The 121,896-nt window shown below is 39.3% G+C and overlaps 5 protein-coding genes across 8 annotated transcripts; 2 read left to right on the forward strand and 3 right to left on the reverse strand.

Annotated features, from left to right (window-relative positions):
* Window positions 1-21,294: 21,294 nt before the first annotated feature.
* Window positions 21,295-26,787, reverse strand: TEX36 (testis expressed 36). The gene is made up of 4 exons (XM_054207020.1): window positions 26,721-26,787; window positions 25,781-25,915; window positions 23,072-23,152; window positions 21,295-21,753 (listed from the first exon to the last, which is right to left on the reverse strand). Exons 1-4 carry the CDS (start codon window positions 26,769-26,771, stop codon window positions 21,505-21,507), a joined length of 516 nt encoding a protein of 171 aa, XP_054062995.1. The 5' UTR covers window positions 26,772-26,787; the 3' UTR covers window positions 21,295-21,504.
* Window positions 26,788-29,875: 3,088 nt separating this feature from the next.
* EDRF1 (erythroid differentiation regulatory factor 1) lies at window positions 29,876-56,503 on the forward strand. 2 transcript variants are annotated; one of them, XM_054207580.1, is made up of 25 exons: window positions 29,876-29,995; window positions 30,761-30,969; window positions 32,388-32,454; window positions 33,319-33,444; window positions 33,936-34,060; window positions 34,526-34,685; window positions 35,944-36,045; window positions 36,338-36,459; window positions 37,478-37,589; window positions 38,326-38,473; window positions 38,548-38,656; window positions 39,031-39,142; window positions 40,300-40,560; window positions 42,063-42,134; window positions 42,250-42,400; window positions 44,637-44,825; window positions 45,852-46,052; window positions 46,444-46,666; window positions 47,894-48,113; window positions 48,563-48,721; window positions 49,012-49,161; window positions 49,836-49,989; window positions 50,259-50,374; window positions 52,522-52,685; window positions 55,665-56,503. In XM_054207580.1, exons 1-25 carry the CDS (start codon window positions 29,930-29,932, stop codon window positions 55,834-55,836), a joined length of 3,690 nt encoding a protein of 1,229 aa, XP_054063555.1. In that variant the 5' UTR covers window positions 29,876-29,929; the 3' UTR covers window positions 55,837-56,503. The 2 variants fall into 2 exon arrangements, with proteins under 2 accessions (XP_054063555.1, XP_054063556.1); XM_054207581.1 differs by lacking the exon at window positions 35,944-36,045.
* A 3,488-nt stretch (window positions 56,504-59,991) lies between these two features.
* Window positions 59,992-80,112, reverse strand: UROS (uroporphyrinogen III synthase). Of its 3 annotated transcripts, none has more exons than XM_054207585.1 (11): window positions 79,907-80,108; window positions 79,608-79,703; window positions 74,336-74,425; window positions 73,470-73,553; window positions 72,063-72,159; window positions 70,188-70,262; window positions 68,851-68,925; window positions 64,178-64,261; window positions 63,646-63,731; window positions 61,637-61,735; window positions 59,992-60,794 (listed from the first exon to the last, which is right to left on the reverse strand). In XM_054207585.1, the coding sequence occupies exons 3-11, from the start codon at window positions 74,396-74,398 to the stop codon at window positions 60,648-60,650; spliced, it is 810 nt and encodes a 269-aa protein (XP_054063560.1). In that variant the 5' UTR covers window positions 74,399-74,425; window positions 79,608-79,703; window positions 79,907-80,108; the 3' UTR covers window positions 59,992-60,647. The 3 variants fall into 3 exon arrangements, 2 of the variants coding, with proteins under 2 accessions (XP_054063560.1, XP_054063561.1); XR_008467243.1 differs by lacking the exon at window positions 59,992-60,794 and adding an exon at window positions 63,340-63,569 and having other exon boundaries at window positions 79,907-80,112; XM_054207586.1 differs by lacking the exons at window positions 59,992-60,794; window positions 61,637-61,735; window positions 63,646-63,731; window positions 64,178-64,261 and adding an exon at window positions 64,269-68,558 and having other exon boundaries at window positions 79,907-80,112.
* A 21-nt stretch (window positions 80,113-80,133) lies between these two features.
* On the forward strand, window positions 80,134-91,729 carry BCCIP (BRCA2 and CDKN1A interacting protein). Its single transcript, XM_054207584.1, has 7 exons — window positions 80,134-80,290; window positions 83,526-83,600; window positions 84,269-84,349; window positions 85,500-85,592; window positions 86,866-87,053; window positions 87,680-87,857; window positions 91,313-91,729. The coding sequence occupies exons 1-7, from the start codon at window positions 80,174-80,176 to the stop codon at window positions 91,481-91,483; spliced, it is 903 nt and encodes a 300-aa protein (XP_054063559.1). The 5' UTR covers window positions 80,134-80,173; the 3' UTR covers window positions 91,484-91,729.
* Window positions 91,730-91,952: 223 nt separating this feature from the next.
* DHX32 (DEAH-box helicase 32 (putative)) lies at window positions 91,953-117,864 on the reverse strand. The gene is made up of 11 exons (XM_054207583.1): window positions 117,595-117,864; window positions 114,708-114,901; window positions 112,828-113,200; window positions 110,037-110,282; window positions 107,697-107,796; window positions 107,416-107,574; window positions 97,560-97,751; window positions 95,756-95,905; window positions 94,447-94,637; window positions 93,406-93,587; window positions 91,953-92,145 (listed from the first exon to the last, which is right to left on the reverse strand). Exons 1-11 carry the CDS (start codon window positions 117,862-117,864, stop codon window positions 91,953-91,955), a joined length of 2,250 nt encoding a protein of 749 aa, XP_054063558.1.
* Window positions 117,865-121,896: the final 4,032 nt, after the last annotated feature.

Here is a 121,896-nt window from a genome sequence, read left to right on the forward strand (position 1 = left end):
TCAGACAAAAGATTGTAAATAAACCGTAGAGGGCTTAAAGGGTATCATTTTTTTGTACACCACACTATAAAGATTTTCTGATACCATAACTAAGTGAAAGCGAGCATGCACTGTCCCTTCTTTTTTCTGATACACTACTACAGATTTATTAATAGCTTGTTTATATTGACTTAGTTCCTTTTTTTGGCCAGTAAAGGAAGTCATTCTTTGAAGGCACCAAGAGTGACGTCTCCTGATCTGATGGAGCTGGTATATTGCTAAGTAACATTTTGTATTGCTTTATTTATTAATTGGCATAGCTATAATTACGGTGCTCAAAACCCATTGTGCTATGTTAAGTAGAGGCAGATTATTTTTTTTTCCTGGAGTATTTTCAGCTAGAAAGGCCTCCTTGGGAAATTTGTGATGAACAGCCATGCCCTGAGACAGTGTGTGTGCACACACAAACTGCCCTCTTTGTACCTCCTGAGGGATGAGTTGAGTGTCGAGTTATGCAAAAGTTTACAGCAGCACCATCTACCGGGGAAGCCTTACATTTGGTACTACCCTTCTGTACACGCATATTCTTTCTGCATGTTAAAAAAAATCAAAGAAAGGAAAAGTTGTGACTACAGTTTCAAGTGGCAGACATTGTCCACTGTTGTTAAGTGATGCTCATAGGGGCTCTCATGAATCAGCGCTACATAAAGATCTCCTCGCTCCTCAGGCTGCAGCACGTCATTGGACTCTCTCTTGGTCCTTTATGTTACTAGAAAGGAAAGGAAAGGCCACAAAGTCTCCCCTCCCCACACGCAGGGTGTGAGACGATCCTTGCTTTAAATACAGGCTGATGTGGTGGAGGTAGAGATGGTACCTGTATGTTCATGGGAGGAAAGGAGAAAGTGGGGCTGTACCAGATGATGTGGGATCGTCCAGCCCAGCTCTTGGCATCACTACCCTGCAGGTTTGGTTCTTTAAGAGTTCTTGTGCTGTGGCTTCCCTTTTGTTAAACAAACACGGTACCCACTTTCATCCAAAGTAATGCTTGTAAAACACTATGAGATCAAAGATTTCAACAAGCAAAAAAACAACGAAAACAAAAAAAAGACTCTTTGGAGAAACCCTGGGAACCAGTGACAGACTCGGGTTCTGCTCTGCTCCCCTAAACACACTTTTGACCTCAGAACAGTCACTGAAATTCTGTGCCTAAAAATTTGCCTTACATAAAGAAGAATGTAGATCTCCATACGTTCATCATTATAGCTTATTAACAGACTCTTGTTCCAAAGGATCAGTCTAAGAATTAAGACGGACTAAGGAATGTGCAGTGGAGACGTATTAAAAATTCTTATGATGTGTACCTATAAATGTATCGCTATCACCCAATTCAAGGGATCTAGTTCTGCTGAAAATGAACTTGCGTTCCTCTAGGACAAACTGTCCTCCACTTCATCTAAAGCTCTACCATTAAATTCAAAGGCAGGAAGGCTGCTCTTTAATGACATTCATCTATTTATATCTCCGTTCTTAAATACCTGTAGAAATCTCTTTTCTGTGTGAATAGGAGCAGACTACAGAATATTTGTAAATGCAGGCAAGCCATACAACACATGATTTTTTTTCTACGCTTTCTAGAAGTGCCGTCCTCTCAGGTGGAATTATCGGGATTAATTTAAGGACCATTAAAGGACAAAGCCCTTCTTAAAAATGGAACCAGACCAATTTATCTCTTGGTTGCCAAGAAATGCATTTAGGAAAAATCAGCTACTTTGCATTTAGAACATGAGATAATTTAGTAATGTCAACATCCAGCAAAATGGACTGAAGTGCTAAAGTGACTACTGCCATGGTGTAATTAAGACTCGAGTCTTAAAGGTTATAAAGCAGATATACCTGTATTCCACTGGGGTTGACTCCACTACACTGTCTCATTATTTTTTAAGAACAATGGCAAACCATGTCAGACATCTTGCTGCTGATTTAATAACATTAAGCTTCTAGGAGACAACCTCTATCTTTCAGTTAAATCTGAAATAGCAAACAGGGCATTTAAAGAAAGGAAAGGAAAAATTGCAGCTATTCACCTTTCCTCACACAAAACCCTGAAAGCACATAATACAATCTACAAAACATCAAAGACTCAATTTTGAAGAAGTTTAAATATGTGTACACCCACACAGGAAAACGTCATGAAAATTGCATGGTTCTTTTACTAAATTTACCAGGTTTTATTTTAATTATTTCGAAGGCTTTATGTTTACTTATTCGTTGGGGAAGTTTTTTCCCATAGCTGTAATAATATATGTTAGCTCTTCTATTTCCACTAAAACTTTTCTAATACAGGTTAATCAGAACCAAGTAAAGCAATTCAGGTAATACTGTGCATAGAATCGATACAAGACGTTATAATAGTTCAGTTTTACTTTTATGCATTTCTGAAAACAGCCTTATATTTAACTATTGAAAGTTATTCTCCTGAAAGTTTATCCATTAATGTTCTTACAGGGACTTCTGGGTCTTTTTCCTGGGGGTCTGGAATTAATTTCAAAACTATCTGTGTTATATCCATGTGGTTAGATACAATGATTCTTTTAAATATGTTTTAATGCAACTTTAGCATCTAATTTCATTTCTTTTACGATATCCAAACACCAATGTGTATTGGTTCCCCCAAAGTTTCACCAGCCTCCCTAAACTTCAGTAAGTAGCTAATTTGTTTTATCTGTAAATTTTAGCATCTTTCCGTTCATACCATACCCTGAATGTTAAGAGATTGAATGAGACACGGTAAGAATCCTTGGGAAACATCTCTGCTAATTTTTTGTCACACTAGAAGCTGACTGTTGTTTTGATGGTGGGGTTTTTTCCTGATTAAAAAGTAGTTATAACACGGAAGAAAAATTAGCTTTCTCCCTGACAATATAGTTTATAGACATCTGAAAGTCCAAATTTATTATCTTAACTAGTTAACAATGATAGAAAAATTCTACTAGACCAGAAAAGCATGATTTTCAAATAAGCTACATTTTCCACAAATGTCTTACAGTACAGTTATGATTAGATATGGTTGGAAACAGGAATTTTCCCCCAAGAATTTCTTTGATTTTGTTTTTAAGACAGAAATACGAACTTTTCATCCAAAACCCAAACATTCAGTTTTCAATGGAGAGAACCTTGATGGTGCTATTGGGAAGGCTGGCCAGAGCTGAAATTTTCCAATGGAAAACAAGCAGCGTCTGCACACATACAGACAAGATTTTGTCAAAAAAGAAAAGGTGGCAATTCTTCATTAGTGGAAAATTTTACATCATGCCTACTCATCATTTCAAGTGATTTCTCTATACCAACGATAGGCTGACTTAATCACTTGGGTGTTTGCTGAAATGTACACACAATTTGTACTGTGTGCCCATGATACGGCATTGTACCCAGCAGGCAGGAAAGATCGGATATTTTATTGAACAGTTCAAACGTTTAGATGTTGAAGTCCACCTAGTTTAGCTTATCTGTTGTTTTTCGATTTTTTGGTTTATTTCAGCTCTGTCATTGTTTGACACACCAATATTCAGCACTACCTTTGTCCCTTACGCTCTGCCCGTCTTGCTTTTGATACATTTGAAACAATTTCTGGCTTATCTTTCTATCTTCTGTTATTTGCTCTTCAATTTCCTTCTTAGTCGTGCTTGACTTTTTCCTGTAATAGTTTGGTTTTTCTATTGGATCCATTTGGGCAGGATTTCCATTTTCTCTATTTGGCTTGAATAACCTCTTAAACTTTACCAGCAGAGGAAAAATCTGCTATTCTGATTGAGCAATTAAGATTCTTTAGGCATGTTAATGAAAGGACCCTGACAAGTGACTGAGCTATATATAATCATGGCCTCTTAGAAAGTGTCACCAGAAAACCAGTAAAATAAATTCACTAATACTAGGTCTTTTAAACCCCATTAGAGAGCAAAGTCTATGAGATAGCCCGAACATCTCATCAGGTCGTCCAGGTTCTTTTCTGGTTTTATCTTCATGATGAGCTTCTCATTGCCATATGTGAACTTTCCAGATGAGATTCACTCATCTGATTATTTCCCTGGGGGATGGGAAGAGCACAGCCCTAATTAGCAATCTACTTTGATATGAAATAAATATTAATTGCCTTTTTTAATCTGAAGGTGTCTACAACCCTTGCCTCCTACTATTAAAAAGAAACACATTCTTTTTCCTTTTTTTTTTTTTTTTTTTTTTTTAAATCGGAGATGTTTGGTTTGCTTTTACTATTAAATAGGCCTTAAAATTGCCCAGACAATATCTCATAGTTAAAGGTTTGTATCGCGCTATTATTGAGAAAACACTGGGATTTTTTAGTTCCTTTCAAGGCAGTTTCAATGTGGCTGTGCAATACAATGTCTCAACGTATACGACTGGGCGTTGTATTGTCTATTTATGTCTTCCTTACCCATTATGTTTGCTGTATTTCCATTAAAGACAGAGCTTATCTAGCAACGATAGATGCTCTGGTGAGAAACAGATGCAAAGCGAGGAAGTGTTCAGGCTCAAGGCATCACTCAACCTACTCTTCTGATCAACAAAAATTCACCATACGGTTCACGGTCTACTTTAAGTACATGGTCCTGTTTATTTGTCTGGTGAGTATGTTTCGGGGGAGGGAAAATACCTAATCAAGACTGTATCCAAAGCATGAAGTGCATAAAAAAATCTCCATAAGACGAGACATGAAAACTATGACAGATGTTAGTTATTGCACTTAAAGGGCAACTCAAAAACGTTCAGATACAGTGGTAATGAGTTTGATATCCAATTCACTAATAAACAGAAAATCAAACTGTATCCTCTATCTAGTTCAATTAATATTTTAAACTAACACTCTGTGGTGAATGTGTGCTACTCATTATTGAAAAGGAAAATAAAACCTAGCATTTCTCTAACAGATTAAGCTCTTTTTCCCTTCTTCTTTCTGGTCTGAAACAACCCTAACGCGGAATAATATTTATCCCATATTTTTCAATTTTCTGATTTCTATAAAAATATGTATGATTATATTTCTAAAATAACAACCAAATATAAATACTCACTTGGTTTCCTTAAAAGTAGACAAACAAGAGTAGATATTAGATACAGTATCTATTTTTTATAGTATTTTTTAATATTTATAAAAATGTTTAAAGAAATATGGACTTGCCCCTGTAGAATACCTATGTGGTATTAATCTAACAAGTGGCTGCCACTACTGCTCAACATTTAAGGGATCAGGCACCACTTATCAGGAAGCCAGAGAGATGGCTTTCTAAGAAAGCAATTAGAAGATATCAGCGCAGGGGAATGATTAATACTGAGGACGGAAAAGGGGGCATGGGATTTTGCCTTGGCATGAGGAGCTGGGGTGGAAGAAGAAAAACATACCACAGAGAGAAAATGAAAGTTCTCATTTCCAGTCTGGTGCTGTTTTTCCTCAAGTGGACCTTTTTTTTTTTTTTCCCCTGTGTTATGTTTTCCTTTTAAAAACAGTAAAGAAGCTTCCTTACACAACATCCACAGAAATCATCTTCCTGTAAGAAACCTCAGGAATACAATGTTAGCTTTTCAACTTTTCTTTTTCAGTAGGAGAGTAACGGCAACCTGACAGAAATATAAGGCAGGCATGAAAGCCAAGGGAGGATTTTTTTCTTATTATCACACCATTGCATCTGAAATAATTCCAGGATTCAAGCCAAGATCTTTGACACAAGTATTTGTAATGTTGAGCTGAAATACCAATCCAAAATGCAGTCAAGCTCTGTTTGCTAAGTCAGAAATCCTCCTGCAGGGTTTCTAGATTTATCTGTCTTCAGAAGATGAAAGAAAAAAAGAAATCCAGAAGTTTTTCTGAACTGATACAGCTTCAGGATTGAGTGTGATCTGTAGACAGAACATTTTGCAAGGCTTTTTATCCCTGACATGGCAGCCATTTCACTTGAATGTTCCATTTCTGTAGCCATGGGGGATTTTTAAGTTTGCTAAAACAACTGAACACATTCTTCAAAACAATACAGTGGGTCTTTCTTGTGAAAGCAAAGCTAATCAAACACAGCATCCTGTGCTATTGATGTCAGCCAGTAAGCCACTCATGGCACTACTAGATTCTCTGCTTTTAGGCCAACAGGCGTATTATGGACTGTTTTCTCCATCTGTTCTCAAAGCAAATGCCAAGATGGTCAAGGTGTCAGAACATCCCACTGAAAATCGGATCAAAGAAGTGACCTGAGCTGCCGTGCCAGGACTGGAGTCTTTGCAGAAACAAAATCCATAGAAATAAAATACAACAACAAGTCTAGAAATCATCTATAAGATAATTCAATAGGAAAAATCCTGGATGGGCTTTGAGGCTTTCAAGCAGAGTTTACAGCCCAAAGGAATCAATGAAAATTAAAATAAACGGTGAAAAGAACTGGTCTTTTTACAATGCAAAGTTAAAAGCAGAAATTGTGCGCTTATCAGTGCTGATAAGTAATCCTGAGTTCTTAAAATATATCTTTAGAGCTGCTGTTGGTCTACTGCAGAGGCATCCCGTTGCCCCAGTGAAGACAGAAGCTGAATATTGTATTGAAAATAGCACCAGACGACCACCAGTGACAAGCCCCTCTACATGCCTAAACAGCCCCAAAAGCCCTAATCCAAATAACCAAAAGGTGCAGTTAAAGAAATAGGTAATGTGCTCAGAGAGCGCTGGTTATTTCTTTGAAAAGTCTGTTAGCCTCCCACATAGCTACAGTCACCTTTTTCTAACCTGACATTAAAGATTTTCTCATTACAGAAAGAAGAAAGCTGGAACGAAAGGTATAAACAGGATGGGTAAATGAGGTGACTCACACCTTGGGAGGATGCAAGAAGAGAAAAGGAGGGGAATGTAAAGGAGGTGGTGACTGATGTGGACACAGTTCAAGAAAGAAAGGAAACTGTCGGCACCCTTTGATGTCAGGAAAAAATCACTTCCCACAAAACCAAGCATGGGGTTTGGATAAAAGGTCTCTTGAGAGCAGCATAATTTTTTAGAGGCTGCAGGAGATTATACTTAAATAAGAACAAGTACCTGGAAAATGGAAATCAGGAAAGAATGATGAGACGGATGCCTATGTGGATGTGCATGCGTATCCTTGCTCTCTATTTATGCTTATGTTATAGAGGCTCCTCCTCAGCTTCGGGATGTGCTACCCTCTTCACCTCTCCTGGAGAGGACTGCAGATGGAGCACAGAGGGTCCTGTGCCCAGAGCACAGCTCAACATTGCATGCTCACGCTTCCATCTGATGCATCACCTCTAAGAAATTAGGAACGAGCATGTCTCCTGGCTAAGTTTTGCCTTCCTGGGAAGTCCAACAAGCTCAGCTGGAGCTATCAGAACAGGTCCCATCTTGCTTTGAATTCAGGTTTCTAGTGCAGCAGCCGCCAAAAACATCACACTGGCATAAGCAAAAGAGGCAGCAGATCCATGGCTCAGCCAGCCTTACTGACCGCGATTTCATTGCCATGGAAAGAGGCACCTGAACAGGAGAGGTGGTAGCTACACAAGGGGAGGTGACCTTCCTTTCAGCAAAAGCAGACACCACCACATCACTCCCACTCCACCAAAGATGGCAAGAACAGCAAATCCAAAGTCATAGGGCTGTCTATGTGTCCCTCCCTCCTCCCTTGTGCTCCCCTTACTGTGGCAGGAGGGAACAGTCTCTGGGATTTCACCAGACATAGCAAAATTCAATTTTACCAGTGCTGCTGAAAGACCTGAATGAGTTCTGGACTACAGTGCCCTGAAAAAAGTCTAAACTGGTTGCAAAGTCTAGATCTTCCAGGCAAGCATTCAAGTTTTCAGTGAGTTTTCTTCTACAGCGACAACCAGAAAACGCCTGTGGATTCAAAGCTTCCATTTAAATGTAACATACTGCATTCCCCTGACTGACCAGAATAGGCTATTATGATTTCGGTATTAAAGCCTTGTGTTTTCCACCTATTGAGTGCATAAACAACAGTTTAACCTTTATCCCAAGGCATGTACACCCTTCTACTCCGAGAAAAATGAGTTCATGTTTAGCAGTCAAATCAGTATCAACCTGACCTTTAAACACATCAGTGTTTCTTGGAAAAATATTATGGCTGAGATGCCTACTGTGGTAAACAATATTAGCTGCTCCAACCCATTGTTGAGCCATGCTGTGCAGAGCCTTATCAAAATAAGGGGGTGGAAATCAGCGGGGACCACAGATCTTCTGACAAACTCCACAGGATATGAAGAACAATGTAAATGTAACAGTACTGGCAGATATATTTCTATATTACTGTTCCAGAGATAACAGCTAAGGTGAATCATTTCCCACCACCTACAGCACTGAATTATTTCAAATTCTGAAGGGACCATATTTATTTCATTGGTAGGTAGCAATTTACTTAGCTGAAGATCATTATATTTATGTGTCTGTGAAATCCTCACAATAATTATATATTTGAGCTGTCTCAGAAGTGCTATATATATTCTCATTAGTCATGTACTTCCAAGGATATTATCATTTTTTTTTCCTTCAACAACCTTTGCAATCTGAGTGTGAAGTACTGCACTGCATATGAACCTCAATTCTTATAGTTTTCTTAAACTCCAGTTTAATCAAACAGCAGGGTGGCCTATATTCAAATGCAAATGCTAAGCGTGCTATGAAATATCTTCATTTCCTTAAATGACTGCACTGTAGAGCTTATTTAAAACAGACCACACTGTGCAACAAAACAGAGGAGGACATGAAAAAAAGTCCTCTGTTCAATATTACTTTTGCAAAACTTTTCCAAAAAAGGTCATGAAAATGTTTTGAGCAGGGTAAGGCAAGAAAGGCGAGGGGATTCCTTGGTTCCAATCCTATCTTTGCCAAGTAGTTAATTATACCTCTCCAGGGTGGAGAGAGGTCCATTTATTCTGTTCAGTGCACTTCAGTAGTCTCATGCAAAAAATATTTTCAAAATGCAAAACATTGTATGAGTCTAAATGTAAGTGGTAGTCCATGGAGATAGAAATTGATAAACCCAACCAGTATCATTCCTTTGAGTTGCAGTACACGTTGATGTTACAACTTCCAGCCCCCAGACCTGGATGAGAAGATCATGCTTTCCTTTACTCCCCAGCTTGCTACCCCCAGCAACGTTCCTACAGGTAATTGTTTTTATTCTCTTTTTAAATGCAACAATAAGGGGAGGTGCCAGGCTGACAGTTCTGGAGACTGAAGGTCCTTGCTTGTGATTAATGTTAATACTCCACCCTTTTTTCAGAAAGCTTGAGCCAAAGAAACCCAAGAGCTTAAAAAATATTAATCAGTCACATCAGTACTCTCATTCTGTCTAGCTTATTTACTTGAATACCTTCCACAAGCAATAAGGAAATGGCCTCAGTTGTATTTTCCTCTACCATCCTTGCCAAAACCAGACAGACTTTGTAGTTTGTTTCTCCTGGTTTGGATGATGGATTATTTTTTTTTCGTTTTTGAAAATAACTGAGTAAAAAAAGATGTAATATAGAACTTGGGTGCAAGGTACATCAGCTCATAAGAATTACTTATTAGCCTTAGACCTACCAAAATGACAAATTACAGTTAAAATAAACAACAAGCATACATAGAAGACAACACTTTGTCTCATGCATGCAATGTAGTAAATGACAGCGGACAAAGCAGACACAGCTACAGTGAGCTTGTTGCAGTCCAGCAGCGATGCGCTGCAATTACCAAAATCAGGAAGGAAAGGTTAGAGATTAATGTCTACCTCAGACTGTATAAGCAAAGGTTCAAGCAAAGATGAGCAGTTCTCACTCCTCTTTCTGGCTCGGGAAATTGAGTAGTGAGGGAGATGCTGAGGAGTATCTTGCCACACTCTCACGTAGCACTGCTAGTGCATACAGTTACCCCTGCAGAGCACACTGCTGCCAGAGACCACCCTCTGAAAAGCAGCATGGTTAAGGTACAGACAGGTAGGCAAACAATTAAAGAACAAAGAAAGAATTAAAGAACAACACTAAGAGACGTTCTGGCTTGAAATGTCATTTCCTCTTGATCATCAACCTATTGCTGCAGTAACCTTTATTCTTCCCTTTGCCAAATACACAGTGCAGGCATTTGCCATGAAAATGAAAACCCTATCCTATTTTTAAAAGAAAAGTTTCAGATCAGATCACTGAAGAATCAATTAAAAAAGCTTAACTACAAAGTTTCCTGTAAACCATCCTTGCAGAAAAAGAAAGTCAAGTAGTAACTGACTTTGAGGAGCTCACTGCACCTCTCACCTTATGTATCTACTGTGGCCAGCCCAAACCATGACATCTATCTATATGTATGAATATATACATATATATGATCCTGTTGATAAAGAGTGCAGCTAGACATAGGGTCTACCATTTCTCTTCAGGTGAGCACCTATTCCCACCAAAGGTTTTTTTTTTTTTTTTTCTAAACACTCCATGGTTGTGAAAACAACCATTGAGCAAACATAAATAAGCATGACTTGGCAAATAGACATACCAATTGTGAAACCCATCCCCAGCAAATTAATAAGCCTAAAAGACTCTCACAGTTCGAAACTTTGCTTCCTTATCTATGATCGCTGCCACATTTATTTTATTATGATATAAAATAAACATCACACCTTTAAACTTTTTACATTGCTAATAAATCAGCTCAGAGGGGATGACTCTCACGAGAGGATCGTGCCTGTGGTTAGCAGAGTCCCACAGATACACAAGAGATGCAATTATGCTAGAATAGCCAATTCCACAGCTCTGACACGGCTTATTATTTGACTAGCAAACAAGGAACTTTTTCAACTTAATTGCAGGCTGGCTTTTCCACCACTGATCTTTTTCATCCTTCTTTTCCTTTAACTTTGGCCTTCACAGAATTCTGTTTTATTTTAATCCTTTGGTTGTTGATGCACCTGTTTCTTGGTCTGTGTTTTGTACTTCTTATGGATATGCACAGCTCCAGAATGAGGTAAGCAGTAGTTTCTGATAAGATTTATCCCATCATGGCTCATTTGTTATAATTTTGTGATTCAGATTAAAGGAATTTGCAGAATTAATTTGAGCCATACCCTGACAGGGATTCTTAACTGTAGTGGTGCAAACCCCATGAAACCTATGAAATTGAGTCTCTTGTTGAAATGTGTATTTATGGATGCATCTTCAGATGGTTATGTTCCTTGTATCATAATGTACATATGTTTGATAAGGAATTTAAAACTACAGAGGGCAGCACCAAATACATATCAGTAATGATTTGCATGATCTGTTAGCATGTGAGAAGAGCTGAGCTCCCACCCATGTCAGAAGCAGAGCTCATGTCCCCGCCAAACAATGCGCTTGCTCTGTGTACCTGCAGGTACTGATCGCTATTTTGGCCACATGTCAAAAACACAAACCTGTGACTGAACATCACTTCTGTCCTTTTGTAATCATAGAATGGTTTGGGTTGGAAGGGACTTTAAAGATCATACAGTTCCAGCCCCTCCGCCACGGGCAGGGACACCTCCCACAAACCAGGTTGCTCCAAGCCCCGTCCAGCCTGGCCTTGAACACCTCCAGGGATGGGGCAGCCACAACTTCTCCAGGCAACCTGGGCCAGTGTCTCACCATCCTCACAGTAAAGAATTTCTTCCTAATATCTAATGTAAATTTCCCCTCTTTCAGTTTAAAACTGTTCCCCTTCATCCTATCACTACACTCCCTCACAAGGAGTCCCTCCCCATCTCTCCTACAGGCGCCCTCTAGGTACTGAAAGGCTGCTAATACAACACTTCAATCGCCCTACACATAAGGAACAACTGATTTTCACTAATTAACAAACGGCCCTAACACAGGGCCTGGGGACTGGCTGCCCGTGCTCTGGTACCAGCAGGGAAATGCTCAGCAGAGCAACTGCTTTTGCTAAGTGCAGGATTGGGCCTTCAAAGGTCAAGTAATTACCAGCCTTTCAGAAGCACAAACTGCCTTTAAAGTCAACAAAGTGAACAAAAACTATTAGGAGATTCATCCAACATTTATCTTTTAACTTGTTATCTCTGATACATGAGCTCATTCTTATCCTGTTTGCATTGCAATGCATAAAATATTAAAATCAAAAGGCTCAGGGACTTCTGAGAGGGAAAAAGAGAGTAAAACTATTTTAGATTCAGAAACATTTCATCAACATGTAGTGTATTTGCATACTGGAATCAGAGACTCCTGATTATGCATCTTTATTGATTTTGGCTTTGTTTTGATTAATGATAAAACTATGGTAAGTCTTGTGAGGTAGCAAGGCTTGAGGGAACTTAACACAATACAAATGGTTTGTATTTTAAGAAATTCTATTTATGTAAATAAGAGGACATTCACATGCATTCTGCTCAACCATGGTTGTAACAAAGCTCTAAAAACATTCTCTTTTATACTCTGGATAATTTGGGGAGGCATGTTTAATACAAAAATGCTGCATAACAATTACTTTTTTCTTCATTATGAATGACTTCTATTATATCACCTTGGACAAAAGAACAAGCTTAAATTCCCACTGCATCTAATTTATTATTACTGCTGAAGATATTGTTTTGTGTCAGAGTGCATACAATATTTCTAGAAACGTATTGCAAAAATCCTACTGGGGGGAGTTAAAGGGGAGTGGGGAGAAGCAGGGAAGAAATAGCAAAACATAGCTGGCTATAAAAGTTCTTGTACCTTCGTAAAAGAGCAATGTTGGCATGTTAGCATACAGTCATGCCACTCAGGAAGATGGGAGAGAGGGTTTCATTATACAGAGAAAGCTGTACTTTGTAAAGATACTCATTATTAGAGTTGAAAGAAAATGTGAAGACAGACTTCCTATGTGTAGTGCACTAAGGACACCAACAGTTGTGACAGATTTTATTCGCGTCTTAGATACCAGCATTTAGACCATGCACTGGGCAGCAGGCTGAGATTATTCTGAATTTATCCAACACGTCACCTGCACATCAAGATAAATAAAATTATCAGATGGCCTGTGTACTGACACATGAATTATTCTTACAGATCTCAGCAGGATCTTTGCCTGTATGACAGTTGCCATATTGGCAACTACTTGATATCTACTTTGGCAACAAGATCAGAATCTAGATAGTTTAAATATAAGAGCAACCAGAGAATAAGGGAGAGAGAATGGAGGTGAGGGGGATCTTCCTCCCTAAGGTATAGTCCCAAAACTATGTTTGGGACAACTTGGTAGTCTGAAATTGTGTCATAGAAGAAAAATATGGAACAAGAGTGTATACTTCTGCAAGGAAGGGCTGACCCATCTGCTAAGAGACCCTGTAACAACCTACTTTTAGAGCACAGTAGGGTTTGCCTTCTGTGGGCTGTTGGGCTTGGGAAAACAGAATACCACTCTTCTACATCATCCTCCCATGACCTACGAATATTTGCTTCCACAGCAGTTTAGAGCTGCTTCACGCTGCAGGAAATCTGGTTGAATCCCTTCTGCAGGTGCTACTGTGTATTTGGAGAGAGCCTTGGCCAGCCTCAGATGGAAGAAGCGGGGTCAGTTGAACAGCAAGAAGAGGTCAGGCTGCCACAGTCATTCCTGTATCTGAAGGACTGGATTTGTCTTAGAAATTGTGCCTTTTAATGTCTTTACTGCTTAACAAGCCCTCTTCTACTTCAGGGACTTCGTTATATGAGATAGATGAAACATTCATCTTACTCTTTCAGCTCAAGATGCTGGAAATTTTTCTCCACTTTCGTAAGAAACAGTATTGCCCATTGACAGCCTTCATTCTACAGTCATTATGGGAAAGCAGGACTCCCAGGTTGCAGGACTTAACAACTCAGCAGGGATCTCCCTTTTGTGCTGCTTCAAGGTCGGGAACAACAGAGCCAAACAGACAGACTGGGGAGAACACAACTATTTTCTGAGGCAGTGTTTCTGAATCTAACAGCCTGTCGGCGGGGACCTCGGCACAAGCTCAGTGCGCAGGAACCCATCGCTGTAGCAGGGTCCCTCCCAATTACTCTGCAAGGAGGGATCATCTCAGCCATGGAAGTACACACACACTTCTTCCTCTAGCAAAACAAGTTTCATTCATTTTTCCACTCACTTGAAAAGGCAAATATGGATTGAATGGCATTTCAAATTTCATAAGGAACTATTCAACCCAGAGGCTAAAGCTCTTCTATATTCAAGCCTGAATTTAACTTGAAGCATAAAGAAAAATGTAGCATAAATTAGCACATATTGAAAACTCGATGCTAGAAAAATTAAAAGTTGAATTAAACATAAGTAGTAAACTAAAGAACTTATTTCATTAATTTGCTGGATATTATCAGTGATTAAATAAGTAACTGTAGTCAGATTATAGGCTCTCAAAGGCAAAATAAAATAACTGTGGATTGAAAAACCTTCGAACTTTGTAAGCATCAAAAAGGAACAACTGAGAAAAGATATTTAAATCCACAAAAACCATGACACTTACACATGTCCATTTGTGTCCCAATCAAGTTGTTGCATTTCTCTGACAGGACCAAGAGCTCACTGATACCAGTATATATCCAATAATTCAATTCACTACATTAGATCTTACACTAATGTAACACTTATCAAAATAAAGCTGTTCAACACATCTGCCCTCCTATGGTACCTAACTGTATTGCATGTTATACAATATTTTTAAGTGTAAATGTTAATTCTGTTTCAAATGATAGTAATGATAGTTACATTCAAATGATAGTTTACATTCAAACGCCACGCATGCACAGAAAACCTTCACAGCTTCACAGTAATGCTTAAAAGTTGAAAATGTAGAGTTTAACACCACTAACAAAAATAGGATTAGGCATTTTTGATGGAAAATATTCTGCTTCTGTATCAACAGTCTTAACCCCACCAGTCTTTTTTTTTTTTTTTTTTTTTTTTGCATCTTTAAACCTGGTACTTAACTCCATCCATGAAATATTACACAATATGTTGATCATGCTGTTTTTTAATTTCAACTCAACTGAAGAAGCATTGTTAAAAAGAATCACTATATCCCAGGGGAATCAGGAAATTAAACTTTATTTATTGGGTTTTGACTTTCCCATAAGTAGATACAGCCATATACCATCTGATTACCATCTGAGGGGAGGCACAGCTTGAAAAAGAGCACTGCCAATGTGCCACTGGGCCATTGATTAATTAAGCAATAAGATGAGAAGGTCTGTCGCTTAGGGTCATTAATGCATGCCTAAAATGCCATTTGAGGCATGAATGTCTGGTTAGTATTATAGAGCCTGATCCCACAAGAATTTACAGCTGAGCACAGTACTTGATACTTCTGTTGGTCTGTTTGCATAGTAGGCACTGCCATTTGTAGGTATTAGAATATGCTGGACAATCTAAACACACGAACGGATGTTCATTTTAAATTTAAAAAAAACCCACTTCTGTTACAGAAATAGCACGCTGAGAGTTACAAAATTTGTCTCTCATTCCATAGAATATTAAAAGCGATGATAAAAACATATACACAGCCATTAGTTTCTTAAATTAATACACTGGCAGGCAACTAGGTCTCTAATGAAGCTCTAAATACGCAATAGCAAATCTACACACAGGGAAAATAGTGCTGGTTACAGCAAAAGCCTGGGAGTCGGGACTCCTCATCTTATAGTCATGGTTTTGCTGCTGACTGAGCAATCACCCTCAGTACAGCATGCCACAATTAAGCCATCTGCAAAATGAGTACTACTACTTAAATACTTCATGGGACTACTGTAAGGATTAGTTCATTGCTATAATTGCTTTATGATCATCATATCACTATTTCTAGACATCCCGCAGCAAGGAAAATTAAAAAAAAAAAAAAAAAAGGTATTCCTGAGAGCCTTCTGATTTTCTGAACTGGTTCAGGTACTCCAGAGAAAAGACCACTCTTACCCCTTCTGCCGCTGCTACGTTTTGCATGTAATAGTTAAACATTGGGCTCGAAAGAAAGCACAGGGTTTTCTCTAGTTCAGTGGTCTGGGCACTCATCTGTGAGCAGGCAGACCCAAGTTCCAGCCTTTGCTTCAATTAATGTTTACTTCAAATTTAAAAGCCATACAAGGACCCCAACGCAGGCAATGCCCTCTCTCTGGTGGGTGTCCTAACCCCTGGGCTAGAGCATCATGCTCACTCGTGGATACACGTGAACTTTCTCTTGCTGAGTTAATGAACATCTCAATATTCCATGCACGAGACAGCTTCAGGAAAAGGAAAGTAAAGAAAACTTGCATCATTGTATAATAAACTATAACCCTCTCCCTGAAACAATGCAAGAACAGAGGAAAGAACAGAACCTATTTCAAATGGGTGTTGTAATAATTAAGCTCTTACACAAAGACATGATGCTCTTCATGTACCCTCCGAAGAACTTGATGTATCTGAGCATTCTCCCAATTTAAAGCACAGTGGTAACAGAATAATTAATTACTGTATCTTTTCCCTGATACAGGTTTGAGCTTGGTGCTGTCAAGACTACAACACTTGTAGACCTGTCCAGAAGTGGTATTTTAAGACTTGGGTGTCTCTAGCATCTGCCATCAGATTAACAGGTGTTCAAACACATACAGTCTCTGTAAATTCTACACAGTTTCCACTTTTGCTACATACACAATTAGCTGCATACCCACAGAAAGAAGGCAAAAATGCAAACTCACCCAGCTACTTTTAAAAATAATAATAATAATAATTTTTTTAACCTCTGTTTTACAGACTGTCCAAACAGATGATTTCAACCCATTGGCTTCAGAAGAGATTAAAGTTTTGAGAATCACTTCCCATGAGCAGGCTGAGAGATGTTACTATTCCCTCAGTATTGTAGGCTGAACCTGTAATACTGTTACCAACTTTGGGCTGCAGATCCAGGAAAAAGCAAGATGGACAGAGGCACAGGACTTGTGGGGAGAGGCTGAGGAAAATGGGTTTGTTTGGTCTGGTGAAGATGAGGCTAAGACCAGTCTGTGACTACTTGAGGAACAACTGTGAGGAACAAAGGTGATGCAGCTAAACTTTCTGATAGGGCTCGATGATGCACTAAGAGGCAGTGGTCACAGGGCAGATTGGGAGCTCTGGGATGGATATTAGGAAAACATTGCTCTCTAGCACTGCACCGCAGTGCTGGAACAGGTCACCCGGAGAGGTTGTGCAAGCTTCCTCTGTGGAGGGTATCTAGACTCCTTTCCAACCATGAAGATTCTGTGATTCTGTGACTCAGATCAACAAAGCCACGGCTGAGCTGATCCTGTGCTGACAAGGGTCTGGCCTGAGCAGGAAGCTGGACTAGACACATCCCAGAGGTGCCCTCTGAGCAGCACTCCTTCAATTCCATTGGGCAGAAACTTACCTATTTCAAACTACTTTTCTCTCTGTACACCACATTTAAGAAACGATAAATTGATACATTTCACTTTCAGGTGAATAACAAACTGCGATCAGACAAGAAAGCAAGTTGATAACCTGCTTTTCATAAATGCTACACAGCTGCCTGCTTGAATCACAGATTGGGTGCTTTAATGGTTCACTCACACCCACTATTGCCATACAACCAAATTAAGGTCAGTTAGGATTAATTCCCTGTTGAATAGGCTTCCCTTTAATTATATATTCTGGATATAGTGTTTTAACAGCTTGTTATTTTATTACTTTGTTGGGGAGACATGCATAAAACAAGAAATTTGGGATGCGGTAGCTCTATATGTTCCTTTCCCACTCCAGAGTGGAACGGGTCTCTGTACTTGCCATCTACTGCTTATTAGATAATGCAGCAGCAGCAGGGGGGAGGTTAAGAAATAATGAAAAAAAAAAAAAGTTTGCAAACTCTGCTTTAAAGATAGAGATGTCTAATCCAAAGTTTCTACTTAACATCAGAAATTTTGTTTCTTGTCATCTAGCACCGCACACTATCAACATAAGTACTTCTATTAGATATAGGCCTATACTTTTGTTTCAACATTAGCACCACCACAGTTATACCAATATTTTGCTCAGCTAGCGAAAAGTTAAACCAGTATAAGAACGTTTATAGAAGCTTAATATTATCCACACTTCAACTGTATCACTGTAAATAAATCAGCACCAGTTTTGGGTTCAGAAAGATCTCCAACAGTATTGCTCTACTGCATGTGCAGCCCAGGTAAGGAAAAGGGCTCATCTTCAGTGCAACATTTATATCAAGTTACTTCACTCAGACTAACCTTGAGAGTACATGCTAAGAAATAACATTTCAGCTACACGGAATGATTTGATTATGAACACAGAGTGATTAGATTAGCAGCAGATGACTTGGAAGTCAAGCTGCTGCATCCCCATTGAATTACTAGCTCCATGAGCAGCAGCACTCCCCCTTCCACCCAATCCTCCCCAACCCAGGCAGTTCAGGCTCTAAGCATCTCTTAAAGCTTCTTTAGACACCAAGTAAACAAAAGGCAAGATTTAAATCTTGCCTCCTATAGTACCAAACCCAATCTGCTATCATACAACATCAATAGCTTGTCTAACAGGTTCAAAACAGCTATTAAAGGCATTTCATAGGTCACAACATTTCATAAATGAAATAGCTATAAAAGGAAAGCTGACATCTAGCTTACCAGGAGGCCACACGGTCTGAGAGACAGCAGCTTTGAGTGACACCCTTTTCTCAGATCTAGTTATCAGCAATCAGGGCAGAAGAAAAAAACAAACAAACACACCTTAAAAAAGTGGACATAACCATGCAGACACAAGCATAAGACTGTATTCCAATGCAGCTGAACTGATGCAACCTGAGAAGCAAGCGGTCTTCAACGAGGGCATGGGAAGTTAAGTGACAAAGTTGCTACTCTTCAGCTCAGCCATAGTAATTACCCACCTTAGCCTCTTGCAGGGTTCAGCTGATGAGTAGCACTCATTAAACGAAAGGGCCCCTTGGTTTAATTTTTTTAAGCAATTTTGCTTGAGTTCTGTGAATTTAGCTAACATACTGAAAACACTTTTACATTAACACAAAAGAGACTTCCTAAGAAAGCTGTATAGACAGTCCCTAAATTGATGTAGGCTCAGGAGAAAAACAAGCAATGATAGCTGCTTGTTCAAAAGGATTATAGTGCAAAGCCTGTTGTTTCTGTGAAGAGGTTTTGGCTGTGTTCAAATTGGTGATAATACTGTTCAAGGAAATTTTGCAACAAACTTGCTTGTTGTGGTTTGGTTTTTTCAATAAAACAAGGTGCAAAAAAGTCCATCTTTAACAGCACCATTCCTACTTCTCCAGAGCAGTATTTGGCCAAGTTAACCTACCTACACCCGAGTTAACCTACCTACACCCATCTGATCCTAATTAACTACCAGCTGGCAGCGCTTTCCTGCACTGTCTAGGAAACCTTTATGGGAGTTACCAGCCCTCCTCCATCCCCCAAGAAAGAAAAAAACCTATATTGCAAAAATATTTTAACTCAATAGAGTGTTCTTCTCAGACACATTATTATCACAAGATTAAACACAACTGATGGTTTCTATCCAAAGTACACAAGGCTGTGACTTTCTGGAATTTATCTCAGGCATTTATCATTCATTTTGAAATTCAGTGTATTTTATCTCATGTTATTTACCCAAGAAACACATCCAGAGCACGAGATATGTGGGAATCACCTGTTTTGTTTAACCCAGCACAGTATATTTCAGTTTGTATTGAGGTTTCATGAGCTCTCCAGTTTCTCCTCTGGAATCTTTATCACAATATCTTTGAGAACATCTATTAATCCAGTTACTTTTAAAAAAAAATCCATGTTGGATTAAAAATTGGAGGGTGGGGGAAGAGTGGAGAAAAAGAAATCTGGAATCTTTCTATTGGTGTTTTAAAGCATAACAAACTACAGCAATTTATTTCACCATATCCAGTTGTAATGCTAAACCACAGATAAACATTACTAATGTAGCAAGAATGTGTTTCTTCCTTCTGATGGAGGTCCAAGATTGCCCTCTTGAGTATGCCAAACAGCATGGGGTACTTCATTTACCATGTGATTGGCACACACTTTAGTTTTGAATCAGTTTGGAGATGAAATTGTTGGCTAAAGCTCTGGAAATTCTGACTCTCGAGTTGTCAGGCAGGCTGTCTTTACTTTGAGAAAAAATAATTCTTTTTAATAACACTATGTTACTTGGCTTTTTATCTGTTTTTACATTGTTCATTAATGTTTTGCATTTCTACATATTGTGCAGCGCCCCAAGAACTTTAGTAGGGGGAACTTCATAAAAAAAAAAAGTTTATTATTTCAGCGTGTGCTAATAAAATTGCTACACGTTTGGGGAAATATTCTAATACCATCTATTTTGATGGCACACAAAAAGGCCACCCCCTGCATGCTAATACAAAAAGATCTATCTGTTCCCTGAAAGGCAGAAATAATTTCTTAACATAGCTCATTTTCAAGGCATCTCTTACAATGAAGGGAATTCTAAGGGTTGAGGGTTGATTTTTCAATTTATCTTGTAAACAAAGGAAATTATCCCATAAACTTGCTTCCATTTTTTTAGTCAACATTATTTTGCATAGCAACAAGCTCATTTGTAGTATATTTTAAGACACACAGTTTGGTTTATTATTTTCTTGATATTAATGGAAATGATCCAGAAGAGGAAAGCACATTATTTGGAGGTCTGACTCTAATGCCTTCTGTATCCTAAAGCCAGTAAGTATTCTGGGACCAGAGGGCTTGGAGCATTGGTTCTGTATTCACTTCCTTAGGGACACGGAACTATAAAATCATGAGTTATTTTCAGATCCAGTCCACCTCAAACTCAAACCTTCATGCAGCCTTCCACTTTCATCTTGACCTTTTTTCCCCTTACTGCCATGAATGACGCATACATACATACACTCGCAGTTTGTGAGGGCACACACAAGCATGCAAACATTGTTTACAACATCCTTTCTTTCTTATACAACTGCTGTGTTATAACCAAACATTACAGTTATTTTGCATAGCAGTCTAATGCACAGCTTCTTTTTTATCTAGTTTCTCTAATGCCTTCATGCCCATGAAAACTTTCAGAAAAGTTTCTCTCTTACCTGACCACGCGGTTTTGGCTCCCTGTTGTGGTGAACTCTCAAGGATCCAGTTCCATTATATTCTTCTGTCAACACAGTTGCTGTCAGCTGCTTGAGGTACAGCCACACCACTGATTCTGAAGTTGAAGGAGCTTTTGTATCAAGATGCGGGTCAACCAGTATCAAATAAAACAAGTACAATCATTATCTCTGTTCTCCTGTTTCTAAAAATATGTATAAGCATGCTTTTCCTTATAATGCTCATCTTCATTAAAATCTTTATAGTAATGTATGTCTTTAGAGTAACATATGATTGTTGATTTCAATGAACTCTCAACTGTACTACTACATTCGCTTTACAGAAATATTTATTTCATCATCCATTTGAGCAACAAGTAGTTCAGATCTTGAGAAGAGGCTCTGATGATGATACGTCAGTGCTTCAAAGGTGTTTTTATAATTAACATGACTTGTTTGGCTGCAATTGTTTTTCATTCTCAGGAACAGCTTTGTCAGTGCAAGATTTTTCTGAGTGGTGTTTTGGATACCGCCTATGAAATGGGCTCTCAACATTTTGATTTTTCCTAAATGATGTCTGATAAGTGGTTAAGCCATCCTCATTGCTAGGAACTGGCTCATGAGCCCATAGGAAGAAGTTGTGTGAGTTCTGTTGCCGTCTCTCTGGTTCCACCTTCCTCCGACCCATACCCTAGAAAAAAAATTGAAAGAAAAATTCATGTAAACATATGACTTACAATCACAGTTTCACAGATGAATCTTGTAAGAGTCACTACCCCACTGGGAAGTTAACGAAGCTGTTATCACAGTGATTTCAAGAACTCACGGCTGATCTTTAGCAAGTTAAAAATAATATTGTCAGACTTGCCTGTATGAACATTTCTGGTTGCATATATAATGGCAAATCTGTTGACCTTTCACCTCTTAGTACTAATAAACCACTTATACTTTACATTTCTGTACCATACTATATACTGAAAGCTATTTAGCTATACTCAGCTAAATTAATCTTCAGAGCAACCCAAAGAAACAGGTTAATAAGTTTATGTTTGGACTGCAATAAAGAAACTGAGACAGACAATGAAATCTGAGTCTTCAAAACTATCCCTTGTGTCTCCAAACACAGAGAGACAGAGCCTGATTTTCACACTCCATAGCTTGCAGGAAATGTGTTTGGAATTATGGTTGATCAGTATCTCTAAAACTATGAGAAACTGCACAAAGTACACAGAAATGGAGGTTACTCAGTGAATAATGAATACCAAAAAATCTAGGTCTAAGAGAGCACAAAGCCAGACCAGCTTTCAACATCACAGTTTACTTCCTCCTCTACTCATTATCTTGTGAACTGCACTAGTAGTTTTGCTGACTAGGAAGATGTCAACAATCTAAGAAAAGTGGAAAAACATGAAACTGTTGCACATACAGAAAAGCCTAAAACGATTTAAATTCTATTCAGAGTTGTGGCTTCTGCAACATACATTTAAACAGGTATATTATAAAGAGATGTGGATTGGAAATTAATACATTCTGGAGATAAACTGTGGGTGTCCTATGGATTGTGGTTACACTTACGATAAAGATGAATCTGAACCAAATATGTCGGACTGTGAATTATGAGTGGCTAAGACCCCTACAAAAGTTCATCACAAGGCCAATCACTTTTAGCAGACTAATAGGACATATAACTGGGTACAAAACTATGTTAATAGATAAAAACCAGGACCACCAGAAAATGCCTGTCAGAGACCGAACTATGGTTTTTTTGTTCCCCTTGTATTCTGCCACCCTCAATGACCATGTGTGCTGCTGTATACCTGTGCCAGTCCCAGTGAAGTCCCATCCCTATACTAATAAGAAGTGTGGTTTTCTTTGCTGTTTACTTTTTTCTCTTCTCCTAATTTTTAGCATTTGTAATTTTGTCAAGGGAGAGAAAAGATACTGTATTTAATCTCTGGCAGACTGAGAGATATGAACTTGTTTAATTTTTCTCAGTGCTGGGTACTTACAGAATCAAAATACTCTCCTACACTCCGTAGACAGTGTCTGTTGTCATGAGAAGAAAATGGGAAATTGTTGTTTCCTGCTCTCTGAAAAAAAGAAATTATAGCAAAAAAAATACGAATTTTCACATACCTTGTTTGGAGTCTACTAGTCTTAGTTCTTATAGTCTGACAGATGCTGAAATTATAGCTGCCTATGTCCTAACACAGTCATGTTCATATGTTACATCTTCAACTGCACATAATTCTATAGGGGCAATGTGGACCCTCTGTATTTTATTTTATTTTATTTTTTACAAAATCATCAGGAGGATTTGCATTCCCTTGACTTACTGAATAGATACGTGATTAATATAAAAGTGTGAATTTTGAAATAAGAAATGCTGTATTCTGTCTGCAAGCAGCAAAATACTAGATATATGTCAGGATTGCCTTGTTTGATTCACTAGTAAGCCTAAAGCTAATTAAAATGAACTACAAAAGAGACCTCAAAACTGAATTAATCTATGATTTATGTACTGAATGTCATGTACACTGCTTGTTGCAGGGGAAGTGGAGGAGGTATTAATTGCATAACTAATTTATAATCTCATTCTTTAACATAATGTTCATCCAGTCTCCAAAATGAAACTAGAGTTTTAGGAGAAGAAAGGACAACTGCAAAAGAACTATTTAAAAAGTAATTTAACATATTTAATTTTTTTAAAGTTTGTTTATTATATATCATTGCAATATTAGGAAAACAGCTAAAAATTGAAACACTGAAAACTCTTCTGTAATATTAGATTGCCTCTGTTCTTCCTCAAGCATTATTTTCCTGCTTCCTGATAGGAACTTTTTTTTTCCCTGTAAATGTTCTAGCAATTTTTAATTTTAACTACGTGGAACACATTTTTCATCTTCCAACTATGACATTCACCACCAAACAGAAAAGCAAGTTTTAACGTAACACAATTTTAAAAACGTGTTTCAAGAGTGAGTGGACTTTATGAGATAAAATCTGAATCAGTTCTAAAGATAAATATAAGCTGGGGACAGATCCAGCCAGAAGAATCACCAAATACAAAATTTGCCTGCATGGAGTCAGCTGCATGATCATATCTTAGGATATTTGGTATAAAGACAGAATCTCTACCTTTTTTAGGCACGTGCCACATGTTCATTTCTCATACAGATTCAACCAGATTGTAGTTCAATAGATAAGTAAATTCAACGGATACATTCTCATAAATGCATTTAAAAACAAGCACCTTCTAAGTCAGTAAAAAGACTTACCAAAATATCCCACTGCAATTACACACCAATCTTAACATTTTAGAAATAGTGTTTATTACTAGTTTCTACGTGCTGTGGGGAAACTGAAAACCAAGATGGTACATATTGAATATGATCTCTTGGAAGGATTCCCCATATTAACTAATCTTTAAAAAAAAAAAAAACTATTACAGAATAATTATAGGACTATCATGTAGTAAGAAATAAGAAGTAATGTAAGCTTAGGCAGTACTATATTTCTGAGAAAATTAATTAACCTCACAGCCAGTGAGTTCCCTCATGCAAAGAGATTAGAGACATCCAGCTTCACATGCAGTGAGCTTCCAACACTCTACGAGCACTTTTTAAAAAAGTTACATAAACAAACTTCCTCAGACTGCTTCTGTGACATCATATTTTAGCCTATAACACATCTTCGTACTCTAACCCCTGACCTCATTTTAATTCTTGACTTATGACAGATAGGAATTCCACTAATTCTTTTTAACAGTGAAGGGCCAGTGAGTACAAGCCATAAAACATCAGGTGAACAGTCGTGCTGGTGTTGATAAAAGGTCCTTCTAATCTGGTTCCCCTTTTCAGGCAGTGGCTAAGGCCAGATGCTCCACAGAAAGGTATACACAGTATCAACATAATGTATACTCATGTTACAGTATAATCTTCTCCTTTTCTTTTCACTAGCCCCAAGCTTCCCTTTTAAATATTCCTTCCTAGCCCATTTCTACTCTTCATTATAGCAAAATCTGTGAAATGAACTCAATATAATTGCTATGCTTATAGAAAATTAAAATAGAAAATGTTCTGTGCACAAAGTGGGTGGGTAAAGCAAAGCTCAGAATGATGATAAAATAAGGATATAAAAACGTGCTTATGAAATTGTACCATTTTAAATACTTGTGATTTTAAAATACTGTATTTTGTTTGTTTCCAAAATTGTCCCAAATCTCCTCATTTTTAAGCAAGCCTTAAAAGTGTTCCAAATGGGAAACTTCTAAATTTTTAATGATCAAAAAAATAAGCCTTTGCCTGAATATACAGAATTTCTGACATTCAAATCAAAACAGATCATCAAACTTCAATTAAATGTTCTTATGGTGCTTTACACACAGGTTTTGGACTGAGATTGATCATAATATATTCTGGCACATAAATGTGTCTCAAACAGCTATAGTAGCTAATAAAAGGGAAAAGTAACTGATGCTGGAAATCAGCAATAACTACAGCAGGACTTTGAGTATCCAAAAATATAACTGAGTAACAGCAAAACATGTTTCTTCCCTAGCACAGCTAGCAATCATTTTACTCCCTGAGGCACAAAGTCTGCCAGTCCGCTATGACTGCTTTGTTAACTACCGTAAGTGCTATTTTACTTATAACTTAGCAAGTGATATCTTGCAAAAAGGCGCTCTGTAAATTGACTGTATTGCCACAGTAACTCACGTTCTCCCGAGCTCTGTATGCTTGCGGCAATCTGTCCTCAATAGACTGAGCTGCTCCTGAGTTCCGAAGCACTTGTTTTAGTGCTGAGCTTGTAATTGACTCAGGTTGACACTGGCGTACTCCAACGTGAGCAAACTAGAAAATAATAAAAATTGGGGGGGTTAAGCAGGGTGACTCATTTTTAAAAAAAGCCAACAACAAAAAACCCAATTAAATCTGACCAGAAATGTGGGCAAAATTCTGTTTTCACATTTATTTTTTATTGTTTGGATTGCAGCAGCACCTAGTGGCCTCTGGAAAAATCCAGAGCCTCCCACACACATAACACAATGCCTACTATAAAGACCTTATGATGCAAATCAGTAAAACAGACAATAATATTATTTCTCCTGGAACTTTACAAAAATTGCTTATACAGTGACAATCCATCTAGCAAAACAACTTATACTATAACGTCTTTTTTTCCCCCCCCATGTCGCTCCTGCTGTTGTACGACCATAGGCTTCAAAACACAACATTTTTGCAGAACAGCTCAGCCAAACGCTAGGCCCATGGGCCAGGAGACCAAAGAACAGCCTGTGCCAGGCATGTGTTGCAGCGCCCTGGGATGCCCAGACATCCCAGCCCAGGGCCTCCGATGGGGCCGCGGCACTTCTGAGAGTGAGAGCTAAGGCAAACATCCCCTGACATTTTCCAGAAGATAAAGAAAACCAGCTAGGGCTAAATATAAAATAAGAGACTTCCAGCACTATTGGAAAACTGGAAAAAAAAATCCTGCCAGTGTTTGCTTCGCCGCACTTCCTCTGAATACCTAGGGCTGTTTTTTTTCTCATAAACATCAGGAAGGGGAAACCTCTTTTCTGGCTAAAGGACAAAGTCACCCTCAGCACGGCTTTTTTTTTTCGAGCGTTTAAGGCTAAAAGAGGACACGGGGGCTCACCCAGGCGCCGGCGTGCTGCTGGCCAGGTTGGTCGCACTTGCCCTTGGGCATGGCTCCGCGCCGCCGGCCCGGCCGCTCTGAGCTCGCCCCCCCCAGGCACCGCGGTTGCCACGGCGGCCGCTTGTCCCGCTCACAGAGAGGGGCGGGACCCTCGCTCTGTGCCTTCAGACCCTGCCCGGCTGCGTCACTAAGTGATGCTGGCGTGCCAGTTAAGATCCAGCCGAGCAAAGGCAAGGCTGCTCTTACCCATCGACTGCAGAAGGGGAAAAAAACCCCCAGCTGCTCGAAGTGTTGAATGCTGTCTTAAAATGGGAGAGAAATGTAGTTCCGTTTAACAATTAATTAATTCTGCACAATTACTTCAATGAAACTTTACAATCTGAATGGTAATATCTGAAGAAAGGAGGGTCATTTTTTGAGGAAAAAAAAAAACAAAACAAGGACATTAGGTATATTAAGATGTAACTTCATGCTCTTTTTAGAATTGCTTTCCCCATACACGCATTGTAAATCGCAGACACAAAATATTTGTTAAAAAAAAAACCCTGACAGCACCTTAAGGATATTTTTGCCTCCGAGTTTGAGCACTGACTTGTAAATATCCAAACTATTTAACTGTCAGCACACTCTGTTAGCAAGCACTGCCCAGGCAGGGGCTCAGGAACACATCAGGGACTGTGTCCCTCAAGGCATTTGGGGGTGAGAGCCCTATCCGCATGGATGCCATCTGCACCGTGCCACTTGCCTGCTGGCCAGAAAAGTCCCTAGTCCCCATTGTATTACAGACATAGTCCCTAAGATGGATGTAGCAGGCTTTTTTTAATGTATAACATTTTGTAACATGGTTTTGTGGATGGGGAAGTGAAGAACCAACTGAAAGGTAAGGCTTATTTCACAGAAATAAAAACTGAGGCCCAAAGCCCTTGCTTATTGTGATATGAGCCTGTGGGTGAGCTGTAGACAAGGCAGAACCTCTCACGAAACCAAACACAAACCAAAAATTTGCCTCCCAGGCCTTGACAGATCATAAAGAACATGACACTCGTACACTAAGTGGCCTGTTTTCCAGGACACTCATATTCAAGGCTAACTTATGTGGGAATCAGACGCATCAGGCTGCCAAATTGAACATGAAAAAATACGGTGCTTATATTCATTCTGTGATTCTGTGATTAGTTAAGTATGAATGATTCAGTCATAGCTACTTACGAAGTGCAATTACAAAGTTCCTGCGGGAAAACCTAGTTTCCCATCTTACTATCAGACATAGGTAATGATATTTGGGAATACTAGCTGCCATCATGGAGTTTTTCAAGGCTTTCTTCTAAATGACCTACTTTGTCTCTTTGAGTATCTACTGAGCTTTTGATAATACAGAGAAGAGTGATTATTTAGAACTTATTATTAATGATGCCAGGCTGCAAGTTACTTTTCAGTAAAAAAAGTAGGTAAATTACTTCTATGATGATTTACAGACGGTAATGTAAACCTTCCTTATGAAAAATAAGCTGTTCCAGATAATGCAGTTTTGGCTAAGGGAAAAAAAATACCAACAACTGTAAACAAGCTATAAGAGCAACTTGTTTTGAAACACTGTCATGATTGTATTGCCATCTCAGCCTTGACTGTAATGAACTGTCCCAATGTCTAAACGTGTCAGGATCAGATCAGAAGGCTGCGGAGATAACTCATGCTATTTTTAAAACTAAGCCAGTGATAGAAACTACTACAGAAGGATAAAGAGCGTGACCAGCAGAGGAAGCTACAATTTGTTGTCATTCATTTTCAGGTTCAGTAACATAGGGCCTATCATTGCGAACTCACACAGCACTTTGCCCTTTAAAAGTATTACTCCACTAAAATCCCCTTTTTTTTTCCTGCAGGGCTGCAACAGTTTTGTATTTACTGCTGTTTTCCAGCAAGGTATGGGTAAGGCTGAAAAAGTTTAAGGATGAAACTTAAAAAAGGTCCCTTCCTAACACCATAAAGATTCCAAAGGAACATAAGGAACAAATAATTAAATTTTCAAAACTGCTTTAAAACATTACCTTAAATAATTATTTTTCTTAAATAAATTCTATGTGACGTTCCATTGTTGTATTTATAATATTGTTACTGCTAAAAGGCATATACTTTGTGTTCATAAAAATATGCAAAATTAGAGTGGTTTAGACTTATGCAACTGCTTTTTCTGTCTCTGACATGTCATAATTTTCAAACTTTCAGGCCATTTTCAAACAACTTTGATAGAAATAATTTCGAAATTACTAGGATCACCTAAGCTCCATGAGGATCAGTGACAGGACAGAAAAGTACCCCAGTAAAGAGAGGCAGTTGCTGGCCCAGTTGCTATATATGCATTGTCTGGGAGGATGACAACAGCCAGTCAGCATTTGTACTTCCTGACCAGTCATAAACTGCAGTCTCTTGTAGCACAGAGAATAAAGAATATAATCTAAGAGGAAAATAATAAACATGAAAAATTCTTTGGGCACTAGTCAAGGCACCATTTGCTTGCTTAGGCCATCGCAGCTAAGCCTTTGTCAAATTCAGTGTATGAGACCAACGCACTACAATTCTTGATCACGCCCCCCCCCCCCGCCATGGTGCCCCATTGCCAGGTGTTCACTGCTTTCATGAAGGTTACAGTTATTCAGTGTGTCTGCAAACCCCATCAATAAGCCCTACTGGCTCACTCCCTTACCTAAGCTACCTAACACGGCAATGTGACAGTCCTTTCTCAAGACAAGGCTGAGACAACTCAGGTAAGCCGGGGTTCGGGAGCACGGGCCGTGAGCAGGCCCCAGAGGCTCGGCAGCTCCCCACCACACAGAAACGCGCCACGAAGGCCGCAGCGCCTCATTCTCCCGGTACAGCACAGAGCAGCACGATGGTACAGCCCCACCGTAACCACCCGCCTCAGGTCAGCACCCTTGAGGCGCGGGAAGCCGCCTAGAAAACCCAAACTAAGCCCGGAGGCGGGCGAGAGACCCCGCACCCCACAGAAAGCCACCATTGCCCGCCGCCGCCCGCCTCCTCACGCCCCGCGCGCCAGCCCCACCCTCCGCGCGCCCCTATTGGCCCGCGCCCTCGTGGGCTTCTCGGGAAGTCTCGCGAGAGGCAGATGTTCCCGGCCTGCGGCTCCCCCCCCCCATCCCCGGCCGGTAGCGCGCGCTGACAGCGGTCCCCCGCTTGCGGGAGGGCCGAAAATGGAGGAGCTGTGCGGTGTCGGGGCTGCTGCCCCGCTGAGGGGAGACGCCGAGGAGCCTAAGCAGGTAACGGCAGGGAGGGGGGCACCCCGCTCCGCCCGCCGTGTTGGCGGCTGGTGTAGCAGGGCCGGCCGGGCTGAGGCGCGGGGCTGTAAACACAGCCCACAGGAATGTTTTAAGTTGCCTCACAGGCGTACGTCCTCTTTCCAGTTTGGCGAGTGAGGGAACGCTGTTGTGTGGAGCGGAGTACAGTAGGGAACGTGCTAATTATGATTAAGCTTTAATTGTAAGCAGTATTTCTGTTGTTATGCCTAAGTGCAGTGTGGTGCATTCTATTTACATAAATAGTGTCCTGTGGATCTGTTTTTCCCTTGACATATATCAGTTTAAGGCTCTTAACGCAAGTGTGACAGCTGCGTGTTTTGCTATATTTGAAAGGAAGTATGCAGTCATAAGGCTTACTCATTAAAGCAGAAACGTGTTTAGCTTTAATGGTGGTGTTTGTTAGTGAACACTTACTTTCACGAGGTTTTGCAGCATTAGTGGGAATTATATTTTGATTTTGGCCTTTCTGAGTAATTTCACATTCCGTGGGGAGCTGACCTTAATAGCACTTTAGTCTTATAACTCAGGAAGTGGAGCATATTCTTGATGCAAGTGTCAGAATCAGGGTAACTGAAATACTTTTGAACACGTATAGGAGAAAACTGAGCAAATGCAGGACAGGGCTTTGGTTGCTTACCATTAAAATTAGCTTATCATAGAGCAAGTCTGATCATTTTAATTGCTATTTTTTTATAAACGAAAGACTAATTTTTCTTTGAAAACCAGGGGTCAGTATTGTTTCTTGGTGGGAATGAAGTGAAAAGCAGTGCCGTGGTGAAATACTCATCCGCCCCACCACAAGCAGCGTTTGCCCGTCTTCAGGAGAAGACAGACTTGAAACTTCCACCTGCTAACTGGTTACGTGAAAGCGCCAAGCTGGGACCAGCAGGTACAACCATTCTTGGAAACAACAAAAAAAGTAAACCATTTTCAAGGTAAATAACAGCAGACTCTATTTATTTTTTTTTCCAGGATTTTAAGAATAAATCTAACAGTGAACTTGGACCCTGTGTAACCCAAAATATAAAGTACAGACTTTACCATAGCAACTGGCTATTGCTTTTTCTTAACCATTCTCCCTCTACTTTTTCATCCTTAGTTCTTGCCTGTATGCTATAATCTTGTCTCCTTTGTGATTAATCATGCTGATAATGCTGTTGATTATTATTAATTTTTTTAAGTGCATGTTGACACTTTGCCTGAGACAGGCAAAGTGACTTCATGTTCTGCTCTGGTTGTCTGTTGTCAGTTGGTCAAAACCAAACTAGATAGGTTCAGCCAGACATTCTGCTTTTGATAACAGGTGAAAATGGAACAAATGTTGTTCCCCTTGAAAGTTACTGGGCCAATTTATAGCTCTTCTGGATCTATAGAAAGTGGAACTGGCTAACTAATGGCAAAGGAAATTTCATAATTGTGTCAAGAGTGAATAAAGAAGGTGGAATAAGGGGCAGAACCAGTACGGATGTTTGTTAAATAGTTGGATGAGTTGATTTCAGAGTTTTTATAAATAGGAAGCTTAAATCCTGTGCTGAGTGAGTGAATTCACACTAAGTCAACTAGTTAGTGAAATTTAACGGTTTGTGAAGGGTCTGTTTAAATCCCCATAATCTGTTTTAGCAGGTGTACGTTTTTGAGCGGGTTAACGTGGTTCTCAGGGCTTTATGAATTTTTCCTGTTCATGTATTATGTTTACTTGTGTCTAGAGTCAATATTAAAAAGCTAGTAGTGAAAGTATAAAATTTTGGACACGCATCATGTATTTGGTTGGGTTATAGTAATATCTGGTTTAATTTGAAAGAATGACCTGTACATTGAAGTATTCTAATTTAATACCTTGTAATTTAAAGAGGCGCTAATGAAGGTGGCTTATTAAGATACAAGGATGTGCTTGTTAAAACACGTAGGCCAGTTTTAGAAAACTTACATAAGAGATAAAATGAAGTGACAGCTGCTAAAATGAAAGACTTTAACATGCTTAATGACTTAAATACTTTGAAAAACTGTTCCCATTTTTAGTGTTAAAAATAAATAAAATGAATGTCTCTAGTTTCCCATAGCTGTCTTAAAGAACGCTAAATAGTTATGATTTTCTTGATTTCAACAAAACTTAAAATACATTTTAGAACGTCTTGAAATTGGATCTGAGCACTTCCAATAATATCTTCGGAAAACTTGTAGAATGTCAAAATGATTCTGTTTATTAACTTTAGATTGTTACACCTGATAATGTTTAGCTAGATTCTTCTTTTGATGAAGTAAAAGCTTTCAAAGATTTAATAAACTTTGGAGAAAGAGATCTCTATTTCCCGTCACACTGCATTTATCTTAATGTGTAATGTTTTCCAAACAGCTTTGGGATGGCATATGACTTCATTGACTCGGTTGGAAATGATGTCGATGTTGTGTCTGATTCAGAGGTATGTGTAACTTTAAGTTCCATCATCCAAACTCTTATGTTGTATAAGCCTTATTTTAAGATGCTGTCATGGCGTCTGGCATCTTTTCCCTTTGAAGGAAAGCAAAGATCACCTAGTGAAACACAAACAGATCACCTAACTCTTGCTGTCATTTAAGGGAGTTTTGATCACCGAGTAAGACGTGTACAGATAAAATCGTATTTCCTGTGGATTTCTACAAACAATCATCAGCTAAAATATGCAGTTTAGTGAATGCAGCACATCAGTCTTGCAATGTAGTTGTCTTGTGTCTTTGAAATTGGTTATTTGGATATAACTTTTTTTTCTGTTCTTATCTAGAAGAGATAACTCCCTGTCCAGCTTCTTTCCTCTGATTTTTGCTGGCTTTTTTGGTGCTGGTAATATCTGCAGAATTAAGATGAGGCTATTCAGTAGAGGAAGCATACACGTTTGACAGAGTTTTATTCAGACTTAGATTTCTATCCAAATTCCTCTGGATATCTGACACAGCGTTGGTATTCCTGTGGTGAAGATAAAGCTTTTAAAATCCAGACCATCCACTTGCATTTTTTGTCACTTTTGATGATACCTGCGATGATCCAAAGAGAGAGTATAAACCATGTATGTGGTTTATACTGACTGCTTGGTCTCTTTATCGTTGTCATTCATGTTCTCTGACCTCAACAAATACAGCTTCTTGTGGAATGGCCGCCTTCAAAATCACTGGTGCTATAAGGTTTTATTTGCCTGCCCATGCCGCTCCAATATTAGTAGTGTGTTCTTTGCTTTCAATTTCCTAAGAATTGCCTTACAGTGCAGTATAATTAGATTGAATATTATCTCTGTTCTCTTTTCTCCTGCAAGAATATTAAAAAACTTCTGAAGATACCTTATAGCAAGTCGCATGTGAGCATGGCAGTACATCGCATTGGACGGACGCTTCTGTTGGATGAACTAGATATACAAGAACTCTTCATGAGATCATCTCAGGTTAACCATTTGTTTCTTTGTTAAGTATGTTATAATGTCAAAATGCATTATTTCAAGAATACTGTAGCCAGTAAGAAAGCATATATGTATCAAAATTCTTGAGACTCATATGCAATTACAAAAGGTGCTCTATTCTGCAGCAGTCGGTTTACTCGTGAACCACATCTGGTGTCCTATATTTATGGTATTGTAGGATTAAATTACAGTCCCACTATTTATTGCTATATTACTGTTTTTATTATTAATAAGTATTTTTTACTGTGTAGCCTCTTACTATGTATCTGACTTTCTAATGAACTCAAATTTTCAGTAAGAATATAACTTTTCTAGAAGATACACTTTCATTAAAGGACCAATTCAAGACCTTAGCTGTGAACTTATTTTCTGGGGTTCTTTTGTTGTTGTGTATGAGTATTCATAAGTGAATAAGGCCCTTGATTTACTTTGTAGATGCTTCTTGATATTAATTTCATATCTATGATATTGCCTAGACAGGGGACTGGACATGGCTGAAAGAGTTTTATCAAAGGCTGATCGATCAGAAGTGGCAACGAAAAAAGAAGAGTAAAGAACACTGGTACCAGAAGGCTATACTTTCTAAATTTTTGTATTACAGGTAACCTTACGTCCGCATGAATCTTGAATTCTGAACCAATTACTTTTGCCTGGTTTGTTGTCTTGAAGTAAATGATAAAATTCCATTATGGTCTGTCTTATGTACTGATTTTATCCTTATACAGAGGAAATTGAGGGATGAGATCAGGAAATAACATGTAAATGTTTTAACAGAAACTGAAGTATTTTAAAGTAAAATTAAAGTATTAAAGGATAAAATAAACAGCATGGCTTAATTAACTGCATATCTCAGTATTTCTGGGTTTGAGGGAAGAACAATTTAAAATATACAAGGTAGATTGTGACACCTGCTGTAATTTTGTAGGAGTTTGAGCAACTTGTCAATATAGCAGTCTTTCAGCATATTAGCAAAGTCTTTCTCTGAGAACAATGCATCAAATACAACAATTCTAAAATAGATCTCTTTGCATATTGTCGACTGAACTTTTTAATGTTGCTTTGTCAGCATTAATGGTGATGGAGCTGCTCAGCCTGTCCCTTCCACTTCAAAACAGCACCAGGAGGGTCCTGTTTCAGGTGAGAGTGATGAAGCCGGAAGGGCCTCCTGGCCAGCTCCGTTTGAAATGCCTTCTTCATTATCTGAAGATCCGGGTGCCTCTAACCAGGTTAGTGTATATGTGTTTTAAATGACACCTTACTTTTTCTAGAGACATATGTATTGAAAGGTTTTCAGAGGTGCTGCTGCAGTACTCTTTGCTGAAAGAAATGAACTAAGGCACGGGAAGATCTTGGCAATATGTGCAATTTAGCTTATGCCAGTGTTTCAGAGCTCTAAATTTCAGAAATTTTTTTCTGTCACTGTAATACTAAACACATACTTATCTATGCGTTTCTGAGAAACAAAACATTTGGCTAGGAGTAGTCATCAATGACTTTACTTAAAAGTAGGAAAATCTGATATTCAGAAGGTGTGTACGGAAGCCTAAGGTTTTGGCCTTTCTCTTTAAATCTGCCATTAAAATGAATCTGCACGGCCCTGAATTTATTAGGTGAAGAGGAAAATGAAGATCTATGAAAACATTTGCAAAACAGTGAAGCAACATTTACAAATACTTGGTATGAGATTACGCAAGTGGAAGGGAGAGATGTGTATAGTAATTATGCAACAAGTTGTGATTAGCATTAGGCCCTAATCCAGGGTTTCAGTCTGTGGCTAAGCTTATTTATGAAAACTGTTAATTACTGTGGGTTTTTTGAGTAATATAATACAGGAATTGATTAAATTTTTGAGAGGTCGAAAGATATGTTCTATTCAGTCTATGTTAATATAATAATGATGCTCTAGTTATGCTTAGACAGTATTACCAACTGTCTTGCCAAATGACTTGGTCATCTAATTTATGAAGGCTCGAACCTACATTAGCCATAGAATTGTAACTGCGTGTCTTGTGGTGTAGTAATATTCTAAGTGGAGAAATATTTAAGTACATGAAAGCTTTTAGAAAAAGGACTGTTTCTCTCTTCCACCTTCCTGAGGAACTATTGCCTATTATGGCAGAATCTTTATCATAAAGAAGCTGTGGTGCATTTGGATGGTGTCACTTTAATTTATAAGACATTAGGATAGAGGCTTTACATTCTGGAGACTGATAATCTGGTGCTGACCATGGGGTAATAAAGGATTTCTGTAAAAACTTTCTCATTTTTTTCAAAGCCTATGACAATATTAAGCACAAAACTTCGGTACTAGCTAAGAACCATTCTAGTCACTGACCAGAGGCTTTTTGTAATTTAATACGTATTTATTTAAAGAAGTTAGAGGTAAAGGTTTTTCCCTTATATGCTTTTGTTGTTAAAATTTATTTTAATGGCCTAACTTTACCTTAGCAGCAGAATCACTCCTTATCCTTGTGCTTTCCACAGGGAAGTGTGCCTCTTGAACCCTCATATATAGTGGGGCATGTGGCCTCAGCCCCCAAAGAACAAAACCTGACTACTTTGTTCAATGACGGGGAAAACAGTCAGGTATGCTATATGTGAAATTTGAGCTCAAACACTGAACCCCCAATTTAATACAACATTTTAAAATTGGGTCTAAATTGGAACGAAGAGAAAAACTAAAGCCCCCTGTAGAAGTAGCTTTTGTGGCATCTGTGATTTCAGTCTTTTAAGTTAATGTGAATGCATAGCATAGTTCATTACGTGCTGTCTTTTATTTGCTGCTTTTGCTTCTTGCTTTCTCATAGTTCTGCAGAATGTCATGGAGAACATGTTTTATAACAGTGATTTATAGATCAATTTTTTTCTCTTAATGAAGGGACTTAAAAATGACTTCGTTCGTAATATCTTGTGGACCTTTGAAGATATCCACATGTTAGTAGGATCGAATATGCCTATATTTGGAGGTGGGAGATACCCTGCTGTGAGCTTGCGTCTCAGGTGGGTTTTTAAGTTGAAGATAAACGTATGCCAGCCTTGACTGACTTGTTGCTTTGCTTCCTGTTTAGCTGCCTGCCTTTTGTTTGGTTGATTCGTAAGTTTTACGTGCAGTTTAAAGAATAAAATTCATGCTTTAGACTTTAAGTGGTGATGGCATGGTAAAGCGCTGGAAAACAGAAACAGTCCCATAGCTGTGCCACTGCACTGCGACTTGAGATGCTCTGCTGCTTTTTCTGGCTCTGCAACTAAATCTTTATTTGGAAGTACTGTCGCTTTGCAACCTTCCTTCGCTTCAGTGTGAACGTTGAGTGTGAAAACACTTCCGTACATTTAGTCCTTAATTTCATTCTATTGCTATTTTTAGAAGAGGGCTGTAATATCTCTCTTACCAGGATTTTGGATTTCAATAACTGCCAGTTGGGCACTTCATAAGTACTTAAAATTTGTGACTATAGTAGGACTAAGTTCTGACTGTCTTACTGTTCACTAATACTTTATGTGGATCACTGGATTACTGTTTGTTTGGTTTTTTTTTTCCCTGTTCTTTCCTATGTATAGTCAAAGAGTGAGCAAAAACTAAAGCTTGCTTGATGTATTTGTCATCTTTTTAAGACATCTAGGAATTAACAGTACCTTGTTTTGCAAGGAATTTTGGAAGGTCTGGGAGAAGGCTTGCAGTATAATTAGTTGTAGCTAATACTGCTGTTCCTTTAGAACTTTTTAAGTACTTGTTACCTTGGTAATAGTGTGACATCTGAAGCCTGTTAAAGTTTCAGTATTAGTGTGGGCAAGAATTCAAAACTGCTAAGGGAATGTGAGTGTATTCCATTGAAGAGATCAGTACATCTGTTTTGTTGGATATAATTCCATGTTTGCCTCTTTTAAAATAGAACAATTCACAAATAATTGTTTAGTATCATCTCAGGTGACTTAAATCTAAATCCCATTAGTAAACATCCTTAATATATTCTGAAGAGTAGATAAATACTTAAATAACACTAGAAATGGTTGTTTTCAGGGATAACAACAAGCCAATAAATGTGCTAACAGGAATTGACTATTGGTTGGACAACTTGATATGCAACGTACCAGAGCTTGTGATGTGCTTTCATGTTAATGGGATTGTTCAGGTAAGACAGTCTCTTTGCATTTATGCCTAGTTCATCCATTCTTCAGTTTCTGAAATTGCTTCAGTTGTAACAGATCTCTTTCTAATCTTACTGTTCTGACAAAAAGATTACAAAAATCCTTTATTGCAGAATGAGAAGCGTCTACACAGCTTGCAACAATCATCCAAAAATGCTGTATTCTTTTTCTTTTTTTCCTCCCTTCCGTGCATGCAAGGTTCCTTCTTCCCCCAATGTATGAATGAAGGCAAACATAAAAAAATCTAGCAGCAGAAATACACCAGTTTCTTACATCTTAAAATCTGTAGTGTTTGCTTGCCAAGAGAGATGCATACTTTTTAAACCTTTGTTTGTATTTGCTATTTTACAATAGACCACGCGTACCAGCTGAGTCTCTGTTGTAGCTGGTAGCATATAGTTACCAGGCTGACTAGTTTTTATTGAAGTAATAGTTAGGTGTTGCACGTTTGTGGGTTTTTTTTCACCTCTTATTCCCCTTTTACTTTACCATGTTTGTCATACAAATGAGTCCTCTTTAACACTTTTATTGAGTAATGTAATCAAGATGTGCTTGCTTTTATAGTAAATCAGAGAAATTAACTCAATTTATCGTGACAGCGTATCATAATAGTAGCCTTTGTTTCTTTTAGCAGCTGATAAGAGACAGTGATGTATAGATTTTGGAGGGGTAGGTGGCAGAAAACCTTCCTGATCTTGAGCTTTAACGTATTCCTTGCAGAAATATGAAATGATCAAGACAGAAGATATTCCCAATTTGGAAAACTCTAATTTTTCTACCAAAGTGATAAAAGATATTGCTCAAAATATCTTATCTTTTCTGAAATCAAATTGCACCAAAGAAGGACATACGTATTGGCTATTTAAGGGTAAGTAGATTTAAATCAATTTAAAAAGATTTATGTTGATGTCTTGTTGACTAATGAAAGCTCTTAACTTTCAGCAAGCGGGAGTGATATAGTAAAGCTCTATGACCTGACCACCCTTTGTGAAGAGACAGAAGACAAATACCAAAACCCTTTTACAATGCCAGTGGCAATTCTTCTATACAAGTGAGTTTTTACAATTTTTGTTGTAATATTTAATTCTTTGTGCAGTTGTGTTTATTAAGAAAAAATGTATCCTGCAGCATACTCATACATTTCGGAGTACTGCAGCAGCACCTCGGAAAACCTTTCAATACAGACCAAAAATTATGAAATGAAAGTCGTCTTTTACACATAGGCTTGGTAAGCCTCAGTCCCACTAAATCAAAACAGACTTTCTCCTTTTCACCATTTCTCATGTAAACTTCACTCTTACTGAGTAAGTCTTGTAGACCCATCATGAAGTTTGGGAGATCTACACTTGCAGTAGTATTGTATAAAGCTTTTCCTTTTAGCACGAAGAAATTATCCAGGGATTTACTAGTTTAACTTCCTTTTAGAGTTGCTTGCAATATGATGCTGAAGAAAAACCAGAACAAGAAACACTATGGCACTATCAGAACGTTGCTCCTTAATTGTCTTAAGTTACTGGACAATGGCAGACATCCTCAAGTAAGAATGACGTGTTTTCTCATAGCTTTGTGTAAATCATTGTAAAGCATCTGGTTTTATTTTTTGTGGTACTTCCTCCTCCCTCTGCAAGGGAGAGAAGCAAGCTACAGTTACCTACAGGTACATGCTGTTTGTGCTCTGGTGTCCTCTTTGCCCTCTTGAGTTTCAATTTGAATATCTTATTTGTTGGGTTGTCAGTTTTGATGGTGTGTTTTTTCTGGTGGGTTTTTTTGAGAAGTTGATTTCTTCATGCTCTAAACTTTTAGTACTGTGAATGTTGCTGCTGCTACAGGATAGCTTTTAAATGCTTGTATGTAATATCTCCTAATTCATCAATGTATTTTGAAACTATGGTAATGTGTAATATTAAAGTATGTAGATGAATAAACTGAAGAAGTGGGAGGGAATAATGCAGAACCCTGAATGCTTAGTCCTGTGAAAACATAACTTTCATTACTTCCTCATTCTTCTCCGTGCAACACCAGTCCAGAGAAGAGGAAGGGTAAATACCTCCTTACCATTAACTAAGAAGATAGATGCTGGTTGTTTTTTTTTTTTTTTTTTTTCTTAAAGACAGATTTTACCTTTCATGCCTGAATTAGAACAAAGGCAGAGAAGGTAAAAGCTGCTCTGAAACGCAGCATAGCTGGAGTTTGAGAGAATCAAAAGATGTGATTGAACAAGAAATTTGTTAGGATTGCACTCAAAAGAAGTAAACAGGATGATCAAGACCTGCCCTTATTTACTTATCTTTCTTTTAAGAAAAAAACAAACAAAATCATCTCGGGCCATGGTTGCCCGTATTCCCAATTCTTACCTTTATGCTCTTGCTTGCAAAGCAAGAGATGAAGATCTTGTCAGCTGGGGGTTAAAACCAAGTGTGGGTAAGCTTGATGGCAGGGGCTGCATGCACGTGCACGGATAGTTGATAAGATGCTGTCTCCAGCCATTTGCTTCTTAAATGATAATAAAATTCAGTGCTCAAAATATGGTCATGCAGTGTGTATGTGTACAGGCTGTATTTGCAGCTTATCAAATACCTATTTGCGTGTACTGTTTATTCCTTATTTTAAGACAAATTATATTGATGTTGCCTCTGAAAAGAAAAATTTAACTTGAAAACAAATCACTAATTCTTTTTTCTCTTACTTAAAAAGATTATTGCTTCAGCAAACTACATGCTATCAGAACTTTTTCAGTTGGATGAACCTAAAAAAGAAGACACTACAGACTTCCCTATAAATGGAAATTCTGATGAAAGTTATAGTGAGGAAGAGGAAGAAATGCCAGACAGTGATGAAAATGGTTCTTACAGTAATAGTTCTGATCCACCAGACGACAATAAAGCAGTGGCTATAATCAAATCTGTTGGAGAGTTATCAGTACCAGAAAAATACAAGTCTGTTCATCGAATACGTGTAAGTGAAATTGCAGATTTAAGGGTTTTCTTGAAAGATTTCAGTTCATGTAGCAAAGTTTGTTATTGAAATTCAGTTCCTTGTTAGTTTTCTTTTCAGATTAACTGAAGCATGAGCAGTGGGGAAAGAAACTTTTCATGAGCTGCTCATAAAATTTGAGATCTTTGAATTTTACAGTATCGCAGGTTTAATGTAGATTTCCCCCACCATCTTGCACATGTCCTTTATGGCATGATTCTGCATAGCTGGCTGCAGGAAAACTATTCCTGTTGCAGGAGCAGAGAAAATACTGCCAGCTGTGGCCATGTGTAAGAGCTGTAGGTGACTACAAGTTTGTGTGGATACCTAGGTTATCTTAGTATTTTTCTTCTGGAGCAAGAGTAACATTTTGGGTTTGTTTTTTTTTTTTTTTCTGGGAGCATCAGATACTTTGTATCCACAGAGATAGTCTTCGATTTCCCTCTTGAATTGTCTTTCCAAGGTAACTGCTCAGAATACAGCAGTTTGATTTCCTTGAAATTTTGGTTATAGTTAACTTTAAAAAAGAGGTGAAGCTTTACTTTGTACATGCGTACATGTTGTGTCTAAGGGGACACTGAGTGCACAACCACAGTATTCCTGAAACTTCATTAACATAAACGTGCTTCATGAAAGAATCAGAAGTGTAATATTGCTACCTTCATTGCGCTTTCTGTGCGTTGTTATTGAAACAAAATAGAGGGATATAAGAAACTGGGAAGATCAGTGAAGAAACTGTTCATAGCATTTTACTTTTTCTTCTGATGTTTTACTTGTCTTACCCATATAGGGTTGTGATTATGAAATGACTCTTGTTGGTCAAAAGCTAAACCTTTTTTCTAATGTCTGTGCTGACTAGCAAAGAGCAAGATTTCCTTAAAAAAAAAAAAAAAGAAAAGAAAAAAAAAAAAGAAAAATCAGTAACTCTTACTGCTATCTTAATTTCTAACACTTCAAGGTTGATCAGCTGAAAATACAACAACTTGTACAGGTGCAAAAGCACTCAATTTTCCCTTTCTTCTCCCTCTTCTACTCTATCCCAGAAGAAAACAAAATTACAACCCTCTAGAAAAAAAACCCCAAGGCAGTTGTTCAAAGGTGGCGAAAGTGCAACTTTGATGTTTAGGCCTAAGAAATAGTTTCTGTATACCATTGAATCTGCTTATGTTCCTGGGTCTGCATTGCAGACCATCTGTGGATGTTTTTGTAATTACTGTTATGGAATAGAGTCATCTCATGTCTCCTCTTCATATTGTCTTTGGAGTTACCAGGAGAGACCAAGTGCAGATGACTGGGTATATGAATTGCTCACTGAGGCAAAGGAAAGAAATACTGTGATGCTTTATAGTGTAGAGTTCAGATGTTCTGTGAACAGATCATCTTAATGCTGTCTTTCATTTGCATCTTCTAGCCGGTAATTTTGACATTTCATATGTTGAATATTTATTCTCTTCTTATTCCTTCCCTGCTGCCCCTCACTGAAGCCTAGCTGTGCATTTCCTGTCTGCCATGGCACTGAGGAGCGCTGCAGGCTGGTGCTCAACTACGTCCTGGAGGTAAGTTTATCATCAACTTTCTTATGATGTTTCACCTAGTACCCAGTTCTTCGTGTCTTCTGTATTTGATAAATATTGCTTTCAAGGCAAATTAAATTACTACTTCTTCTTGCAGGGCTTGAAGTCTGTTGACAGCAGTGTTAAAAAAGAGGGTGACCTTCCTGCAGCTGACCCCAGCACACCAATCCCATTGAAATATGAAGATGAATCCACCAGTGGTGGTCCTGAGTGTCTGGAAAAACAGATGGCGTTATTTTTAGACAAAAGTAAGTTGTATTGTTGTGCAAATAAGACCTTTCCAGTGCCAACACAAACTGCTGCTACTTTATTTTGATTATCAAAACAGTGTACTTATGAGTCACTAATTACATTATTGCCTGAGCCAAAGTAGTATACTGAAAATCAGAGAACAGTCTGTTCCCTTTTAAATATGAAAAGAATAACTCATTTGGGATAGTTTGCATATTAAAGCATTTCATTAGTAAACACGTAATTTTACTGGACCCTATTTAGATGCGGCTTTCAGTTAACTTACATAAGGACTTAGTATTTTGGGGTTTGGTATGTGGAGCACTGTAAGCTGTGTGGGTTGTTTTTAAAACAGCCTTTGTTCTTTTTTTTTTGACTCGGAAGTTTTGTGGAAGAACTTCTTACTTCTGCAGGTTTTTCTCCTACGTCATGCTTGCTGCTGAACTGCATATAAAATGTTAACAAGGGTTTTGATTTCTTTCTTGTACCTCTACAATTGTGGAAGGAAGCAGCAAATAAAAAACGCTTTGTTTGCTTAAATACTCAAACCTGAGAAGTTTCAGACTATAGTCTGGAACTATTTTGTTTTTCTGTGGAGTGCTGTAAAAGGGTATAGGAAAGTAGTAGAGTTCTCTGCAGGGTGGGAAGCCCTGTAAGCATAACCCAGAAAGAAATCTGTCTTGCATATTTTTACAATTCTTTATTATTTCCTTTTTCCTCCGTTCCCCCTTTGAAAATCTATAAATAACAAGAAAGTTCATTTTTGAGTTATTCATTTAAGCGTTCTTATGTTTCTCTTCCAACTTCATGATTGTCTCTTGAATGTCAGTGACCTGGAGATGCATGCATACTGTCTTAATTTTTAGCAGATATGTGACTACGGAATTTAACACTTCTATGAGACAGTTACATTGTGTTGAGCTTGCATAAATTCTGCACAGTACTATTAATATGGACTGTGAGACTTAATTTTTACCGAGATCTACTGAGAAATTTTACCTACCTCAGCTCAGCAGGAACAGTGTGTGCTGATTTCAGCTCTCCTTCAGCCAGGCTCTGTCTTCTGCCTTCACAATTTGGAACTGATGACACGTTGCAGCTGCTTGCCAGCTGGCAAGGAGAATGTCCACGTGTTAACTTTTTCTATTTAGAAACAAGTGTTTCCTGGGGGATGTGGGAGATAACTATTGCACAGGTAAAAAATATTTTAGTTGATTGCTGGAGTTCTTCCCTGAAGTAGCAGTACTAATACTTATTTAGGTCATAAGGGTTGAATTCAACCTAGAGAAAAATAGTTCAAACATAAGGGAGAAACTTTTGCTTCTCCAGTATGTGGGTTTGTTTGTCTTCTGTGATGCAAATTATGTAATTTCTCTGCTACATGTGTAAGTTTACATACATATAGAAAGGGTAAGTACTCTTAATTCTTGAAAAGAACTACTTCTGAATAGTATGTTGATACAGTATACGTGCATTCTGTGTCTTTAACTGTATGAGGTGTTACTGTATTACATTCATCTTTGTCCTAATGTAAACATGTAGTTCTTCTAGAACTTACTAAAGATCATGGGCTTGCAAGTCAGGCCTTGTAGGTCCACCTGTAAGTAAGAGGCTCATTTCTGTGTGCAGATATTGTCAGGACAAAATGTTGTCCTTTGGTATGCCTAAAGTCAGTGGCCTGTTCTTTCTGGTTCCATAATCACTGCAGCATCAAAGAAGGAACCTTCATAATCTTATGCTGAGGATGTCTTGAAACTAGTGTGATAAAGACATTGGTTTTCCTGTGGTTATCCAGCTCCTTGTGTTTTGGAGGCTGAACCCACAAATGGAGGATTTCTCACTTTGAGACTGTTCATACAGAAACATAGCATATATTGTCAGGATTTGGTGGAGAACATGACAAGTTATGCCTGTGGTTTTCCCCACTCTTTTCTACTGCTACCTAACAGAATATTCTTGGCCACTGCATCCGTCTTTCAAAAAGCTGATAAAGAATGAGAGGTTAGCTGCATTGTCACGGTGCTCACTGTATTCAAGCATGCCACTGCCAGGTGGAATACGTGGAAAAATTCCAAGTATTGGGTCCGTTTTGCAGATGAAAAATGTGGTGGCAGACAAGTTGGCATAACTCTACTTGTGCAGAGCTGTAATAAGGCAATTTACATTCCGTCTGTATACTGATGAAGCTGTGTCCAACCTCTGCCATATGTTATAGAGATGAGATTTACTGATGGAGTTCTGTTCATGTTACAGTGGGCTCATTTCAGAAGGGTAAGCATTCCAGTCAGTCAGGAATGATTCCTGGATCGTGGCAATATAAAATGAAACTCCAGCTCATTCTGAAATCATCAAAGGCTTATTATGTCCTATCTGATGCTGCTATGATTCTACAGAAATATGGGAGAGCATTACGATACATCAAGCTGGCTTTACAGTGCCATGGTAAGTTGCTAGAATGTATTTATCATCTGTGCCATTGCCTGTGCATACCTTTCATGATATCACCTACTTCCCTCGTGCATGATTTATCCTGGTGGCATGCAGTGACAAGTCTGACAACCATGTGTTTAGTTAAACTAAGTGTCTAGCTAATTATTGAGGAGGGAAGCCTGTAATAAGAGGAACTCCAGTCTCTGGTAGAAAGATGCTGCCATTTTGACAGATTGGGAAATTTAGGATGCAGATTTGGAGCTTCAGAGCACTTGAAGTTGGGAGAGTTGGTCCCGGTGCCAGGTCCAAGATAGCACTCTGTGCTCTGAATGCTATCGCTTCAAGCAGATGTTTTTTCCCTGGAAATGCCCATTTCATTTAAATATGTGCCTGACTCAGAAATACCAAACTTGTTCATCATCTGAATTGGATACTCCTCTAAAATGAAATACATCTTCAAGTACTACTGAGGAAAATGAAGAAAGTAAAATCGCGCTGTTTAGAATACTGCTACAATAATGAGAGTAACTAACTGGAAAATGCCATAGCTTAGTACTGCTATTTTGCTTCCATGTTTCTAGGGCTTGGGGTAGAGGGAGGCAGGAGCAGTTGATCTTAACACAAAGCATCAATATGCTTAAACAACAACTCAAAGCATTCTTCAGCTTATAGTCTTTTAAAGGCTTGAGAATCAAGTTTAAACTGTACATTTTGGAAATTAATTTTTCAGGCTATATCTCACTTGAGTTAATCTGTAGAAAGTCAGTTTTCCTTTAGTCAAATCTGAGATTAGCATTTTTAACTACCAGATTCACTGCTTGTCTTGAACAATTTAGTTGCTCTTTTGAAGCTGTCAGCTGTGTAGAGCAACTATGACTTCAAAATAGGTTAGTTCTTAAAAGAATATGTGTTTGAATACAGAGAATAAGTGTGACAGGTAACATAAAAACCAATTACATTGTCAGTCATTGTCAAACCTTTTGACGTTTAATTCTTTTCTTCCCCCTCTCTCGTACATGGGATTTTTTTTTCTAATAGATACCTACTGTTGTCTCAGTGCCAGCATGCTTCCCGAAGTATTAGTATTTCTTTGTCAGTGTTTAACCCTTTGTGGAGATATCCAATTAATGCTCGCTCAAAATGCAAACAACAGAGCAGCGTATCTTGAAGAATATAATTACCAGACAAAAGAAGATCAAGAAATATTACACAGTCTTCATAGAGAATCCAGGTGCCAAGGTATGATACTGATACAAGATAACTGCTGTAATTCGGTTATGTGACAAACATAAGTAACTTTTGTTGTGCTTCCTCAAAACACTGCACCAGTATCATTTCTGGAGGAGGGTTTATTACACTTCAGTTCTGTTTTCTTTGGAGAAAGCTTACTGTGCCTGTCATATGTAAGGAGGTTGTCAAGATACTACGTGACATGCCTGAAGCTGTAAAATAACTCAAGACAGTGATTGTTTAAGTAATGGGGTTGTTGCTTATCTGTAGAAATTGTGGGATCATTCTGACATGGGTGTTATGCTTATCTAGAGGAGAATGCCCAAAATGATGACCATCGCAGACTTAAGTTTGTTTGGAAATACTCTTTGACATGCAAGCTTTGCATTTTGTTTTCCAGTGTTTGCCTGGGCTACTGACTTGTCTACAGACTTGGAATGCCAACTTTCCGTCAGCTGTAAATGTTATGAAGCAGCTTATGAAATTTTACTTTTCAGTAATTTAAAAAACAAAAATCCAGAGCAGCGTATACAGGTACTAAAGAGGATGGGAAATATCAGGAATGAGATTGGAGTGTTTTACATGAACCAGGCTGCTGCAGTACAGACTGAGAGAGTGGGCAAGTATTCTTTTCTTCTACTTCTTGCTATTTCATGGAGTTACAACAATGATCGTGTTCAGTAGCAGTGTGAGAAATCTTGAATGTTTCTGATTATAAAGAAGGCATTTAAAGAACTTTGTAGTAAATAGTTTTCTCTAACTGATGTGGTGTAACTTTAATGTCCACTGTAAGTATTTGTCCACAATAGGTTACTGTGGCTTGTACATCATACTTTATGGTACCTAAACTGAATAATGAAATCTATAGCTTTGGAGGAATTCTTCTGAAGCGTGTAGACTGACCTCAAAAAACATGATGGAAACTTTAAACCAACTCTGTTGTAGAAGGGAGGGAATGTTGCATTCTGGATGTGTTCGGTTTAGCCCAACGTGAACAAGCCTAAGCTTAATTTAAATATAAATAAATAAAATAAGAATAAATAAATAAAATAAATAGGCTGAAGAATAGTCTGAGTGAACTCAGCCTATGATTTTTTTGGGGAAGTAAATCCTTGGACTCTTTGCTTTTGGGTGGTTTTCTTCCTGTTTGTTTTGTTTGGTATTGTTTGGGGTTTTTTACCTTTGAGGAAGTGGAGGTTGCCTAAGCTTCCCTGTAGGGTAAGATGTTTGGGGTTTTTTTGTTTTTTGAAAGCAAAGCCAATAGTGTCTTGTCTACAAGAAAGAGTGACATAAACTAGAACAAACTAGATGCTGGTGGTTCATTGTAAACAGCTTCAGTTTCCCAAATACCAGCTGTTCTCTGTGACCTTTGTCCAATTAATGTTTGAAGGATTTTGGGTTGTATTTTTAATTTTGTAATTTTTCATAATCTCCATGTTTTTGCAGAACTACTATTCAGCTGAAGTGAAAGCTCAAATAATGAATTTCATTTGTCTGTAAAAGTCACTTTTTCTTATTTAATACCATATATAAGTAACTGCAATACTCTGAAGATTACTCTGAGGGGAAGAAAAAAAAAATCTGTGTTTTATTCTGTTAATTTCCGCTGGTTTTTGTGTGTCATGTTACTACAATTCTTTTGAAAGTATAATATGTGTAATAGTGCACTTAAGTATTAAGATTTTCATTCATTTGAGGTTTTCTTAAGAGTATTTCCCATTAATTGAGTCTTAACCACCCTTAAATTCTAAAAAGTTACTTACAAGAAAAAGAACATAATGGAAATGTTTGTTCAGTACCTTTCAAGACTTTGAATGAGATGGTAAGCCTTGTGTCTTATCCCTAGTGAGTAAAAATGTATCAACGACAGAGCAGCAACTCTGGAAGAAAAGCTTCTCTTGCTTTGAAGAAGGAATTCAGAATTTTGAGTCCATTGACGATGCAACCAATGCTGCTCTTCTGCTCTGCAACACGGGAAGACTCATGCGAATTTGTGCTCAAGCACACTGTGCAGCTGAAGGTGACTTCAAAAGAGAGTTTTCCCCAGAAGAGGCCCTTTATTATAATAAGGTAACATCATACTATTTTTAGAATGGCCCATACCTTAATACGCCTTTTACCGTAGAATATTTATAAATAGCTCTGTAAATATCTGTGAGTCTTGATGAAATAACTTGAGAAACCTGTCCTTTTTTTTTTTTTTTATCCTGATCCTTGCTGTATAGGCTTCAGTATTATTGTTGAGGTTTGATTCCATTGCTCTGATATAAGTGCTGCAACATTCAGATCTTGATGTTTAACAGGCTGCAATACCACATAAAAGGGAGATAAAAATGTGTGGTCACCAGCAAAGTTATGACCAAAATGGGTGTAAGGAAAATACTGAAGAAGGCTCAGACAAATTACTTTGGAATGCCTCCTGGAGAATGAGTAAAGGGAATTAATTTCTAGTTGCTATAAACTTAAGCAGGACCATGTATGTGTACTTTTTTATTTTTTTTTTTTTTTATAATCCATAGGCTATTGACTACTATCTGAAGGCATTAAGGTCACTAGGTAAGAGAGATGTGCATCCAGCTGTTTGGGATTCTGTGAACTGGGAGCTGTCTACTACGTATTTCACTATGGCGACTCTACAGCAGGATTACGCTCCATTATCTAGAAAGGCTCAGGAACAGGTAAAAAAGAGCATTTGTGACAACACCTGAAAAAATAAGCTATTGTCTTTCTGAAGAACTAAACAGTGAGCAAAACTGATGTTAGAGTAACTTGTAAACCTTCATGTGATTGAAGAATTTGGGAAGTAGTTCATATAAAAAGTCAAGTGACTGAACATTTTACAGTTTAAGGCTTTGCTTAATGAAAAGATAGTTCTGTAGTGCCACAAATAGAGATTTAACCCTTATATTTGCACATAGTGGTGTTCTAGTTTTAAAATAATCACGCTACATCTTGTTTTATCTTGTAGATAGAGAAGGAAGTTAGTGAAGCCATGATGAAGTCCTTGAAATATTGTGATGTTGATACAGTGTCTGCACGTCAGCCTCTCTGCCAATATCGGGCTGCAACCATCCACCACAGGCTTGCTTCGATGTATCACAGTTGCCTGAGAAACCAGGTATCTGTACAGACTGGTTTGGTTTTCTGTATAGGTTCCATACTTAAGATGTTCAATATGTGTGGAGATTGATAATCATCCTTCTACCCGTCGTTGGGATATATTTATTTAAATGATTTGACCAAAGAAATATGAGGTGGTTTATTTGCAAATCATTGTGAAATATAATGCTGCTTTTAAGAGCAGTCTGTCCTTTATAGAATGTATTGAGTTCTATGGCTCTGTCTATTCTGAGTAGTTCCGTGCTCTCAGCACAGAAGCCATTGATGATAACTGTTTTCTTTGGTTTGGTTTTGCATCCAAGCCACCCTTCTGATGCTTAAGCCAGACGGCCTTCTGCTAGAACACAAGCATATGATTTATTAAAGCCTTAGGGTAGACTTGCATGTCGCTTTCTGATTATTTTTTTTCTAACTTATTTTTCTTTATGCTTAACTTAGTTCTAGTTGGTGTGAATTTGTTAGCATTAGTTATGAAATTATAATAGCTTTAGAGACAGCTGGCTGGTGATGTATTCTAGACACATGCAGACATTTTTAGATGAACCATTATGAAGTGAGCAGGGGAATGATTGTTGGTACCTTGTGTACCAACATAGGCAGGTTTTTTCTAATGGTTACTTCACGAGCATACCAACTGTCTGGGATTTATGATGTACCTTACTTTGGGTGCAGGTTGGTGATGAACATTTGAGGAAGCAACACCGTGTACTTGCTGATCTTCATTACAGTAAAGCAGTACGACTCTTCCAACTCTTGAAGGATGCGCCCTGTGAGTTCCTTCGTGTGCAGCTGGAAAGAGTGGCATTTGCAGAATTCCAGATGGCAAGTAAGTCTAGCTCTGTATTACTACAACAGCTTTTCCAAACTACCATGACCCATTTAACTTCATTTTTAGGTAACTTTGTATATAAGAGCAGGAGTAATCTGTTCCTCAGACCAGAATTTTCTCCAAGAGAGAAGAGTCATTTTTATCTTAGTAGTTTTAGCTGACTAGAACAGTATGCACTTCTCTTGAACTCTTGAAGTCTTTGGATGGAAGAAAAAGTGCAATCTGTAATGTAACCCATTTGTGTCCTGCTTTTTACTTTTTTTTAGGTCAGAACAGCAGTGCTGGGAAATTAAAGACTTTGTCTGGGGCCCTGGATATAATGGTGAAAACCAAGGGTGCATTCCAGCTCATCAGAAAGGAGCTTGTGGCAGAAAGTGAACAGGTAAACAACAGTCAAGTGGTGCAATTACCTGCTCCCTTGTATCTATTGCATTCACATAAAACTGGTCATTTGGCAATTAAGATACCAATTAGTTAGTTTTCAGTAGAGCTAATTGCTTAAATAGTGTGGACAGGGTTTGAACCTATTGCAGTTCTCTTCTATCCTCTTAAGTGGAAGTTGATAAAAAAAATTACTCTAGAACACGATCCAGAAATGGATTAAAACATGTTTGTATATGGATGGATACAGACTGACTGACTGAGTGAACGGGGCTCTGTGCAACTCTGTATTATCTACAAGAAGGGTCAGAAGGAGGATCTGGGAAACTGCAGGCCTGTCAGCCTGACCTCAGTACCGGGAAAGATCATGGAGAGGATCATCTTGAGTGAGCTCTCACAGCAAGTGCAGGGCAGCCAAGGGATCAGGGCCAGCCAGCAGGGGTTTAGGAAAGGGAGGTCCTGCTTAACCAACCTGATCTCTTTCTGTGACCACGTGACCTACCTTCTGGATGTGGGGAAGGCTGTCAACGTTGTCTGTCTGGACTTTGGTAAGGCCTTTTACACCGTTCCCCATAGCATTCTCCTGGAGAAGCTGGCGAATCATGGCATAGACAAGTGTACTCTTCACTGGGTTAAAAACTGGCTGGATGGCCGTGCCCAGAGAGTTGTGATTAATGGGGCGAAATCCTCTTGGCGGCCGGTCACCAGTGGTGTCCCTCAGGGCTCAGTTTTGGGGCTGGTTTTGTTTAATATCTTTATTAATGATCTGGATGAGGGGATTGAGTGCACTCTCAGTAAGTTTGCAGATGACACCAAACTAGGTGGGAGTATTGATCTGCTTGAGGGTAGGAAGGCTCTACAGAGGGACCTGGACAGGCTGGATCGATGGACCAAGGCCAACTGTATGAGGTTTAATAAGGCCAAGTGCTGGGTCCTGCATTTTGGTCACAACAGCCCCAAGCAACGCTACAGGCTTGGGGCAGAGTGGCTGGAAAGCTGCCCAGCAGAAAAGGACCTGGGGGTGCTGGTGGACGGACAGCTTAACATGAGCCAGCAGTGTGCCCAGGTGGCCAAGAAGGCCAACAGCATTCTGGCTTGTATCAGGAATAGCGTGGCCAGCAGGAGTAGGGAAGTGATGATGCCTCTGTACTCGGCACTGGTGAGGCCTCACCTCGAGTGCTGTGTTCAGTTCTGGGACCCTCTGTACAAGAGGGACATTGAGGTGCTGGAGCGTGTCCAGAGGAGAGCGACCAGGCTGGTGAGGGGTCTGGAGACCAGGGCATATGAGGAGAGGCTGAGGGAGCTGGGCATGTTTAGCTTGGAGAAGAGGAGGCTGAGGGGAGACCTCATTGCCCTCTACAACTCCCTGAAAGGAGGGTGCAGAGAGGTGGGGGTTGGCCTCTTCTCCCAGGTGAATAACGACAGGACCAGAGGAGAAGGTCTGAAGTTGTGGCAGGGGAGGTTTAGATTAGATATCAGGAAGAATGACTTTACTGAAAGAGTGGTCAGGCACTGGAACAGCCTGCCCAGGGAGGGGGTTGAGTCACCAGCCCTAGAGGTGTTTAAGAAACGTCTAGATGTGGCACTTCAGGGCATGCTCTAGTGGCAGAGATTGTAGGTGGTTTGGTTGGACTTGATGATCTCAAAGGTCCTTTCCAACCATGAAGATTCTATGATTATCCCTTAAAAGCCTTCTTAAAGGACTTAAGAATTTATGTACAATATAAATGGCAAATCTCTATATGGAGTATATTTAATATTGAAATACTAAAATGTGTAAGGTTATCTGTAGCTAGGGTTAATCGGTTCTTGATGCCTAAATAAATAATTACTTGTGATGTATGCTGATGTGTGTTCCTTCCTTGCTGGTAGTTTGAGGAACAGATTGAATAGTGAAATCCATATTTTCCTGATATTTTTATAACTAAATACTCCAGTATATACATACATCATATGCAGTTGGTATAACTTTTGTGTGGATACGAGCTAACTACTGACGCCTCATAAACAGGGTGTCATAACAATTGTGACGTTGGTCCCACACCTGTAATGAGTAATCGAACTTACAAATGTGGTTGTCTGACTTAACTGAAGTACGTTTAAACGGTGGAGTCGAGTGAAATGTTTTTTGGTTTTCTCTTCCTGTAGATAAGCAAGGATAAAAGTAGTGCTGAGAATACGTCACCTCATGATTCCTCTACTGGCCTTAACAAAGAAGAAGTATTGAAACTGCTTAGTATTTTTGAGTCCAGAATGTCATTCCTTCTCCTCCAATCCATTAAATTGTTAACTTCGACCAAAAAGAAAATTGGGTAAGTTGAACCTTGATGTGTGTGTGTGTAGATGTGATTCTCGTCCATAAATACGTACAAACCACGTACTCCTAAGCACACAAGAAAGTGTGATATTTATTCTTTTATGGAGGTGACTTTTCTGTGTGGAGGAGGAGCCGAGAAACGCCTTGATCATCTATATCTTGAAAGTTTTTTGTGTTTTTGTGTGTAACTGAGGGAATGACCAATAAACATCTTTACTGAGTATGTGTAGGCAGCTTTTTTCTCTCCTCTTTCCTGATCGCAGGCCAGGACTGAGCGATGACAAAAACGTCAGACTGAGTTGTTATATTCAAATAGGAAAATAAATAGTTTGTAATCATCACCGGAAGTGCAGGGTACAGTTACGAGTCACTGATGCTTTATCATGCTCTGTGCTATCTAACTTATCCTTTAGAGGATATAAATCCTATGTCCTTTGTAGTTATAAACTCATACACAAAGCAGTTTTACTTGTACTGCCATAATTTTGCTGGCATGCTTCTCGCTTTTTTTTTTTTAATCAAACTGTTCGCTTGGAGAATGAGGGATGTGTATATGGTGTCCTTTATCTTAACTGACATTGGTCTTCGTCTGTGACAGAGCACTTGAAGTTAGTGGGGGTGAAACTCCTGTGTACTGCTGATCTTTCGATATATCCTGATGATAAAATATGTCAGTGACAGCATAGTTTAGCAAGCAAAATGCTTGAGAATAAATGTAGGCACATCAGTAATGCTGTAAATAGAGTGGGGAGGATCCTCACTGGTGTTTAAAGAATTTTCTAACGTCTAATGGAGTACAATGAAGACATAATCTTCTGTCTTGCTGCTGGGATTCAGAACAAACGTGGCTTCTCCTGTTTGTGTTGACCTTGAAGTGTTGTTGGGATGAGGTGTGCCAGTGGGATTCCTTACACTGCTGGTGCTTCTCCTGGTTAGATTTGAACGTGTGTGGTGTTGCTTTTGGGATCCAGAAAATACCTTTTATTCCCTCAGCAGCAAATGTGTTTGCAGAAGCTGCAGCAGCATATTATTGCTGTTTCTAGTGTTATATAAAGTTAATTTATGAAAATGTGGCATTAGTTCTAGTATATAGTTCCAGAGAATTCTTTTATTGTTGGAAGTTGTGTTAATAGGTTTTGAGATGGAAGCACTGCAGATGCAAGTGCTATTTTGCTAAAGGTAACTGTGACATGAATTCATTCTGCACAGTAACTTGTTTGATGACAGTAGGAGCCTGGCAAATAGAAAAACACGAGCCAAGAAGAAAGCCCAGTCCTTCTTAGCAGTGGTTTGTTTAGATGCGTTGTTCCGTGCTTTTACTCTTTAAGTAAAGAGCTTCCACAAGGTGGCAATCTGAAGATATGAAATGCAGAGGATAAAGTATAAATTGTACAGAACCAAGTAGATGTCCAAGTAACTGAGTAAATTGTTTTAGTTCTGTTATCCCGTAATATGGGTAAGTGTTGTAAAACAAAGAACTCCTTGGGTTTTCTTTTGTGGGTTCCTTCCCCCCATTTACTTTCTCATCATTGTCTCTCTCCAGTGGGGTTTTGTACCGAAGATTCCATTTAGGGAATGTGTTACAGTTTGAATACTGTGAAGTGGGAGCGTTGCTATAACACCTTAAACTTTTTTTAAACAACGATGTATTGAGGCTAAGCTTAAAACTACCTTTTGCTTCACCTTTCCAGTACCTTGTGTACTTCTTGTGTACGTTTCCTCCGTTCTGCTGCGTTAGAAGGAGAAGATACCGGCTGCCTTCTGTTCTAATAGCAGGCTGAAAGGGGAGAAAATTGGAGCTCTCAAATGCTATTTCAGGGTCTCAGATGCACTTTGGCAGACAACAGGAGAACGTGTGGTAAAATTAATGTTTGATAGTGAAACTTGCAGACTAGCAATGAAACTGGGTGAAATCAGTTTTACCCTCTAAAAATGAAATGCATAAGCATAACTGAACTTGGCTATGTAAATGGGAAGAAAGAAGTAATTGAAAGTAATACTTTGTTCTGGGAATTCTTGTAATTTATCCTGGAAATACTTCGCATTTCAGTGGCTTTCTATTGACTACCTGTTCTGTTTAATAAATAAACCTGTCTGATTTCTGCCAAGTGTTATGAATTTCATCTGCTTCACCATTTCTTGGTAATTCCCGGAGCATTTGCAATTAAACTGACTGCTGCTTGCACATATACACACTTAATTTCTTTATAATATCAATGGCAGCTTTTTTATTTTTTCTCTTTTGTAGTTTGGGTCACTTGTTTATTAGTCTTGGCCATTACCTGTAGCAGAGCAGGGTGGGAAAGAGGAGGCACTGGAGCAGGAGCTCAGCACGTGTGTTATAAGTGATTTACAGTATTTGTCAAATGGAGAAAACTGGTGGGAGCTTTGCAGACTGGCAAAAGAGGAAAAGCTCTTTTGTGCAGAGGTATTGAGCGTGGAAGAGAATCCATTGTAGGGAAATAACTGAGATGTTTAGAACTGGAGAGGACAAGGCCGGATCATGGGCTTCAGACTTGAATGGGGAAACGATGCCTATAGTTGTGAAGAGGGGAGAGCTAATGGCAGGGGAGCAAAGAGATGGTGTCTCCCACGTGTTCGGGTGTCTGTCTGCGTTTGGCATCGTCAGATTAGACACTGATTTAGACAAAAATATGGAGTTCTGGCATGGGGATCTGGATTTGGAGGGTTTACGACGTGATTCGGGATTATGAGTTAGTAAAATGGCCAGAGTGGAGCCGAATAAAACTTGGCACACCTTATCCCTCCTGCAGTATCAACAGAGGCTGTGACTGCAGCGCTGCAAAATGGCAGGAGAAGGGGACTAGGGAAAAAAGAGACTCAAATCAAAACACCAGCCGTGTGGTTTCACAGGAGTAGTCATCCGTGTTGTTGTTTAATAATTGTGTTGATAATTTGCAGAATAAAATACTGTGGTCAGGTTAATAGTTTGTATTATCTGTTTTCCTTTTAGGGGCATTAATGAAGAAGAAGCTGTTCTTAAAACAAACAAGCAAGTTTACTCCCTGCTGTTGCGTGCAACTGCTAACAAAAGTATGACGCTGCTAGAACGGATAGAGGTAATCTTAAATTTGCTGGAGCAGCTGACTCCAAGTAGTGAGGCCAGTAACGGAGAAATTCAGTGACTGAGACGCTGCAAACCAGCAGGAACAGTGCCTTGCCTTGGGGATCACTGGTATTTTTTCCCATGTGATGTTTGTATTTATTGAAGGTGATAATATTGCCGGCATTGTTACACTGTACATCTGGGAAAGAACAGGAATTCCTTTTTATCCTGTGAGAACTCTGTAACGGCTCTGTTACTGGTGTTTCTTTGTTTGAAACGCCAAATTGGGGTTCTGCATATAAACATAACAATTCCTTACGTTGGAGAAATTAATGATTTTTCTCTTACAGGTAATGGGCTTTGCAGTGATATAAATGTTTTGCATAAAAATGTAATCTCACAGTTGCTCTGGTTTGATATTTAATGAGATGTACTTTGTAAGCAAAGCTTCATTGGAACACGTGAACTAGTAACACGAACCGAAGTTGTACAAGGCAAGTTCTGCTGAATGTGTGGACACGCTACTTTTCTCACAGTTCCTGTCCTGCACAAAACTGTGTGCCTTCCGAGCTTTGATGCAAGGTTCTTGCGATTATTAGCCATCACTGGGACTTCACTTATCCCAGAAGTGGTTTTAGCTGTGTTTGAATTGATCAAGAATAGTATTATCTTTTTCAGACTTGAAACTGTGAATAAATGAGAACATATTTTTAAATAAAAAGATTATTTATTAAATATAAACTCACGAATCAGTCTGCTTTGTTTTTATTGGCTATGACTTATGACCCTCATCAGAGAAGCAAACTGCTCAACAGAATTAAAACTATCTGAAAGGCAGCGAGGGCTGGAAAAAAATCTGTAAAATCCGGCCTAACAAATGAGCGTGGTCCTCATCTCAGCGTGTGAGGACGCTGGGGTTTGGAAACATGTATTATTTAAAGATAACATTTTCAAAAATGTAACATCTGATGTCTTAATGTTGTTCTACAAGTATTTGCTTCATTATTGTACAATAACAGTATAAACACACTGTTTATTTAAAGGTAGTAACAGCATGCATTTGTATTATTTGTTTTTTAATCTCTGTGTACTTGCAAGTAGTGAATTTAACTATTTAAGGTGCTTGTTTTGAGGAGGTGATTCTTATTGTCATGGTGTGAGATACACCATAATGCTGCGGTGTTTTCTTGTTTTTTTGGTTTTTGTATGGGGCATGTTTTCACCCAGAAAACCCCCGTTGATAGAAATTTCTATCCTGACAATTTAAACATGGTTTTACAAGTGGATCCTTAGATCTGGCTTCAGAAGAAACCTGAGTTTCTGATGCACCACAGAGCACAAATGCACCCGAGAGAAGCAAAAGCTCCTTATGAAAGGATGAAAGATGGAGGCGGGGTACGGAGCTGTTCTGTTGCTTCTGCTTTGGAGTGACCGGTTTGAAAAAGAAGGCGGCGGGGGTGGCGCTTAGGTTTCTGTGTCTCTTCCTGCCTCCCAGCGGGGGGCTGGCTCCCTGGAACACCCCTTACACCCCCCTCGCTTCTGCTGAGGGCAAAACTGCAGAGAATTGAACAGTGGGTTTCTGATGCTTGAAATTGTTATCGGGAAACCTGGCAATGGTGAGGGATAAGAGAAATATGTTCACGATGAAAATCTTTTTCAGAGCAGAGGCGCTGAGGGGTGACTAAGCAGGACGGCGGAGACCAGTAACAGTAGAGCGAGAGAGATTCCTGGTTAGAGAAGGGTCTGCTGATCCGAGTGCTGCTGGCAGGTTCCTGATGGTACGGGGAAACTCTAGCCAAAAGCCTCTGCTCCGATCAGGTTTAGCAGGCGGCCTTCACGCACAAGGTCGGCGTGGGCACTGCTGCCGTTTTCACTTCGTTCAAGAGGGAAAGTCTAAAGGTCTGTCCCAAAGAGAAGTGTCAGGCTAGAGCGCAGTCTCTGGCCCTCCTGGACTGATAGGCTTTCTTGGAAGAGATCTGGGCTGCCTGAGTGCATTTTGCTGCAAAGCAGGGCTTGCTCCCGAGGAAGTTTGAGGTAGCAGGGATAGTTTAGAGAGGAAGGGAAAGCCACCCCCACCCCCCCCACACACACAGTGGGGGGTTGTAGGGGCAGGAGGTAGCAGTGGAGGAGGCTTTCTGCCATTTCAAAAAAAAAAAAAAAAAAACACCTAAAATGAGTGCTGGCAAAAGTGGTGAGAAGGAAACACCATTTTACACCTTCCCCAGTCCTGCTGATTTCGGAAGCAGCGTGCGCTTCTGCAGGCTCTCGATATTTGGCACGTGGCTGCCAGCCAGTTGTTGAGAAGAGCATCCGCGTAAGCCCCGAGAACCAGTAACAGCCCATTACTGTGATGCTTTCTGGGAGAAGTTGTGAAACCTCTTCTTGCTCCCTTGTAACAAAATGCAAGTCATGTTTTACAGTATTTGCTGAGTCACAGAGATCAGGTCTGTAACCTGCCAAATTATGTACTAATAAAAGCCTTAAGTCCCCTGTGGTTTAGGAGTGCTATAGCAGTTGGGCAAGGCTCCTCCTCTGCAGGAGAACATCTCCTGCTTCTGCATTCTGCAGGCAGACGGGGTATTGCTGGTATTGTATCCCAGCAGCGGGGAGCGCGGCCTCTTCCCTCGAGCAGCGTTTGTGTGCAGGGACCAGGCTCGGGCGGTGCCCTAAAGGCAGTGGGTAAAATAAGCAAGGGGCCACCGTATAGATCTTCTGAACAGCTGGAGAGAAGTCGGTGGCAGTGGGACGGTGGTTTCAGCTGCGGAAGGGCTGCTTGGATAAAGCCACGCCAGGCCTGTGTGTCGGGGTAAAAACTCATTCAACTGCTGCCATTCTCCTCTCTTTTTTTCATTTTACTGGAATACGTTGCTAAGAACTACTGTGAACCAAGGTACAGAGCTGGCATTTTCAAGCTGGTATTTGTCATTGACAGATAATATGTGTGAATTTCAGATTCAGACGTAATATCGGAGTCACAGCAACAGTTCGAGTGGCCTCCGCATCCCACAGCAAAAGCCAGCTGTCCTCGCTTAGGCTAACCTCTCGCAGATCAAGTCTTATGAATTGGCTTCTGTTTGCCACAGGTCAAGAGGGAGCTCACGATCTGATGCAGCAGCTGTAGGGCAACCTGATTTCCCGCTAATTTGCGTTCTCGGTTTTCTATTGTTACATTAAATGTAATAAGTACGTGTTGCTCGGCCATGATGTCGATGGATAGTTTCTGCTGGAAAGACGTGTAGAAACAGGCCTGAGCTGATGAGGGAGACAAACAACTACATGTAACTGAAGCTAGAGAAAGAATTCGCCATATAGCGCGAGGGAGCGCAAGCCCACAGCTGGCTTCTGGCGCCAGTTGTTGCACTTTTCTCTTGCCCCCGTCTCCCCTCCCTCTTCCCCGGGGCACAGCTCCCACACCTCTTCTCTCTCAGGCACCAGAGCTGCGCGAGGTGCTGCAGGGGGCTCGAACCCCCCTCCCCATCCTCACTCTGCCGTGGATTCATTTTTGAATGAGGAGATGACCAGTGCTGCATGCTCTAGGGCTAATGATGCTACCCAGCTGCACCTGAATGTTCAACAGCTTAACTTCAGTTGGGTGAAAAGAAGAAAAAAAAAAAGGGGGTGGGAGGGCAAAGTCAACAATTGCTGCATAATTGTTCTCCCCCTTCTTTCCCTGGGGCACGGCTGCACCGTCCTGCGGCTCCATCCAGTTACTGGAGCGAAACTCGTGTCCCACGGGATGTTCTTCAGGGATGGTGGATTCCTCTCGCTGTTCAGCGTTGTCTTCCAGCAGTTCCTACACGTCTGAGGTTCTATTTCATCTCCAGAAATTGAAGGGCTTTCTAAAGCAAACGTTGTCAGATTGTGCCCGGTCTGGCTGATGAATCCAAATACACAATTGGAAATTACTTCGGTTTCTATTCTAAAACCTAGAACTCTGATTCTAGGTACGGAGCATCTTACCTAATTGGAAATTCAGGTCAAATACTCAGAATTAAGCTAATAGAAACTTAGAGCAAATGAGGATTTCTCTGTTATTCTATGAGCCTCAGCACTACACCACCAACAAGAATCACTTTCATGAGGATTATAATTGAGTATATTATGATTTAAATCTTCTATGAATTTCTTAGCATTAGCAAAGGTAGCATTAGTGCTAAATAGGATTACTTTCTCTCCTTTTACAGATAAACAAACAAAGCATAAACCACATCCAAAACAGACAACTTTAACACCATTGTTAACTGTGATACGCCAGTTTATTTCTCTGTTAATAAATCTTCCTTCTTTACAGGAATATAAAACAAAACCTAGTTTTTAGGACCCTGTACCATAAGTATATTGAGAGGTGATAGCTGACCTCTCTTAGCTCCACACAGCGTAACTTCACCCCAAGAATCGTCCCATTCCATTGAGAATCTACAATCATCATTTTAATATAAATATTTGAAAAACAGCAGAACGAACGAGTCAGCTTTACAACAGAGAATACTTCGTTGTAAGCATGCCTTTCTCCTACACAGGAGGAAGATGTGCGCGGAAAACCGATTATACAGAGAAATGAAAACCTTAAACCTTGTGTGCCAGGAGATAGCTGAGGTGAGGGACTGAACTTGTTCCAATATACTGCTCTGCTGCAGCTCGGCCTCGCGCAACTAGTTCTCAAGGAACGCCCACATAAAATCTTTACACTGCACACAGGAGAAAAGGGAGCAGCCGGATGCTTTACAACTTCTAGATTGCTCAGCTATTTAGATGCAAACTTCTCCCACCAGGCCCTGACAAGGGAAGTGCTGCGTATTCCTGAAAAACACTTTCTTGCAGGACAACAGGTCTGCAAAACGGGAAAACCTTCTGCCGCACCGAATTTGCCTTCAGACGCAGGCCGTGCTCTTACTTGGACAGACAGCAGTTCTGTAGGCGAAGAGCCTTCTGGATGCCGGCAGCGAGGTCCTGGGGAGTGGGACTCTCTGCGGTGCAGCAAACCGGGATCCCTGCTGCCTCCATGGCTTCCGCCGTTGTTGGGCCGATAGCCGCAAACTGAAATGACATTATTTACAGTTGTAACAGCACGAGGTGCGGCATCCGCTCCTAGGGGTTACTTGGTACGTACCCTTCCGCCTTTGCTCACACCGTCCACCTACCCACTGGCACGGCTGAGCTTACGAAGCTGGACTAACCATTTCGGGCTGAAGATTTTCAGTATTAACAACCACCTATCCAATGAGCTACTCAGTAATTACTTAGGAAAGATTACTATTTCTCTCACCGTTATAAGCATTTAAAGTTCTTAGTCCCACAGAACAGGGAAAGTGGGATGAATTTTAACCTGCCTCCATCTGTAATTGCTGATCGAAGCAAGAACTACTCACACCTTCACATCACTGAGAGAAAATAAAGCCTCTGCCCAGCGGAGACTGGGCCAGTTAGTGGGGGAAAAAAATTCTAGGGGAAAACAATTCCTTTTTCTTTTTTTAAAGAGGCCGCCAGCTACATAATAGGACAGCGCGTCAATAAGAAAGCAGAACAAGGAGAGGGGACGAGGAATACACTGTGCGCAGCTTGACGGCTGCAAGTCATTCGTAACTCTTCTATGGCCAGACTGAACACATATAAATAACAATTGTATTACAAGCTAATCGTGACCAATAACTGCCAGTACCAGCTTCAAAGAACTTCTTTGTATTTGAATGCAACAAATTACAAACTTCAGCATTTGTATTCACTGTCTATGTATTTGCTATAACCTGCTTTTTCAGAGAAATAAACACAAACCAAAGAGAAAATGAAGGTTTGTAATAGTGTAAGAGCTTTCCTGTCCCTCATTCACCCACCCCAAACTTACTCCCTATTGTATTTCACCATTTTTAAAGAGAAGATACCTTGATATGGTTGATAAAATCCCCCGAAAGCTTCTGAATGTGCTGAAGGCAAAATTTGACACCGGACGGACTGAAGAACACGACGCTTGCCGGAATTCCCTGCGTAAAAGTAAGCACGGGTTGGCACAGATTCCCCCGTTCCAGCAGTAGATCAGCGCACTTCCACAGAAACCCCTTCAACTGGCGCCATACGGACGTGTAGTGTTTTTATTGATGAGAAACAGCAGTTCAGCCAACAGAAAGGGCTTCCTGCGGCGCAGACAGCCCCGTTCTACCGCAGAATGCTGAAATTCAGGTCTGACTTTAACCAAATACTGCGTCACACAAACGCTCGGTGATAAATGTACTGAAAGCGTTCTGGGGCCATACTCATTCTCCTGTTTAGCGAGAAAACTCAGCAAGTTATTCCCCTAAATCCATTCCCATCTATTTCAGTTGTGCACATACTCTCTGTTTGCCAGCTCGTGTGGTTTCCCCAAAGTTCTGCCCGCCCTAAGATGCTCTGGACCCCCCGCAAGGGCTTCTGTAGCCAAATAAAACGGCAAAATTCCATCCGGAGTGAAGGTCCCAAGCTCCTGAGCTGCAGACCCAAAGCACACGCCTCCTTTATCATGATTTTCTGTGTGACCGGAAAGATACGCTAGTTCTGCTCAAACTCATCTGTTGTTATTTTACAGCGCTGACTCGGACGCCAGGCCGGGCTCCGGGAGGCCGCAATGACAGCTTAAGGGGGTGCTGATCCCTGTCTCAAAGTACCACACGCTTCTCGCGTCATGCCAGCTCTCCACGCGCTAAATACATAACAATTATCATCAGTTAAGAACAACTAAAAAGCGCATGAGAAACGTATTTTAACAGCTTTACGCTGAAACGAACATCTAATTGCAGCAAGCGAGGAGTTCCGTAAAAAGAGTTCCGAAAGTTACAAAATGTGTATGTACTATTGACTTGCTTTTAGAACCGCTATAAACTACATTCCGTGGGGTTCAGAGCTGCACTATCCACCTGGGAACACCAGGACAGCACAGTGCATCACTCAGACTGCCCACGCCATGACCTTTCAGGTCCTCTTGACAAAGACCTTGAAAATCAGTGTGTAATCTAACAAGAAGACGTTCACGCACAGATTTTAAAAAGAGGTACAACATGCTCAAGGAGCCCTATTTTCCCTAAGAAGGAAAGCCCGCATTTTGAATAAAATCCATCCTACATACGATGTAGGCTCCTACAAATTCAGAAAGGCAGTCTTGAAAAAAATAACAGCAATTATTAGTACCTTCAAATATTTACCTACGCGCTGATCCTTGATTGATGACTTTTACTAGATGGTTTTAAAAAGGGAAAAACATTAATAACAATTCTAGCAACTGCATCTCAGCACACTTGCCAACAGCACGTCACTTGGAATTACGACACTTAAAATGAGATTACTACGCTCATAAATTGGATAATGAGAGCAGGAACGCTGAAACTGTGTAGGGCAGTAACTACTGCTGGATTCTGAGTTGTAATATATAGCAAAGATATCCAGTGACAGTTCAGTTACACTAATAAAAGCCAATAATAAAGCTGTTCGATAAATATCCTCGCTAAACGTAATTTCTGACACAGTATTAATTAAAAAGCAGTCTTGTCCAGCTCAAAGGAATAAACTGAATATGCCATTATTTATGCAGTTATTGCCCAGTAATTCTCAAACATACCCATATTTTGAAAGTTAGACAAAATGTGAAAGGTTTTGTTTTCTTCTTCCAACAGAGACGCTGTGTCTTTTAGGCTCGTTTGCAATCACCCCAACAAATAACCGAGGGACTCACGCTCTCTGTCCCAAACTTTTGCTAAAGGAAAAGTACTTTTGGGAGTCAACAGGGAACCAAACCAAGCAGCCTACGCAGGATGTTCTCGTACCACCACAAGTGTCAGTTACAGACAGCTGAAAAAAAGGAGGACATTCTGTGAGGTATTAGCGTAAACCTCCAAAATTCTCAAATTACATCGGCGCCCAATACCTGTTGTGAGAAATAACGGCTCAATGCCTCTTGCAGGTCAGTGTGTTGGGTTGTTTGATAAACGGTAAGGCTTTCCAGAGGAATTCCTGGGATGAGAATATACAGTCAGAATTAACGAGGGTTTCATTAATTTCAATAAAACACTCTCAACATACTAACTGCACCGAAGTGTACTATTTTAGGCTAAGAAGATCTAAAAGGTACAGAAAAGGTATTTTTAGAGTTTCAAGATATAGCATCTGGAATGAGGGGACCTGGAAGGATGCTGGCAAACTGGCCGGTGGCGACTAAGTCACTCCCAGCCCGCGGGGAGGGGGGCGCAGGCGAAGCCCAGGACAAATCCCCCTTCCCCACGTCACCCAGAGCCGCGGGCAGCAGCCCAGCCCCGCCACCTTCACTCCCACCCTCTAACTTCTGGCCAACGTAACAGCACATTCCATTTTTTTTTTTTAGTTATTCAAATCTGGTTCCCAAGCTTGACATCCAACTTTTCTCATAACTAATTCAGATGAGGCTCCAAGGGAAGTTCAACCTTTTTCTCGAAGCGCTGTAGGAAGGACTTCTCTTTTCAGGGCTCCGCAAGGAAAAAGAAGAGCTGAGGAACTGGGTTTCTCTCCTGTAAACACACAAACGGGAACTTTAATTAACTTCTGTTTTTAATAAAGAGTAAACATGCTACATTTCCTACGTTTTAAAGGTATCAAATGTTGAACGCTGCAGCAAACGCCGTGTGCTTCATCACAGACCCAGCCCGAAGATAACTGAGCACATCCGCAGTGCAGCTGCAGCCACAATCCAGAGGACAGAGGCTACTTGGCATGTAAATTAAAAAATATTCAAAAATATTCTGTAAATATAATATGAAAACATTGGCTCAAAAGATCTCACAAAAGATAAACTGCATTTCTATTCCCCGTGCCATCCTACGACGCAAGACAAGCACTGTGCAAGTCACCTCCTCCTCCTCAGAAACGCCACCTTCCTCAGGTTCTGTGTTCCAAACCTTAGTCCCGTGCAACGCCTGACGGCTCCCTCTAGAGAAAAGAGATGCTTAGGCAAAGAAGAGGACAGAAATACTGCGCTGAAAAGTCTCAGTCTGTCTGAAACTCTTATTTTCTTACTTCCCCAAGGAAAAATGACTCTACTTCTGCTGCCAGGGTGGAAGCGGATATCCTCGCTTGCTCTTGTCCTTTGAAGTGGAAGTGACAATGGAAGTGGACTCCAACTTTAATTATTGTTACGTTGGCAAGGCGTGAGAGCCCCTCGGTGACTTTGGAAGGACCTTTCTGATACACGGCTGTTCATAACCCACCCCTTGTAGGCATGAGACACCTGGGAGGCAGTTCCCGTAGCTTGTATATCTTCCTAATACATTATCAGAGGAGTAAATAAATTCTGCTTAAAAAACACCAGCAGGTAACAGTTTTGATGTCACCGTCCCTTGGGCTACGCCTCCTCCGTCCCCGCAGCCCCCCGTCCCCGCGCACCCTGTGCTCGCCCCCGCGCCGGGGGCAGCAGAGCGCACACACTGACAACAACCGTCAGATGGTGAAGGCAAAGGCCAGGCTCCAAAGAGGGAAACAGCACTGTCCACGTCAGATTCTCAGCAACTGGCTGGGTTTAGGGCTTAAACTAACTGTTTGGGCAAGTTTTTCACTTCTAGAATAATAATTCACTTCTAGAATAGAAGTGAATACTGACACTTTACAAAAGATAAAGAGCATTTTAATTGAGGAAGAATTTGATTTTTGGATAGAAATTTAATAGCAGGCTTTTTTTTTTTTTTTTTTTTTTTTTGCACAGAGTTTGCCTTTTCTATAAATAACGAATACAGAGAAAAGGTCAAGACGAAATTCTACACAGCTGCACACAACTCCGCATCCATCTTTCAAAAGAAATAGGAATTCCTCAATGCATTACTTTACTTTATTACTAATTCAGATATGGTAATACACATTTTCAAGAAACGACTGCTAGAAAAATAAGTGCCTTTTTTTTTTTTTAAAGTGCTGGAGGCAGATTCTTGTTTGTAACCGTAAGCATCAGAGATGCCTCAGGGAAAAAAAAAAAAAGAACAGTACAGTAAAAAATCAAATGGGAAGACCCTTGTAGGAGTCAACACAGAGACACCTGACTGTCCTAACTGCACGTCGACGTTTTATCAGAAGTCACAGATACGCGTGTAATAAATTACAGGGAGGAAGAATGAACTTGGGACAGAATGTAAAAGAGATCTTAAAATAGTACGAGAAAACCTAAATATTTCAGCATTGACCCTCCGACAACTCATGTCACTTAGTTGAAATGCCCATGTGATACCTGTAAAGAAACACTCATCCTTTCTGACTTGTGTTTGCAAAGCACAGAAAAACTCCTTAGTAGGTCTGAACACAACACGTTGGCTCCAATGGCATCCTGCTTCCCGAACCAACACAAACGTTACACTGTAATAAAACTAAAAAAATCTTTGCCTTGAAAACAGACCAAAGCTAGCAAGCTAGTTAAGGAGGGAATTCCTTTATTTTCCCAATCGCTTAGGCTGAAGTTGGCACCAAAGCACAAAAGGTGAGTAACAAAAGAAGTATCATTGCTTCAGATTTTCTTTTTATTCTGACAATAAATTCTAATGATATAAAAACTGAAAGCTATTCTTTTCGGTTACTTATCATTTTACGCATAAAGAAAACCAAATAAATACATAGTAGGGACCATGATGTAATTTAATCTGTGCTTCAGAGGTTGTTATAAACTACTTGATAGATCTGGAGCACATAAATATGCGGAATACAATAAATCATAGAGTTGTTCGGTTAGGGTTGGAAGGGACGTTAAACATCATCCAGTTCCAACCCCCCTGCCCTGGGCAGGGACACCTCCCACCAGACCAGGTTGCTCAGAGCCCCATCCAGCCTGGCCTTAAAAACTTCCAGGGATGGGGCTTCCACCACCTCTCTGGGCAACTTGTTCCAGTGTCTCACCACCCTCGTGGTGAAGAACTTCTTCCTAACGTCCAGTCTGAATCGTCCCATCTCTAGTTTTGATCCATTCCCTCTGGTCCTACCATTACCCGACATCCTAAAACGTCCCTCCCCAGCTTCACACAGCTCATGACCAGTATGATGGTGTGCATCAACAAGCAGCAGTCTCCAGCGATGGAAATCCCCTGCTCAATCATCAAAACCGAAGGGAGTTCAAAGACAGTCATTTTTCCAAGGATGCTGGAAGTGCTGCAGCACTGCGTTAATTTAAATGTCCCGCTGGTGTTCAGGTGTGAACCCGCCCTCGGGATGCTCGGATGCAGGAACTGTGTCACTCCCAGCATCACCAAGGAGGGACTGTTCCGCCCCCGCTATGACACACAGTGTTTTCTTTAGACCTGATCTTTCACATTTTTTTCACGTTCATACAACAGAGGACATGGGTATTTTTCTCATCTTCCTCCTCAAAAATCTTCCTTCTCCTCCTTCTGCAAACTGGCAAACATTAGTTCATTACCAGAAGTAGATTTCCTAGCGCTAAAATATCACCTAAACCCCGTCTTTGTTTTAACATATCCGTTGAAGAACAGACATGGGTTATTCTTCACTTATGGCATTTTTGTGTCGAAATTTTTATTTTTAATTTTCACAATTTATTTTTTAATCTTGTGTTGGCAACTATCATTTTTATCATGAAATATTCCACATAGTTAAAATATTTTATTTGCCAATGAATTACAGAGCGCTCTGCCCATAACAAACAATACTTGCCAGCTCCAATCGCGTTTTGCTTTTACCTGTAAATCTCTGCTACTACGCAGACTTTGCTCATCAACACTCTCTTTCGCACCTAACGTTATGCCTAACAGCCAAAAATAACGTGTCAGGGTTCTGGACATCATTTCCACCACTGAAGCACCTCGCACCTTACTCAGCAGATTCATAAAGTGCGGTCCGCAGCAGGGCTTTTAAACCAGAAGACAGAATAATTCATCCAACATCCAGAATAACTGCCCTGATTGTCAGGTGTTTCTCTGGGTAAGCCAAAGGCAGACTGTTTACCTTGTACAGCTGAATAATGTGGTTTTTCAAAGCATTGGTCACTCTTGGTTCAGTTACTGGACACTGCACAAGCCTCTAAATGAAGGTTTGTTTCCCTTTTTAAATTTGGGGCAGAAAGCCCTTCAGCAAAGGCCATACCTTTGTATCAGACTGAAAGCCAGCCTCTAATTTCACTCTGCGGCCCGACTATACAGCTCCCTGCTTTCTTACGCGAGCGGGGACGCACCCCAGGACACATAAAAGTACAGAGAAGGACCTGACGGGTAACAGGCTGCTGCTGAGATACCCAAACCTTAGGTGTGATTTTCATCTGCTACAGAGATTATTTTAGCAAAGAGTTTCAGAGTGCTTAGGGACTAAAACAGGTAACTGTTCTTCCCAGCCGATGCTCGGGGGACACTTTTGAGTCGTGGATCCCCTGGAACACCACGACGTGTGTCAGAAGCTCTGAGCTCAAACCCGTTGCTCTGGCAGCTCCTGCTTACGACGATTTTCACTCAACTTCTCTAACCCAGGCTGCACAAAAACACGGCTCCTTTTTTCGCAGCTTGTACTGACCCATCCACTCAATCAGCCCCTCAGCCTAAAAACTCTGCTACGGCACATGGAAAATGAGAAGGTGATTGGTGACAATCAACATGGCTTCCCTAAGGGCAAATCATATCTGAACAAATTCAGTGGCCTTCTGTGACGGCATTACAGCATCGGTGGATAAGGGAAGGGCAACTGTCAGCACCTATCTGGAATTCTGCAAAGCTGTTTGGCACTGTTGCACACGACATCGGAGACACGGATTTGACGGATGGAGCACTCGGTGGATAAGGAATTGGCTGGACAGCCACACTCAAAAGAATTGCGGTCAACAGCTCTGATCTTTCAGTAAAAAAAAAATACTTTTCTGTGAGGTCAGATAGTATTATTAATCAATTAGAGTCTAAGATTTCATGTAAACTAATATTTTGTATAGGTATTTCAAAGTATGTTTTATTGTCTTTTAGAGATATCACCCACATTCCCAGAAGCTGAATTGACGGGTTCTACATATAAGAGACATATGCAGTACGTACTTCCCTGCGACAGCGTACACCTGATTTTATTTACCGGAAATTCTGATACAATAGAAGGTACATAAGCTTAATTTAAGTAGCAGGGTTTAGATACTTACTTGAGCAAATATATTCAGCTAATTTTTCAGCATTTCCAGACTTATCTCCTTGTGGAATAAGACCAATTTCTTCCACTATAACCAAAAGCAGCAAAGAAAAACATTGACATCAATAAGAACAATTCAGATTTACTACCACAGAAACAAGAATTGAAAAGGGAGACACAACTCGATCCACGTGCACGAATACCTCTTTGAAAAGCAATAAATCGGAGCATTTGAAGTAGTAACATGCTATGAAAGATTCGATTTTGGTTCTAGAAAGAAATACTTGAAGAAAGTACAAAAGAAGAATTCTGGGGATAGCTAAGCTGCTTTGGAGAGTTTTTAAACTCTCGTACCTGAAGCGGTGAAACAGAAAGCACTGACTGTGCTGAATGGGCTGCAATTCCCAGCATGGTTTGGTCGCAACCAGCTTCCCAACCAGCGTATTGCTGCTCTTTGTAGCAAAGGCTGAAATCCTGTCGGAAAATCTGAGGGTATAACACTGGTCTTACTTAAGCAAGTAAGTAAGGGTAAGATGAATTCTTGAGAAGTTAACTAATTTGGGATTTGACTGATTCAAGATGCTGGTTAGGTGTCACCGGTTGGTGATCCAGTGTTGTTACCAGCCTGCCTGAAAAAATATGCTTTTGATAGAGGTAGCCAGTACTCACCCAAATTATTTTTGGACTAGAAGCAGAAAAACATCAAGACTCTTAAAATTCTCAAATGCTAGTCTTTTCCTATTATGTCCTGTGTGCTTCAGGGGAAGCTAAAGCTACAATGCAATTTTACAATGAGAAAGGCTTTCATAAACTAAAACCTAGGCTGCATTTTGGTTATGCACATAAAATAGGCGTTGCGTCAGATTAAACCCAGTGCCGAGACAAATAAAGCAGGTGACCCACGGACGACACGAGGATGTATGTACTGCTGGCTTCTCTTTGGCAAACGCCTCACAGGAACACTCAGGGAGTGAAGGGCCAGCGCATCATGCTTTGTACAATCTCAAGACAATTACGTTACAATCCCCTTCATCCAATTTCATTTCCAAAGTGAAAGAAAAAAAACACATGCAAATTAAGAACAAAGGGGTTTTTTTCTTTTTTGACCAAATTTTTACAGTAGTTACCATCATATTACAATAAAAGTAATGAAAACCCAGAAGCTGGATCCTCAGATGAAGTAAGCATGTATAGTTCTAACATGTATACAATTACCTGTTCTCAAAACTACCCATGTTTAAAACTGACCTGTATTTTTTTCTAAGCATCCTTGAATAGCAGCTAATATTCCAAAAATTGTACTCACAAGACAGATTTACCTAAGGTTTCTTTTTTTAAACCCCAGCTTACCTAGAGAAGCCGTAGCTTTTCCTACCACGTATGCTGGTTTGGTATTCCATCTTTGTTTAAGAGATTTTAACCAGGCTGAAAAACATTAAATTAAATTTAAGCACGTGGCACCAAAACATGAATGCTAAATGAGTATTTGGACTTCTGTTTAATCTACAAATACAGCAAAATAATAATAACTAATACTCCACTACATATTTCAGCAAATCTGGACGTACAAAATGAATTTTTAATGCATTTTTTTCACTGTGCAAATAGCAGTTTACGACATGTTTTTAGAAGCCTAATTTGAGTAAACAGTTCTTAGCCGCTTTTGTTAAGTAGCGTTTTTAATGCACGCTTGCCCCGCGCCAGATCATACCCCACTTGCAATGTTCATTTATATTTTGCCATTAAGAATTTAAAAAAGCATCAAAGCTCATAGGAAAAACCAGCACACAGTACAAAAGGAGATTTAGACATACAAAACGGTGGTTTAAAAGTGAAGACAGGCAAAAACCAAGTAAAATCTTCTATGACAACAAATAAAAGGGTAAAAATCTACATCCATGCACTACAGTACTCTATAACGCAACTCCTCCTTATACAAGAAAAATACAGAAGCTGATTATACTTTAAACAAACACAAAAAATAATTCATCAGCTCAGAAATAAAATGTACCAGAGACCAAAATAAAATTACTAGGAAATTATTTTCCTCCTTCAGGTAGTAAGTATGTTACGGATTACATTTCTTGGATCCAGCTACTTAATCCCTATGCCTGAAATCCTAATGAGTCAAAACCAGATACGCTACGTTTTTCACTATCTTGTCTAAAAAAAGTACAGCATAGGACATCGAGTTCCTTTCTAGTATTCTTGGGGGGAAAAAAATTAGAAACTACAACAGTAAAATAAAAAAAAAATATCAAGAGGAAACTACTCTGAAGAAGGAAAAAGAAAAGGATTTATTACCTTTGAAAGGAATGCAAACAGGAACCAAAGATTCATTTTATTGATTAAAATATGTATTTCAGCAGCTCCCAAAATTCCTAATCAAGACTAGGGATGAACTCTAGAGAAGAGATTACATTTGACCAAAAATCCTAAAATATAGCCCTCTGCTGCTGAAAATGCTAAAAGAAGCTGACGGTGTATTTAATGCTTACGCAGGAGTGTCAGCTTACTCACTGTACACTCATTAGTAAGACTGCAGCCTAAATATGGAGCAGATAAAGTAATGATACAATTTAGGTGCACGTAGAAACTCAAAGAATTTAGAAGAGTTTACAAGGATGTGACAGATCATTGGTATGGTAATTTCTATTTAGCACTCTGCAGGATTCTTACTCACAACTCGTCTGTCGGCTTTTACGTATCACCATTTATTTCTTCACTGCTATTTAGCTTATGCTTAATTCCGTTGTTAAATTTTACATTCAAAGCAGAGAAATCTGTTTTTCTGTAAGGTTCCATATGAGTCTACACAGAAGTAGCAGTGGCCACTTTCTACAAAATGCTCCTTCCTCTACCGGTTAGTCAGCAAAAAAAAGTGATTAGTCAGCAAAGCTACGCACCGCAGCAAAATACTCCTCATGCACGAGCTTCTGTTTACAACTCTTTTTAGCAAAGATAACCACAACTGAAAAAAGCTCACACTAATTAGTCATTTGCACCAAAAGCTTTTTCCTTTCATTTCTAAAAACAGCCTAAATGTGGAAAACCCAACCCTCAATCCCTTATTTTAGCATGCGGCCTTTATGATGCCAAAAGAATTAGGAGATAAAGCTTTTCTAAAAAAGGCACACTTCAAACACATACTAGTGGGTGAAATAAAATTATAAACTTCACAAAATACTGAAACAGAAAGACCAAGGAACACAAATATGCACTTACCTTCATTTTTGCTGTTCTCTTTTAAACATATCTTGATAGCTTCTAACGCTCTTGGACTGGTGAAAACTAGGCCTCCATAACATTCTGGATGAGAGAGCTACTTAAAAACAGTAAATTTAAGAAAAAAATTTAAAAATGAGTAAATAAATGAAAAAATTCAGTTGATCAATAATCTTGTGAAGAACAAACCAGCTCCAATAAATGTCTGAAACTCAAAAGGGCAAATAGATCATTACTATCATAGACTGGTTTGGGTCCATCTAGTCCAACCCCCCTGCCATGAGCAGGGACATCTTCAACCAGATCACGTTGGTCAGTGCCCCGTCCACCCTGGCCTTGAATGTTGCCAGGGATGGGGCATCTCCCACCTCTCTGGGCAACCTGGGCCAGTGTTTCACCAACCTCAGCGTAAAAAAATTCTTCCTTACATCTGGTCTGAATCTACCCTCTTTTAGTTTAACGCCATTACCCCTCGTCCTATTGCAACAGGCCTTGATAAAAAGTCTGTCCCTCGGGCGTGTTGGTCGCACCACTCAGCTACCACGCCACTACCGGTACCCAGAGCATTTATAAGAGAAATGTATAACAAATACCAAATTCAGAACAAAACTTGCACAGATTATATTAATTCTGTGAATCTGTAAGAACGGACAAGGATTCCTGTCACTGAAATGAGCTGGAAGGATGGGAGAACGACGTATGAGGTACCTTCAAATTCGTACAAGAGAAATGAACTGTCATTCCAAGCAGTAACACGCAGGGTACTACCCAGACAGCTGCTTGCCCCCTGCCACCTCAAGGAACAGTTAAAGTTACTAATGGGCTCTCAAAGATCAGTACAATAAAAGGAAAAGTGTTTTTGCATCACTTGTAAATGCAGGGCACGATACACTCAAACACCTAACAAATTCAGAGACTGTCAATAAAGGGAACCTCCCTCAGAAAACCTTTTCAACATTTTAAAATGAAATATATGCATTGAAGAAAGAGTAGAAAGAGAACATTAATTATGCAATTTTATTCCACGTAACTAGGAGATGCAGTATGCGATTTCAGTGCAACATAAGGGTGAACCTCAGGTAACCTTCAGTTGTCACTACAGCCTTCTCATTTTTTGTTGTGAGAAAACCCCACAACACCCGTGGCTATAGTCCACCCATCTAACTGTGAATTCTATCTGACCAACTTAATTCTTTAAGAAGTATGGGCAACACACTTGACATTGTATACAATATTGTATTGTGTTGGATAGAATATGGTATTGTATGCAACTGTGTTTGTGGAAACACAAAACGAGGTACCGCAAAGGGCAGCAGTATTATAAAGTCAAGATAGGACACGGCACCTTGGCAACCATGACCTAAATTCTGTTGAAATATAAGACAACTGAAATAATTTAAAACTTACCTTTTCAAATAAGCTTTCAAGAGATATGAATTCAAACGACAAAACTGGAATCAAAGTTGCTTCAAATCCATATAATCCTAATTCCTATAAAAAAAAAAAAGTTTACAGCTCTTGAAATAGATTTCAAACGGTAGGTTTTTTTCTTTTTCAAATAATTGAGTAAGTCAGCACAAATAGTTATTTTTACTAAACTAAAACACAAAGGCATCTTATTTGTTTTTCCTAGTGAACCTAGTTTGGTTTTGTTAGTTATTTAGTATTACAACGTAATACTAAACAAAGAGCTATTGAACCGCGGCCTCCTACGCAGGTACTGCATAGTTACAGTATATACCAGCATATAACTCTGAAGCCCCTCAGTGACAAACAACCGCCTAGTCCTGCAAATATTCTTGCATATCTCTGTAATTCTTTAAATTCAATAGAACTGCTCTTATCAGTAAAACCTACTCACATGACTAAAGACAACAGCAGAAAGGTCCATAGCAAAAGGTAACCTCTTTCCCCTTACATTTCCAGTAAAACCACTAACATTTTTTGTAATCTTAATTCTACACACATGAATGTAATCCGCACTTTGCTGAGAGCTTTAACAGTGAGTTCAGCACAAATACCCCGTAACAAATAATTTTCCCAGTAACAGCAAATTTTCTAGCACACTTTTTTCTTAGCATAATTTCAGACATGCACTCCTAATTTTGATTATTTTTCTTAGAAAATATCATAATTCCAGACACGCGCTCCTAATTTTGATTTAGCACATTTTTCACTTGAAACAGTTAAATTCATCTATATTGCTGAATGCATGATACTATTATTCAATAGTGAAGAGACACAATTGTTTACTTTTTTTAAAGTTTACTCACTTTAATATACGGATCTGGTCCTGAATCTTTGTCTTTCGGATCCTTCAGCAACAGGACCTTCATTGTTTACCAAATAACTGCAGAAGAGCTCTGAAACACAAGAATGGAATTTATCTAAATTAGATCTAGAGGACTTTCTACTGAACAGTGACTTTAATAGCTCAGCTTCAAAGAACCTGGGCTGCTAACAGTTGCACTGCTCTCTATGCAATGAGTAAGCAGTTAACGTACCTTCTCTGGGCATGAATATCCACCCTGATAAGACCAACAAATAACATGCTGCCTTTAGATAATACTGCTTAAGGGAGAAACTGTAACGAAAGTCATCAGGGAGAACGCATTTTCAAGGAGAATATTTTGTAAAAGAAGTAACAACCCCTACAACGCAGTCACGTTCAGCAATGTAATAAGCTTCTATCTATAAAAACTTATTCTATTTTATTCATTTCCATGCTAGTTTCCACCCTCTGCTCATCATAAAGAATATACAAGGGCTTATGTACCAAGCGATTTAATTTGATGCCTTTGGGGTCTCACCCTTTTCATGGGGGAAAACACGTGTGGGGCATGTTTCCAACTTTTTTTAAAAATTGCAAACATATTTGAGTATATATACACACATATTTATACATCTGAATATAATATATAATATTCATATTCCTTCTTTGATATATCAATAGTAGACAAGGCAAGACTAAAAAAATATATTCTGCCATTAAAATGGAAGATGATAGTTCTTAGTTCCTTAAAAGCTGACTTTGGTGCCAAATTCAAAGCCTGTTACAACACATAAGCAAATGCAGTAAGCATCAAAGTAAACAAATGCAATAATACAAACAAACAGAAATCCATTCTCTAACCTTAATTACCTATGTGTTACTTTCCTGAGAGATTATATACTAGCAAATTCTCTTTAAAATGAATAATTACGGACTGTTGGACTCCCAAATACTTTGGAGTATCGAGTTGCTAATAGCCTGGAGGAGGTTGGGCTAAGTGACTTTTCTCAGTCACTTTACCACTGTAACAGTTTTCACTTTAAAAATCCAATATTCTTGTAAAAAAAAAAATACTTTGAGTACAGTTCTGTGTAGTATAGATTATTGTTCCGATACTGATGTTACTAACAATCTTTACTATAACTCCACCTTCAGTGCTTATGCTCTCAGTATGACACATTTCCACTAGTACCCTTGAAGTCTAACAGCACCAAGAAAAATTATGTTAACTCTAACCTACCACACCTTCCTATTTCTGAAACGTATAATGCTTAATAACATTATGAAATCATCAAAATGTAAATGGAAGCGAAAAAAAAATAAAAATCCTTCCAAACCATGTAATACAAGATAATAATACTTTTTGGATAGAGCAATTTCCAAAAGTATTGTAATAAACCCCCAGATGACATGAGAGAGTTAATTCAGGTACACCTGGGGAAAGCAGATTTCTAATTAATTACTTTAGGTAGTTAGAAATGAATTAACTTCCCATCTTGTACCTTCTAACTGCATCAAGTAATGAATAACAACAAGAAATGGGTAAACATCCATGCTTAACAAGGTGACTTACGATAATCAAATTAATTATTTTGTTTAGATCCTGCACGTAAAATATATACTGAAACCAAAGAATAATTACAAAGTCATAAAATATCATGAACTACCGCAAGATGCAATTACCTAGCTGTCTCCTCTACAAAGAAATCATGCAAGCTGTACTTTGGACTCAGCCATCTGGCTCCTTGTATAAAGAGGAAGACTGCACAGCCCTGGCACCCCTAGCAACCACTGGCTTAGCTTCAATTCTGCCAGAGGGCAGCTCATTTATTGCCTCCAAAAAGGGGCTGCAAGTGTCCAACATAAGACCAGTTTGACCTAGGGAATCCCTAAGTTTGTGCGTTCATGAATAACATGTATTTTGATCACAACCACCCTCTGAGTGCCTTTGGGTTTACTGCTGAAAAATTTAGTCTCTTTTTCCGCAGCCATAAACCCCTCAGTCCGTTGTGTTCTTTCTGCCTGTGTAGTTCAGAGAGGATCACACAGATGGTGAGAGGTGAGAGCAAATGAAAACTGGTGGAATATACCCATTTCCAAATGCCAGGTCCTCATACCCAACACCATGGGTGCAACCCAACCAAACTCACTTTCTCAGCGTGTCCCACCACCACATCACAGTGAATCGGGGGCAAAATGCCACCTTAGCAGCCAGGCAGGAGAGAATCATAGAATCTTCATGGTTGGAAAGAACCTTTGAGATCATCGAGTCCCACCATACACACATACAAAAAAAATCCCCTACAATCTCTACCACTAGAGCATGCCCTGAAGTGCCACATCTAGACGTTTCTTAAACACCTCTAGGGACGGTGACTCCACCACCTCCCTGGGCAGGCTGTTCCAGTGCCTGACCACTCTTTCAGTAAAGTAATTCTTCCTAATATCTAATCTAAACCTCCCCTGCCACAACTTCAGACCATTTCCTCTGGTCCTGTCGTTATTCACCTGGGAGAAGAGGCCAACACCCACCTTTCAGGCAGTTGTAGAGGTCAGACAAGATCCCAAAGAGGGACAAACGCACATAAGCACATTTTCAAAACAAGAATATGCCAATATTCAATGGATGAAGAAGTTAAAACTCCATGATGGATTATTTTTGTGGGGAAATAACATACAGAGACGTTTTTGTGACTTGCTGCAACATTGTGGGGGTCCCACTGTACCGGGAATGGTAAGAGAAATACAGTATTTTTACTGATTTACTTGTGTCCTTGAGACGTTATCAAGAAGTGCTCTACAAATGACTGAAATACAATTTTTGAAACAGCTAGCTTTCTGCTAAATACACTTAGAGTCAAGAACCCTGACAAATATTCCTACTGAATCCAAAAGCATTAAGAGAAAGCACATAAATAAGACATGCAGCATCTCTGGTAATTTTTGATGTATTCTGAGGGAAGTACTTATAATACAAAGATACATTTTAGATATCTTATATATATTTTATCCATAAATTATATATTATGCATTTAATTGAGAGGTACGCACAACTTCTAAACGAACATAAAAAATTTCTATTTAGAACAATGACTGGACTTAGCAGAGTCCAGCACTGCTCAATCTAGATCTGGAAAAGATAACGTGTATGAATAACCTCAATAAGTTTTCCACTTCCAAGTCTTTCTTTATACGATGATGCTGGCCACCCACTTTTAGTTCGCTAAACAAGCACTTTGTTTGCCTGAGCACCAATTAACAACTCTGCAAAGATTGTTCTTCAAATGCTTAAAAAAATACCATTTAAAACCCATTAGGCTTGCAAACAGCTAGCAAGAGGACAACAGATTTTTTGTCTTGAGCCCACAGACACAAAGATGAAGAAAAACTTGTATTAATCAGTCTGAGGCTTGGGAACCATCCAGTTAGCTCTGATAATAAACTACAAGAGCGACTGGAGTGTCTGAGGCATTACATCATGACTGAAAGCTAAATCCAGCTTGGTGCTATTTCTCTGAGTCCATATTACTTCATTTTAAGTCCACCTTACTTAATTTAAAAGAAGGGTAATTTTAGGTCACATTGCATATTCAGAATATTATGCTTACAGACATAATTGAAATGCTTCCCATTCATAGTATCACACAGTAAAATTCAACATCCCTGTGCCCTCAATTAAAATATAAAGCTGATTACAATGCGTGTTCCTGATATTAGTACAGTAAAAATGAGCAACGCTCTCTCATATTAAAAAAAAAAAACAAAACCAAAAACAACCTTTGCAGATTTTTCATATAAAACATTGTACAGAAAGAACATCTCTGTGGGTCACTCCATTTTCATTTCAAAAGCTGACCCCAAACTAATTGCGAACTATCTTTAATACAGAGGACAGCTTGTAAAAAGAAATAAATGGGTCCTTTTGTTTCTTGCTGCTAAGTGACACCGAGAGCTGCAAGCTATATTAAACTTTTCTAATACTATTCTGACTATAAGCAACTGTGGGGGTCACACAGTAAGGTTTGATTGCCAAGTGCAAAGGGAATTGTCTGTTCCATCATAAAAGGAGATGGATTATAAGACACCATTGAGATATAATTTTTAAAATCCCCTGGGCTAGGATTTTTGATGCTATGCATATCTTACAATATTCTTTTACTATGATGAGATGGGTTTAATAACCAGAGAAGAAAAAAAGCCTACCTGTAAGGCTGCCATGAAGTATGGTTCAGAAATCTACCAAATTCACAGATAATGTAATACATATATCATCAAGCAACAACAAAAGATTTGAGAATAATTCCTGCTATTTTGGTATCTATGTCACAAAACTCAACAACAAAACTGTTTTTTTGACATGGCAATCCAGAGGAGCAGCAAAGGACAGACCTTTCTACTACATCCCGGATTTTCACCAAAAGCAATGTTAGTAATTAGTGTCATTTTTGACTGATACAGCTTCAAAAATAAAATGGAAAATTATATATAGATGCAGATTGCATCCCCACTGAGGCAGTTTAACTGCAGCAGTAAAGGGCTTTGCCAGTCCATCTTTCTCCACGCTATATTCTTTCCCTGTGTACCATTATTCGTATTTTGGCAGTGACCTTAGTGCTTCCAGACACAGCTCTCAAAAAATAATAAAAAAAATAGATGCAGACATGTTTGATACTTTAAAGAGACATGCAAATTCTAACCTATTTGGATCGTATTTATAAAGCCAAAATTATACCCCAGGCCCTGCGCCTTGCTAGAAACAGTGAGCACCCAATCCTCTTCTTCAAATGCCCTCATTAACACCTACCTTTCTTCATTAACTAGACATGAAGACTTAAATGGAACATGGTCCCCATGAATGAGCTCAAATATTAATGGCCACTTCTATACTTTTAGTACTTAGGATGTTTCCAAAACATTTTCCTGATGGATACTTTTTTAAAAAAACACACTTATGTTGTGTTTACTGTATTCTACCTCACTGCCTTTTCTGTTTGTTTGTCTGGAATTATCTATAACTAGCCTGGGAATTATTTTTTTAAGTAAGCAGTAAGCACTTCATTCCTTTTTTAATTTGGCTTTCGCTAATTTGACTAATGCCACAGATGCTCAGGACAGACTTAGAGGCCCCAGTACTGTATTTCAGCCTCTGTTAGGCTTTCTTTTCTTTACAGCCATGTAACTGAAAGGTTCAACAGCAACAAGCCAAGAAGAGAGGTGATGAGGGCAGAGGAAACGTGAGGAAACTTGTGGCATGGGACAGTTATTTTGCTTGCCTTTAAACAGACGATGCTTCAGCAGGGCAGGGAGCTGCAGCCATTAACACCGTTTTCCAGTGAGTTTTGAGTCCCAGCAGACTCCAGATGACTTTCCTAGAACAAGGTATTTCTTTTAAAGCCGGTGACATCAGCTGAGGGAACCCCGGGGTTTTAGGAGCCGGGAGAGGGGCGGCCCGGGACGTGTCCCCCCCGCTCCCCACACGTCCCGGCGGGCCCGGGAGCCCTCCCCAGAACCTTCGCCCCTTAACACAGCCTTCCCCCGGGATTCACCCCGGGGAACCACAGCCACGACATACCCCAGCTCCCGCCTGGAAGCCTCTGCCGCGCTACGGCCACCACACACCCGGAGGCGGCGCTCCCCCGGGTCCTGCCGAGGATCGCGACCCCACCAGGCCGGGCCCACGGCGCTCCCCCGGGCCCTGCCGAGGATCTCGGCCCCGCCGGCACTCACCCGGGCGCAGGGCCGGCAGCCGGGCCGCCCCGAGCGGGCACCGCGCCTGCCCGCGGGCCGCTGCCTCCGCCCCGGCCTTCCGGCTGCCGAGCGCCTGCGCCGCCGCTGCAGCATGGCCACGCCGGCTAAGCGGCGGGCCCGGCCGCAGCCCCCCGCCGAGGAGAGCGGCTCGGATTCGGAGCCGGAGTCGGAGTCCAACTCGGAGGAGGAGGAAGAGAGGATCGATGAGGTGAGCGCGGGGAGCGGGGCCACTCCCGGCCTTCACCCGGCGCGCCGGGCCTGCGCCCGCTATCCCCTCACAGGCCCTCGGTGCCACTCTGTCCCGGCCATCGCTGCCCTCCGGAGCCTGCCTCTCCTCTCCTCGTTCACTGTGACCAAAATAAGCTGTAAAACGACAGAAACAGGCAGCCGGGGTCGCGAAGCCCTGGGTGGGAGCTGTTGGGGGGGCGGTTTGTCCCTCTGTGAAGCCCCTTGCGAGGCACCCGCGGGTGGCGGCACAGCTGGGGCCGCGGGCTCCGATTCATGAGGTAAAGCGTAGGTAACACGCTTAATCGGTGAGGTAGATCGTTAATCCGTGAGGTAAAATGTACTCGGTTAGTTGTTGGAGTGTCGTAATTTTTTTTTCGTTTTCTTCGTTTTTAAATGTTGGAATCCCCAGGGCCGCACAATCAGTTGTGCAGACTTGGCCCTTGTAGTGTCTCTGTGTGGGACTGGAGGCAGCCACCTGAAAATAGTTCTTTCAACACAGAATATTTGCTCTAATTCCCGTTTTATCGGGGCGGGGGGTGGGGTGGGGGCTGGAGAAGAGAAAACACCAGACCGCATGGATATAAAATTTTAATTTATTTTCTGAGTTCTCTCTCTCGCTTTTTATATATCCGCACCTGGACATATGTGAAAATGTGTTACTGAGGTGTGAAATAGAACACCGAGGGAGGAATCCCCCTTTCTAGGAAAGGAACAGATACGCACTGACTTTGAACTTTCATTAAAGTCTTCAGATGATAAGGCAGTCTGCCATTTTCACGGGGCTTAAACGAGTCAAAAAATAGAAGTATCTATGGCTTTTAACTTGGTACATTTCAAATTAAATATTTTGCTAACTTGATTGTCTTCACTAGGATTTCGCTTTGAGTTAATTATTTTCCTTTTTCTCAGATAAGGCCTTAGGTAGCTTAAGTTAGCAAATAAAACCAAACCCTACCTTTTTAAAAACTATGCTATGATAAAAAGTATAGGCTTAATTGCATTATCAGTCATACTAACATGATGGAAAAGCACATTTACCACTTGCTAGAATTGTGTGCCACATTAAATGGGTACTGAGTTAGTTTGAGCTAACATATGTTTATGAAGTTCTTGACTAGCACTGTGAGTACTTTGTGTACTGTTCAGTGTTTGTAAACTTATAGAAGATGTTGCATTAGTGTCTACACCTTATGTTATTAAAGCTAATAGCAATAATCCTTTTTTTTCTTTTTTTTTTTTTTTTAAGTGCTCAGCATTGCTGCGTAGTGTAGGTAGGACAGCGTCTTATATTGTGGTGTTTGTGGATGAAGTTTCTTGACTTTTCAGTGACGGGTTTTGAGGATGGTTTCTGTATGTCCTACACTGGTGTGCGCTGTGTTTTATTTGCAATTTTTTGTGCATTGGACAAAATTTGCAGTATAACGCTTATTTTAATTTAGTAGTGCCAACTTTTGAGGATGATTTATCACTATTACATCTATTTCATTTTGGAAGTCTTGTTATAATGATATATTGAGTTTCTCTCAAGTCTTGTATAAGACATCCGGGTGTGCATTGCTAATATTAAAGAAATGTACTGAACATTTATAACTGTACAAACTTAGAAATTTGTAAAGTCATATACATGAAGGGCATTTGTTTCTCTGTACATCTCAACATTATTTTTTTTTTTGCCATATTAGCCTTTCACTTCTCTTACCACTTTAGGTGGAAAAAGGAAAATATCTTCCTTTATGCAGATATTTTCTTCACCGAAAGGGGCATGTGGTAGTTCTGTCCATCTGAGAACAACAGTATGATTCCAGGTAGGGCCTGGTTGCTGAGAAGGAGCTTTGCTCACTGCTGTATTGTACGTAGCAGAGTATTGTTGCATGTAACAGCTTGCTTTGCAGGCTCTTGCTTTCCTTTGGATGCAGCAGAGGAGGAAGAGAATAAGTAGCAAGATAGGACACACCAAAACGTATGATGAGTCTTTCTTTGCTTTTTTTTTTTTTTAATAGATGAAAGATGGAGCGTTTGTAAACTCTCTCATACCAGGCTGTTATTTTAGGTAGTGGAAAAGCCGTGAGGCAAGACCAGTGTTAGGACATCTAGTGCTCCTGTGGTTTATATCAATTTTACGGCTATGATTTGCACAGTAGTCAGAACCACTGTAAACTGTGTTTTGTTCAGAATTTACTGGCGTAATCATTCAGTGAGATCCTTGAATTTTAAAGCAGTCAGAAAATCACTTCCTGGATGCCAGGAGTGTTTACTCCAAAAATACAATCTGTTTTCTTACATAGGCCATTTCTACAAGTAAATATGTGCTCTCTGTTACCTCTACAGAGCTGCCTTGCACCAAAGAAGAGTATCTGAGCATGTCTCCCGATTTTTATTCCCCCCCCACCCCCCAAATGGTTTTGTACCTGTTTTTTTACATTGTAAACAGACCTTTAAGGGTGTTCTCCCGGTGAACACTAAAGACCACGACCTCGATATGGGATTGGGGAGATTTATGAGGCTTAATTAGTGACAAAAGTAGGATTCAGTAGTGGAATCCAGACCAGTAATTAGAAGACAAAGTAAATTTGGATGGTCTCAAACAGTGGTTCACAGAAGAACAGGTCAAGGCAGCCTTGGCAGGCAGTACTATTAATATAGAATACCAGAAAAAATGTTTGGTAGGTGCACAGCATTTTTTCTGGAAGGAGAAGCAGGAGTTCACATTCTGTTTTGATGTGACATGGTCTCATAGTGTGCCTACTGAACAGACTTACAGAGTGGGGTTAATGATACCATTAGGATTTGAGGAAATAGCAGAAGTACAATTTTGCATGTAATTGTTTAAATGTCTGGAGCAACCTTCATCTTCAGCCAAGGCATCACACTCCAGTCCTGCAGTTTTAAGAGTTTAACTGTCTGGATCAAGCCTCTCTATCAAGAGTCTATGTGGCTACGGTAAACATAATTGTGTGAAACAGATTGCAGGAACAAAGCATTAAAGGTTTGTTTACAACACAGTTTGTAAGTTAGTTTTAAAAAGTTACTTTCACAAATGGTCTCTAAAGATTACAGAAGAAATTATACCAACTGCTGAGATTACTGAAAGGTGGCAATAAGTTCCATTTCTGATGTTGACCATTACTTGTCTTCAAGTTTTTTATAGTTTAGCTTTGTTTTGATATAGCTTCTTGCCAAGTATGTTTGATATTCTCTATTTTACTTCTTCATAGGAAGTGAATATTGAATTCGAAGCACATTCCATATCAGACAATGACTATAATGGGATAAAGAAACTGCTGCAACAGGTACATTGGCTTCTTGTTAGCTTGGTTGATATGTCCATTAATAAATAATATCTAAAAAAGTTATGCAAAGTCATCAGTTCACATTATCTGTATTTAGATTCATAGTTTTACTGTGCTTCAGCTCATGAAAATTAAATAATTATGTGTGTCTCCTAAACCATGGTTTCAAGAACTTTACCCAATGAACTGTAGGGCTGTTCTTCCACAGTGTGTATAATCTTTCCATCTTTATCGTGTTAGTTGCTGCCCAGAAAACCTTGTTCAGTGTTAATCAGCTTCCTGGAGGTTTTTTCTGTAAATTACAGCCCTTAAAAAACCAGACCAGTAATGTGTCTGTTCAATGTGGCAGTTTCCAGTCTTCTTTTGGCTGTTTCTGGTGTAAACCTACGTTCAGCAAGCATTCAGGTCATACCAAACTCAAAAGGATACCAGGTATGCAAAATGCCAGCTTGTGGAGGGTTGAGAAGCAAGCACTTCAAGAAGCTGATTTTTAGTCTTTACAGTATTATATTGAAGGAAGTTAAATAAACAGACTCACTAAGGAAAGTAAAAATGGAACAAAGTGTTCCATAAGAACTTAGAGAAATTACTGACTTTATTTCCTACTAAGTGGCACATGATATATCATCAGGCCTAAAACTTATTAATACTTGTTTCTTACTTTGCAGTTGTTTCTCAAAGCTCCTGTTAACACTGCTGAGTTAACTGATATATTAATACAACAGAATCATATTGGAAGTATTATCAAGGTAAGACAGAATTGACGTTTGTAAATGAAGTACAATACTTTTTATGTTGAAGCGACATAACAGGCTTTCAGAAGGCGATCCTGTCTTTGTAATTTGTATGTTTTCTTGCTTTTTTCTTTGAGGATCATTCTTCTATGGGCGCTGAAATTTTCCATGCCTACTTTCAACCAAACAAGGAATTTGATTTATTATTTTGATTGGTTTGTTTTTACATGTGGAAGGCTTTTCACTTTTCCCTCTGAATTTTGGTGTAGCAGAAGAATAATGCTGAAAATGCTATGGAGAAGTCTGTTACCATCCTCATAAGAAATAGGACCTTGTGATTTCCCTACTTTCTCAGTATGTACAGAGATACAGACCAAAAATATCCTGCATGCAGTTTCCGTTTGTGCAGAGTCCTTTGGGCATAGATAAGGATCCTGAAATGAGCCCTGACCAAGTTCTGCTGTGGCAGTGGAGCATTCTGTGGAGGCTCCCAAGTTACTCCTGGCTAAGGAAGCTGTTCAGTACTGTATAGTGCCCAAGATGTCATGGCTGTGGTTGCTTTCAAACCCAAACAAGCTGCCCCCATAGAGCTCACTTGTGCTGTTGTACCATGTTGCATGGCATCATTGCTATACATTCCCTTTTTGTCCTGTGCCAATAGTTTTTGCACCCAAATTTATTATGATGCTTATATTACAACTGCATGACCCTCAGTTCTTTTCCCAGGTTTTTCATTGCAGAGTTTTGTTGAGCTTTTTGTTTGACTCACTATCAAATCTCTATTGTGCTATGGTTTTTCTACTTTGTGGGTTTATTTCCCTATGTTAGAAACTGAAGAAAATTGCTTTTGCTTAAGATATTGCCATCCCTTGTACCAAGATGCTGCTTACTATATGTGAGCTATCAACTTTTAGTGCCTTTCAAAAGATTCTGCTGTAGAAGATAGATGACCTGGCTCTCTATATAGTTGGCTCTAAGTACACAGAGACATTCAATGATGCGGCACTTTCATAACCGTAACCAGAATTTGTAGGTTGTGTGTTTGTACAGATTACCTAGATGGTTTTCATCTGCCGAGCATCTTCTGGAAAGAAAAACATTTCTTGCTGCAGAGAGTGGAAATAGAATGTCATTATGAGTTGTTACTTTTTCTTTCATTAAATAGCAAGCAGAAGTCCAAGAAGACAGTAGTGACGATGATGAAGACGATGATGAAGTCTTTGGTTTTATAAGCTGCTTAAACTTAACGGAAAGAAAGGTTGGTATCCCTTATTAGTGTCTAGACAGTAATAAGTGAGACTGCATCCTGCTTTTCTGCCTTGTATAACAAGCCTAGACAGCCAGATCAGGATTTTGAGTTCCACCATGGAGGACTACGGTCCAGTAGTCTGGAGGCACCAGTATAGGTTAGGGGTGGACCTGCTGGAAAGCAGCTCTGGAGAAAAGGATTTGGGGGTCTTGGTAGACAGTAAATTATCCATGAGACAGCAATGTGCCCTTGTTGCCAAGAAGGCCAATGGAATTCTGGGCTGCATGGGGAAGAGTGTAGCCAGCAGGTCAAGGGAGGTCATTCTCCCCCTCTGTTCTGCACTGGTGAGGCCACAACTGGAATACTGTGTCCAGTTCTGGGCTCCCCAGGTCAAGAGAGACAGGGAACTACTGGAGAGAGTCCAGCGTAGGGCAACAAAGATGATTGAGGGGCTGGAGCATCTCCCTTATGAGGAAAGGCTGAGAGAGCTGGGACTTTTTAGCCTGGAGAAGGGAAGGCCGAGGGGAGACCTTATTAACGTTTACAAGTAGCTAAAGGGTGGGTTTAACGAGGATGGAGCCAGACTCTTTTCAGTGGTTCCCAGTAACAGGACGAGAGGTAACGGGCACAAGCTGGAACACAGGAAGTTCCAAACAAATATGAGAAAAAACTTCTTTATGGTGAGGGTGACAGAGCAATGGAACAGGCTGCCCAAGGAGGTTGTGGAGTCCCCTTCTCTGGAGACTCTCAAGACTCGCCTGGATGCAGCCCTGACTAATGTGCTCTAGGCAATCCTGCTTTAGCAGGGGAGTTGGACTAGATGATCTCTGGAGGTCCCTTCCAACTCTGAAAGATTCCGTGATTCCGTGAAAATTTACACCTCACTTAGCTTTCTTTTGGATCTAGTCCTGTGAAACTTGCTGAAGGTCAAACATAAAGCAAAGAGTGGAACAGAGAGTTAAAACTATGTACCCTATGTTCTAGGGTAACTGAGCTGCCAGCCTCTTGTATTTCTTCACTTTCATCTTTTGCAGCTTTTGAGTTTTGCTGTTTAGTGTACTGGTGTTGCAGCTCCTAGCTGTGTTCCTATCAGTTAAGAACTTTTGTTTGCCCTCAGCTTCAGGGTGGGTAAATAATTTCAGAGAAATTGTACAGTGCTTTAGAGACTGCTTAAGGAAATCGACAGTAGTCCTGTAGAATATTCCCCTGAAGTTCACAGTCAATGTTTTCTTGTATAAATAATTGTTCTATAAGGTAAAGAAAATATACCTTTTGATTCTAGGGTACACAGTGTGCTGAACAAATCAAAGAGCTGATTCTAAGTCGGTGTGAGAAGAGCTGTGAACAGCATGTAGTTGAACAACTGAATAAGCTCCTAAATGACAGTACTAAGCCTGTGGGTCTTCTGCTAAGTGAAAGATTCATTAACGTACCACCACAGATTGCTCTGCCCATGCACCAGCAGCTTCAGTAAGTTTGTTTGGGTTTTCCTTGACATGATGTTGAATAGTACTTTTTCTTTTTTTTTCAGAGATCTTATGTATATAGAACTATTAAGACAGGAGATACTATAGATACAAGTAATACATGAACAAAAAAAAGTATGTTCATCTCGTATAAGGTCTTCAGTTAATTATTTAATATTTTTTATGTCTGTAGGCTTTTCAAACTGTTTTTACTTTAAGATGGAGAAAATAATGTTTAACGCAAGGGTGGGCAAGAGTATGTTCTGGCTCTTCAGTTATAGTTCCTCGTGCGAGTGATAATGTGATGAATTTTCAGGAGAGTTGCGCTTAGAATCATTTCACAGACTCTTTACCATGAATGTGATTTTGGGAACAAAAAGGGTTATATTGTGAGGTGTGGAAAGACATCCATGTTTTTATTGTTTTAAAGTGCAAATAGTATGTTTAAGTACTAGGAATGCGTGTTGCAAAATTTGTGTTCTGTGGTACTTGTAAAAGAATCAGCTACAATATGAATATCCTTCTATGCTAATACGTTATAAGGTTTACTTATACACTTGTTGAGGGTTTAAATTGTGTATGCAAACATCTAGTTTTAAATTGTATGTGTAAACATTTATTTATCTTTAGGAAAGAGTTGACCGAGGCACAGAGAACAAACAAACCTTGTGGAAAGTGCCACTACTATCTTCTTATCAGCAAGACCTTCACAGAAGCCACAAAGAGCAGTTCTAAGAGGAGGGAAGGGAGAAATCAGCAAAAGGAGGAATTAATGTTTGCAAATGCCGAGGAAGAATTCTTTTATGAGGTAACATATGTGATTCTTTTAATTAAAAATGTTTATTTTTCTTTATACATCAGCAAAAAAGGTGTTTCACTTTAAATTCAAGGGAGGCTTTTTAAAATATATGTTCATGTATCCTTTAAACTAAATCCAGCTTTTTTTAGAGTAGTATTGAGAGATGAGCAAGCAACCTATTTTTGTGTATTGAACACAACACCTTTTGTATTTAGAGAACCATGGAGAAGTATGCCATCCATGAATCCAAATTATTAATTGTGATCTGATACAAATAACATATTAGTAAATTCATGCCAACACAGAGGATTAATTTAATCTGACTACAAGATGGTATGGTGTAGTCTCTACCTGTGGCAGCATTACTACCTGATAGAGTCTCCAGTGCTATGGGGATAAGGGAAAAATTAAAAGAATACCTAAATAAAGAAAAGACTAGATGTTACTTTGTCTTGAGGCCAGTTCTTGGCCTCAAAGAATTAACAAGCTTCATCTCTTTATTCATATTGCAGTGTTGTAGAGATTGAATTGAATGTAATAGTTGTCAGACTTGTTGAAATACTGTGAAGGAAATATCCACGTTTTCAGGATGAACATATGGTAATAAATCTGGACATTGAATTTAGCAGCATGGCCCAGACCTTCTGAGTTTAAAGAAGTTTGAAATTCCTTTTGTTTGGGGAACAGTGCAGTTGTCTTCTTTAATCTGAATAATAAGAAATGTGAAAGACTTGTTAAATCGGTGTGTCATCTGAACAGAGGAGGCTGACGGTGGGTGTGTGGATTGCAGGAAGTGCAGGTTAGTTTGAATATCCCTCAGTGAGATTCGAGCTAACATGATTTACGTCACAAATGGTGTTCAAGAGTGGCAGCTCAAACAAGAGGTAGTAACTTGTAAGGGTGCTCTAACTTAATCATGTGTCACAGCTTTAGAAAAATAAAGATGCAGGAAAATGCAGAGGAATCTCTGTTGTTAGAGTCTCGATCAGCATCTGCAATGCATGTTAATACTTCAATACACAGATTTCTTTTCCTTGCCCCTGCGTAGTTAGTCCTGTGTCAGAAAAAAAAGCTGTTGAGGCTTTATTTAGACTTAGTAATGCAGTTAAATGCATTTCTCTGAGATCTCTTCCCAAGAAACGAAACAGATACAAAGCTCTGCATTTGTGTCATCATTGTATTATGTGGAAGGCTGATTTATCTATTTCCTTTTGGATGCCTATTACTATAAAAAGTGTTTCGAATAAAAAACTTTTGAAGATCCAAACAAGTAGCTATCGCTTCCCTTTTCTGTCTGTGTTCTACTCAGGGCAAGTATTTTAATAAAAACTGCTAAATTACTGGCAAACCGTCAACACAATTCTGCTGGTCCCAAACCGAATCGGGAGAGGGGAAGATGCGGGAAATTAAATTTAAAAAGTACTTTGAAATGCAAAGAATTTTTCTTTTTTTTTTTTTATTTTTTCAAAGCTTTAAAAATATTAGTCTACAATATTATTCCTTTGTCAAGAGCACATTATTTTTCACATCTGGCAGTGCCTACAGGGTAAAGTACGTGCATCATATGGTTAATGGAAAGGTTCCTGTGTGTAATCATTCATGACATTCTCTGTTAGAGGCTATGATCTGGCTGTAATTTTATTTCTTGGGAAGAAGAAAAATGTAAGTGGGGGATTTCATTGTTAGCTATAGGGAATACTGCTGTAGCCTCTATGCAGTAACAACCATGGGATTTTATTTTTTTGTTCCTGCCACAGCAGCTTTACCAACTGAACTTGAACTCTGTGTAAACATGTTATTGAAAAACTGAAGGTGTCCACAGGTGTTATGTTCTAGAAGGCCTATTTCGTATTTATCTCTGTTTTGTTATTTCAAGTGGCCTTGTAAAGACTAACTGTGCTTTTATCTAAATTGCAGTAATTTTCAGCTCAAGTGGATAGACTCAAACTGAACATGCTTTTCTTTTTAACAGTCTTTCTAGTGTTTTTAACAAGTTTATTTTGAACATTATGGAGGATATTAGATTAAGTGGGTCTCTGTACTTAATAATGTATATGTGTTAGTGTTGGAGCATATATCCTCCCTGATCACACATAACGTTAATTAGATTGCCATAAAATAGTATTAAATGTGGTGAGGCAGACGCTTAGAGCCAAATAAAACAGAGAGATGCCTTCTTGCACTTGTCAGTTCCCTGTGCTTTATTCTGTTCCTTAAAATGTTATTGAGGGAGCAGAAGAAAAGTTCCATTACAACCAGACATGGAATTGATTAAAGGTTTAGGGCGTCCATTGCTCAAATTGTTTGTTCTTGAACAAAGCCACTCAATTTGATGGTTCTTCCAAAATTAAATTTACAACCTTGAGATACTGTTAGGAAATAGCAAACCTAAAAGGAGACTGGATCTTAACTTTCTCTGCAAAGGGAAGAGGTTAGATAAGGTTTTTCATTTAGCAGTTCAATTCATACTTCTTCATCTGACTTGTGTGAGAACTAGAAACATTTGTTAGGTAAGTTTTTCTTATCCATGAGTCATTTTGCCTGGAAAAGCCAGTAAAAAGGGACTGTTCTATATGTATGCAGTATATATCACTGAAAAGAAATAACACACATTATGGACACCTACCCTTTTGAAGAAGCAACCTTTATAAATATGTCTTTCAGTGGCTTCAGCCATCTAGAGACTTTCCAAGGGCTTTTTGAAATTCTGCTCAGGGTTCATATTAGTGCCTATCCCCTTAATATATAATTTCTACTGTCAGTGTGAAAGAGAGGATTACTGTACCACATATGCTTACAGATAGGTTAATTTTTAGGACTCAGCAGTTTTAGATTAGGCCACGAGCAGAGCCTGTTCGTTGCTACAGGCCTTCAACATGTTGCCCACACCAAGCTGTCATCTTTAATGCAGGCTCCATTCTACCTGTGCGCTCTCACTGTTCCATTTATCTGGGTTTTGGCTGATCTGCTAATTCTTAAAATCACACAGCTAGTGGTTTGCTCTCGTTCCAGAGTTGCAGGTCTATTAAGAGCCTGATGTTTCTTTGGTCGAGGATCCTTGCTAGTTGGCACAATAGCTTGTAAGGGTCAGCATTTCTTAATGTGAAAATATGGAATGAGATGCTGTCTTTAAACCATCTAAAATGAGGCACAGTAAGCATATAAAGGTGGCATTGGCTTGGGTTTTTCCCCCTCTTAAGTCTTATTTCTGATACCAAAATGTAATGATAGCAATCGTTTGAGAATGTAATACGAATGATATAAATTCTGTGAAAAGCAAATAGTTTAAAGCACTTAATAGTCTTGTAGGGGTTTTTTTGATGGGCCTTTTGAGAGGGAAGGAAATAACTTTTTAAAAGCATGTGCATCATTTTTTATCATTACTTTTACTTTCTTTAGATGATGTATTAATCTTCATGATAATTAAAAAAGTTGATCCTAATGCATTTATTTCTGTTGTTTAGAAAGCCCTTCTGAAGTTCAGCTACTCTGTGCAAGAGGAAAGTGACACCTGTTTGGGTGGCAGATGGTCCTTTGATGATGTACCAATGAAACCTTTGCGGACTGTTATGATAGTTCCAGCTGATGGAATAAATGATATTATGGATAAACTCAAAGACTATCTCTCACTCTGAACTTCCCTGCAAACACTGTTTTGTATAAAGCAGCCATACAGAGCTATGACTTCACAATATTTCCAGAAGACTGCAATGTTAATGGTTTTGTACTGCTCAAATGCTTCTTCTGTAGACTTAGAAGGCAAGCAGGTGGTACAACTAAAAATATCCATCAAATTAGTATTTTTAAATATTGCGTCTTAATATACTTTGGTATCATCATTAAACAGGCAATAAAAACCCAATGTTACAAGAAAACTTGAAGATCTGCTCACTATGTTTTTAACCAAAAATAAATCATATATTTTTGTTATGAAATAATGCATGCAACTCCTTTTGTTAAGAAAGTGCTTCTTCTAAATGTTTCTTCTGTTCAATACGTTTATGTCAAAAGTTCGAAATAATTACATGGGGTTAAGATGCGGATGTATATTGCATATACTGTTTTTATTTATATTTGTCCAATATATGATAGTTCAGTCTAAAATCACTGAATAATACATCTTTGTTCAGTGGAAGTTTGGGGAAACTTTTCATTTTCTTTGCTGTCATTGTTAGTTTTCTGTTCCTCCTTCATGGTTGAAACTGGTGACAAGTGATTGATCACTTCCTGCAGAATATCCTTACTTTCACTAGGAGGAAGATTGCTAAAATAATACTGAGGTACCAGCTCCATGAATCTGGTGAGGAAATAAGACAAAAGATTATTATTTTTTTTTAACTGAATTTTGAAATGTTTGAATAACTATTTCTAGGCTTGTACAAAAGACACCAGCAACATGCTGATGCATAGAACAACAGAGTTGGTATTTCAACTCAAAACCAAAACTCTCTGCAAGATGCAGTAATGGTTTGTGCTTTTGGTAGACTTGCACTTAATGTACTCAGCCTAATCTTCAGGTGATTGATGTTCCGTTCTCAATGCTGCAGATTGCATTAAATAGTATTTCTTCTCGTTTTGAACGTATTTTTGGTTCAATAAAATTATGAAAAAGGGCACCTTATAAACATTGGAAGTAGAAAAAATAGGGCAGTGAAATGTATATTCTTGGTGTAAAGAGATTTTTGCAGAAGGAAGACTGTAGTCTTTTCTTGAGTCCATAAGCAGTTGAAATAGAATGATTTAGCTGTCTGGGTACACAAAACATGTCGAGAAAAAGATTTGCTGGAAAATATCAGGGAACAAAGGAATTTCCAGCTAGATTTATCTCTGCGTATACTGCTGTGTTAACACTTCCTTGATATTATTATTTTTTTTTTTTTAGTATATTTTACCTTGTAAGAAACTTTTGCTACTCGTAAGGTGTTTTTCAATGGATGAATTGATTACAGTTACAGTGGCAGACACTGAGACTTATTTCGGTACCTGAACAGATCAGCACACATTAGGAAATACAAAAGGCTGATTTAAGTGATGCTGTGTTTTGCGTTGAAAGAATAGTAAGGGTGTGAGGTCACAGTTCTTCCCTTTTTTAATGGTTGTGAGCTCTAATGCAGTGAGTGTTCTGAATGAAAATGAAGACATCAAGCAAAGCTACACACAGTGACAGAACAATTCTGGCAACAAAGAAAGAAAATTTATTCTATGTATGTTCCCTAGTGAATATAAAAAGTGTGAAAAACAACGATTTCTTCGCTCTTCCAGTGATGCCAGCTCCTCTTGCTTGACTAGGTATGAAGTTTGTCCTTTTGTCTTATGCCTATTTTACTGGGGGTTTTTTTGGTTTTGTTTTTTTTTTAAACCCTCATCCCTATGCAGGTTGAATCAGTTATGATTCTGTAGAGAAATCATTCCAAGCATAGGATGCTACTTTTATGACAGGCATAAAGGAAAGGGCCAGTGTACACACACATCCTTACCCCATCTGTGACTTAACCCTTTTTGTGGCTTTTGCGGTAGAGGTATGAGTGAAGAAACAGTTTGACCATTGTTAACTTACAGATCAGGTGATATCTCAGAGACGACTCTGATGGAATTGTCTTCTGATATACTAAACTCGTGGAATAAAACCCATTCAGGAATCTTTCTGGTGTTATAATATGATGAGAAAGGATGAAGCTGGGCCACTTGTCTGTGTGTTAGCATTAAGTAGTTACCTGAGCCATCTACATCACGAGCAATCTAAAAAGAAAAAAAAATGCAAAGAGTTATCCATTGATTAATTGAAAGTACAAGATGCATAGATCAGTGTTTGCATATTATATTAAAGCCAGGAATTAAACTTGTATTCAGATACTTTCAACTGGAGAACCTAAACCTCTTCTCAAATTTCTGTGGGAAAGCTAGGGACTGGATACTATGAAATGAGGCTTAGGGTTAAAAAAAAAATGTTGATCTGTATATTTGAAAGGAAACTGTCTGCAACAAATGAGGGCAAGCTTATACAGTAAGTGTCTGAACTTGTGTTTGAAAACAAATATATTCTTAGCGAATTATAAGACCTTAAAATACAATGTGCGGCAGGGCACTTGAAGTAGTGGAATTCGGAGGGGTCATTCTTGTATTTAGGACGAGCATATTGATGTGAAGGAAAGCATGTTTCAAATGGCAATAAATTAATCTTTCCTGTTTACGTTTACAATTACAGTTAGAGTACCTCATTTGGTCGAGATGAAGAATGCTGTGTATTATGTATACCTAAACATATTCAACAAGTCAATTCTCTTTGTTTCCAGGGTATTTTCACAAAAACATCTTCAAAGAGGAAATAAGGTCTGAGAGAATATCACAAGTTAAAGAGTTTTTTCAGTGAGAGGTACATTGACAGTTTTCCTGTTGCAGTGAAGTGTGTGGACTTCATGCTGTGATAGCTGAACCGCAGAGAGAAGAGTGGAATTGGCAGAAGGGTTTGTCTACTATATTTTACTGTGGTAAAAATGGCTTTTATCCTTTCTAATGATCAAAAGACTCCACTACCTAACTAAAGTTCTCTATATAAGTTAACAATGCAGTAAGATGAAACCACAATATTTTTCCTTACGTGCATAAAGTAACCAGATAAGAGAGATTTCTTAATGCTTAGTATATTTTCTTTTGATCCAAAGTCCGGTTCTGAAATGGGAAGTTCAATACGCTTCATAATCTCTACTAGTTCGGCTCTGATAATTTCTGCCATCCTCAGTGCAGAACAGCTTAGAAAATAATCACGACACCATTTCTCATTACTGTAGTCTGTGGAGGGAAAAACAGCATTTTGGCTTAAAGCAAAGTCTGACTGATAGGTACTATCCACAGAGATACTGCTCTGTAAAATGCTCTTTGACTGGTGCAATAGATTAAAAACATTTCGGGGCAAGTAGCTGTGTCAGAGCTGTCCAAAATTCTGATAACGAGTCATGTGGACAGCTTAGTCTTGTTGATGTTGCTTGTAAAGTGAGTGGGCAACACTTGATATCCTTACTTAGTTTTATAGAATTTTAGCTATGTATTTCTGAATAAAAAAATATTCAAAATCCCTTATTTGGTCTGTAAAAAGTAATAGCTTCAAACGGAACGAGTAGCAACTCTATTTTCAGGCTTTCTGGATTCAGGCCAGGGTATGGAGCTGAAATCCCATTTGTAGTGCTGGTGGTGATCCTGCACGCTGGTAAAGGACAGATTCTCTTGGACCTGCCTTCAGCATTCAGCATGACTGAACATGAAATCATCCTAGTGTCCTGTCCTGATTTTTTCCTTAGTGTATGCAAATCTGTTGCTCCAATGTCTAAGTACTTTGACTAAGGCTAAATGAACCTGAGCCAGATGTTTGAGCACAGGAAAATGCCGTGAAGAGCTTTTGTCTGCTGTGCAGACCCCTGGCTTTTATTCGGTTTCCTGTAAATATGAACTTTACCACTTTCAGTTTTTTCCCTTCAGCTCTCCTTTGAGTTGACAGCTATCAGAAAAACACCAGGATTGTTAGGCTGCTGGGGGAATCAAGTCCCTTCTCAGCTGTGTTAATGTCATTTCACATTGTGAACCTGGATTATGTGCTCTTACAGGAGGAACCATCTTTCGGTTTTTGAACAATGTCACTTCAAATGACAATAGTAACAGTGCTGACGTATCCTTGCTAGATGAAATACGCTGTCCTAGGTTACTTTCAATTAGTTAATAAACTAAAACTAATACTTGTTTGTAATGGCTACTAAGCTACTAGGTTTCTCTTCTGTCTACACATTAGCAATTCTACAAAGAATCATTCAAAAAGGGTTTATGAACTGAGTGCCAACAGTATGGGGTTTTTCTGTTTTGCTTTTTTCCAAATTGGTTACAATGTGCTTCATTTTGTCCGGTATGGGTACACTTACATTGGCTTGTGGAGTTTGCACTGGCTTCCTTGAAGGCGTTGAAGACATTGATAAGAGTAAAGTGATCTCCTGCAGGGTGTGAGAATTTTCGCCAGCAAGTGAGAGCAATCTCTTCTGTTCCAGGAGGTGCGTGTAAGAAGCAATTAGGAGCTTAGAAAAAAATCAAGCCATTGGTTATTAAGACACGTAAGTGCATGCATAAATCGTAACTCCACTGATATTTTTGGTTTTTTGCTTTCTCAGTTCCCTTTAATCTTAAACGTTGGATCGCTGCTGAAGAACTGAATCTATTGCATTCACTAAGGTTTTATTTATACGGATGTTCTTTCAGTCTCTTGTTTAGTTAATTTGTGCTGTAAACACAAAAGGAAGTGAGCAGCTTTCTCCTAGACTGATGCCAAAAGTGCTTCATAATGGCATGATCCAATTTATCCAGAATCCAAGCATATGGTTTCTTTAATATAGAAAGAAACTAAACCTATGGATGTAGTGCCTTCATTTGCTGCTCTATGTTGAAATTTGTGCCTTCCAGTGCATTTTACTTCTGTTGTGTACTACATAATTACGTCTTTCGAGGTGGTTGAGCTTTTTAAAAACTAAAGTGTGCCTGTGCTCAATTGTTTACATTTTTTGTATGTACTTAAAAATTTTATCACAAGTTTAGGCCCATAAAACCAAGTTGTTCTATAAGGAGAAGCATTAATGCAGCTCGGTGTCCTGTGGGTTCGTGTCCTTGCTGCCTGAGACTCCTCACCAGTTTCTGGGCCTAGGGTGTTCCTTCTGGGCACAGCACAGTAATGCCAAGCCAAAAGATTCTCTACAGGCAAGGTTAAGCTGTGGCTGTTGAGCAGTAGGTAGCTCTCATGCATTGGTTCTGTACTAGGGTTATTTATGCCTTAAAGTCAGGTGCATAGGGCTATATGGTTCAGAGGCTGCTGTGGAGAGAAGTGAGAGAGCTAAATGTTGCTGAAGCCAACATCGCTATGTAATACTGAGACCTGAAAGAATCTGAATCTGGCCCTCCTGCATGGTCTGGTGGGATCCTGAGAAGTCATTGTCATTATTTGCTATTTGAACTTCCGGAGTCACCCTCCTCTCAGTTATCCTAAAATCTTTGATTTATTCAGATTTCAATAGCAGCTTGCACAGAATGAATAGGGTTTCAATATCTGGGGTTTATGTGTTGTCTTGAAAGCTTTGTCACGTCAAATGAAAGAAGTTCTATAGTTAATAGCCTTCTAATAGAAATGTTCTTGCTCCAGACTTCACATATCCAGTGTTTGGGGCCAGCTGGTTTGTCTCACAGTGCCATGTAGGAGCAGAGTGATGATCCATCAGGACAGAATGGTATGGATACTTAAGGTCACGTTAGTTTTATAAAATACTTAAAAGTGGAGAAGCAAAATCAGAAAGTAATTCTTTGTAGGTCAACAGTTCAATATTGTTTATAATTAGAAGTTCCCCTAATCTGCTGCTTCGGTCTGTAACAAATGTACATCAATAGGAGATAAGAAAGTTCATTTTGAAGGGATGTTCTGTGTATGCTTTCTGACAAAAGGTTGGAAGTTAATGTGGCATCTGAAGCATGGAATTGGAGCGCTACTTACGAATTCATATACTTGTGTTTCATTGCATGCTCAAAGTAAATACTTAAACAGCCAAAGATACTCATTTACTTGAAATAAGCAGGATGTGAAGAACGACAGTTTGCCTTTGGGTTGCCCTTGTGAATAGATTTTTGGAAGAGTCTATGTGGATTTGGCAGGTGGCACAAGCCATGCAGTAAGACATTATTTAGGAGTACCTGTTACCATGGCCGCAATGGTGAGCATTTCATCAACGCACTCAAATTCACACGAAGCCAGAATTGACTTTGACAGTTGTGGATCCAGGGGAAATTCTGACATAATAATTCCAAATTCAGAAAGGTTTCCATCATTGTCCAGGGCTGCTAGATAATCGAGATCTTCCAAAGCCTGCATCAGGCTTTCAGGAGCTAATAAAAAGGAAAGATCATTCACATTCTTGAGAATGGCTACATATAAACGAATGCCTGAATTCTCATTATAATATTTCAGTTCTGTATTTCCTATGTGAAAATGACAGAAATCAGCTTCTATCATTTGACAAAGGGTAAGAAGAAAAAGTAATAAATTAGATGAACGGAAGGCTGAGAACATTCTGGAGGAAGAAAGTAAGGGGTCACAATTATAGGGCTGCAAATAACTTAGTTGATCTTTTTTCTGTCAGAGCACTTTTTGTCAAAAGTCAAGACACAGGAAGTGCTGAACAGTGTATCGCACCCAGGCTATGTAAAAAACTTGCATTATTGGCAATCTTCAGGAATTTTTTGTTTGTTCTTTTTAAAGAGGGGTGGTCACATTTGAGGGGTGTAGAGATACACAAAAGCTCTGGGAAAGAGGATTATAACTAAAAGACAAGCATTTACAGAAGTAGCTGTTTTCTCATTCTTGCAGGTATTTGGAGTTCTCTTGCTTGCCTTTTTTTTTGATTATCACTATTTTTTTACATAGTTTCTCATGATGTGAGAAATAAAATGGGAATACAGTAAAAGAAAATTTCTCGCCAGCAGTTGGCTGTACTTTCTCACAGCACAAAATTAAGTGTTCAGTGTTCCCTTATTGTAGGTTATAACTTGCTTACAGCCCACATAGGCAGAAGTGAGAACAGTGAGGCAGAAAAAATGATGTATGAATATAGGGAAATAATTAGGTAGGCTGACAGACTAATTTGGGAAAGAAGTAGGAAATGCGTGAATTTTGGCCACGCAGTGAGTAGGGAACAGAAGTACAAGATGGACTTGAACAAATGTAAATATAAAGGATGTCATGAGTTAGAGTTTAGCATTTAAGATGGGGATCTGCACAATGACAGCAGAGGAGAAGACAGAAGTGATGGGGTTGTATCTTAGATAAACGCAAGCGGTGGCCTGCCAGGAATGTTTGGTAGGGAGGTTTGCTTCTGCGTGCATCGAGCACTGAGCTTTCAGTCTAAAGTGGTCCACGTGTCTTTTTTTCTGAAGACTGCTGGGATATCAACAATTAATTCAGTTAATTGTTCAATTAATTGAGTTTTGATTGATGGCATATTAAGCTTAGTCTATAAGTACCTCCACAAATCATATCTTCCTCTTTCATAGAATGAGGGTGAATGAAATCAACAACCCACAAGATTTGAAGGTATAGAAAATGGCTTGTATAACCAGGCATACATATGCCTTTTTCATCAGTTATCATTACATCTCGTCAGTTATTTCTTGACAGACCAAAAGATGGCGTTTGCAGCAGCTCTCCTGAACCTCTCAGCTGGATGGGAGTAAATAACGAAGGAGTTTGACAAAGACTCTCCTTTCTCATTAAGTATCTTGCTGAATTTCTCCTTTACCATTCTTTTTTTCCGCTATTGTTTTCTTGCTTTTCTGCATCTGTGATTCTGTGGTCTGTGGCAGTGGAAGGCAGAATCAGCTTATCTATACCCTAGCCCTTTTACTATTATTGACTGCTTCTGATAGATGGTGCCAGAAGAATTTGAAGCGTTATTCTGACATTTTCAGATTTTGAAAAAAATTAGTCTTAAGTGTTCTCTCACCAACACTTTGTTCTGCTAAAAGAATGTTGTAATGAATTTAAACTCTCACAGCTGCAGTGGTAAGAAAGCATGTCTGAAAGGACAGGATTAAGCAAATCAGTACTTAAAATGAGAATTTGAGCAAGTCCATAGGAAATCTGCTGTTGATGAAACAGAAGATTTGGCAAAATAAATGTAGAAGAGCTTTATGTTCAGCCATGGTGGCCACAGTTCCAGGGCTAGAGAGAGTGAACCCGAGAGCTGAGCAGAAGTTGTCAAGCCTACACTCTCCAAAAAGTAGTTGCTAGTGCATGAAAGACATTGGTGGAAATTTGGGAACTCTTGAAGCGTGAAGGCTCTTTCCTCCCAGCTCTTTTCAAAGGTAGATTTCTATTCCAGGTCTTCTTGTAATGGTCAATATCTTTTATGAGTGCCGCTTCATTTAAATTCATAACTGCTCTCCTATCACTGCAGCAAATTTCTCCTTATTCCAGTTTAAGGAACTGTTTGATATTTTCTCTCTGTTTTATGGATAACAAGATAAATTCTAGTCCTGTTGAAGCTGGTGGCAAAAATTCCGCTACAGCAGGGCTTGGCCTCATCCCCAGCGAAGCATACCCGGCACTGGGAGAACAATGACTGCACTGGCAATCTTTCAGACTTCTGTGGGCTGCTGTCAGTTTGCGTAGTAACGTCAAAAAAATCTCTAAATAAAAAAAACCAAACAAACAAACCCAACCAAAACACAACCACAGCTACCCACAGAGGCAGGGTATGTATTTTTTCTTGTATCTTCATTAGTGGGTGACTGGAAATAATTTCTTGCTTGAATTCATTATGAACGGGAACCTGTCTTCGGCAGGCTACTTCTGCATCCTGAAGCTTAAAAGCAAAGCAAGCCCATACGGAGCTGGTATGTCACGGTTAGCTGTAACTCCGCACTTCAGACACCCTACCTTCCTGCAAGAAAATCTTGAGTTCAAGTTTTTGCTTCGTTGGCAGCAAACTGTTAAGTTTATTGCCATCATTCTGTAATTAACTAGTTATAATGAAGTAAAGAAAAAAGTCAAATGGGAAGCAAGCACCTGCTGCTTTCAACCCTTTTTCTGTTACTAATTTCTGAATGGAAAAAAGAGTTTATTAATTCCCCTTACATTTACAAAACTTCTCCAGCGTGTAAATCTGCTACTGTTGTGCATTCGGTTAATTTTAAAACACTTACTGTTCATTTTCAGAGACGCTCTCTCAGGAGTGTGTAAATTCCTGTTAAAACTGTGGACCTGTTTCATTTCAGCATTAGAGTTCTTATCTCTGCCTGTACAACATGAGGGGCTTCTGTCTAGAGAGAACATTTGTTACCAGACATAGGAGGTTTAATGGGGTAAAAGATGAGCCCTTGCAAAAGCAAAGGTATCTGAGAAGAAAATACTTAGGAAGTTTAAAGAAATTAAGAGTAACAGCTGATGAAGAGTAAGAGTCAGTGACAGGAAATAGATACCAGTGATTGAAAGTACAGGGAGAGTCATTCAGGCATATAGTAATTACCAGGATATCATGGAAACCTTATTTCCAGAAATCAACAAAGTAGTTTGTGCTAGAACTTACAAAATAAATGGTTATATAGCAGCCAATTTCAATCCCTTGATAGCATCAGTAATTTGCATTTTTATCCCCTAGAGTTAGTTGCCTTGAGATTTATAAGCACAAATTACTTCCTTGTTTTGCTATGAGTGTTATAAAAAAAAAAAAAAAAAGAAAAAGAAGATTCCTGGAGTTTTATTGTGTTAGAAAGGACTAGACAGTAAAGGTAGATAAAGCAAGTGAAGGAACAGTAAAAACAAAATAATTAAAAAAAAAAAAAAGAGAATAGGGCTTTCAGATACGGGTCTCCATTTTGAGGCACAAACTGAATCAATAAAAAGCCATTATGAGAACAACAAACGCTCATTTGAGAATACTTTATGGTATGGTTCCTATTTAATTAAACCTATGATAAAACAAAAGTAGTGTAAATGTTTAGATATGGCAAGCTCTTCTTTAAAGAACCACAACCTGCATTGTCTTATAGTGATTTCTGGCAGCAAGTGTCATTATTTTAGGGCTGCTTGCCAACACAACTACTGCTGCCATCGAGGCAAAGCACAAGGCTTTGTGACTCGGCTGCGGCTTTCACAGGAGCAAAGTTAAAAAGAAGCTCTCAAGATGTGCCCTGTGCTTTCAACAAGAAACTGTCACATCCGTGCAAGTTTAAAAGGTATTTCCTTATCTGATATTTTCTTTCCCTTGCCTGTGTTCTTTCGCCACTTAAGATTGGGTTGCTCTGGGCTTGTCCCAGGAAATCTGACCAGTTTGATGTAAATACAGATCCTACTCTTGATCATACTTAGGCTTAGTAAAGCAAACACATAACTAAATGATATTGTCAGCACTGAAAACATTTATCTGAGAGTTTCAAGCTGACTTAAAATGATATTCTTCGTTTCAGTTTTTTGTAACTTTGGCATGAACAGAGTAAGTTATGTTTTTAAAGGTAGCTGTGCCTTTAATCTGTTCAGTATCTCATCCTACGTGGCCGAAGTTGAAGTGCTTACCATGTGATAGAATAACTACAAATGTATTATTCTCGTTGTATAAGGAAGCAAGTGATTTATCGATTTGCTCAAAGTTCTGTAATTAGGGAATATTAGAGATAGGAACGAAACGTCCATTTAACTGCCATATCGTGCATTATCTGAAGGATCTACGGGTCCTGTGTTCTGGTTTCCTGGTCTGAAAATTTTGACTATGTAAAATACCTGCTTTTTGATAGATCTCTTCTTTCCATAGGAATAACTGTTTGAAAGTTAGAGCTGACGTGACTGTCAGGTGAAGGGACGTTGTCTGAAGAGCTGATTTGCTGCCTGGCAAACCACAAGCTTTTCCAGCTTCTGTTTGGCTGAACAGCAAGAAGAACTGCCAAAGTAATTACTGCAGGGAGAATAGTGCTGGGGAATGGTGTTTTCTGTTATTGTTTTTTAACGTTGCTCCTTGGATAGCAAACCGAAGATATGGAAAAATCTAGTGCCAAGTTTTCTTCAAATTATGCAAAGATATTATTTTTTTGGGCAAGGACAAGCTTCTGTGTGCAGGTTTTATGTTGATTCTCTTTTTTCCCCTGTACCTTCTGAGGTATGATTTTTTTTTTTTTTATGAGTCTGCCATGCTCTGATGCCACCAGTTCTGTAACTATTATTTTGAAATTATAATTGGTCATTAAAAATTAATTTTCCAAACTCGTACTTTACGGTCTTTCCATTCCCTCTTACGCTGTTTCTTCATTCCTCCAAGCTGGCTGGAGGAGAGCCTGCTGGGCTTTTCTGCCAGCAGGGACAGCAAGGACAGAGCCTGACCTGCATTTTCCTAACATCAATAGACTGAGTTTTAGCCATGCACCAGGGGTAGCACTGACTGTTCAGTGAAGTCGGTTTTCTGTCTGCTTTGGGTCATCCTCAAAGCACATACGTGACTCTGCAACATGTGGTGTATCCACAAAGAGTGTAATTTATAGAATATTATATAATGGTATCAAAATATTTTTAGTCATTTTGGTTTCTTTTGTTACTCTAGTAAATGACATGAGAGTAGTGCAGCTTTAACAGTACTGGGTTACCCCTTCCCAATTTTTGGATGCCCTTTGTGATGCCAGCTCCTCCCTGTTTGAAGCAGTCGGCTAGATCCAGTGTGGTATGTGCTCGGTTGTTGGGCTCTACGTAGTGCCCAAAACCTTTTCTTGGTGCCTCCTGTCCCACAGACACGGGACTGCTGCTAAGGCTCAGGTTCTCCAGTCCATACTCTGCTTCCTGCGGTTGTTTGCTCTCTGGTCCTTACCTCCCGCTATTCCTTTTACGCTTTTTCGCTGATTTCTGCAGTACAGGATATGAAGTATGTGGCCAGGTATATGCTATCAGAAAGCTTTTAATTGGGAGATATATAATACTATTTAATCGATGAAATTCAGAAACTAAAACATCAAAGAATCAGCAAGTGAGCTTAAGGTAATAAATCTGCCATGAAGTGGTCTCTGTTGAGCAGACCTTACATGGGACTTTGAGTTTCTGTCTTTGACAGTCTGTTTCTAATGAAAAAAAAAAAAAATGCAACCAGATTTTTTTTTTGTGAAATAATTTGAAATTATGTACATTTATACAACTCCTGTTACTATGGATATTCTAGAAATATGTTCTCAGTGGGGTTATAATAGCATAGCTCTCAAATGTCATGGTAGCCACGACCATCAACAAATATTTTAATCGGAAAATTGTTTATGGTAATTCTGCATGAATGCAGAATCTGCAAACCGCTTTCACCTTGATTTCATATGGAAATTTTGCATGGCTTCATCTTTATACTGATTTGCATAGTTTAAATAAGGATTTTCCAGTGATTTACAAAAATACATAACGTTGCTGCGATCTATGGGAAAGGAGTTCTTTTGTCCCATTATATAACACAGTAAAGATCTGGCTGATTAACTAATAAAAATGTAAAGACATCCCTATTATAGTGGCACAGGAATTCAAATAATGCACTTCAGAACTGCAGTGCCAAATACATTTTCATATGGCTCATGAATTCTAAAAAGGGTAGTAAGTCTGCTGCATTTGCTCATCTCGATTATAGCGTGAATTAAATGCAGCAGCTGTACGCCTGACATGTTTGTTGCTTTCATAATGCAGTAATGAGTCAGAGTTAATCCAGGCTTTTATTTTTCCTCCAAGAGCAGCAGAAAAAAAAACCCTATACACATTGTCGTGGAGCAGAAATAAAATGTTTTACTGATGTAATTTTTGTGTCTTTACTTATCTGCTGTATGTTCTCTGCTTCATGTACAGGGAGCGGACTGTGAAGTGCCGCTCTTTGAATTCTTGCTGTGAGTTTTGTTGTACTTTTGATTTGTTTGTTCACCAGTTCATCTCCATACCTTTTTGTTCAGGAGGAATTTACCTTGGGTTAAAGAACCCCAAAGCCTTCATCTGTTTCAATTGCAAAGAAAATTTGAGAATGTTCAGTGAACAGAAACGGTGCGTAGGAAAGCCTGTGGCATGTGTGGCACGTGGGAGATGCTGCAGTGTGTTTACTCCCTTTACTCAAAGGGAAATCAAGTCCAAGGAGGTGAGAAGACATGGAATATCCCAGGACAAACTGTGCTGTGGAGAAATAGAAAGGCTATTTGTGTTTTTAGTATCTGTGTGCTCTGAACAGCACTTGATTTGGCCAGGTCAGATGAAAGCATATAGAAATACTGCCATGTTTTGTTGTTTGCTTGTTTGTAGGGGTCTTTTTTTGGTCTGGTTGATCTTGTGCAACGTTTGGTTGAGGGTGGGCAAATTGGCTTTCTGTACGTCGGTAGTAGATGAGAATAAGAGCTGTTATGCCCAGGAGATTCCTTAGGGTCAGAAAAGCCACGCTGCTTGTTCTGTGAGCTTTGTTGCTCATGCTTTCCACTTAGGTCTGTATACCAATCTCAGAGACCCTCTCCTCTTCCTCAGCCTTCCTCATCACTTTAAGTTATGGAAGGCTTATGCAACTAAACTCACTGCAGCAAAGGTAGTGAAGTCCTTTGGGGAAGCTAAAAGCTCTTACTCAAGAGAGGATGCTTTCCATCTGATAGCTGTTCTCTCTGCCTCCTCTGCAACACTCTCCTGCAGCACATAACCCAGAAAGGAGTAACACCTCTTTGACCTTATGACTCGCAATGAAAAAGCTTTAGGGCTGCCTTTTTACTGGGTGGCAGAGGTATTTGGAGCTGGGCATCGAGGATTCCATGGTGTGACTTTAGGGTCAGTCTCTGCTTCTGCTGGAGGATGTTGTGCTTCTTTAGCCACTGGAGACCCATGTGACAATGAGTGCGTGCGGGAGGTTGGGGCTATCTCACACAGAATGAGAAAACTTGGATTGTCACGGGCCGAGATCATTGACTCAAAGCTCTCGGGAGGATGAAGGGCCCAAAAGAAGGTTTTATGTGATTGAAAGCTTAACATCTGTTTTGATGTTTTGAGGTCTGTCAGTTGGTCTAATGCAATAACAATACGATACAATAAATCCCCTTACAAATTTGCTTACTTCAGTATTCCTGTTTCTTCCAGACAAACATATTTCACACCAGGTATTTCACGCTGTCTGTATTCTGATAGCGTGAGCGTTATAGTCATCTGGAGAATTGTGGTAGGGATATAACTTAAGTGTTAGTAGGAAAGAGGTTCGTTGCCCACGCAGCAGTGGGAAGAAGAAAGCCCCAGGGCAAAGAAAGTCAATGTGTGATCTGTCCTGAGATGAAGGAAGAGCTGTACTGCACAATTAAAGTAATCTTTCAAATGTTTAATTATGTGAGGCCTTAAGACAGGAAGGAGTCCAGGAAATTGTGTAGACTTTCTTGTCTCCTTTCATCTCATCCCTGACCCCCTGCAGGGTTTGTGGGACTTTTTCTTTGTTCAAACAGTTTGTCTAACATTCCTCACACTGTTTCAGTAATTCCTCAAACTTTTCAATACCTTGACCTTGCACTTTTGATCTACTTAGCAAAAACTTTTTCATATTTGATGCCTGTCCAGGTAAAGCTGATGCATTTATCAAATGCCTTTGCAATTTTGTACACATCAGCAAGATGCTTTCTTCATCTGCATTATCTCAAAAATATAGACAAAACTTAGAATTCCTACATCTGTGAAATCCGTAAATACCTCTAGCATTTCATTCTCTCTGAAAACCAACCGTATCCACTGTGCCTTTAAATCCAAAAATATTGAATGCTTTTCCTAATGTAACTTTATTAATTCATCCTACAGTTCAAGAACAACTTTCTTCATATCCAGTAAAAACACTAATACATTTTAGAGGTTTCTTTTTTTTTTTTTTTGCTTTCCAAATTCAAGTGGAAGCCAACCGTATTCCATAACCATTTTCCATGAAGGTTTCCTAGATTCAATACAGGAGGTGACACTTATGAGAATTGGAGGATTTTGGCCTTATCAGTCTTGAATTAGTTACCGCTCAGACTGGCAGTGCTTCTTTCACGTTTCTTTTAGGCATGTTTCTGCTAAACAGGCGGACAAGGGAAAAGTAGAATAAATTCTACTTAAAAATTCCACTTACGATCTATCACAACATCTAACAGCGGGAATTAAACTGATTAATTTCAGTGCACAACATGTAGAAAACAAGTTCTCGTTCTAATCCTGTGTATGTACATGAGGAAGGGGAGGATAATATAAGAATTCTTTCTATTTGCGCTGGAAAATTACCATAAATAAAGCAAGCAAAAGGTCACGCGATCCCCAAACCAATGAAACCAGTGTTATTTCCCTAACTTTAATTGGCTTCAAAGCAACAGCAGAATTTGCAGTGGTACTTGGGTTTTGCAGAGGAGAATATCCTTCTATAGAAAAAGCCCTAAAAGTCAGAATAATGATAAAATTAAAAAAAAGCAACCACTTTCTTCACACTGTTACCTCAAAATTCAGAGTATTCTCTGTGTAGTGTTGAAAGTTTATTCGGGTCTATTTTATAAATAAATATTGTCCCTAAGTAACACCTTCTTGTAAAGTTGAGGGGGAGATGCTGGAGGATAAGAAGGAAGCTGACTTCCTCTAAATATGTCTCCTAGGTAACAACAGGAGTTTAGGTGGGTTGTAAACTTTTGATTAAAGGAATATATTTTGTGAGATATCCGTACAATGCCTTGTACAATGGGACACAAATTTTCTTTGTGGGTTCCGGGAAAATAACATGAAACCTAGATGAGATGATATTTGTAATGTTGGGCTTTTTTTATTTTTTTTTTTTTTCATTCCAATTCTATTCAGATCATTGTGGTCTTTTCCAGAGCAAACGGTTCATATACAGTACCATTTTTCTAAGTGCAACTATCGCATTGTGAAGTGTTCTAGCAGGTAAGTGGTAAAAGCAGTGGCAATATTATTACAAGTGCTTAAATAAATAAAAAAAAAGTACTATGAATAACAGGGCAAAATTAACCTGTAAAATAACTGTAAAAATAATAATAAAAAGACGGAAAATTGATGCATCATCATTACCTGGCCTGCTTATGAAGTCACAGCGTCCTAAGCCTGCTATAGCCATCCTCTTCAGGAAGAGAACCATGCTGGTTAGCTTTGATTCCTGGATTTTGGCTGGTAGATGCAGTTTCATTTCTTTGTACGTAAATTCTTCAGGATACAAGCAGAAAAGTTTTCCTGGAAGAGATTTCAGGAAAATTACCTTTTTTTTTGTCTTTGGTTTGTTTTTTTTTTTTTATTGCCATATTAATTCTATTAATAATTTGAACTGGATTGAAATTTTGAGCTAATAATTCTACCTGATGAAGACATGCCCAGAATTTGTTTATGCATCTCTGCTTGACTTTTGCTGATAGGCTGCGTTATAACAGAGTCTGCTCTGATTCTAGGATTGTACACCTTTAAATGAAAGAGATATTAAGCATCAGATAAGTACGTGAAAACTACAAAAATATTCACGGTCTGTATTGAATTTTAGTCTAGGTCATTTTACAGAAAGTGTAGTAACAGTTTCATTTATTTTTAGACTACGCATTTCACCAGCTTGGAAATGAGAACAGTCAACGCTTTGATAAATTGACAGACACGTTTTGGAATAACTCTGTAAGTATACTCTAAGATAAATGTATTTTTCTGAAGAAATGTACCTTACTAAAGACAAAATGTTTATTTATGGTATCATCAAGAAAAGCATTGAAAAAGATTATTTATTTCTTCCAATGACAGAATCCCGACGTTCTCTGATAACATTTCATTCCGTAACTCCAGATTTTTGTCTCAATACTGAAATCTTTTAATTCACTACAGGAAATGAGGACTGTAACAAAGACGTACAATGCCCCATTTTATTTTTCTCTTAACTGTACTTTATTTTGGTTAAACTGAGGAGCCCATTCACTCACTGTTCTGACCACCAGATGATGTCCATAAGCTTCTGTAGTATATGGCAAGACATACAACATCTGGATAAGGCAACTTTCTAGTCATGTCATCTGAACTGACCCTGTCTACTTTAAGCAGGGTTTTAATAAAAAACATGAAATGTGCTTCAGTGCAGGGGACAAACTTCTCTTCCTCCAGGTAAATTTATTATATATCTCAACAGCAAGACTTATGTGGGATTTTGTTCTGCACAAAACTTCACCTGTTCTATGGTCAACTGACTTGCAGCCACTTGGATTGAATGTGAATTTGAATTGCTGAGGAATGAATATTAGAGGACTGACCTTCAGCTGTTATGATGAAGTAATTGAATTAAAGGGTTAAAATTGCACAACCAATAGAGGTGATTTGATGGCCATCAAAAGTCCTTTGTTGAAATTGATTTGTTCCCATCACTTCGTGTTTCTGATTCACAGAAGTCTGGAAGCACCAAGTTATACTTTGGGCTTCAGGTTACCGTGGAAGTGAGATTCATTCCCACCATCCAAGACAACTCTAGTTTCAGGAATAAGCTGAGTTATGCATTGTCTAATTGAAAACTGCTTTTAGGCTTTTGTTTGTTTTGCACAAAAGTATGAGAATTTTTTTTTCTTTGACTTGAAGCTAAGTTAGTTTATAACCCCCAAATGAGAACCCTTGACAGTGATGGTGTTAGACGCAGTATTTTCCAATGTCAATGAAAGGTAATGGTAGTTCCCAAGATTTTGCCTGAACTATTTCCAAGGCAAATCGGGATTAACGAACCCCAGTCCAAAATTTAAGTAACACTTAACTTTCATTTTGGTGATTCCATTCTGGATTATATAAAGAAACTGTATTATATTGTTTCTTTTGCCTATTACTGGAATATTTATTTTGATTAGCAAAACACACAGGACAGTTACAAAGCCTGTAGTAGTGCAGCTTTCCAATTCGTGTAATGACTTGTTCCTACATAGTCACTCATTCTTTAGGAAAGAAACAAGAGAGAGGCTTTTGCAGCTGCACTAAACCTTGAAAGGATGGGGTGGAAAACAAGAACTGAGGACATATTTAGAATAAACTGTAAAAGGTCAAAGATGAATTCAATAAATTGCAGCATTTCAAGGTTCCTGAATGGAAGCATGTTTCTAGAAGGAGCACAAACAACTTCTTTAAAACGAAGTGGTTCCCTGTGTGAGCGTCCCTTGGCCTTATATGATCTGTGGCACTACGCTGATTGTGAAGTTGTTAAACACGAGATGAGGTTAATCTGCTAAACCAGGTAATCTGCCCATAGGTAGCCAAGAACTGATTGTAATTCACTCTATCTATAAGATACTGAAGAGATAATTAGGATTGATAGGCCAAAACTAAGGTGAGATACAGTTTGCAAATGAATTGTTATTGGTTCGGTGCCCAAATGAGTGGCAGTTTCAGCTGGGAGTGTTAATCTGGTTTTAGAAACTTGAAAAATGTATTTTCTGACTGAATTTAGGAAGTAATTGTGTTTTCTTGCTTGCTTTTCACATGAGATGTCCATGGAAGTTATTTAAACTTTGTTAATTTGCATGTTAAAATTATTATAGAATCTGACTTATGAAAGAATAGAAAAATATTTGTGCCTTTAGAAACCATTTGCATCAGTCTATTAGCTGCACATTTCCCTTCCCCCCAACCTGAAAAAAACTTTTGCATAGTTAATTTTTGGCATTCTGATTTTGGTTAACTTTACTAACCTTTCTCCTTTCAACACCAACATCAATGACAAAGGTTACATTTTTAATCCAAATCAAAGATTCTCCAAAGCTTGTGGTGAGTAGCACTTTTCTTCTGTATGTTTTGCAGCATTTCTGTTTGTCTTGATTTGGTTTGGGAATTAGGTCTTGTTTTGTGGGGTATAAAGGAACTGGGATGAGTTCTCCAAGGTCAGGATTTAAATTAGACTGTTCCTGTCTGATCATTTGGTAAGCTTTTTCAATTTCCTGCAATCAGGAGAAAGAGGTTTTTTTTTCTCTTTTTTCTCATGAGTATGAAAAACAAATATCAATATTTAATTGTAAAGCAACTTTTTTGATTCTAAAATGAATTTTAACTATGTATCAAACTATAACAACATTTAAATCTTACATGATTGATAATTAAAAGAGAAAAAAAAGGGAACAGAACTATGTATGAAAATTTACCAACTGTATCCGCTAACTAGAGACGACAGAAAAGCTGGGCTGTTTTTTGAAATGTCTTTTTCTCCTCCTCTACAGTTTTTCAAAATGGTCTTCTCTGGCTTTAATCATATCCAAACCAGCCTCCGGGGCAAGACAGATGTGCGAAAATATAGTATAGGAATAGCAAGGCTGAGAAATTATGAAACTTCATGTATATAGGACATGTAGGATGGCTCTGCATCAGTCATTTACTGCCAAAGAGTTTGGTGCAAATTTGTCACATGTAGGGCTGGGAATGTGCTAGCAGATACTTGGGTGCCCCACTGGCGTGTCCAAAATGTTTTGTCTTCCGCTGGAACCGAAGTCATGCATGTGGGTGCCCTGAGTGGCAGTGTCCCCTGGGAAACAGCCCTCTGGGTGTGCACGGGGGCTCCTGGGCTCACAACAGGTCACAGCAAACCACTGCTCCAGCCCTCTGCAATCCCGACTGTCCCCGGCACTGGCAGGGCTAAAATGGCAGAGGTCCCGTTGGGGTCACTTTGGAAACTACTATTACGTTCTGAGTCCGATTACAATACATAAAAAGATTAAAGTACGCAGAAACCTCTCTACTTTACCTTAATTATTATGTTTAAGAAGATATAAGTATTGTAAAGGTATTTATTATTTTTTACCCCCCCACCACCCCCAGTGATTAATAAACACTGGGAAGACTTAATAAAGTCAATAAAATGTCCCCAAGCTGCGTTAATGGAACATCACCTTTAAAAGAGTCCACGAATTCAGAGGTCCAATATAAATTGTAAAAGGTTTTTTTGTTGTTGCTGGATTTTTTTTTAAATATCAACTATTTTGTCTTGTGAATGATTTCTTTTAAAGGTACGAAGAATCGCTCATAGGCTTGTTCAGTTTGAAAGGGATTTCATTGGGCTTTTTTCAAAAGCATTTTTATTAGCAAACATTTTTCAAAACTGAAAAAACAGATTGAGTTTCTATTTGAGAGTGACACTGCATTCATAGTAGTTATAGGCTGAAAGTATTCTATAAAAATTCTTATAAAGATATGACAGTGGCATCTAATAGCAAGACTGACACCAAGATAGCACATAAATCTTGATGTTCTTGGTTTATTCATATTTTTGTTCAGTTTAAAAGGCAGGTGAGTGCTAGGGAACAGTGAGCCATTAGCAATATGAAACTTTAAATCACAGTTAAGCAAGAATGCTTGGGATATGAACTGTGAGGTGGCAGCTCATAATGAGTGTTTTGTCCATCGTGAGAGAGACAGAAACAAATAAGCAGAAATAAAACTTTGTTCCCGGTTCTTTGAAATGGAAAGACTATGTGTTTTCTCTCCTATTTTAAATATAGGAACTGATACAGAGAATTCATTAATTAATAATTTGTAAAATTACTGTCTGTAAAGTTTACAACTGATTATTAGCATTATTAAAAGTGTTACAAGTCCACCCCCCTTTTTTTGCAGTGAAAAGCAATACTACCTGGGTAGTTCATGGTAATTTATCGTTGTATGTGAAAAGTCATTATCTCCTGGAGCTATTAAAGCAAACTTTTTGTTCTAAAGCAGATTTAATGATACAAAGTGGAAGGTTGAAGATGGCTATCAGGAAATAAATAATAATAATAATCTGTAATAACTTCAAGTCTTAAAATATTTATTTGATGGGAGATTGCTTTGACAGCTATAAAGTACTGTGAAATTTTTCTGAGGAGATGATCGTGCAATCCTGGCAGCAGTGAATTTAGGGCATCTCTGCTGTCTTCAGGGACTCAAAGACCTCTATTTAGAATAGCCAAGCCCATGCAGGTTCCTGGATTATCTGTGGCACCTCTGGGGTCATATTTGCCTCCTGCTCTTGTGTCCACAAAGGATTGGGAAGTTTACAGCCGCAAAGCAGAATGCAAGCGCAAAGACCTTGTAAGCAGGTTTAAGATACAAACATTCATGTGAAGGAGGACGTTTATGCAAACTGGCCGTTCCTGCAAAACAGGGCTAACACAGTGTGATATACCCAATGCCGGAATAGGTTGCAACGTATGAACTCCGTGAATCTATGGCCCTTGTCCCTGTGTGCTGCCTTGGCTACGTTTTGCATCGCACAGAAGGATGATGGCCTTTCTTTAAGCCTACAGAAAATCTGATAGTTCCTTGTATTAGTTTATGCTATGTATATGTAATACAGTATTACGTATACCGTAACTTCTTTGTAGGAAAAACCTGAATTGATAAAACCTGTTGGCAGTGTCCAGTGTCTTAGATACAGGCAAGAAGATATTTATAGGTCATGTAAAAACACAGATGTAGATTGCTTCTTGATTAAAATCAGAAATATCAGTAACTTACTTGTTCACATGCTAGAAAGATCACAATGTCACCCTTCTCTTTTGTATGGTGTATCTCAAAGAGCAGTCTTAGTGCAGACAGAAAGTGGTCTTTCTGAACGCTGCAAGAGTATACAACCTCTGCGTGGTGTTTGTTTTCCACCCTTATGAAGGGGACGTTGCCGTAATAATTCTGCAGTTCGCTGGACATATGAGGCGCAGTGAGTATCACCAGCCTCAGTTCTGGTCTTGATATCAAGACATCTTTAAGAAGGCCAAGTAACGCATCTGTTGCAACAGTTCTTTCATGCACATCATCCAAGACGATAACGCCATAATAGGTCAGAAGAGGAGCAGACATCATTTCCCTTTGTAGCATATCATCTGTACAGTATCTGCAACATACAAACAGAATACTCTACAAAATTTCTTGGTATATTCAGATTTGTTTGTAAAAAAATTCAGGATCTTGGGGACAGCTTGGTTCTTTCCGTTCTAACAAGAAAGGTACGATAAGAACAGAGAGTTTATTTTGTAGACAGTATGAAGTCTTAACTGCATGTTTAAATTGTTCTTTAAATAGCTAGAAACTCGATGTAATTCAATGACATTAAATGGCAGTATGGTTGAAAGGATGCTCTAGGCAAAAGAAGAAATACTTGTGCCGTAAAATTGTAACTTAAATTGCTTTTCATCTTCCAAACTATCTAAGCATATTGCATGCCATAACCAATTCTTGAGGAACTAGTGCTTTCAGATGAGGAAAAGGTGTACACACGCACTTGAGGCACTGCCGGAACAAAGATGAGAGATTAATTCATATCGTAATGCCCTCCTCACTGTTATCCCTATTACTCCTGCTACTGAAAGTTTTTTAAAGGGACGTTATTTTTTGCGGTGTTGCTCAGCAGGACTTTGAATCTTCTTGAACCAGGTGTCGATGTGCGAGAGGAGAGGATTCATCTCCCTTTCACATCAGGAGCAGCTGCAGAAAGACGTGCTGCAGGATGAGGGTTACATGGTTCTCCATGAAAGAGAAAGGATGCGCAAAAGGAAGAGCGACTGAACTTGATTTTCAGACGTGGTGAGTATCCTCCACTGGAAGTCAGTGGGAGCTCACATGGCTGGGAAAAAGGCTTATGATGTAGATTTTATAGTTTGTGCTCTATTAAAGGAACCAGAGAAAATAACTCTCCCAACTTTCAGAGAGGCTCAAAATTTGAATCCCTGTGTTGCTGCTGTCATGTGCCTACATTTAATGCATTAAGTGCATTTCTTACCTCTTAAAAATCCTCCTAAATGCTTTTGTTCTCTTGGTTTGGGCTGGAATGGCCACTGAAATGAATGACAATACTTCTCTCATCCTTCCCTCCGTGAACATACGCTTTTCTAGCCATGATTTTTGATTGCTTTTAAATTACAGCTTTACTTTGTGATAGATTATCCCATGTTCTCTTACCATTATGAACATTCCTGTTCTGTAAAACTGCGAAAGAAAAAGTCTAATGGAGGTTACTGAGGTGCTTAATGAAGTTTTGCACAAGCAGTAACCTCACCCATTTAAATCTCTACTACAATTTAGAACACAATACCTCCTTCAAGCCTTTTACAGCTTATCAGTTAAGCACAAAATCAGCATTTTAAAATGTTATATGCAGCTTTATAAAGCACTGTCGTTTTGGGTTTTGTTGGTTTGTTTTTTTTTTTTCATACTGTATGCAAAAATCTTTTGCTACTATAGCAATGTTCCGCCACGGTTGTTAAGTTATCTGTCCCGACCACGTTAGTGGAGCGCTGCAATGAAGAGCCTAAGGACCGACTGGAGCGCTGCAAACTTCCGCACTTGCAAAGAACTGTAAGCTACGTATTAGTTTGAAGGCATTAAAAACGAAACGCACAGACCTCAGGATGGTTTCTGTTGTACAGCAGCTTTCAAATGGGACAAAATACCCCACTTCGTGGCCGATGTTGACATCCATTTCATCAGCTACGCGCAGTGCCAGCCACACCGCTGTCTGCTTGTGGACCTGGGTGCATACGACTACGCCGTGTTGATAGTGGACAGAAAGGCAATACTCAGCACACCACTGAGGAATCTGTAAATCAGAAAACAGATGTATTTGGTATTTAACACATTTAGCGGACGTAATGCAAAAGAAGTAGACGGTGTGGAAGAACTAAATCGACGTGAGCACCTGCAGCTTACCTGACTACTGACGGATGAGCTGCACCTAACACAGAAATCATCTGCCGTGGTAAATGGCAAGACCCATAATCTCTTCAGTAGTCAAGAGCTGCAGTGACACGGGCTGGAAGGTTTACCTGGGAATTTCTCAGGTAAGTAAGACTCAGATTAGTTCAACTATATCGGAGAAGGGGCAGGATTGGCCTCTGGGGAGCAGGTAACACTGTCGGTATCATTCTAAAGCATCTGCTGATTGATCCAACAATGTTAGTACAGTTGTTGTCAGGGGCTTCTCAGCTGGCTCAGCGCTAAACTTGCCCATGCTGGATCATTTTCAGGTGCTTGACATGAGAAACATGTCCCAGGAAGAGGAGGATTTCAAACTGACAAATGCCACAGTGAGTATATGTCATTTCAGATTAATTACTCTGTAAACAGAGATAACTGAAACTGAACTGCTCCAGAAACTTACGCAGTAGCTCTCTAGTTTATATATTTACAGTAGAAAATCAACACTAGAAAATATTAATGTGCTTGTCGGCAGAAAGTAAAATTACATTATGAATATTATTTTTGTGCAAGTATTAGGTTTCACATCCCTTAATTCATCAACATATATAACCTAGGTGCATCAGCCATGTATCATTTATTTCTGTATAGTTATTTGTGTTTCTAAAAATGTTTAAAAAACAGCCAGCAATGTGTTACATCTTATCAAACTTGTCTAAAGACCATTAAAAAAGCTAAAATTTCTTAGCAAGTAGTTTATTATTATACAAAATTGTTTTGTGTGAATTATAGTCAATAACGAGGGGTAAAGATTTTGCACTCCAAAAAATTTTGCAGGCACCAGGTGGGTGTGTATCCTTTCTATCGGAACATGGGAATTTTCAATGAGAAGTGTGATGTCTCTAGTTCAGTCTGGGATCTCTAGTGGTGTCCAGCATCAAAGTCTCTGGCAGATACGAGAAGCCCTGCAACAGTAATTATCCTACAGCTTTACCTGCAGGACTGATTGCAGTCGTAAACAATCACGTTTTGGCTTATAACACTTGCTTGAAAATTCTTCTCTGCTTACTGTGATAACAGACTTAGATTGTTATATATTATTACAATAGAATTTGATAGTCTTTGTGGATATGTGTGTGTTTAGAGTCAACTGAGATCTTGGCTTCAGTGATGTCTTTTAACATAAGTTCTGTAAAGTAATTGTGTATTCTTGGAAAAAGCATTTGCTCTTGGCTGAAGTGAGAGAAAGACCGTTACTTCTCCCTCAGAAACAACCCTACTGGTTTCAGTCCTTCACTCCCTGACAACTTTTTCACCTTCTTGTGACCTGCCTGCAAACCCATTGTGTTTCTTTCCTGCTATAGCGCTAATCAGAACCAAGACACGCTTTCCGAGTAAGAATATGCATTGAATTCAACACAGGCATTGCAGAGTTTACCATTTCCCCTGCGCGTTCAAAGTGATGATGGACAAAAATAGGATAAAATGACAAGTTTAGTCAATATCAGGGAGGAGGCAATAAAATTTTCCAGTGGAACAAAAGAGCGGCCGGCCAAATGTAGAAGGAATGATTTATTGATAAAATACTAAAGCAATCTGAAATAAGTCCTAAAGTATTTTACACTTAGCCTTGGCCTCTCTGAAGGCAGTAGAAATACACCTGTAATTTCAGTAGGGAAGGATTTTCGCTGATATATTCTGTAATACATTTTAAAGTATACAGTTGATAGTTTTCAAGTTGAGATGCGATGTTGCAGTATACAAACAAAGCAATAATTTACAGTGCACATACTGATAGATAGAAGAAAATTTTATACAGAACTTTTATAAGGTTATTTGTATTTTTGGTTCTGAATTTTTAACTATAGTAGTTAATGCATGTGGTCTTTGGTGTTCAGAAAGGGCTTGATATTTTTAAATTTAGTACAAAAAAGTGGTGGTGTTTGAGATTTTTGTTAGTTGTTTACGACACTGTGTCAGACAATCACAGTCTGAGAAGTGTTAGTCTTCAGTGCTTAAGTTACCCTAATGCCCAAAAGACATCAGGAACCAACTAAAAATGCCTCATAACAGACAAACATAAAGTAAGCGTCAATTGTTTATGAATATTTGAAGAAAGTATTTAAATGTGTACTTATATAGGTGTATTTTACATCTATATTTGACTGCATTAATCTTTTGTCACCTTCTGTATTTCACTTTCCCTCTCTGGCCTTAATATCCCAGATTACAATAGGTGACTGCACATCTGTTTCGACACTGAGAACTGCTGAACTCAATACAACGATGTGCGTGTACAGCACAGCTGAACTCTTCGGAGCTGGGTGTTGTTATATTGCAATACCGTACAGCACACGGCATAGCAACAGTCCGCTCCTACCAGAAACCAGGTACTAGTGTAATATAAATCTGGATATTGATGTGCCTAGTAGAAATAAAGGGCAACAGCGGTGAATAGACAATTCATTGCAAAAAGTTTTTTCTGTTTTCAAAATATGTAAAGTTAATAAAATAGTAATAGGAACTCTGAAAAGTGTATAGCATTAAATGTTCTAAAAATAATTAAAAAGCCCCAACCAAGTATGTTGTACTGACCTGGGAGCTCTTGCCAGTCTTAGCATCTCCTGACACGATCACGATTTGATTATGAAGCAAACTTTCCATAAAAGTATATTTCTCTTTCCATACTGGAAGTTCTTCTCTTTCTTTCATAAGTTTATAATACCGGGAAGAGTAAGGCAAGCCGTCAAAAGGATTAAGCTCTAAATCTTCTCCGCATACCAGTATTTCCTCTTCATCACCATCGCTGCAGTCAAGTAATTCTGAAAAGCAGTGGATCTCTGGAGAAAACGTTAAAAACTCCATTTTTCTTACATATATTATTCCCAGCAAAAACACATTAGTAATGGCAGGAGTCCTTTGTGAGCGATGGATCATTCAGGCCCCCTAAACCTGAGGAAATCCATTTCTGCCTGCTTCAGGACTAGTATTTCCCAGCTCTTCAGCTTAAAAGTTCAGTCTTGGGATCCAGCTGCCTTCTTTGTGGTGTCTGTTTGTCACACTTTTAAGTGGTTTAATACCCCAAATGAGTATTAAATGTAGAGAAAATAGATTTTAAAAATCCTCCAAACTCTTCAAGATAGCGATGATGAAAGCAAAAGATGTTAAAGAGAAGCTTTTGCACTTCAGTAGCATGTTAAAGCCAGACTGTGAGGACCAGCCAGTGCTTTCGCTCGTGCTCTGATCTGCTGCCGCTCGGCCAGGCTGGGGAATAATTGGGAAAGAGCAGGCTGAGCCTGACCTTTCTCGCTCCTGGCTGCCGTGAATAGGAGGCTACGGGGCGATTATTGTGATTGCCGAGATGGTCATGTGGCCGGCTAATCCCGGCACAATGGGCTTCACCCCTGGGTGCAGCAAAACCAGCGCAGGGGCTGTGAGCGTGCAGTTAACGGGAGGTAACTGCTGTGTGAAAGCACCCGTCAGGAAGAGCCACTGCTTTTATTTTATGTTATTTGCAGTGTTTGAGAAACTCAGAGTAGTAAAGGGTCTTTTTACGTACTCTGTGTATGAACTCGGAAATCTTGCTAGGCTTTAGCAGTTTTTGCCGCAATTAAAAATCTAAAATATACTTAACGCGTTAAAAAAAGCAAAGGGATGCCAATTCTAATCCTTCAAGGACACCAGAATCAGCCTTGAAAGATGGGGGAAGAACGAATTACTGACGTAAAGTATCTCCAACTCTTAGAACTCAAAAGTAACAAAATAGAGTCTCTGAATCTTGACTGATCTGTACTGTAACACAAATATTAAATAACACTTTTTGTTTTAGTTCCAGAGGCAAGTCTGCTGTTGAGCAATGATGCTGATAATGTCTTGATGAACAGACTATGAGCACAATGCTTCTGTGCTTTTGCTATACCAAGCTTTTTCTGCGCTAAGTAATATAATAAAAGTTATTGCCCCTTCTTACAAATTGTTCTTGTTTCGTAGCTTTGGACCATATTGGCTACAATGCTATTCATGCATCCTCTGATGACAGCAGCACAGAAAACCAACAAAGAGAAGTAGGAGAAAATCTTTTGTTCAGCAATCTGAATATCTCAATCCAAATGAGATAAGTCTGATTATATGCTGCTCACAAAACAGGCTGATTATCGGCAATTAGAGTGGCTGGCAGCAAAGACTGACAAACTGCCCAGTCTGAGGGCCAAAACCAAACGTGATCTTCTGGAGGAGCATCTCTGAAAGGCAGAAGGACCAGGTGATTCATCTTCCTGCTCTCGGCCGTTACAGTACTGCAAAATACGCTTTGGACTAACCGTCGGTGGGGATGTACCTGATACCTGTGAAGATGACAGGATGACATTTCTGGGAAGGTGAAACTGAATTATGTCACGTTCAGCTGAATTTGGAAGTCACTTTTCCTGTGACCTTAGTGGATCCCTTGATGCCTAATGTTTTATCTGATTTTTCGTTGCATCCTTCCTATTTATTGTTGCAAACTCGCTACCATTGAGATCTCTGCCTCTCTGAGATGTGGTTGAAATCACTCAATAAGGCATAAATGTCATGAGGGGACTGACAGCACAATCCTACGGACACTGGGTTTTGTGAATTCAGCTTAAAATGACATGAAGCAAACAGGTGAATTGCCATTATCCTGCATTTTGCTTGTTTTTCACACGCTTAGCAGCAGTAGTAGGATGTGCTCTCTGCTTTCCTCAGTTGCAGTATGAGCTTATTTTTCTTCAAAACATAAGAAATGGGCAGCAGTATTTTCTGGTTCACTGAACAAATTTGAATGGTCATACCACAGCAATTTATTTGTTTTCCCTTTTTGGTACCTGAAATGGAAGAAAGCAAATTTAAATAAGTTATCAAATCATGAAGAATGTTTACTATTTGAAAACTAATTATTATGAAACTAATATTCCTTTCATGATAATGGATGTTTTAATAGACCAGGTTGTTAACTGATTTACATGATTTATCTTTGCTAAAATGACTCGTGTAAAAGCTTTATCCTGATCTCCAGCCAGGTATCTGATTGAGTGCTTTGAGCATCTTCCTGGAGCACCAGCCCAGCAGCGCTCATCAGCAGCCAGCTTCTCTGGCAAACGAGGACTCTAATGAGCGCAGCCAAACACCAGGTTGGGAGCGTGATTGAGCATTGCCTTTGCAAATTAAGACATCCAAGCAGTAGCTCTTTGCTCCTCAATATGCCTCATTGCTGTAGCTCTGCCATTTTCTTCACGAGTACTACTGTCTGATCTTGCGTCTTTGAGTCCTTGGTTTTGACCTCATGATGTCTGTCCCTTCTGTCCTGGTCCCTGTCCCTCCACCTGCTTTTGATGAGTCTGTTGCATGTCTCCTGCCGTGCCGCTGCGGTTGTTCTTGACTTTGCCTTTGCTATTTAGCAAGAGCTCTTCTTCCCTTTGGAGTGTTGCACCCTTTTCTGACATGAGGCTTCTTGATCGTCTCTTCTGATTGCTGCCATTGTAGCAGGCCCGTAAGCATTTACGAGGTATGCTCTTTAAAATAATGCAGAAGGATTTAATTAATTATAATAAATAACAGAAACACTTGCTGCAGATGAGTGCTTTTAGTAAATTAGGGTATAAGCTGCTTTCAAAGATATCAATGAGAACTTTGCTTTAAATTATATGTTGTTGTGCAAGTGCTTGTGATAATGTGCTGTAGGAAAGCAGTAAATACCACATAACGTATTCTGTATCTTTAATAAAGCCTTGCTAATATATAGGTACTCTTTACAGCTTTGCTATTAAATCTTGCAGAGAAGGAGGATTTTCTGTATGTAATTTATAAAGAATTTGGATTTGTAATATCAGTGGTATTACAATGTTCTTTCTTCTCTGTTCCGTTTTCCTTCCCCCATTTTGGCAGCTATAGTTTGCAATGGGAATTTAAGGGTGTCACTTCTTTTTTCCCCGAGAATGTTGGTTAAATAGCAGGTTTCAGATTAAATTTACTTTATAATGAAGCAAATGAAGCCTGTGAAATATATCACATTTTAAAAAGCAAAATTATAGTTTATTCTTTCCATCCTATTGTCCAGATAAAATCTTTTGATGTCGTATCCCTCCAGCACTCGTGTATTTCCACTGGGACATGGAACTGCATCTTTGCAGCTGGAAGCAGAGGGGCTGTTCCTAACCTTGAATTACATTTGCCCTGAAGGCTTTGCTAATTTTCTCTTTTAAGATAAAAAAGATATATGCTGGTAACACATTTCTATTTGTGTGCCTGGTATAATGCGCAATTGCTCCTCTGCACTTTGGACGAGGAGCTGTCATCTGTTTGAACTCTTTGTTTTCCTTAAGGAGACCAAACAAGGGTTATGTGGAGCCAATGCAGTTCAGAAGACAGATGGCCTCCAGAAGTAGACATCTTTCCATTTTATCTACTCAGACAGCTTAGTTTATTCCATGCTACTGAATTACCTTGCTGAGCCACCTCTGGTTTCTCTTCACCTGAAGCTGGTGGCCTCAGTTGTGGGTCTCCGGGGCCACAAACATGTCCAGGACAAGAAGAAGCCCAGACTACCCCTGGACCTGCAGCTCATCATCCAGAATGCTGTGGCGCCACGCTTCCCAAGGGACAGCCAGCCTGCCAAGGCAGGTGTTGCAAGTAGGAGGGTTGGGTGATAGCTAGATTTTGGCCCATGCTAAATCTGCAATTAAAGTAGGACGGGGGACAAGGACGAGTGTCTCCTTGTGTAGAATTAAAGCTGAACCAGTAACTTGTATGCATAAACCCCCTGGAGCTGATTGCAGGGGGAGGCAGTGCCAAGCACTAGTAGAACCTGGAGATGAGAACATCGCCATGATTTATGGAGTCCTATTTCTAAAAATGACACTTTAATAGTCTCTGCAGGAA

Source organism: Rissa tridactyla, chromosome 6, assembly GCF_028500815.1.
Source record: "Rissa tridactyla isolate bRisTri1 chromosome 6, bRisTri1.patW.cur.20221130, whole genome shotgun sequence".
Classification (NCBI taxonomy): domain Eukaryota; kingdom Metazoa; phylum Chordata; class Aves; order Charadriiformes; family Laridae; genus Rissa; species Rissa tridactyla.

Coding starts and splice junctions, on each gene's coding strand:
- BCCIP (XM_054207584.1), top strand. CDS start 80,174: ATGGCCACGCCGGCTAAGCGGCGGGCCCGGCCGCAGCCCCCCGCCGAG. Junction 85,593..86,865: donor TAAACTTAACGGAAAGAAAG/GTTGGTATCCCT, acceptor TTTTGATTCTAG/GGTACACAGTGTGCTGAACA. Junction 87,858..91,312: donor AGGAAGAATTCTTTTATGAG/GTAACATATGTG, acceptor TCTGTTGTTTAG/AAAGCCCTTCTGAAGTTCAG.
- TEX36 (XM_054207020.1), bottom strand. CDS start 26,771: ATGCCCAAGGGCAAGTGCGACCAACCTGGCCAGCAGCACGCCGGCGCC. Junction 25,916..26,720: donor AGCAGCACGCCGGCGCCTGG/GTGAGCCCCCGT, acceptor ATTATTTTCTAG/TTTGCTCACGTTGGAGTACG. Junction 23,153..25,780: donor CATACAGAGCTCGGGAGAAC/GTGAGTTACTGT, acceptor TCTTTTTTTCAG/AGAGCAGGAAACAACAATTT.
- EDRF1 (XM_054207580.1), top strand. CDS start 29,930: ATGGAGGAGCTGTGCGGTGTCGGGGCTGCTGCCCCGCTGAGGGGAGAC. Junction 39,143..40,299: donor ACAATGGCAGACATCCTCAA/GTAAGAATGACG, acceptor TTACTTAAAAAG/ATTATTGCTTCAGCAAACTA. Junction 49,162..49,835: donor ACAGTTGCCTGAGAAACCAG/GTATCTGTACAG, acceptor CTTTGGGTGCAG/GTTGGTGATGAACATTTGAG.
- DHX32 (XM_054207583.1), bottom strand. CDS start 117,864: ATGGAGTTTTTAACGTTTTCTCCAGAGATCCACTGCTTTTCAGAATTA. Junction 114,902..117,594: donor AGACTGGCAAGAGCTCCCAG/GTCAGTACAACA, acceptor TCTGATTTACAG/ATTCCTCAGTGGTGTGCTGA. Junction 113,201..114,707: donor ACAACAGAAACCATCCTGAG/GTCTGTGCGTTT, acceptor TGTATGTTGCAG/ATACTGTACAGATGATATGC.
- UROS (XM_054207585.1), bottom strand. CDS start 74,398: ATGAAGGTCCTGTTGCTGAAGGATCCGAAAGACAAAGATTCAGGACCA. Junction 64,262..68,850: donor AGCTGAATATATTTGCTCAA/GTAAGTATCTAA, acceptor GTGTGTTTACAG/GAGAGAAACCCAGTTCCTCA. Junction 63,732..64,177: donor TACAGCGCTTCGAGAAAAAG/GTTGAACTTCCC, acceptor TTCTCATCCCAG/GAATTCCTCTGGAAAGCCTT.